Source organism: Saccopteryx bilineata, chromosome 3 (genome assembly GCF_036850765.1).
Source record: "Saccopteryx bilineata isolate mSacBil1 chromosome 3, mSacBil1_pri_phased_curated, whole genome shotgun sequence".
Classification (NCBI taxonomy): Eukaryota; Metazoa; Chordata; class Mammalia; order Chiroptera; family Emballonuridae; genus Saccopteryx; species Saccopteryx bilineata.
The window spans coordinates 55,129,252-55,273,430 of NC_089492.1; the positions used below are offsets into that span (position 1 = coordinate 55,129,252).

At 40.8% G+C, this 144,179-nt stretch overlaps 3 protein-coding genes and 1 non-coding gene across 4 annotated transcripts; all 4 read right to left on the minus strand.

Moving 5' to 3' along the window:
• Positions 1–6,333: 6,333 nt before the first annotated feature.
• Positions 6,334–43,018, minus strand: SDR16C5 (short chain dehydrogenase/reductase family 16C member 5). The gene is given in 6 exon segments (XM_066266157.1): positions 6,334–7,680; positions 11,249–11,377; positions 12,042–12,191; positions 29,581–29,674; positions 41,851–41,978; positions 41,981–43,018. Coding segments are annotated over 6 exon segments (867 nt in total). The 5' UTR covers positions 42,180–43,018; the 3' UTR covers positions 6,334–7,513.
• Positions 43,019–48,469: 5,451 nt separating this feature from the next.
• Positions 48,470–48,545, minus strand: TRNAA-GGC (transfer RNA alanine (anticodon GGC)). Its single transcript has one exon. It is a non-coding gene; the product is annotated as a tRNA-Ala (tRNA).
• Positions 48,546–57,379: 8,834 nt separating this feature from the next.
• Positions 57,380–82,482, minus strand: LOC136329642 (short-chain dehydrogenase/reductase family 16C member 6-like). Its single transcript, XM_066266154.1, has 7 exons — positions 82,398–82,482; positions 78,647–78,993; positions 76,833–76,964; positions 71,301–71,400; positions 70,714–70,858; positions 60,027–60,152; positions 57,380–58,204 (listed from the first exon to the last, which is right to left on the minus strand). Exons 2-7 carry the CDS (start codon positions 78,965–78,967, stop codon positions 58,075–58,077), a joined length of 954 nt encoding a protein of 317 aa, XP_066122251.1. The 5' UTR covers positions 78,968–78,993; positions 82,398–82,482; the 3' UTR covers positions 57,380–58,074.
• A 41,746-nt stretch (positions 82,483–124,228) lies between these two features.
• PENK (proenkephalin) lies at positions 124,229–129,318 on the minus strand. Its single transcript, XM_066266158.1, has 4 exons — positions 129,115–129,318; positions 128,971–129,027; positions 128,372–128,512; positions 124,229–125,244 (listed from the first exon to the last, which is right to left on the minus strand). Exons 3-4 carry the CDS (start codon positions 128,507–128,509, stop codon positions 124,585–124,587), a joined length of 798 nt encoding a protein of 265 aa, XP_066122255.1. The 5' UTR covers positions 128,510–128,512; positions 128,971–129,027; positions 129,115–129,318; the 3' UTR covers positions 124,229–124,584.
• Positions 129,319–144,179: the final 14,861 nt, after the last annotated feature.

The window sequence follows — 144,179 nt, forward strand, 5'->3', positions numbered from 1 at the left end:
TGATTCTTGTTCAGAATTCCACCTCCATGGACTGTTAACTGTTTCCTTTGCACTGCTCTTGCTTTTGAATGGGAAGTTCTTTTTTTTTCTTTTCATTTCCTCCCTCCCTCCCTCCCTCTTTCTTTCTTTCTTTCTTTCTTTCTTTCTTTCTTTCTTTCTTTCTTTCTTTCTTTCTCTCTCTCTCTCTCTCTCTCTTTTTCTTTCTCTCTTTCTTTCTTCTTATCATGGCTAACCTGCTTCCACGCACCACTGTTTATCGAGTGTGATGGGGTAGATCAGCTATCTTTTACCTTCTCGGTCATCAGGCCATGAAGAAGCACACCTGGGTCTGATGGAGAGTGCGGCCAACACTAGAGATTCTGAGATTTGTGAAGTATGCAGTAACTGCTCAGGGCTGTAAGTGGAGAGGGTCTGTGGGTTCTATCTGTTAAGGGGATGATACATAGATATTTGGAAAAATAGACTGCAACAGAAAATGTAAGTTGACACTCAATATTTGCTCTTATCTTTTCCCATAGTAAAAGAACCCCTGATCTTTAGCTGACTTGTGACTGTACAAAATGTAGACTATACCAGCATCCTTTGCAGGTTGGTTTAGTCATATGATTAATTCTGGCTAATAGCATGTAGTGTTCGTGGGGTGGGCAGTGTTCTTGGAGTGTCTTAAAGAATGTAGAGGTACCTTTTGCTCTCTGGATTCTTGCAGCTGGAACGTGGGCATAATGGCAGAAGTTTAAGTGCTTATTGGACTGTGCTCCTTACTTAGTGATGTTTGGGCTGTAAGCCATGCATGGCAAATGTATAGAGGAGCTTGGGTCCTTGACACTGGCATGCCTTAGTAGCCTGCACAGCTCCCCACAGGGTTTTTATTTTTCTTATTAAAACTTATTTTAAATTTTGTTAATTAAAAAATTTTCAATTATACTTTACATTCAATATTATCTTGTGTTAGTTTCAGGTGTATGACATAGTGGTGATACAATCATATATTTTATAAAGTGTTCCCTTGGTGTTTCCAGTACCCATTTGGCACCATACATAGTTATTACAGTATTATTGACTGTATTTCCTATGCTGTCCTTTATATCCCAGTGACTGTTTTATAACTACCAGACTATACCTCTTAATCCCTTCACCTTTTTCACCCAGTCTCCCAACCCTCCTCCCCTCTGGCAATCCACACTCTATTCTATGTATATATTTAAGAGTTTGTTTCTGTTTTATTTGTTCATCAATATTGTTCTTTAGCTTTCATATATAAGGGAAATCTAATGGCACTTTTCTTTCTCTGACTTATCTCACTTAGCATGATGTTCTCCATGTCCATCCATGCTGTTGTAAATGATAACATTTCATACTTTTTTATGGCCGAGTAATATTCTATTGTATATAAAGCAGTGAGCAAAAGTAGTTTTATAGTTGTTCATATAAATAAAGTCTCTGTTTCGTATACTCATAACTACAAACCTGTTTTTGTGACTCCTGCATGTACCACAGCTTTTTAATTTTTATTTATTAATTTATTTATTTTTTGTATTTTTCTAAAGTGAGAAGTGGAGGGAGGGGGGCAGACAGACAGACTCCTGCATGCACCTGACTGGGATCTACCCGGCATGCTCACCAGAGGGCGATGCTCAACCCCTCTGGGGCATTGCTCAGCCGCAACCGGAGCCATTCTAGCACCTGAGGTGGAGGCCAGGGAGCTGTCCTCAGTGCTCAGGCCAACTTTGCTCCAGTGGAGCCTTGGCTGCAGGAGGGGAAGAGAATGATAGAGAGAAAGGAGAAAGGGAAGAGTGGAGAAGCAGTTGGGTGCTTCTCTGTGTGTGCTGGCTGGGAATCGAACCCGGGATTTCCACACACTGGGCCAATGCTCTACCACTGAGCCAACTGGCCAGGGCCTACCATAGCTTTTTTAAAACTCAAAGAGAAATACACTTCCACTGTCTTTAAGTCGTTATTACATTGGGGTATACAGGCACCCCAGCTGATGTCATTCTCACAGAGTGAGCAAGCCTTGATGCGGAAAGGCCAGTGAGGATACTATTGCAGTGGCAGGGGACAGACAAGAGCCTGAACTAAGGCAGTAGCAGTGGGGACAGTGAGGAAAGCCTGCTAGTGATGGTTGAGAAGCTGAGTGCACTGGATTTGATTACTAATGGGTGGGGAGGTAAGAGAGGAACTGACAGCAGAAGCAAGAGATGTGTACTTGGGTTTCTGGCTTAGACGTCTTGGAGGGAGCCTGTAGGAGGGGCCATGGACATGGTTAGGAGCTCCCCAGGAAATCTAAAAAGTGAGAAATCCAAGGAGAAAACCTTTACTTATTTTATTTTTTTAGATTTATTCATTTTTAGAGAGAGAGAGAAGGAGGGAGGAGTAGGAAGCATTAACTTCCATATATGCCTTGACCTGGCAAGACCAGGGTTTTGAACCAGTGACCTCAACATTCCATGTTGATGCTTTATCCACTGCACGACCACAGGTCAGGCAAGGAGAGAACCTTTAAGAACACTTATAATTTAAGGAGTGAGCAGTGGAAAAGGCTGGTAGGAAGATGACACCAAGGCCAAGGGCAGAAAGGTCAATAAAATCAGTCATGAGAAGTAAATTAAGATGAAGAATGAAATTCTCAGGGATCTTTTCATAAAAATCACTCTAATGTGATGTGTGTAGAAGATGGCCAGTGTAGGAGACAATATGAGGTGAGGAAATGACAAATTACTCTAGGCTGCATTTTAAATGATGGTACTCATGGAGAGGAGAGTTGTTATCAGAGTGGGATGGGTTTTTTTGTAGAGTTTATTTATTTTTTATTATTTTTAAGTTTCACATGGTCTGTAGGATGCTGATAGGAAGCGGTGAGCAGCAGAAGGTGGAGAGGGTGAGATGTGGGACAGCAGGCCTGTGAGGAGGCCCTGGAAGGCCCTGAGTAGAGGGCACAGGTGCAGGATCAGGCAGGGTGGGTTCACTGCTTCTTTTGAGGCTGAGAACAAGAAGGGAGGAGGAGGCAGAAATAAGTGCCTTTGAAGATAATGGTTTGGGGAACTAAGGGAGTTTATATTTTTCAGCTTCAATTTTCTTGGTGTGATGGCGAGGAGGTTACCTTCAGGAAAGATGGGGTTGTGGTGGGCTTGAGGTCTGAAAGGCCACCATGGGGAAGAGGAGAAGGAACCAAGGGGAGACAGGTCTACCCGGCTTTGTGTGGAGGGTCAGTGTGATTTCAGTGGCAGCCTTGGTAAAATGCAACGATTAAGACCAACGTGAGGCAAACCAATAAAATACTGGCCTTGAAGCAAATAACAATGGTGCTGAGCTTTCTCACTTCCATCACTGCTTCACTAGTGCTGAGGCACAGTACAGATATGTTGGTGCATGCATACTGCATGGGTGTGAAGCCAGTGGCCACGGCCACATCACAGCTGCCTGGCCCATGCAGGTTTGCATTAGATTTGGACAGTCAGTAAAGAAACAATGGAGCCAAGAACTGGTGGGCCATTAGCTTTAATCCTCACTTGCACCCACAGGCAAGTAAAAACACACAGTGGGCTCCAAAACCCACTCATTCAGTGCTCACAAAGCCACTGACTTATCTGAGTTTCCTAGAATCAAAGGTTTCTAACCTCACCAGTCTCATTCACCTCTGTTCCTCATTTCCTCTCTGCTCAAACTCTGCACAAACTGGTTTCTCCTTCAACACTCTGCCATCTTGGCTGCTTCTCCTGGCCTCCTCCATGTGGCCTTTCTCTGCTTTCTGCTCTCTAATGCTAATCTCAGAAACCAAGAGAGAGCAAGCTCCCGGTCTGCCCCACTTTATAGTGCAGAAATCAAAACCTTTAATCCAATATACAAAATAGGGAAGTCTCTAATACAAAGTCACTTATCTGAGGCATAATGGGATTGCACCACCTCATAGCAAAAGAGGTGGGAAAGGCTTAGTCCCAAAACGAAGGCCCACAGCCCACCCCCAACATACATTAATATAATTATGCCCATTCCAAGCATAAGGGCAACTAATATCATCACCTGGGAGACAGGCTTCCACATGGGCAGCGCCATCTTTAACAAAGTGAGCATAATATATTTTATCTGCCCAACAATGGGCTCAGATGACAGAGCCTTTACCAGTAACACCCTGAAAGCAGCACCCCAAAGGATGAGCACCAATGACTGGTACACTTGTTACTGCTTTGCCTCCCAATTTAATAGCAAAGCTAATGGGGGGTCAGGGGAGAGGAATCCAGGCCACAGGTTCTACAGGCTCCTCAGTGGCCCAGCTATGGCTTATCCAATGACAACAAAGGGAAACTTCTGTAGCTTGGAAGAAAAGTGAGCTGGGGGTACTTGGAGAAACCCAAAATAAGTTACTGCCTGGAAATGTTGGAGGTGCCTAGACTACCACTATATCTCTTCACACAACCATTTTGCATGGGGCGTCTTGCTTTACTTCAGATTTTGTTTGGTGGGCCAAATGCTGTCATGTTTCTATCAAGTGCTGACTCTTAGAGATTGTAATTAGTTTTTTTCCACCCCCCAAACATCTCTGATTCACCCTACTTTCAAGATTCTAAATAATTTTATTTGACAAACTGTGATCACCTCAGCATTAGGACACTGAGGAGTAAGTATACAGATCATTTGTGACCTGGATTTTCTTTTCTAATTTGGCATTGTTTTGGATGGAGTGTTTGTATTCCACCTCCCCCCCCCACCCCAAACCCCACATTCATCTTAAAGCCCTGACCTCCAGTGTGATAGTATTTGGAGCTAGAGCTTTAGGGAGGTAATTAGGGTTACATTATATCATAAGGGTGGGGCCCTCATGATGGGATTAGTGGCCTATAGGAAAAGGAGGAGTCAGATCTCTCTCTCTATGCCCACACAACAAGGAAAGGCCATGTGAAGACACAGTGGAAAGAAGGTCATCTGCAATCTAGGAGGAGAGCTCTTGCCAGAAACTGAATCAGTTGGCACCTTGATGTTGGACTTCCAGCCTCCAGAACTGTGAGAAAATAAACTTCTGTTATTAAAGTTACTCAGTCTTGGTGATTTGTAATGGCAGCCAGAGCTGACTAATATAGCAGCACAATGTAAAAAGCAACCAACCAAATGTAAAAGGAAGAGAATGGTCACACATTTTTACCCAGCCAGATTCCTAATACTTTTTCTTAGTTCTTGTGCAGCATGGTAACTGCAGGATGCTATATGATGTCATCCTGAAGGGTAGAGTGCCCAATCCTGGCAAACAGCCCCTGTCCTTCAGACTTTCATTTCTTTTTTTTTTTTCCTGTATTTTTCTGAAGCTGGAAATGGGGAGAGACAGTCAGACAGACTCCCGCATGCGCCTGACCGAGATCCACCCAGCACGCCCACCAGGGGCGAGTCGCTCTGCCCACCAGGGGGCGATGCTCTGCCCCTCTGGGGCATCGCTCTGTTGCGACCAGAGCCACTCTAGCGCCTGGGGCAGAGGTCCAGGAGCCATCCCCAGCTCCCGGGCCATCTTTGCTCCAGTGGAGCCTCTGCTGCGGGAGGGGAAGAGAGAGACAGAGAGGAAGGAGAGGGGGAGGGGTGGAGAAGCAGATGGGCGCTTCTCCTGTGTGCCCTGGCCGGGAATCGAACCCAGGACTTCTGCACGCCAGGCCGACGCTCTACCACTGAGCCAACCGGCCAGGGCAGACTTTCATTTCTTAAAGTTTATTTAGGCTCTTGACCAGAGCATCCTTAGGGTTAAATTTTAGGTAGAAAATTGTATGATGTACATGCTGAGAACACTTGCTCCAAGTGGTATTAAATCACCTTGTTATTTATAACCCTCTAGAATCCCCTAATTTACATGTGGTCTCTTCTCCTATGAGTACTTCAAGTAAATCTGAATTTGTTTAGACAATTTTATGGGTACTGTAAAACCACAATTGAATTTCAGGCCTTTGTAGTTGTGCAGCCAAAATGCTCTCTGATTAGAAATAATTGCTGTTAATGCTGTTATGAGTGGTGGATGGCCACCACACCCCAGACATTTGTTCTACTAAATCCCTTGAGTTTCTTCTTTATTTTTCAACTAAATAGACCAGCCCCTAGAATATACGCTTTTGGAATTGTAATATAGGAGCAATATTGTGCCTCTCTGTTAATTAACCTTGTTAACCAAGGATTTGGAACATCAGTTGGTTAGTATAAGAGGGCCTTTTGATTGTCTTAGTACACATCTACAGTGGAGGAGGACGTCACTCTTGTGAAATAAGATGCCTTTTATTCTTTGGCATACACCAAATAGCTTTATTATTCTTTGAGTAATGACATAATATGCTTGTTTAATGAAATAATGTGTATAAAAGGGCTTAGCTTTTTGCCAGGCACAATAAATATTAGCTATCATTTTTGTTATCATAAAACAAGTTTTTTTTTTTTTAAAAAAAGACTTTCTGAATGGAAAAGAAATACAGGAGCAGAGTTGTCAGAATTATAGACAGCTGGAGTAGATCAGTCCACAGTTGACTCTAGACTCCACGTTCCTGTTGCTCCTTTAAGAGCAACTTACCCCCAAGATATTTAAACTCTTTGACTCCCACAGGATCTTCCAAGGTACTTCTCATTCTTGCCTTCTCCCTGCACAAAAGAAAGTGAGGGACAAAGGCTGCTATTTTCCTTGCAAGGCAAGTACCCCGTCCAGCCTGGGAAGGAGTTCCAGGGTATAGTAATTAACACATTTTTCTTAACCTTGCTTTGATGGCGAATCTGTAAAGCATGAAAGCAGTTGGCCAGTTGATTAAACTGTGAGAATACAATCAATCTGAGATGAAGGCAGCTCCGATGAATACAAATGCATAAAATTGTCCACACTGTGAAAAAGCACCTCAGCACGAAGTCCAACATGAAATATTAAGTTAAACACTTGAAATTAACCACACGAATGTGTTTTCTGAATTAATAAGTGGCAGTTCATCTAATTCAGTAGAATGTCATTTTCAGAGTAAAAAGCAACCATTCTTCAATCTGTATTAGGGGAAAAAAAAAAAGTGATCTCATTCAGAGTTCTATCTAGCCTAACTGACTACTTGGGATTTCAGGGACTGGACAGTAAGGCTCCGTCACAGAGACACCTGATGCACTTTCAGCAGGACTGGCACTTACTCTGAGCATCGAGGGCATGTAAAAGTAAGCATTTGTGTGGCTGCTTTGGAAAGATTGACATGGGAGTTTTTTTTTTAAACCAGAGGGCCTACAAACATTCAAAAAGGCCAAGGCTGATGGCAAGTGATAGGAAATCCAGTGTTCTGTGTCCTCTGGAAACAGCACAAAACACTCATCATGTTGCAAGCTAAACTCTCTCACATATGTTGCAAGCTAAACTCTCTCACATATGTTGCAAGCAGAAATGACAAAATGAGCTATTTTTATTAATTAAAAAAATACTCAACACAAAAGCAGATAGCATTATTTTCAAAAGTACTGGTTAAAAATACTAGTTCAGATAGAAGAATCAGAATGATACTTAACATCCCCAGATGTATATATTCTATCAGACAAAAATATTTTTCTTCATTGAAATAATCAATATGTAATGTTGGCTATCAGATGACATCAACCATAGAGTGGATCTTTTGCTCTTCTTTGGAAGGAAGCTATCCATGACATTGGGGATGCCCATATATCTAGTCACAAGCAGTGCCATCTTGATGTGCAGGATACTAAAGTGAACACAAGAGTAAACTTGCTCGTTATGATTCATAAAAGCATCTTTACCAGTGGAGCTGAAAAGCAGTGCCACTGACCTGTCGCAGGTGAATTCACACATACACACATTCATTAATACGCATGCTTCAGGGTCACCTAGCTTGTCTACTATGTGGGAAGACACTAGCCCAGGGTCTCTGTATCTCTCCTTGCTTTATTTACATTATTCAACTCACTTCTCATGTCCATTTCCAAAGCTTGCCTACACTATGTAATGATTGACAGAAAGCAGTGAAGTCTCTGGATTACGACGAGACTAACTTGAAACCTAGCTCTGGTATTTACAATGTCATCTCAGGCAAGTTAACTTCCTTATGAACCTCAGTTTTTTTCCAGTGTAAAATTAGGCATCAATATTTCTTTCTGGGCCTACTGTAAGGATTAGATGCAATAGTTCCTCAGATCTTTTGCAGGACCCAACTAAGACTGTTCATATTCTCTATCCCCATATGCCCCTCCTGACGAGCATTCTGACCCCGTGGATTCTGATGTTCACTCTGCAGAGAAAGGAGAGGCACAGTAAGCCTGAGATTGTACTAAGGGTGGGACCAAGTAAAGGACCTGTGCTTGCGGACCCTCTTGGAGCACCCTAAGATGTCCAGGTGGTTCCTGCCCTCCCCAGCTTCAGGCTCAGTTCCTGAAAGAGCCTCTGGAGGAGTCAGGACCATGGGGCTAAAGGTGGTTATATTTTTAGTTTTTTTCCCCTAAGTTCTTTAATCCTCTTACAGCACAAATCTATCCTTTATTGCCAGTTTTACCCAAACCACAAGCTCCTGAAATATTTGGCTTACTGTCTGGTCTTGACTTTGTGTCCTGTACTCAAACATGGACAGACTAGCTATCCTGTCACGATTATTCTATGACTAGCATAAGAAAAAGCATCTCTCCAAAAAACAGAACACTTCAATTTGTCCACAGATCATTTAGTGAGTCCATTTTTTAATGTTAGTTCTATAATTTCATTTTCCAAATGATGCTTGTGTTTTGACGTGTGGCTGGCAGAGCTATAGATAAGAAAACAGAGCTCAATGTTTTGTGACAATACTTTTACACATGACTTTTTAAAAATATGTATTTTTTGATATCTTAACATGTGTGCCACAAAATATTGGCTCCTCTTTCATGCTGTTGTTTATTTCCCACATCGGCTATGAGTGTTGAGCGCCTCTTCTTTGTTAGGCCCTTCCCTGGAGCTGAAAACACACGGCACTCGGCAGAAACCAACTGGCCTCTGATCTCAAGGAACTCATGGCCTGGTGGGGAGGTGGGTGATAATCCAAGGGTCTCACAAATAAATGCACAAAGCAGCTGCGGAATATTCCAAGGAGGCCAGGGTCAGGTGCTAGGAGAGTGTGCATTGGAGTCATTTGGGATATTCTGGGATGACAGGGAAGTATTGCTTAAGCCAAGAGGGGGCACAGCATGTGCAAATGCCCTGGACTGTTTCAAGAACCAAGGACCCTGCCAGCATGGCTGAGCAGAGGCGGGTGGTGGTGGTGGTAGCAGACGAGACTGGAGAGGCCAGAGTCAGACCACATGGTTTTTATAAAATTAGAACCCAGGCCTCATCCACAAAGATTCTGATTCAGTTAGAGGACGGACTAGGCATAGGTATTTTTAAAAAGTCTCCCAGGTAAAGCAGCCGGGTTGAGAATCATTAGCCTTGGTTATTTGAATGTTAATCTAAAGGCGATGGGAATGTACACAATTGTTTCAGGATCAGATATACATCTTGTGTGGCTAGCATGCCTGCACATACATACACACCCAGTGAAGAAAAAAGGAAGCCTTCAATAAAAGTTTCTCCATAGCTTTCAACTTTTTCAAAGGTCAAAAATGACCTTTTTCTTTTCTTTTCTTCTGTAAAGATAAAAAGGTCGAGGCAACAATAGATGTGCATTTTTTTCTAATGATACCCAGATAGTCATTAGAATCTCTGGCATTGGAAAATCAAATTTAAATACAGTGGTGCCAATTTAAATTCCAAGTCTTCAAAGAATTCTCTATTTTCCCTCAGAAATCTCTCATCCTAAATCATGGTGTTCCTTCCTTTAAAACAAAAACTTATACTCCTCTAGGTTCTTTATTTTTAAAAAAATCTTTCTGTAGCCTGACCAGGCTGTGGCACAGTGGATAGAGTGTTGGCCTGGGATGCTGAAGACCCAGGTTTAAAACCCTGAGGTTGCCAGCTTATGCGTAGGATCATAGACATGACCTCATGGTCGCTGGCTTGGGCCCAAAGGTCACTGGCATGAAGCCCAAGGTTGCTGGCTTGCGCAAGGGGTCACTCACTCTGCTAGAGCCCTTTAGTCAAAGCACAAATGAGAAAGCAATCAATGAACAACTAAGGTGTCTCAATGAAGAATTGATGCTTATCTTTCTCCCTTCCTGTCTGTCTGTCCCTCTCGCTTTCTCTCACTTAAAAAAAAAGTTCCCATGAAGGAACCACAGGTCACAGAAGTTTTTCTGATTTGAACACTTTTCTTATTTTTGCAATAGGGAATATGTGATGTTAGAATCCTGTGATTGCCTGACCTGTGGTGGCGCAGTGGATAAAGCGTCGACCTGGAAATGCTGAGGTCGCAGGTTCAAAACCCTGGGCTTGCCAGGTCAAGGCACATATGGGAGTTGATGCTTCCTGCTCCTCCCCCTTCTCTCTCTCTGTTTCTCTCTCTCTCTCCTCTCTAAAAATGAAAAATAATAAAAAAAGAATCCTGTGATACATTCCCAAATTAATTGCCTTCCAAAGAAATTTGCTGATATTTAAAGTGTTTCCACAATATCTTATTTGATCCTTTCAGTGATAGTTTGAGGAAAATGAGGAACAAAGACATTAATCATTCCTTCAAGGTCAAAGAGAAGTTAGTAACCTGACCAGACGGTAGCGCAGTGACGGCGCATCGAACTGGGATGCGGAGGACCCAGGTTTGGGACCCCGAGGTCGCTGGCTTCGGCGCGGGCTCATCTGGTTTGAGCAAAAGCTTGCCAGCTTGGACCCGGGGTCGCTGGCTCGAGCAAGGGGTTGCTCGGTCTCCTGAAGGCCTGCGGTTGGGGCACTTGTGAGAGGGCGGTCGGTGAGCAGCTGTGGTGTCCCAGCGAGAGGCTAGTGATTGATGCTTCTCGTCTCTCTCCATTCCTGTCTGTCTGTCTGTCCCTGTCTATCCCTCTCTCTGTCTCTGTAAAAAAAAAAAAAAAAAAAAGAGAAGTTAGTAGCCAAACCAGAACAATGTCTCAGTTCTCCTGACTTCCGGCTTTATGGCCTCCCACCCCTCATTCCTTATGCATGAATCCACCTCTTTTTGCCAATAATGCTAAGATGGCTGGCAGGATCCAGCTCCACTTTCTAGACTCCAGGGAGGCACTGCAGCTACGCAAATTTGCGATGATGTTAGCAAATCAGCACAAGGGAGGTATCAGAGTTCATTCATTCACCAGATATTTTTTAAGTGGCTTCTCCTGGGAGGATTTGGAATAAGCTGGTAATTGGTACATTAGAAAAGTCATAAAAGTGAATATTGTTATCTTTTTAAAAACACTAAAAAGTGTAAAAACCTTGGTATATACAAGTATGTTTTTTCTTGCAGGATACCATCTACTATCTTTCTGATTGCATATTCTGGTTCCACAATTGGTAACAGAGAAGGGCAGGTAGGAGGTAAAAAAACAAAAGCAAAAACAAAAACAAAAAAATCTAAAATTAACAAATTAATACAAACAAGTCTTACAAATTAAGGATAAAAAAGGTTATAAGACATTATTGTCTATTTGCTTCTTTCCCTTTCTGATTTGATCTACTTCTATGTTTATTCCTTTATTATCAACATGGTAATAACTAGAATTTGAAGTGGAAAATGATGACTAATTAATACACCAATGTACAATATGCACACATGTATAACAGAAGGTCTAAATAGTTTAAAGCAAGTCTTTGAAAACTAATTTACTGTCATCTCTGTAAGATGTAGAAAGTTGCATTTGTGTCCTCTTACTGATGTCTAGTCCTTTTGTGGAGTCAGGGAAGAGGGATGAAGGGAGTTGGGTGGCAGAAAGGGAATGTGACCAAGTGCTGGGGGATGGATGAGCAGATCCAGGTGACAATTGGTACACGGCTTTGCTAAACCATTTGCATTAAACTCAATATCTTAAATACAAATACATTTGAATAAAAAAATTCCAAAACCATTTATAAATCAGGCTAAATTAAAAAAATATATATCCTTTTAAATAATTTTTTTAAAAAGATAGAAAATAATAAAAGATGGTCAATCATTTTTTAAAATGTAGTTTCTTTGAAATTTCAGGACATAGTTACACAGTAGTACAACCTTCAAACATTCCAGTTTTTATAAAAAATGGGCACACAATAGTGGTTTTGATTTCCTTCATTTTGGGGGCAAATAGTTCTATAAATACAGATTTAGCAAATCAAAAGCCTGCAAATTTACTTGCACAATAATCTGAAAAAGACAAACAATAGTGATGTACATTTTATTTTTTATTTTTATTTTTTTGTATTTTTCTGAAGTTGGAAACAGGGAAACAGTCAGATAGATTCCCACATGCGCCCGACCGGGATCCACTCAGCATGCCCACCAGGGGGCGATGCTCTGCCCATCTGGGGCATCGCTCTGCCGCAACCAGAGCCATTCTAGTTTCTGAGGCAGAGACCATGGAGCCATCCTCAGTGCCCGGGGCCAACTTTGCTCCAATGGAGCCTTGGCTGCGGGAGGGGAAGAGAGAGACAGAGAGGAAGGAGAGGGGGAGGGGTAGAGAAGCAGATGGGTGCTTCTCCTGTGTGCCCTGGCTTGGAATCGAACCCAGGACTCCTGCATGGCAGGCTGACACTCTACCACTGAGCCAACTGGCCAGGGCCAGTGATATACATTTTAAAGTTTTAAAAATAGCACTATGTTAAGGTGTCCTCCTAAGACTAACCAACAGAGACGCTGACAACAATTTCAGAGTTCTTATTTTGTGTGATCTTGGTCTCCCACTGGAAGAAGTGTAGAGTGAGTGGGAAGGGACACAGTCACATAAAGTTCAGTTGATAACAACCGAGTGCATGCTGTGGGGAGCCTCCTATGGTCACACTGCTAGACTTCCACATCAATTAATAGTCTGCTAGCTGTTATATGGGCCACATGGTTTGTGCGTCCAGTCTCTGTGCCAAAGAACTTCAACCCAACTGGGGCAGGAAGACACACAAAAGAAGACATATAATAAGTGATGCAGGGGGCCATGCAAGAGAGGGCACCATGGGTCATGATACCCAGATCAAAGGTTCTTCTAACTGTTTCTTCTACTTCCAGAATAAAAACAAAGGACTCAGTAGCTTAAACCTCCACCTCTTAAATAACTTGAAAATTCAAGGAGAGTAGAAAGTGGCATCTATGTCAGTTTTGAGCTTGCTGTCTTCAATCACTCTCAGTTTAAGTGAACACCTGAATATTTAATTCACTGAATGGAAAAGTTTGGAGTAGGAAAGTAGGTGTACTTCTCCTTCCCTTTGCCTCTTTAGTCAAACAAGGTAAACATATTTGCTCTGTTGAGAAGGAGCTACAACTGGCAAGAACCAGGCTATAAGTGCCAGGTGTGGGCTGTCAGCCCCAATGCTGCCCAAGATGGTGGGTAAGACCAAAAGAGTGAAGAGTGAAAGTCCTGACTAGCTTTTAGGATCATCTACGTCATTTGGTATAAATGCAGCTCACCGAGTCCCTCAAATCCCTAGATTAGGGTGAGCAGATATCACCCAGGACCAGGGAATCTACACTCTAAACCAGGGGTCTCAAACTCACGGCCCGTGGGCCGCACGCGGCTCGCCGAACAATTTTGTGCGGCCCGCAGGCCGCGAATTTGAGACCCCTGCTCTAAACAATACCCTTGGTGGTTCTGAGGCAGTGGAGGCCAGCCCTCCACTGTGGGAATTACAAAAAGCTTACATCTGTTCCTAAGGTCAAGTGTAGGTGGAAGTGTCCTTCTGAAGACAGAGAGACACATACTGTGTTAGGAAAAGGGTTAATATTGTAGAAGCTATAAATATATCTGCATTATTTCAAAGTTTCATCCTTTATTATATGAGAGAGGTAATATGTGAGGTGATGATGTCTAAGAATGAGAGAAGAAGGGAAGTCTAGGGTACAGAGAGATATGCATAGACTGGTAATATTTTGGGTGACTGGTCATTCTAAAAAACATATTTACCTAACTGAGATGAACTTTGTTTAGACTGATATTGTGAATCTTGAACCAGGCTGCTCAGCTAAAAACTATAAGAAAGTGTCCAATGGGCAAGCTGGCCAAAGTCACCCGAGTGTCACAGTTAGGGTCCCTGATGCATGAGTTTCATGGATCTGTGTCAGCCAGTGCATAAAATGTTGCTCCAGGGCATGCCCTGGTAGGGAAGGACAAGATGTCTGCTCCTTTTAAAGCCAGTTCCTTTGTTGGGCCACCTTCACCGTGGATCTTGGTGTGTTCTTTGCCCCCTCCCCACTGTTAATGTCAAGTCAGTTGCAAGGGAGATGGAAATGACAACCATTTTCTGCAAGTCTTCCAACCAGTGTGTTGGGCAAATGAGTTTGTAAAATCTGTATTTTCTGGTTTTGCTCACTTTTATTGTTAAAAATGGCCACTGACCATGTGATTGTGTTGCCCTGGTGATACTGTTAATTACCTTCATGCTTGGGAAGGGGATTGGTTATGCTAATGTGTGCTGGAGGAGGGGTTGTTGCACCAAAAAGTTTTAAGAAAAAGGAGGAGTTATGAGGCCATTATTGCAGGGACCACATTGTTGCAGAAGAGAAGAAGCAGTCAAGATGGCAGGGTGCTGAAGGAGAAGCCAGTTTGTGCAGAGAGAAGGAGATGGGAACCGGAGGGGACTAAGCTAGTGGGGCCTTTGATTCTAGGAAAAACCAGAGGAAGTGGTTTTGGGAGCCCTGAATAGAAAGTGTAAGGTATTTTCTGCCAAGGAAGAAAGAAGGACGTAGCCTCCAAGTGTGGACAAGCAAAAGCTTTATTTAGAGCGCTCCTGGGCGAGGTTCACTGGTCCACAAGACAGGGGCCAGGGAAGTGGCGCAGCTTCTCCCGCCAGGAGTAATTTATAGCATTGGTAGGCTGGGGGTGGTGTGATAGGTCATGGCGAAATTTCATTGGCTGACGGACAGTTTCAAGATGCTCAGGGCCATTTCTTTTGGTGGTCATGGGCATGGGTGGTTCTGGCCAAAGTCCTCAGACCTGGTTCTCCATGTGACTTTCCCCCATTACCAACTGACCTCACATTCCTACCTTTTGTGTTAGATAGGGGTGCCGCTATTTGTCTGGCTACTTCCTGCTGGTTAGGGGCGTCGTGGGGAAGGGAGGTTGGAAGGTAGTGGCTCTGAGGGGAGTCGTGTATATGGGTGTAGGAGCATCTGGTTGACCGTGATTTGAGAAACCTTGCGGATGCGGCCCTGTAAGAATCTAAGAAAAAGAGGAGCAAACATGAGTAATATGCTGATAATTAGAAGAGGACCTAGGCTAGGGGCAGTCCAGGTGAGGATGGGTGGCTGCCACCAGGAGTTAAGTGGGTTGTAGAAAGAGAGGTCCTTGCGCAGTTTCTCTTGCAGATGGTTGAGGACATTGTTGTTTTCTTCCACCAGGTCAGTCTCATTGATATAGTAACAGCATTGCTTCCTGCTTTAATTCACTCTGGCAGCAGGCTCCCAGTGGGGGGGACAGGAGTAACATTAGGATCTGCAGGGCCCAACCTTTTGGTGAGCCGAGGACAGGTGGGGCCTAGTGGTTCCGACTGCCAGTGGTCCTGTATGGAGGCAAGCTTGAGGCAGGAAACAGTACCAAGGTGTTTGCCCTAGGAGCTTGGCTGCAGTAGGAGTAGTCAATATTATCGCCTGGGATCCCATCCACCTGAGCTGTAGGGAGCTGGGTTGGAGTTCCCTTAGAAGAACTTTGTCCCTGGTTGGAGGGGGACTGCTGGATGAGCTTCACTTGGACTCCCGATGGGAGGGAGAGTCCGGTCCGCATGTTCCCTAAGAAGATGGTGGAGTAAAAACAGAAAGGGGAGGTATGTGGCAAGAGGAGGGGGGTTGACAGGTAAGTTGTGATTGATTAGAAATGTTCTACCGTAAACCAGCTCACGGGGGCTGAGTCCAGTGGGGTTTCGCAGGGTTGCTCTGATTCTGGTGAGTGCCAGGGGGAGGAGGTTTGGCCAGGAGAGTCTGGTCTCAATGGAAAGTTTGGATAGCTGACTCTTCAGGATGCCATGGGCCCTTTCCACCTTACCTGAGGATTGAGGGTGATAGGGTATGTGGAGCTTCCAGGTGATGTTGAGAGAGATGGCGACTTGCTGGACTAATTGGGCAGTGAAGGCCGGGCTGTGGTCTGACCGGATGGTAGTCGGCAGTCCAAATTACAGGATGATACATTCAACGAGAATGGAGGCAACGGTGCCTGTTGTTTCTTGAGAGGTGGGAAAGGCTTCTATGGACCCTGAAAAGGTATCAACAAAAGTTAGGAGATAGCGGAGTTTTTTGTGAGGGGACATGTGAGTGAAGTCGATTTTCCAATCTTGGCCCGGTAAGTGCCCCCTCAGCTGATGAGAAGGGAAGCAGGGGCAAAAACTCCCTTGCATAGAGGTTTTGGAATGATAGCACATTCTGTGTGTACCTTTTCAATAGTTTGCTGGAGGCCTGGGAAGAAAAAGAGTGGTTGCAAGAACCGATAGAGAGCTTTTGGCCTTAAATGTAAGGAACAGTGGATATTAGAAAGGAGAGTTTCAGCCTGTCCTTTTGGCAAGGCAATTCTATCTCCAGGAAATATCCATCCCTGGTTGCACATGTCTCCACCTTTTCTGAGGAGGGCCTGTTCTTCCTCAGGAGTGTAGGAAGGTTTCAAAGAGGTGGAGAGAAACATGAGAGGAGTGGGGGAGGTTCCCAGGATGAGGTTTTGGACCTCCACGTCGGCCTGAGCATTTCCCAAGGCCACCGGGTCCTGAGAGGTTTGATGGCCACTACAATGTACCATGGCCACCTCAGCGGGTAGCTGTAATGCCTGCAAAAGTTTAGAAATGAGGGTAGCATTGATTATGGGGGAGCCCTTGGTAGTGAGGAAGCCCCTTTCCTTCCAGAGGGCAGAGTGGCTGTGGGTGATAAGAAAAGCATATTTAGAGTCAGTATATATGGTTACACATTTTCCCTGGACCAGAGTGAGTGCTCGCGTGAGGGCAATTAGCTCTGCTTTCTGGGAGGTAGTACCCTCTGGCAGCTGTTGGGCTTCTAGGATGGAGGAGGTGGTAACCACTCTGTAGGCCACCAATCATTGTCCGTCGGGTCCTGTAAAGAGCTCCCATCTACAAAGAGTATTAGATCTAGATCTTTTAAAGGAGAATCTGATAATCCATCTTGGGGTCTGTTGAGGAAATCTATTAGCTCTGTACAAGAGTGGGTGGGCCTGGAAGTGTCGTTGGAGCTGGCAGTAGAGTGGCTGGGTTGAGTTGGGGAGAGGGCAAAGAGTGACTGAAGGGTTTTTGATGAACAGGAGGTGAAATTCTTGTAGGCGGGAAGGGCACAATGGAGAAAAAGATTTGTGAAAAAGGAGGTCAGTGAGCCTGTGGGAGGAGAAGACAGTGATGGGTTGGGAAAGGGTGAGTTTAATAGCCTCCTTGATGAGTTCAGCTGCCACGCCCAGTGCCCAGAGGCAGGGCTGCCAACCTTTGATGGTGGTGTCTAATTGTTTAGAGATATGCCACGGGGCAGTATGTAGGCCTCACAGGTTGAGTCAGTACTCCAATTATATTACTGAGCTTTTCATCCATGAAAAGGTGGAAAAGGCATCTGGGGTCAGGCAAAGAGAGAGAGGGAGAGGAGAAGAGGGCATCTCAAAGGGTAGAGAAAGCCCTTTTGATGGCATTGGGGGATGGGAGAGGTCCCGTGGGAGTCTCTTTTGCAACCTCATAGAAGGGTTTAGCCAAAAGAGCAAAATTGGAGAGTAATGGCAGGGTAGGAAGCGATACCAATAAATCTCCCCCAAAACTCAACAAGATCTTCAACCAGAAACAGAAAAACCTATACTTGGAGCTTCCAGATGCTTCGCAATACACCCAAAGGTATGATTGAGTGAAAAATTGGCTAAATATATAACCAAACCCCGAAAGAAATAGGGAGTAAGAAATGCTCTGCCTTCCTCACTAACCTAAACAGGGCGGCTTTCTCTGGTAACTGTGAATATAGAAACTGAGGCAGGCAAAGGGGGTGAATAGATCCAGGCCGCCGCAGCACAAACGGCCGAACCAGGCTGTGGCACGGAGATCCAAGCCGAGGAAAATCTGATCCTGTGGCAACCCGGGCAATACAAGCTAACACTCGCGCCAAGCCCAAACAAAGAAAGACAAGCAGAGCGGCCATTTTACCCGGTCTCCTGGTCGGTCCGCAGTTAGTGGGCGAGAATTTCTTCCTAGGCCCCGAGAGCGGGTGCCCGTGTTGCCCCACGGAGAGGCAGGGTCAGAGGCCTTTCTGTGGGCCGAGGGCAGAGTCTCTGGGCAGCCCCAGCGCCCTGGGAAAGCCACGCACGGGAGGGAGTGAGAACTAATTCCAACGGTGGAGATTTTCCGTGCTGGAGGGTGTTTCACTCAGAGGGAAACGCGGCCGGCCTCATATCCTGGTCTGCGCGCGCAGATAAGGAGTGAGCGATTCCTCCGAGTGCCTCGGCAGTGCGCGCCCGTGTTATCGCACAGAGGGACAGAGTCAGGGGCCTTTGTGTGCCAAAGCAGAATCTGGAGCCGCCCCAGCGCCTTGCAAAAGCCGCGCACGGGGACGGAACGAGACTCAATTCCAACGCTACAACTTTTCCCTGCGGTTGGGGGTTTCACTCAGAGCGTGAGACTGCTGGCCGGATATCCTGGTCGCAGACAATGAGTGAGAGTTTCCTCCACGCGCCCCGGAAGTGGGCTCCCGCTTGTGTTACCGGACAGAGTGGCAGAGCCAGAGGTCTTTGAGTGGGCGGAAAGCCCGCCTGATTATGCTAGCAGCTCTGACTGACTGAGCCTTACCCAGAGCCCTGTGCTGAGTGGAAATAGAGTGGGGAGTTGCCAGCTCTTTGAGCCTCTTACTATCCAGGCAGAGGCAGCAGCAACCCCATAGCTGGATTATCAGGCTACTAATTGAGGAAGGAAAGACTAGGAGAAAGGCTCCAGGAACACGGACTCTCTCACTGTCAAAGCCTATAAATGCTAATGAGCTTCGACTGCCAACGAGACTAAAGCACAATACATGACATTGCCATAGAGACTTATCAACTGCAAACCTCTACCTGAGCGTGCCAAAGGGGCAGAACCCGGGGTACAGAGTCACCGACCAGGAAGAGGGAGAGAAAAGAAAAAGCAAGAAGATAACCTCTCAAAATCAAGAATAATCTGCAGACTTTATAACCTATCCCATTTTATTATATTTGTTCGTTTGTTTCTCTTATCTTCATTCTTGATACTTTTTTTTCCTCCTCCAATTTGGCCGATTAACTCTCTACCGGTCTTACTCTCTCCTCTCCTTGAACTACACTACCCATAAGTGTTACATCTCCCATTATCTTTTCTCTTCTCTTCCTTTCTCTCTATGAGGGTTGCACTCCAAAACCCTTAACTCTCTCTCTCTCTCTCTCTCCTTTCTTTTTTCTTCTTTTAGTGGTTTCCTCTTTTTCTCTCTCTCTCTCTTTCTTTTCTCCCTCTATATTAGTTTCTTCCTTTCTCCTTTACATCTCCTCTCATTCAAACCTCAATAACAAACAAATTATCTTATCTGGGACTCAAACCTATGTTTGTGGTATTTTGGGGGGTTTTTACTTCACCTTTTTAACTCACTAGCAGTGCTCCCATCCCTGGCTCTCCATATTATCTAGTTCTTGTTCCACTAAATACAATATTAATTTTTTAATTTGTCCCCCCATTTTTCCCTTTTCCTCTTATTCCTCTCATCATAACTCTTAGACAACCAACACCTAAAAGCAAATCATTTTATTCTTGACCCAAATTTTTTCCTTATTTGCTTTTTGTGGGTCCATACGCTCTTTTTTTTTTCTTTTTTTTTCCTTTTTTTTTTTTTTTTTGCCCCTTTATTACTTTTCCCCAATTCAGGCTTTCCATCACAGGCATTGTTTGTTATAATTCACAGTCCACCACAAGATTTTCTCAAAAAAGAGGGGAGAGGAGAGGAGAGGAAAAAAGGAGGGGGGGAATAATTTCCTTTTTTTTTAAAAAAATTTTATTTTATTTTATTTTTCTTTATTTCATTATTAATTTTTTTTAAAAAAACAACTCTTTTCGATTTTTTATTTTTTTTATTTTTCTTTTTAACTTTTTATTCTTTATTAAATCTCATTAATACTATCAACAAAACCACCCTCAGATGCCATTAAGGAAGATAAAATCGAATATCATGGATACAAAAGAAAGAGAGGTAACACAGCTAGATGAGGAAAAATCTATGGAGAAAAAATTTAATATATTGGAAACCTTGGAGCTGAATGACAGAGAATTCAAGATAGAAATCCTAAAAATCCTCCGAGATATACAAGAAAACACAGAAAGGCAATTTAGGGAGCTCAGAAAACAACTCAATGAACACAAAAAATATATGTCCAAGGAAATTGAAACTATAAAAACAAATCAAACAGAGATGAAAAACTCAATTCACGAGCTGAAAAACGAAGTAACAAGCTTAGCTAATAGAACAGGTCAGATAGAAGAGAGGATTAGTGAAATAGAAGACAAGCAACTTGAGGCACAACAGAGAGAAGAAGAAAGAGACTCAAAAATTAAAAAAAATGAGATAGCCCTACAAGAATTATCTGACTCCATCAAAAAGAATAACATAAGAATAATAGGTATATCAGAGGGAAAAGAGAGAGAAAATGGAATGGAGAACATACTCAAACAAATAATAGATGAGAACTTCCCAAGCCTGTGGAAAGAACTAAAGCCTCAAGTTCAAGAAGCAAACAGAACTCCGAATTTTCTTAACCCCAACAAACCTACTCCAAGGCATATCATAATGAAATTGACACAAACCAACAGCAAAGAAAAAATTCTCAAGGCAGCCAGGGAAAAGAAGAATACAACATATAAAGGAAGGCCCATTAGATTATCATTAGATTTCTCAGCAGAAACTCTACAAGCTAGAAGAGAGTGGACCCCAATATTTAAAGTCCTGAAAGAGAGGAACTTTCAGCCACGAATACTATACCCATCAAAGCTATCCTTCAAATACGAAGGAGAAATAAAAACATTCACAGATACAGAAAAGATGAGGGAATTTATCATCAGAAAACCCCCACTCCAGGAATTACTAAAGGGGGTTCTCCAATTAGATACAAAGAACAAAAAAAAACAGAGCCACAAGTAAAAGCTCCAAGAAGAACACAATAAAACCAAATTTAAACTGCGACAACAACAAAAAGAAAGAGGGGGAGAAGATGGAGATTAACAGTAGCAAAGGACGATGGAGTACAAAAGTACTCACAAAATAGTTCGCTACAATGAACAGGGTAGGGACCCTTTTCATTACTCAAAGGTAACCACCATTGAAAAAACCACCACAGAAGCACATGAGATAAAAAAGATAGCAACAGAGGAAAGATGTATGGAATACAACCAAATAAAAACAAAAGATAGAAAAACGAAAGAGAAGGATCAAACAAGACACAAAACTAACAGAAAGCAAGATATAAAATGGCAATAGGGAACTCACAAGTATCAATAATTACACTAAATGTTAATGGATTAAACTCACCAATAAAAAGGCACAGAGTAGCAGAATGGATTAAAAAAGAAAATCCAACTGTATGCTGCCTACAGGAAACTCATCTAAGTAACAAGGATAAAAACAAATTCAAAGTGAAAGGCTGGAAAACAATACTCCAAGCAAATAACATCCAAAAAAAAGCAGGTGTAGCAATATTCATATCGGATAATGCTGACTACAAGACAGGAAAAGTACTCAGAGAAAAAAATGGCCATTTCATAATGGCTAAGGGGACACTGAATCAAGAAGACATAACAATTCTTAATATATATGCACCAAACCAAGGAGCGCCAAAATATATAAGACAGCTACTTATTGATCTTAAAACAAAAACTGACAAAAATACAATCATACTTGGAGACCTCAATACACCGCTGACGGCTCTAGATCGGTCATCCAAACAGAGAATCAACAAAGACATAGTGGCCTTAAACAAAACACTAGAGCACCTGGATATGATAGACATCTACAGGACATTTCATCCCAAAGTGACTGAGTATACATTTTTCTCCAGTGTACATGGATCATTCTCAAGAACTGACCATATGTTGGGCCACAAAAACAACATCAACAAATTCAGAAAAATTGAAGTTGTACCAAGCATATTTTCTGATCATAAAGCCTTGAAACTAGAATTCAACTGCAAAAAAGAGGAAAAAAATCCCACAAAAATGTGGAAACTAAACAACATACTTTTAAAAAATGAATGGGTCAAAGAAGAAATAAGTGCAGAGATCAAAAGATATATACAGACTAATGAAAATGACAATACGACATATCAGAATCTATGGGATGCAGCAAAAGCAGTGATAAGAGGGAAGTTCATATCGCTTCAGGCATATATGAACAAACAAGAGAGAGCCCAAGTGAACCACTTAACTTCCCACCTTAAGGAACTAGAAAAAGAAGAACAAAGACAACCCAAAACCAGCCGAAGAAAGGAGATAATAAAAATCAGAGCAGAAATAAATGAATTAGAGAACAGAAAAACTATAGAAAAAATTAATAGAACAAGAAGCTGGTTCTTTGAAAAGATCAACAAAATCGACAAACCCTTGGCAAGACTTACCAAGGAAAAAAGAGAAAGAACTCATATAAACAAAATCCAAAATGAAAGAGGAGAAATCACCACGGACACTGTAGATATACAAAGAATTATTGTAGAATACTATGAAAAACTTTATGTCACTAAATTCAACAACCTAGAAGAAATGGATAAATTCCTAGAAAAATACAACCTTCCTAGACTGAGTCAGGAAGAAGCAGAAAGCCTAAAAAGACCTATAAGTAGAGAAGAAATAGAAAAAACCATTAAAAACCTCCCCAAAAATAAAAGTCCAGGCCCTGACGGCTATACAAGCGAATTTTATCAAACATTCAAAGAAGACTTGGTTCCTATTCTACTCAAAGTCTTCCAAAAAATTGAAGAAGAAGCAATACTTCCAAACACATTTTATGAGGCCAACATAACCTTCATACCAAAACCAGGCAAGGATGGCACAAAAAAAGAAAACTACAGACCAATATCTCTAATGAATACAGATGCTAAAATACTAAACAAAATACTAGCAAATCGAATACAACAACATATTAAAAAAATAATACATCATGATCAAGTGAGATTCATCCCAGAATCTCAAGGATGGTTCAACATACGTAAAACGGTTAACATAATACACCATATTAACAAAACAAAGAACAAAAACCACATGATCTTATCAATAGACGCAGAAAAGGCTTTCGATAAAATACAACACAATTTTATGTTTAAGACTCTCAACAAAATGGGTATAGAAGGAAAATATCTCAACATGATAAAGGCCATATATGATAAACCATCAGCTAACATCATATTAATGGCACTAAACTGAAGTCTTTCCCCCTTAAATCAGGAACAAGACACGGTTGTCCACTCTCTCCACTCTTATTTAATGTGGTACTAGAGGTTCTAGCCAGAGCAATCAGACAAGACAAAGAAATAAAAGGCATCTATATCGGAAAAGAAGAAGTAAAGGTATCACTTTTTGCAGATGATATGATCCTATACATCGAAAACCCCAAAGAATCCACAAAAAGATTACTAGAAACAATAAGCCAATACAGTAAGGTCGCAGGATACAAAATTAACATACAGAAGTCAATAGCCTTTCTATATGCCAACAATGAAACAACTGAGAAGGAACTCAAAAGAATAATCCCCTTCACGATTGCAACAACAAAAAAATAAAATACTTAGGAATAAACATAACAAAGAATGTAAAGAACTTATATAATGAAAACTATAAACCATTGTTAAGGGAAATCGAAAAAGATATAATGAGATGGAAGAATATACCTTGTTCTTGGCTAGGAAGAATAAATATAATCAAGATGGCTATATTACCCAAAGCAATATACAAATTTAATGCAATTCCCATCAAACTTCCAATGACATTTTTTAAAGAAATAGAGCAAAAAATCATCAGATTTGTATGGAACTATAAAAAACCCCGAATAGCCAAAGCAATCCTAAAGAAAAAGAATGAAGCTGGGGGCATAACAATACCTGACTTCAAACTCTATTATAGGGCCACGACAATCAAAACAGCATGGTATTGGCAGAAAAATAGACACTCAGACCAATGGAACAGAATAGAAAGTCCAGAAATAAAACCACATATATATAGTCAAATAATTTTTGATAAAGGGGCCAACAACACACAATGGAGAAAAGAAAGCCTCTTCAATAAATGGTGCTGAGAAAACTGGAAAGCCACATGCAAAAGAATGAAACTGGACTACAGTCTTTCCCCTGTACAAAAAGTAACTCAAAATGGATCAAAGATCTAAACATAAGACCTGAAACAATTAAGTACATAGAAGAAGACATAGGTACTCAACTCATGGACCTGGGTTTTAAAGAGCATTTTATGAATTTGACTCCAATGGCAAGAGAAGTGAAGGCAAAAATTAATGAATGGGACTACATCAGACTAAGAAGTTTTTGCTCAGCAAGAGAAACTGATAACAAAATAAACAGAAAGCCAACTAAATGGGAAATGATTTTTTCAAACAACAGCCCAGATAAGGGCCTAATATCCAAAATATACAAAGAACTCATAAAACTCAACAACAAACAAACAAACAATCCAATAAAAAAATGGGAAGAGGATATGAATAGACACTTCTCCCAGGAAGAAATACAAATGGCCAACAGATATATGAAAAGATGCTCATCTTCTTTAGCTATTAGAGAAATGCAAATCAAAACGGCAATGAGATACCACCTCACACCTGTTCGATTAGCTGTTATTAGCAAGTCAGGTAATAGCAAATGTTGGAGAAGCTGTGGAGAAAAAGGAACCCTCATACACTGTTGGTGGGAATGTAAAGTAGTACAACCATTATGGAAGAAATTATGGTGGTTCCTCAAAAAACTAAAAATAGAACTACCTTATGACCCAGCAATCCCTCTACTGGGTATATATCCCAAAAACTCAGAAACATTGATACGTAAAGACACATGCAGCCCCATGTTTATTGCAGCATTGTTCACAGTGGCCAGGACATGGAAACAACCAAAAAGCCCATCAATAGATGACTGGATAAAGAAGATGTGGCACATATACACTATGGAATACTACTCAGCCATAAGAAATGATGACATCGGATCATTTACAGCAAAATGTTGGGATCTTGATAACATGATACGAAGCAAAATAAGTAAATCAGAAAAAAACAGGAACTGTATTATTCCATACGTAGGTGGGACATAATAGTGAAACTAAGAGACATTGATAAGAGTGTGGTGGTTACGGTGGGGAAGGGGGAATGGGAGAGGGATAGGGGGTGGGGAGGGGCACAAAGAAAACAAGATAGAAGGTGACAGAGGACAATCTAACTTTGGGTGGTGGGTATGCAACATAATTGAACGACAAGATAACCTGGACTTGTTATCTTTGAATATATGTATCCTGATTTATTGATGTCACCCCATTAAAAATATAAAATTATAAAAAAAAAGAGCAAAATTGGAAATCCAGTGTCTAAAGAAGCCTATTAGACATAGGAAAGAAAGAATCTGATCAGAGGTGGTAGGTGGTTGGAGACTGTGTATGGTCTGAGTTTGATCTAGAGTGAGACCTTGAGTGGTGGGGGTTAAGGCGATGCCTAGATAGACTACGGACTGAGAGTGAAGTTGAGCCTTAGTAGGAGGAGACCCGGATACCCCTTTGAAGTGAGGAAGTTGAGAAGGGTGACGGTGTGTTCTCTGGAGGCGGACAGTGAAGGGCTGCAGAGGAGTGGGTCATCTACATATTGTAAGAGAATACTAGTTTTGAGATTGCATGCAGCCAGATCTCAAGCTAGCGCCTGCCCAAACAGGTGTGGACTGTTCCTAAATCCCTGGGGCAGGACAGTTCACATAAATTGTTGGGCTGCGTTAGTGTCTGGGTCCGTCCAGGTGAAGGCAAACAGAAAGTAAGAGTCAGGGTAAGGAATGGTAAAGAAGGTATCCTTGAGGTCTATGACCGTAGAGTGAGTGGTGTTTGAGGGAATGTGTGACAGTAACCTGTAGAGATTAGGGACTACTGGATGGAGGGGAACTACTGCCTCGTTGATTAGGCATAAGTTTTGTATGAGGTGATAAACCCCTGAAGGTTTTTGAACAGGAAGGATGTGGGTATTGCAGGGAGAGTCTGTGGGGATGAGTAAGCCTTGGTTCAAGAGGCGGGTAGTTATTGGCTTAAGGCCTTGGTGATGACTTGCTGAAATAGGAAATTGAGGTCCAGATAGGAATTGGGAGGGATTCTTTAAGTGGATGTGAACGGGTGGGTGGTGGGCAGCTACTACAGGGGTAGAAGTGTCCCAGACTTGAGGGTTGACAATATCTGGTTGAATAGGGGGTGTGACTGGGTTAGGGTGATCTGTAGTAGTGGGACAGCCTTCACTAAGGTGTGGCAGAAGTAAGTGGGAAGATGTTGTCAGCTGGATAGTGGCTCCAAGACTTTGTAGAACGTCCCGACCCAGAAGGGGTACAGGGCATGATGGCATAGCTAAGAAAGAGTTTGAAAAGGGGAGTCCGTCCAAACTACGTGTGAGGGGTGGCGTGAGGAGGGGAATAAAAGGGGTCCATTCCACTCCCATAACCGAGACCTGTGAGGGAACTAAAGGTCCAGAGTGTGATGGCAAAACAGAGAAGGTAGCCCCTGTGTCCACAAGAAGTGAGATGGATTTCCCCGCTACCTGCAGCATTACCCTGGGCTTGGCGAGGGTGATGGGGGTCTTCAAGTCCGGGTCATGTCAGTCATCCATGAGACTGAGAAGTTTGAGCTATGGGCCCGCCTGGCTGGCTTGGCCTCCCATTTGGGTGACTTGTCCTCCGCATGGAGATGCTAAGAAAGAGCGTGTTACCTGAAGGGGCAATCTCTCTGCCAGTGACCAGGCTGCTTGCAGTCAGGGCAGGGCTTAGTGGGCGGCCTCGGGCAGGGGCACTGCCAGGCCCAGTGACCCTGTTTGCCACATTTAAGACAAGCTCCTGGTGGGGTTCCTCTTTGCAGCCCGGACTTGGGTCGGGCACCTCCTATGCGTTGCCCCTGTTGATCTGCTGGCCTCAGGGCTGCCACAAGAGCCTGGGTTTGGAGAGTTACCTTTTGCTGCATGTGGGCCTGGCGAGCAGCCATGGCCTTTTCCTCCCGACCATTAAAAATTTTAAATGCCATGTTCATCAGGTCTCGGATAGGGGTTTGGGGCCCTTGGTATAGGCGGTAGGATTAGAAGAGTAGGAGCCTAAACACTTTTCGATTGCAGACAGATCAGAGAAGGAAAAAGGAGCATGAACTTAAACTCTTTCTGCTCTGGCCACCTCACAGAGAGGGCAGAGAATGCTGTCTCCCTTTTGTGGCTCGGAGTGAGATCTGGTGTGAGCACTGACAGGGGAGGAGAAAGAGGGATGGGTATCTGCAGGCAAATGAGAAACAGGATTCGGCGAAGGGAGAGGAGGATCCTGATAGGATGGAGGGGGTTGTGCAGGAGGGGAAGAGAGTTCCTCAAGGTTGTTGGTGAAGGAGGAAAGATCAGGAGCAGAGGGTTTAGCTGAGGTTTCTCTGGCTAAAAGGACCTATGCCGTAGAGCAGGCGGCACAGAGATTAGGACGGGAGTGCAATGCCAGAAGCCCTGAATGTAAGGGATCTCCGACCATTTCCTAGTTCTCTGGCAATAGTTCCATAAATTGGTGAGGTGTTAAAGTCAAAAGTCCCTTCAGGAGGCCACCTGGTCTGGTTATCCAGTGGGTATCGTGGCCAGGCCGCAGTGGAGAAGATCAGTTTCTTCTTCTTTAGGGAGGGATCTATATTTGGGAGATTCCAGATAAGGCTCCCTAGGGGTGTTTTTGAGCCAGGCGTAGATTCCTGTGCCCCCATGGCCACCCTCAGCCTTAGGGTGATCAGAGATGAGAATTGGTGTCCCACAACTCAATCTCTGGCCACAGGACAGTCAGGCAGAGTGGGAATGTCCGGGACGTCTCCATGGGCACACACACACTCGGAAAGGGTAGGAGTTCCCTGATGCAGCTGCGATTACAGACAAGGAGTCTCAGATTCAGAAAGAACTGAGGGGAGGCTGGAGGCAGGGGACTTATTGCACCATGTGCTGAAGTGGGTGGGAGGTAGGAGATCCTGTTCTTCCTCAGAAGAGAAGGGGAGAGGAGCGGTCCTTGTGGACTCAAGCTCCTCCCGGGTTTCAGCACCAATTGTAAGGTATTTTCTACCAAGGAAAGAAGAAGGATGTAGCCACCAAGTGTGGACAAGCAAAAGCTTTATTTAGCGTGCTCCTTGGCGAGGTTCACTGGTCCGCAAGACAGGGGCCAGGAAGGTCGTGCAGCTTCTCCCGCCTGGGGGTAATTTATAGCATTGGTAGGATGGTGGTGGTGTGATAGGTCATGGCAAAATTTCATTGGCTGACAGTTTCAAAATGCTCCTGGGCTATTTCTTTTGGTGGTCATGGGCATAGGTGGTTCCAGCCAAAGTCCCCGGACCTGGTTCTCCATGTGACTTTCCCCCATTGCCAACCAACCTCCCAGAAAGGGAAGTGTTTTCTGGCTGTGTGTATTTTCTCACCTGCTGGTTGTGAGCTGAAATAAAGGATGGCTCACCAGTTCTTGGCTCCATTGTTTCATTACGATCTATCCAAATTAAATGGAAATCTGCATGAGCCAGGCAGCTGTAATGGTGGCCACAGCTACTGGCCTTACAGAGGCCATCCTTACCATCCTGATGATAGTGCCAGGTGAATTTTGGGGGACAGTGATTATGCTAATCACTTGTGTAAAATCATTCATCAGTAAAGTCTATTTCTTTAAAACTAAGGGGATTGCATAAGACATAATGTTTCCAAAATGCATACTTCAACTTCAGCTAAGTATATCTGACAAGTAGTTTTCATGCATTATGTAGTTCCCGACTGCTTCTCTTATTGAATATACTTTTTAATTTATTGTAGTACTCCAGCTCGCTGGGAACTACCGGTGTTGCATGGAAAAAACTTACTCAAGACACAAACTTATGTCAAGAGGAAGAGAGGAGGAGGCCTCCCAAGGGAGGCAAAGAAAGACCTCCTGAATCTCCTTCTCCCTTAGCTTTTATTGATTAGAAACAAAACAGAGGTAACAGGATTATAAGGGAAGGCGATCAGGTGGCAAGGGGAGGAATGATTGATGGACTTTTTGCTGACATGGGGAAAAGGCTAATTTGGTCAGAACATTCTTTTTCTTTGCTAATTGCAAGCACAAAGGAAGGGGTAATCTAGGACCTCTAGGCTAACTTTCTAAAGCCTGTTCACATGCATTTCTTTGTGTCCACCCAAAGGTTACCCACTCATACTTTCTTGGTGTTTGCATCCAAGAGACATTCACTCAGGGCTTTTATAGTAACTGACATTCCTCAATCTAAGTCAGAGGGTTCAAGGTTAGATGGGTGATTCCCTACAATTTATTATCTTTATTATTGGTGCATCAAGTCAATGCTAACTACTATTATGTAAGTTAAAATTAGAAAACATGTGCAAATGAGAAATATTACATATTTCTTCTCTGTCAGCCCATTTACTCCAAATAATCCAGCTGCACTAAAAATGCAAGCTAAATGTCCATGGTTGTTAGCAATCATAGGGGGTAGAAAGGCTTTATAAGTCTAAGAAGAGCAAAGTAAAAGTTTTAATATTGTATACCATATTTTTTCAGATATTTATATGATCATGTGGTTAAAAAAAAAATTTTAAGCCCATAAAAATAACTGAAGGCCGTGGGATATAAAACCATAAACATCTGGACAGTAATCATCTTAATTTGTTTAACCTATTAAGTCAATATTTCCTCATGGCATTCCACTATTATTACAAACAATTTATTCAGACCTATATTTTGCTCATATTTGACTTTTAAAAACATGATATTAAGACAATAATTGAAGCAGTACAGGAGAGTCTTAGTTAGGACAGTCACAAACCAGAAAGGCGAAGATATGAATATTTATGGTTATAATCAAGAATAAGATTATTTAGATTTGTATTGCCTTTTTTCCTCCCTGGGGTCATATTTGAATTTCAAATTTTTCTGAACTTTGTTCACAGGAGATGCTGTTTTCAGTTTAAAATATTACTTTGTTTTTAAATTTATCTTTACTTCTTTGAATCACAGTTTCTTAATTTTATTTCATGTCATAAAAGAGAATATCTGCTAGAAACAGAGGATGGGTGCTGTGTCTGAAGACCATAGAACACCTTCACCTTGATGGAGTGTAGGTCAAATAAGTTTGCAAATATGATGTATATGTTTGTTCACTTGTACAGTTTGCATTGGGTGTGAGAGACAGGCTGTGAGCTTGCAAGGTCCTTATAACCTAAAGCTTAGTTTTAAGACTAAGCCTTTCTCACCCTTTTAATACTAAGATCTTTTCAACATCCTTCTAACACTAAGACAGTGATGGGCAATCTTTTGAGCTTGGTGTGTCAAAATTCGCCAAAAAACCGAGCATAACTTGGGTGGTGTGTCACTTCAAGGAAAAAAAACCCCATAATTTCGTGATATATATATATATATATATATATATATATATATATATATATATATATATGGTTTTTTTTTGTATTTTTCTGAAGTTGGAAATGGGGAGGCAGTCAGACAGACCCCTGCATGCGCCCAACCGGGATCCACCTGGCATGCCCACCAGGGGGCGTCGCTCTGCTGCAACCAGAGCCATTCTAGCACCCGAGGCAGAGGCCACAGAGCCATCCTCAGCGCCTGGGCCAACTTTGCTCCAATGGAGCCTCGGCTGCGGGAGGGGAAGAGAGAGACAGAGAGGATGGAGAGGGGGAGGGGTGGAGAAGCAGATGGGTGCTTCTCCCGTGTGTCCTGGCCGGGAATCGAACCTGGGACTCCTGCACGCCAGGCCGATGCTCTACCACTGAGCCAACCAGCCAGGGCCGATATTTATAGTTTAAATAAAAAAAAGTATAATTGTAATATATAACTATTTAATAAACCAAAAACTATTTAACTTACCTGCTTAGTGACTTCTTTGTTCATCTGTCAGTCTGTTTCTTTTGTTGGTCTTGATATTATTTAACTTGTGTGGGGTGCCGTGAACTAAGATAAGTGAGGGGGAGGGGGAATTCTTTAACTAACCTGCCTAATAGTGACATTTTTGTTGCTGAATTTAATTGGCTAAATCTTCAATTGAAGGTTGGTATTTTGTACACTTCAAGCCCAAGCAAGCGGTACTAACTTTATCTGTCAATCTGTTTCTTTTGTTGGTTTTGATATTATTTAATGCTGAGCATAAGGTCTCACAAAAGTACGTAAAGGGAAAAATTGTGAGTAAAGCCATTGCTATATTTTTCGGGGTGCTAAAAGTGTCTGGTAATCAGTTCCAGGCACTCCAAATTTCCTGTTTGTAGGGTCACTCCTCTTGATTCTCCAAGCAGCACCTTTCCAGATTCTTAAGCTTTGACCTCAAGTCGACAAACACCTGAGCCCAGATGCTGTCTTGAAATTCTGCAAGTTGCATCTTATGTAAATTAAGATGGCTGCCACTATTTCTAATGGCGGGAAATGGCACCCATAGCATAGGCCCTCGCCTCTACCAGCCTCCCCATCAGTAATCTCAGTAATGATGGTCAAATAGAAATCCACGACACCCCAGAACAGTAGATTGGAAGATGGTTGCTGTGGTTATGTGGTTGCTGGTAATAGTGATCACAGGGCTCCCAGAGATTCATCCCCCCACAGCATTCCGCTGCTCCCTGCTCTGCCAGTAGGAAGTGAGGTAAAAGATCCCCTAATGGCCCAACTAGAAGTCCCAGAACTAGATGCTCTGTGCTGGAGTTCTGTTGTTTTGGCCTACAGACCTCCGGCACAGAGTGTCTACACTACAGCAAATGTTTTATCCTCGGCTACTGCACCTGGCTGTGCAGGAACCAAGGATGAAACATCCTTCTCTGGTATGCAGCTGCATGCGGCCACTTGTCATAGAAAATGGCTACGCATGTCAGTGCTGACACGCGTGCCATAGGTTCGCCATCATGGCACTAAGATTTTCTCAATACTAAGCTTTTCCCCACACTGTTGTCTGTTGTATGATGTGGGGTGGTGCACTCTTATGAGGAATCCCATTTATGCCTCAGATAAGTGGCTTTGTATCAGAGACTTCCTTATTTGTATATTGGCTTAAAGGCTTTAATTATTTATACTATAAAATGAAGCAGACCGGAGCTCTTGCTTGCTCAGAGTCTGCCATCAGCATTGCAGAGGAGAGGCAGCCAAGATGGTGGAGTGCTAAAGAAGAAGCCAGTTTGTGCAGAGTTTGTGCAGAGAAGGAGATGGGGAACAGAGGTGAATAAGGCTGGTGAGGTAGAAACCTTTGATTCTAGGAAACTTGGATAAGTCAGTGGCTTTGGGAGCCCTGAATGGAGAGGGAAGTGTTTTCCCACTGTGTGTATTTCTCGCCCGCCGGGTGCGAGCTAGGATTAAAACTAATGGCCCACCAATTCTTGGCTCTGTTGTTTCATTACTGTCTATCCAAATCAAATGCAAACCTGCACGGTTCAGGCAGCTGTGATGGTGGCCGTGGCTACTGGCTTTACATGGGGTTTTTGGAGAAAAAAGATAAAGGAGACGACACTGAGCTTTGGGGGAAGACATAGTCTGCAACAAAGGGGTAATTAACCAAGTAAGTGCAAATTATTTCATAAATTTATATTTGCTTCCTAATATAAATAAATGAGAAAAAGAATCTCTTATAATAAGTCAACCAACCTTTGTTTGTCTATCTATACCATAATGGGTTTCAGAGAGAACCTAACACTTGAGAGAGAAATGAAAAATCAAAACAAACAGCAGAATAAGATACCCTGGCTCCTGCTATGAGTCCCTTCACTTCTCCCTGGGGACACTCCACTTGGGAGCCTTGACACCATGCACTCTCTGACCCTCTAGCAAATAAGTGCCTACTCTGTGCAGGTGCTCAAAGCACACACACAGACACGCCTAGAAAACATGTACCGGGAGGACCCAAGCGGGCAGCAGAGCAAGTGAAAGCTACACTCACGTCCTCCCAGGACCAAACTGGAATGACAACTAAATTAAAAAAAAAAATCACCCTGAAGAACCAACTCAAGGCTAAATAAAAAGGAGTCTTAGAACCAAGGATTCACAAAAGAAGCCACATCAAGACTGGTAGGAAGGATGAAGATGCAAAAAGCGCTGGTCGCGCTTCCATGAGCCACAGCTGAGGTTCAAGAAGGAAATCTCAGCTGTGGGGGGAATTCCCCCTGAGGTGTGTGGCCTAAACCCTTAGCCAGGCTCTCAGGCTCTCAAGCCCAGAGCACCAAAACTGGAAAGAGGTGCCCACATAGCATCGGGCTGTGAAAAGCAGCAAGGTTGCGTCTGCTGGAAAGAGGCGCGAGTCTGCAGAGACTCAGGCGTTCTCCTAAAGGGCCAACACAAAAATCTCAACTGCAGTCACTAACCCTGGGCTCTGGTGGAGGGAAGGCTGAGTGGACTAGAGTCACAGGAGGAGAATCTATGGTTTGTGGCTCTGAGGAGAGACACAGGAAGACAGCTACCAAAATCTCTGTGCTGAGTGAGTCACTCTCCACTAATGCAGTCACGATCATCTTGGGCAGAGCACTCCCCTCTGTGCGGCATCAGCTTGGGGGAAAGAAATTTGCCCTACACTGTGGAGATTTAGGCCAGGTTTAGAAGTCAGCTGCTTTAGCCAGGAAGTAGAGGTACGGATAGACTCAGCGACAGTGTCTTAGCTGCCTGGTTTCGAGGCAGGAGCCATTCCCTTGAATGACTGGCATTTCCCCTCACAGGAGATTCAACAGCACTACCCTAGTGGCTGCCAGGAGAGCCACACTCTGAGTTCTGAGGCTATACCTGCCAGACTCCTAGTGGGTCTGCGCTGCTAAGGTCAGGGCAAAAACGGGACAGACTGAGACCTATGACTCTGGGGTCGTACATCTACCACCTTCCCTAACGCTCATGGGAGATCCAGTTACCCCATCCTGATTCCACCAGAGGCCTTTTCTCCGACTGAGCCTAAGAAGCAGCCTGCAGGCAGAAGCAGCCTGAGATGGATCTCGGGGTGCCTTCGGACTTTGGCTGACCTGTCCCTGGGCCCGGAGCTGGTAAAAGCCAGTCTTGGTCCTTCCCATGTGCACCTGAGTCCAGCAGTGGCTTCCATAAACTGTGGACCACTTGTAGCTCCAAACAGGTGGCTGAGGGCCAGTTATGGGCAGCATCTTACCTTGGCCTGCACCAGATTCTATCCCAAGAGGACCAGTATCAACACACACAGTGGTCAACTTTAGACAATATCACAGCAGGATCTGGTTAGCTTCACAAGCAGCATATCCAAAGGAGAGCTCATGAAGCACCAAACCCAGCTGAGGCAAATTCTGCCTCCTTGGTCAGCACCTGCACAGCAGCTGGCATGCTTTGCTTGGGGTAGAACCTCAGTCAGCCAATCTGTGGGTCCATCCCACACACAATGGGCCAATAGCAATCAAGACTTAATTACAAGAGGGCCCACATAACCCACACAGGGGACATTCCTGGAGCACTGAGCTCATGTGATCTAGAAGACTGCATCACTGGACCCAAGAGAATACCTTCTACATAAGGCCACACCATAAAGACTGAGAAATGTAGCAGATCTATCTAATACATAGAAAGAAACACAAAGAGGCAGCCAAAATGGGGAGAAAAAGAAACAAGCCACAAATGAGCAAACAGGAGACATCTCCAAAAAAGAGCTAACTGAAATGGAGATAAGCAATTTATCAGAAATAGAATTCAAAGTAACCATTATACAAATGCTCAAGGAACAAAATAAGACCTTCAACAAAGAGATAGCAAGCATAAAAAAGAACACAGAAACCATAAAAAGGAATCAGTCATAAATGAAAACTATATGCCTGCTTTTGCTTTCAAAAGATCTCCACCTTAGGTAAATGATAAAGTCACTCTGGTCATGTTTAAGTGCTGCAACATGTGAGTAGCTTTGAGCAAGTCTCTTAACTTCTGTGATTCCTTATCTCACTGAGCCGTTTTAAGGCTTATAGCTGAGGTACCTAGGAGAGTGCGTGGCAGTGAAAAAATGATAGTAGTACCATGAGGAGAGTGTGTCTTTGTTGGATTCCCTGAGAAGAGACTCAGAACTGTGGGTGAAGTTAGATCAGGAGAAGATGTCTGGGTAGACCAGGGTAATCTAAAATTGAAAAGACTGTGCTTTATTTAGAGGCTAATATTTATTATGAGAAGAAAAAGTAATTACTCATAAATGTGCTTGGAAATTTATATCACGAGACTTTTCTATAAGCTCATCTGGACAGTCAAGGAGCTTTTTGACTGTTATGAAGCCAGCGTTGCTGATTAGGATGGAAACATCACCAACTTCTTTTTTTAACCTGAATTGAGTACCAAGAGCAACACTACCAATGTAGTACTTATATGACCTAGATCAGTAGTTTTCAAATGCTGGTCTGTGGACTGGTGCTGGTCTGCCAGAAATTTCTTGACAGCCTGAAAACACTGACTAGGTTTAGATTTTCCCCAATTTTATACACCTCTTATCCTTGTTTAACACAGACTGAGTTTATGCAGTCTGAAAACAAAGTATGTTTTATTTCATTTGCTGAGTGTGCAGTGCATCAATGATCCAAGTTTGTGCTTATCTTCTGATTTCTTCCTTTCTTATGATAATTCCAACATAGCAATGCTTCTTTCCTTCTATATTTAGAGCTATTCTTATACTCAGTGAAGAGTAATTTGTTCTATGCTCTAAGTAGCATATCATTTAAATCAATGTGATCAGACATATGCCATTATAGCCCTGTCATATAAATCAAGACCTAGTACATATAGAGAAGATTCACATTCATGCTTTAAACACACAGCATCATTCAGAACCTGTCTGTCCTATTTTCTTTAACTGACTGGTTTTCCTCTCCCTCCCACAAATGTTTAAGCATAATATCTGTAAAGGGAGGAACAGAGTAGACACTGTTTGCTGCTGTAACACTGGCTAGAATAGGTATTCAATAACTTTTATTTATGAAATAAAAATTCTGAATAGAAAATTGGAGCCTTCCCCTTAGGGCAGTGGTTCTCAAAGTATGTGCCAGGGTGCACTGGTGCACCCTGAAAGATTTCCAGGTGTGCCCTATGGTATTCCAAAGAAAGATGTGCCTGCTGGGGACCAAAAAACCAATAGAGTTTTTGGAGTTTAGATTTTTGGGGGATAGAGGCGTGGGGAATTGGCTGTAAACTGACAGACTGCCCAACCCCCTACCTCACTTGCCTGATTAGGCTGCAAAAGGCTGTTAAGCTGTGGTGCTGGAGTGTTTACACTACCCCCCATGTTCCCTGGAAAGACTGGAGGCAAGTTTCTTCTATCCTTTGTTTGGTGTCAAGTTAAGATGATATGTATGGTGGGGGTTTTCTACACTTAACACAATTAAGAGTAAAAAGAGAGAAATTCTTCAATGTATTGATGAGGAAATGAGAGTTTGCCTTTCAAATATATATCCAAATATTGAAGAAATCGCTAGGACACATCAGGCTCATGTTTCTCACAAACACAAGAATGAAAAAACTTAACACATTTGCTCTGGGACCTGCCAAATTTACTAAATCTTACTAAGAATGTATCTATATATATATAAAAAGATAACTTTTGGTCTTCTTTTATTTTTTAACCCCTCTTTTTTATGAATTCTAAAAAGCATAACTCAAAAAATGTAACATAAAAATGTTTTTTAATGTCAGAATAAATTTAATTTTGAGGTATTTATTTTGTTTAATTACCATAAAAACACACTTGGACTTTATATTTTTTCTTTAATAGTTGACTTAATTATTATAACATATTTCTCAGAAATTTGTATATAGTGCACCTACAATTATTTGTAGGATTTTAAATGTGCCCTGGCTTCAAAAAGTTTGAGAACTATTGCCTAAGGGCATATTTTCCATGTGTAGTCCTGACTCTTATGTTAGAAGTGAGCACAGGAGCCCTGGCTGGGCTGCTCAGTTGATTAGAGCATTATCCTGATATGCCAAGGTTGTGGGTTCAATTCCTGGTCAGGGCACATATAAGAATCAACCAATGGCCTGACCTGTGGTGGCGCAGTGGATAAAGTGTCGACCTGGAATGCTGAGGTCGCCGGTTCAAAACCCTGGGCTTGCCTGGTCAAGGCACATATGGGAGTTGATGCTTCCTGCTCCTCCCCCTGTTCTCTCTCTATCTCTCCCTCTCTCTCTCTCCCCTCTCTCTCTAATAAAAATGAATAAATAAAAAAAAAATCTAAAAAAGTAAATAAGTAAAAAAAAAAAATTAAAAAAAAAAAAAAAGAATCAACCAATGTATGCATAAATAAGTGGAACAAATCAATGTTTGTCTCTCTCTTAAAAACAAAAATGAGCAGAGGATTTTCCAGGATCAACAACAGGATATGGTGCTGTCCCATTGCTCTTCTTCTTTTTTTTCTCTTCTTCTTCTTTCCCAAGTGAGAGGAGGGAAGATAGACAGACTCCCACATGCATCCTGACTGGGATCCACTTGGCAACCCCCATCTGTGGCCGATGCTCTGCCCATCTGGGGCCGTGCACACAATTAAGCCATTTTCAGTGCTCAGGGCCAATGTGCTTGGACCAATTGAGCCATGGCTGTGAGAGAGGAAAAGAAAGAGGAAGGAGAAGGAGAAGGAGAAAGAGAAGGAGAAAGAGAAGGAGAAAGAGAAGAAGAAGAAGAAGAAGAAGAAGAAGGAGGAGGAGGAGGAGGAGGAAGAGGAGGAGGAGGAAGAGGAGGAGGAGGAAGAGGAGGAAGAGAGAGAGAAAAAAAAGAGGGAGGAGTTCCTTTTTCTTTATTTTGCATTCATTATTTTCCTTACTGTAAGTATGTAGCAACAGTCTATTCAGCCTTGGGGTCACAACTCTAGAGGGACTCACATATAAACTGTAAACACCTGTTGGGAGGCAGAGGCAGATTAAGGTTGGTTGAGGCCCTGGGTGCAGAAGAAAAATATTGGGCCCTTTATCATTAGAAAAAAGTGTCAAGTTGGGGTTTTACAGGGCCTTTCACAAGTTGGGGTCCAGGGCATGCACCTGGTGCGCCCTCTGTTAAATCTGCCTCTGTTGTGAGGGATTTCTCTGTGAACATCCATTCTGTGACAAGAACTGCAGGAAGCTGTGCATATCAGTTTCTGATTCCATACTGCCTGGGATAGCTGGTTTGAATTTCCCAACCACTACTTAATGGGAAACAGGTGAAAGTTTACTTCTGCCAGTGACCACGTGGTTTAAAAGATGAGACCTGAAGTTTGACCTTGGAAATCAGGATTCAGTTATAAACCTTAAAAATTTTTCACAGATGCTACAAATATATATATAAACATACCTCATTTGTACAAATAAGGTAAGACCCTCCACCAGCAAAAAGATTTTAACTTGCCCTTCTGTGATACGTTATTGTGGTAGTCTGAAAGTGAACCCTCAACATCTCAGGTATGTCTGTGATAAGGTGGTTGTTTTTTTTTTCCTTTTTCTGTTGAACCAATGCAGTCAATTAGAGGTATACCAAGCAAAATCAATTATGATTTGGCTTGTCTAAGGGATCACAGTCATTAAATATATAGTTAGGACACTTCTACATGCCACATTAAGGATAAAAGATAACTACATAGCTTTAGTTTGGTCTGTGCTTATTGTTCAAAATGACTTCTCATCCGAGATGCCAGGTATCAAGGCTGAACATTCAGTGCTAATCTATGACCAAGGAACACAAGTTTTCAAAGTTATTGAGGTCTTGCTGGAAATAAAGCACTAGCATACTGCTCTGACAATTTGCATCTTGATTATTCCTCTGTGGAATACTTCATAAAAATGCTCTGGTACCTTCTCTCCATCCAGAATAAACAGTGGAAATACTTGTTTTTTATAAGGATGGAAAGGAGTTTGCTTCTCCTGAATTCAGAAGAGCATATAATTAATTCTCTGCAAGACCCAGAAGAAAAGTTGAACAATAGGTTACAGTGGTTGGCAAACTCATTAGTTAACAGAGCCAAATATCAACAGTACAACAATTGAAATTTCTTTTGAGAGCCAAATTTTTTAAACTTAAACTATATAGGTAGGTACATTTTTATTAACTTAATTAGGGTACTCCTAAGCTGGCCTTTGCTAAAAATGTCCTCAATCTGATTGAGCCACATGTGGCTCATGAGCCGCAGTTTGCCGACCACTGGAACCGTTAGTAGTAGTATGTCATATTTGACCATTTCTGAAGCTGAGCTTCTTGGGCAGAACTAAATTATAGATATGGAGAAGAGGAAAGTATTTATGGAGCACCCCATATTATCTTGTTCCATATCTGAAGGTGTTAAGTGTTTGAATATGAGCCAGTTTTCACTTAAGAGTGGCCAGAGTAGTTGTTTGTAGTCCGTGTAAGTCAGTGTGCCAGGTGATTGGTGCAAAGAGCTGAATTTATAAGGTTGGCTCTGGCAAAGTCAACTGTACTTTGTAGTGTGGTCCCAGCACGAGTCCATGCAAGCTTGTCAGGCTTGGCTCTCAAGCTTGTCAGGCTTGGCTCTTCTGACTGTTCTGGGAAGCCTGTGATTAGAGAAGGTAGAATGAATGTGTAAAATGCAAAGAAAAACACAAGTTGCAAACTCACTGGCCAGTGGCCCCTGCAATCCTTTCCACTAGGAAGTGAGGTGGGAAGTAGCCAGGGATTTGAGTTAGAGAGAGAAGCTGTGCAAGAACTTTCCAGTGTGATGGGCTGCTTGTCACAGGCTAGTCTAGCTCCTCCCTTCTCACTAAACGGGGGAACTCTGAAAGCTACGAAAAAAAAGTGGCCCTGGAGAGTGATGTGTGGGGTACTCATGCCAGTGTGAAGACAGAGAAATCTTTAACAAGGAAAGGAGGCTGACAACAAATAAGTACCGTATTTCCCCATGTATAAGACACACCTTAAATTTGAAATTTGAATAAAAATGTATTACATGAAGTTATTGAATTCAAGTTTTATTCATTATAAAATTTATACAACTCCTCATCACTTAGCCTCATCAAAACTACCATCCATTAGCTTGTCCTCATCTGTGTCTGATGATAAATCATTGTCTTCAACAATGAGTGCAAAAACAAGTATGAAAAAGTGGGAAATGCAAGTAAAAAATCTAAAACCACGGAATAAGACACACCCAGTTTTTAGATCACAAATTTTTTGAAAAATGGTGCATCTTATATATGGGGAAATATGGTATGTGCCTTTATGAATAAGAAAACCCTTACTATTGGCATATTGGAGCGTTGGTTTCCCGAAAGCATTCTTTTTTATTTTTAACAATTTTTCCAAAGTTAGAAGTGGAGAGGCAGACTCCTGCATGTGCTTGACAAGGATCCACCCAGCATGCCCACCAGGGGCAATGCTCTGCCCACCTGGGGCGTTGCTCCGTTGTGGCCAGAGCCATTTTAGCGTCTGAGGTGGAGGCCATAGAGCCGTCCTCAGTGCCCTGTCCAACTTTGCTCTAAAGGAGCCTTGACTGCATGAGGGAAAGAGAGAGACAGAGAGGAAGGAGAGGGGAAGGGGTGGAGAAGCAGATGGGCACCTCTCCTATGTGCCCTGACCGGGAATCGAACCCAGGACATACACACGCCAGGCCAATGCTCTACTGCTGAGCAAACCAGCCAGTGCCTGAAAGCATTCTTTACATGTGCATCTCCATCATCACCAATGGAACAACTGAGGTGAGTGGTCTTTAGGATGAATAAAGTATTCTGATTTTCCTGTGATAACTTAAGAGAAATGCACATTCAAATGAAAGGCATTGTGGTGAGGCAAAAAGAGCTGGATTTAAAATCAGACTAAATATGTGTTTACATCCTGACTTAATCATGCACTATCTCTGGGACCCTGAGCTTCTTTATCTATCTCTGTGCTTCAGCTTCTTTATTCTTAAGGAAGGATGCTATCACCTACCTTAAACTGTGATAGGGGTCTGTATACAGGGGTGATTAGAGTACCCACTCAGGAGTCAACAGACTCATGCCCCAGTTGGAGCTTTGTTAGTTACTAGTTGTTTTTTATTGTAAGTTACCTAACTGCCCTAATTCTTGGTTTTCTCATTTTATTTATTTAATTAAAAAAAATTCAGTGAGAGGAGAGGAGGCAGAGACAGACTCTCACATGTGCCCTGACCAGGAACCACCAGGCACCCACCAGGGGGCGATGCTCTGCCCATCTGGGGCATTGCTCTGTTGCTCAGCAACTGAGCTCTCCTCAGCGCCTGAGGCAGAGGCTATGGAGCCATTCTCAATGCCCGGGGCCAACTCTCTCCAATCAAGCCCTGGCTACAGGAGGGGAAGAAAGAGAGAAAGAGAGAGAGAAAGAGAGATAAAAAGAGAGAGAGAGATGAAAGGGGGTGGGGTGGAGAAGAAGATGGGTAGATGGGCACTTCTCCTATGTGCTCTGACTGGGAGTCAAACCCGGGACATCCACATGCTGGGTCAACACTCAGTGGAGCCAACTGAGCAGGGCTGGTTTTCTCATTTATGAAATGGAGATAATAATAGACCTTACTTTATAGGATTATGATGCAATACACACAGGATGCTTAGCATGGTGTATTGCACACAATAAGAACTCAGAAATCCTAATTTCCACTCTCCAGTTAAATTAAATGAATGTTGGAGACAGACAAATCAGCACCGAAAAAGGCAAACAGGTAAAGAAACTGATGTATATACAAGTACTTACATAGCATTCTTACTACCCATAGCAAACAGTAAGCACCCAAGATTTACCTGATCAGCCACTTACTACACTTCTTGCTTTTGGCTGCAGTCACAAGTATAGGCATAGGTTCTTGTGGTTCCAGCATCCCGAGCCATCTTGTATGTCTCCTAATTCTTCTCGTTGATATCCCAGAGAAAAGCTCAGCTCGAAGGCAGGTAAAATTGAAGGCCAAGAGCCTTCCAAGTCCACTCCCAGCACCTGTTATGAGTACAATTTCACCAGCAACAATCTCCCGTGGCTTTGACATTAAGGTAAAAATCATGGTCTCCAGAATGGTAGACCATGATTTTCTGAAGAAAACAAATAATTCCTCCGTGGAATTCATGTTGGGAACCATATTCTGACTGACACCTACATGGAAAGACAGTCTTGTATAAAGATGTAGGTGCCATTCCCTCTGAGTTTGCTTATTACATGAAGCTCATACTTTCTGAAATAGTGACAGAAACCGAGAAGTGATTTAAACATCTTTCCTGGTAGCAGAATCTGAACTTAGCAAGAGAAGACCCGCTGGGACTGTGTCTCAGCCAAATTTCACGCTTAGTAAGTACCAAGCTCAAGCGTGGCACATATCTATGTGCCTGGTAAGCACTGTAGGTGACACATATTCATTAACCAGGAACTCTAACTATGCCCAAATTCAACCCAAAGGGGATGGTCATTATTTCTCAGAGTTAACCTTTTTCCTAATAATCATGAGTCCTGTTGGCTGATTTATGTTCAAAGTCCTGACAATATCATGTTTATGACATAATTGCTATGTCTTTGGTTTTATTTCTGTTTCCCTTTAGGTTTGTGCTCTCATTTGCACTATTGTCCTTTAATTATGTGTCACTATTTAAAATCTGAGATTCAAGAGAAGAATGTAAGCTCCTATTGATGTCATATACTTTAAGAAATTAGATTTCCTAAACCTTTTCTGATGAAGTCTCTGTCAACTCTGGATACCACTTTCCCAACCTTGAATTCCTGTGCCAAATAACTTACCCCTCAGACCTATGATTTTAGGACACTAGTGAGAGACAGATCTGGATTCCTGTGCTGTCCCTGCCAAGCTGTGAAAACTGGGGCAGGCTCCATGGCCTCTCTGGGCCTAGGACCCCTCCTTATCTTTACTTACTGACCACCTACAGTAAGTGCTTTACAAACGTTACCATATGTCTCAGATGCATGGTGCTGCTCATTAACAAGGCACCTTATAGGTTTGTTGAAGAATAACAAATCTCCCCTTGACAAGCTCATTCTGGGCTCCATCCTATTATCAGTTACTCGTACTTCAGTAAGAATGAGTTTATAAGATGCTTTACTAACAACAAGGTGAGAAAAAAAGGGAAGGCCTTAATTCCTCCAGGATGAGAAGACATGTTTTAGCAGGGCACATATTGTGCAGGGGTGGGAGGTTTCCCTGAGTGGGGTATCCAATTGAGAAGCATAGAATAGGGAAGGTGAAGTTCATAAAGAACAACAGGTCCTCACTTTGCAGTTTGTTTGAGAACAGAAATGTTACTTCTATATTAATGACTGTGGGTGGATAGATTCATCTATAGGAGGGCTTGGAGCATAGTTGGATACTTCAGAAATTGTTGTGATCTAAACTGTTGTTTCTTGGGTAATTCTGCAGCTGAGGCCGAGGATCAGAGAGAATATGTATGCAATTTATCCAAGGTCCCTGCGCTTGCTAGTGCAGGGCCAGGTTTCATTTTTTTATGTTTATTGAGCACTGACGCTAGGCACTGGAGCTGAGGGGATGGGCAGCTTCCTATATTCTCTGGCTGGGTGAGATAGACATTTAATGATCATCAGAAGCCATAGTATTATAAAGTGCAGGGACCTATTGAGTGTCAAAAGGAGATATAAATTAGATTGTGGTCAAAGTAGGAAACATGAGAGATTTGTTGGGAATTGACATTTGAGTGGATATCTACATGATCAACGGGAAGAGGTAGACAGAGCTGGGAGTAGCTTGCCTGGCAGAGAGACAGAAGACTTCGAGCCTCCAGGTAGGTTTGACTTGTATGTCCAGGACTGTCCAGGAAATAAGAATACTGGCAGTGGGGGGCATAGATATTCTGGTTAAACAGGAGTGCTTTCTGCTTTGGAGCACTGAGTTTCACTATACTTTGGTTGAAATGTCCTTTAAACTCTCTGGCATCTTTGTTTGAATTAATTTATGTTCAGAGACTTGTTTGGATAATTGCTTGGGCATCACAGACCTTGGAGGACTTGGAAAGAAGGTGCCTTGAAGTGTGAACAATCATATTCATACTATTATTTTAAATAGTCATGGGGTACCTGAAGACCTGCAAGGATGGGGGTCAGACACCCCAGGCACTGCCAACACACCTTCCATGAGAAAGCTCACACCGGCCATCCATGCCTCTTTCAGGCATGCCACTACGTAAGGCCAAGCCAGGACAAAGGTCTACTTCTCTCCTCATGATGCAGGTGGCTAGGAGTCTTACCACTGATTTGGGTGACATCAGAGTTTTTAATGCCAGGGGTTTTAGGTTCCAGTGCACCACAGTATCAATTCAGGCCGGATGCAAGACCTAGAACAGGTCCATTGTTTATCCCTGTCCTGGCAGATACTTTCTAGTTTCTTAAGAGCATGGCACGCTGAGGTCTCCCCCATTTGGGTTTTAGGATGTCTGCTGCGGATGTGCACAGGTAATAAGATGTAGAGATTCAAGTTTGGGTTAGAATTCTGGATCTGTCACTCACCTCTGAATCTTGGTAAAAATTATTTCATCTCTTTTGCCTCAGTTTCCTCCTCTAAATAGGGGGATGCCACCAGAACATACCAATACTTTTGAAATAAGGGAGCTGTGGGAATTACATGAGTTAATGTGGTAAAATATTAATGAGTGTCTGTTATATGATTATACGGTCAACACTACCACATATAAAACTTCTAAGCAAACTGAAAACAAAACAAACAAACAAACAAACAAAACGGTCCCCATTGGCTGCTTGCCTAGCCTTCTCTACAACGCACAAGGTAGAGGTGGGGTGATACTGGATTTCAGGGCCGACCAGGTTACAGGTCTTGCTAGAACAGTGCTAGACACACAATGACAGCAAGAATAAATCAGGTAGGGCTGTGATTGGTGTTACTGTTAGCACACAAATTAACGTTCTGTGGCTATACCAATTAAAGATGGTTATAGTAAGTATACTTACAAACAAAAATAAATGTAAAGTTCCATTTTAGAGTAAAGCTTCTTCCTTACTTAGGGAGTGACTGCATATTACATTTAATCAGGCTAAAAACTTCTTTGGTGTCTCTATCCCATGTCCTCTAGCGTCCTCGTCCAAAAGCCGGAAGAACTAGCCTGGTGCAATGTATACAGGTGACTTCTGCTTCTCAATCCAGGGGGCAGCAGCCACTTGGCCCTGGTAAGGGAGTCAGGCAAGGGGCCGAGGGGATTTAGGGGGTTTGGGGGCGTTGAGGAGGGAGAGGTAGATGCATTCAGCAGCAGGGAGCAGGGCACCTAGGCAGAATGAAACAAAGAGGAGACCAGGGTCATCCGTGTTGGAGAAGGAGGCTGGCTAGCAGCTCACCTCTGCCGGCTCGGCAGCCTCCGCAGCATCCCGGGCCCCCGGACGCTGCCGCGTGGCGCTCTCCCCGATGCGCGGCGCTCTTCCAGGCTCTCCTCGCGCTCCCTCGGTGTCCCCAGCCCGCGCTAACATTCCCGGCGCTCGGGTCTCGCAAGATGGGGGCCGTTGCGGGCTGCCGGGCGGCGGACGCCACTCCTCCCAGAGGTTGGGCTCAGCCCCTGGGCCCGGACTTCGCCAACTGACCCGGGACACGCTGTCCTCGCTGTCCTGAGAAGCCAGTCTCCTCCTTCCTCCTCCGGCACCACGTCACTGGCTCGCAGCGGGACGAGCTCAGGGATGTATCCGTGCACCGCCCGAGACCACGTCAGAAGGTGGGGCGGCCCTGGGGCCCGATGCGCCACGTGGGCAGCGCTCCCCCCGCGCCCCCGCGGTCAGATTTAGAAGCTGAAAGTTAGGTCCCGAAGAGCAGATGCGCGCGCCAGGATTTCAAACATAAGAAACACCCCGGAACGATTAACAATTTCCACAACCAGGCTGCTCCCTGGATTATTAAATCAGAATCTCTAAATTGGAAGGAGTAGCACTTAAAATCTCCCCAGGTGTTTCCAAGCACAGCCCCGAGGCTGGGAACCCTTGTGTTAGAGAACAAAGAGGAGGCAGGTGCGGGAACCTATGCGGGAGAGAGCCGATCGCCCCGTGCAGCCTGCGCTCTGGGCACGGAAGCCGAACTCTCCGGCAGCATCTGACTCTTTAACGTGGGACCAAGGTTAACAGCTTCCTTGGCCCCGAGGTGGTAAGTCTTGTGGGCGTGGGAGAGCCTCCTGGCAAAGGGTGAGATGTGGGCGGGAGTGAGTGAGGCCCCAGCAGGAGGTGGAGGACAGGAGGGCGAAGAAAAAGTTTGTTCTAACAAGGTGAGGTTGAGAAAAAAGGGTAAAAGTCAACAGAGCACTCTGATCCAGTCAGTATTTATTGAACATCTCTGTGTACAAAGATCCAGAAAACAGCAGTGCCACACCTGCCAAGAAAAAAAAAGATAAAAATCACTTGACATTAGTTAATCATCTGATATAAGCATAACTTACCACTGAATGCTTATAATAGAGGGTGAAGTTTGATGAGTGGCATAAGGAGCTGAACTGGCAATACATTATGAGGTATTAAAGGAAAAACGGGGAGTCAGGACAAGATTGCGTTTGGAATTCACCCAGGGGTGGGTGGGATGCATACAAGTGAAAAGTGGTGACAGCTCAGAGGAGAGCTGTGTTAGCCAGCCTGTACCTGGGCCAGATGTGGGTGTGTGAGGACTGAATGTTTATTTATTTGGCTGTGAGAAGAAACAGGTAGATTTTCTAAACCTGGAAAGGTAGATGCAGAGGAGAACCTTGAATGTCATTTCAGTGTGTAGGGATCTACTTGTACTCTGTAGGCAGTGGTGAGCAGCGATGGGCTGTGGAAAGCGTTTGAGTAGCTGTGCTGTTGGAAGGTGAATGGAGCAGATGTGTCTGCTGGATTCAAGTCAATGATCATCATTTGGGGGTATGTGCTGGGCAGAGCTCTGTGCCTGGCTCTGGGGAACTACAGAGCTTTTTTTTTTTGGTGGTGGTGGTGGTGGGGTGACGCATTCATGAACTGCACTTGTGCAGATGATATACATGCACCTAGTTGCCCCTGTGCATGGAAGAGGGGCGCCTAACCAATCTGGATGAGGAGATGTGGCTAGGCTGGAAGGGCCTTCCAGACTTTGGAGACAGAATGGGCCAAAGTATGGAGGTGAGCAGCACCTGGGAGTGAGAGTGACCAAGGAACAGAAAAATTGAGTAGTGGACTCTGGGCTGTACAGCCTACCTGTAAGAGTTTGGATGGGTGAACATTGGAGAACCCCAGACTTATGTCATCTTCATGAGTATCCTGAGCAAAATCCTGGACTAACACTTTACTTTCTTGTCAGAAGTTTAGAGCAGACTTCAAGAAAGAAATCTCAAGCATAATCAGAAATCTCATTAAAACAAAATATGAGTGCAAAGCAGTGGGGTTTCACTGATGATGTATTTTAGGGAGCTAGAGCCCTGCTGTTTGGAGAAGGCTTCTCTTTCACTTACCATGGGGAAAATTCAGTGGATTGATCATAATCCTGAAAGCTAAGATAGTATTTTTAAAATGTCCTTTGTGGCCAAGGGTAGGAACATGCAATATATGATGGAAGATGCAAAATGGGCTAATGAATGTATGAAAAATATGCTCGAACTTCATTCTTAGAGAAAACATTTCTTGCCTTCCAAACTAATAAATGTTAAAAGAAAGAACGGCTTCATATGGAAGTGGTGTAAACGATACATTTCTAGAGAGCAAGTATTTATCAGAAGCTAGAAAGATATATGCCCACTCACCCAATTCTACCGGTGGAACTTTTATCTTTACAACATAATTAGGTATCATTTGTTGACTTCAGGAAGGGGAACTGGTCACCAGGAGTCAGAGGTTGAAAAGGAGACTTGACTGTATTGGAAATGTATTACAATTTTTTGGAAATAAGTGTATTAATAAAAAATAAATTGATTTTTAACTTCTAAGAAATATGTACATGTGGAGTACTCTACAAACATTTTTTAAATAAAACCATTTTTTCAAGGATATAGGAAAATACTCTGCACAAAATGTGACTTTAAAAAGCATAGTATAAAACTAATATGATCCTACATTTCCTTTACAATATTATTTATATGCACTAGAATGCTGAAAATGAATTTAACACCTTAGTATTTTTTATTCTTTTTTTTTTTTTTTGTATTTTTCTGAAGCTGGAAACAGGGAGGCAGTCAGACAGACTCCCGCATGCGCCCGACCGGGATCCACCCGGCATGCCCATCAGGGGGCGATGCTCTGCCCATCTGGGGCATCGCTCTGTCGCAACCAGAGCCACTCCAGCGCCTGGGGCAGAGGCCAAGGAGCCATTCCCAGCGCCCGGGCCATCTTTTGCTCCAATGGAGCCTCTGCTGCGGGAGGGGAAGAGAGAGACAGAGAGGAAGGAGAGGGGGAGGGGTGGAGAAGCAGATGGGCGCCTCTCCTGTGTGCCCTGGCCGGGAATTGAACCCGGGACTTCCGCATGCCAGGCCGACGCTCTACCACTGAGCCAACTGGCCAGGGCCAAGTATTTTTTATTCTTGAATAGTGGAATTTTGGTTGATTTTTTTGGTCTTTATGTATTTTTCAAATTTTCTATTTGCATATTTATATTTTATAATAAAAATATTTCTTGGAACATACAAAGAAATTTCTATTTAAGATAGAAGAGTAAGTATATGCATTTATATCCCATTTCTTCCAAAATTCCACTGAAATGAAAGGGAAGATATAAAAATGTGAATAGAAAAACAATAGTGCTAGAAAAAAAAGGGACTATGTAATGCCAGTGGCTGAGACCAGGCAGGTTCACACTGGATTCCAGCAGATGGCAGAGAAACTGTGGAGCCAGAAAGCTTTGGGCCATTCCTGTTTAATAGATTCTCACAATGGCATACGAGCAAACCAGCAGGGGAAAACCGCTTCTCAGTCAGCAGGCATACAAGCAGCAAAACTGCTCCTGACAGTGGCGGGCAGCAATCTGCAAATCCGCCCTGAGTAAAAACCACCCCATAGCCTTACATAGGCTGTGCACACATGGCTCTGCCACTTGCTCATGCCTTAAACATGCAAAGTGCAAAGGAGCAAGTGTAACACAGCTGTTTTCCCAGCAGACTACCAGTGAGGACTGACTAGAAGTTGGTAAGCAGATGGATCCCATTTTTAGAAACCACAGCAAAAGATACCTTAACCCAAAACACACTCCAGGAAGGCACTACAGAAATGATTCATTCTTCCCAACAAAAACCTGGAGTAACTCTAATTCAGTAAACAAACACAAAGAGTAGAAATAGGACATGAGGCATCCAGGTGGAATAAGGGTCTTGACATAAAAAGACAAAATAATGAAAGTATTGAAATAAAATGCGGGACAGTTATTTTGTAATTTGGGGCTAGGCAAGGACCCCCCCCCAGCAATTTTGACCACATAAAAAATGTCAACTTCTGTACAGAAAAAAACCCCCCAAAAAACAAGCAAAGTAAAATGACAAGCAGCAGACCAGTATAAAATATTTTCACATAAAGAATTGAAATTAATAATTAGCCACAAAGCCATAATTTATGGCATTTCTAGAAATCAATTTGACTAAGGCAGTAGGAAAAATTTTTAAAGAAATGTAGAGGCAATTCAAAGGCAAATAAATACAAAAGACTAAAAAGATGCTAAAGTTCACTGGTGTTCAAAAAAACACAAATTGAAAAGACATATATCTTTTTTTCATTCATTGATATCAACATACTAAAAAGTTAGATAGAAATCCAGGAGTGGTGAGGGCGTGGGAACACAGGCATTCTCAAGCATTGAGAGTGGGAGTGTAAGCTGGCGTATCCTCCACGGAACAGCTGGGCTATGGTTCTCATGCCTTTTGACTCTGCTCTTTCACTTCCAGGGTTTCATCATAGAAACACTGACATTTTGTACAGAAAGAATTCTCATTGGAGCTTTATTGCAATGCCAAAAAAAAAAAAAAAAAAAAAAAAGAAGAAGAAATAAAAACTACTTCAATGCACATATATTCCATTAATCATGGTGTAGTCATATAATAGAATTCTATGAAGCTGACAAAAAGAATGAATTTAGAATTATATTTACTGGTGGGGAAAGATCTCCAGGGTGTGTTAAGTGAAAAAGAAGTACAGAATTACTTCACTGAAGTTAAATTTGTGTTTATATTGTTCATGTGTGTGTGTGAAATAAAGAAGTGCATACAGGAATGGATCTGATGCGTGCACACCACACTGTCCGCAGTGGTGACTCCTGGAGGCGAACAGAATGGAGTGAGGCGCGTGAAGGGAGGCTTCCTGTGTTAAAATAGATGTTTCTGTATCATTAGACTTTTTACAGATGTCATGCATTATTTTATAATATTAAAAAACCAAAATAATGATTGAAATGTACATACTTTCTGTTTAAAAATACTTATTTTCAGAACATATTGTCTTTGGATATTACTTTGCAAAATAGTAAAAGTCTCGTCGTCAGATGACACACCCAAAATATATTAGTTTTACTGAAATGTATTATTTTGGACTACTGTTTTGATTTTGGTAGGAGATTATAAAATTCTAAGAGAGGAACAGAATCAGCTTAAAGCTACGTTAGTTTATTCCATGATGAGAGCAAAGCAGTGTTAGCTGCCACGGAAGAACACAAATACACTTGCCTCCTGTGATGACAGGAAGAACAATACACAAGAATAAATAATGCAAGAGTTAAAGGAGGCAGGCAACATTTGTGCTGCCACCTTGTTGGGGAAAGTAACCATATACAAAAGAAACTCGGAAGTTGCAGAAAGCGAAGACCCAGGGAAGACAGCGATAGCACTAGGCACATGACCGAATTCCGGTGTGCTGCGTTTCTCAGAGAGCCTGTTTCAGAGCCAAACCCTCCTCATTCACCCACTTGTGGAACAAAACCAAAGGATGTGTTAAGTTTGCTTTTGCTCCACACTTGATTCCAAGATTATTATCATCTATAACAAACTTTTTTTTTCTTTCTTTCTGAGTAATCATAGTGTGAGTAGTATGGTAATGAGATTATGTATTTGACCTGGTTTATTATGCCAAGGTTGCTTAAATCATGTTGGAAGAGGCCCTGGCCAGTTGGCTCAGTGGTAGAGTGTCGGCCTGGCGTGCAGAAGTCCCGGGTTCGATTCCCGGCCAGGGCACACAGGAGAGGCACCCATCTGCTTCTCCACCCCTCCCCCTCTCCTTCCTCTCTGTCTCTCTCTTCCCCTCCTGCAGCCGAGGCTCCATTGGAGCAAAAGATGGCTCGGGCGCTGGGGATGGCTCCTCGGCCTCTGCCTCAGGCGCTAGAGTGGCTCTGGTCGCAACAGAGCTACGCCCCGGAGGGGCAGAGCATCGCCCCCTGGTGGGCGTGCCGGGTGGATCCTGGTTGGGCACATGCGGGAGTCTGTCTGACTGTCTCTCCCTGTTTCCGGCTTCAGAAAAATACAGAAAAAAAATCATGTTGGAAGACAATTTAAACACAGCCAGTGTCTCATAGCACAGATTGTTTTCTCTTTTCATTTTGCCTTTCTCTCTGTGGATCTCTTTTTTCCTTTGATTCTTTGATCAGTGGAAATCCTATTAGTGAAGGTCATTAACTGTCTGTAGTACCTAGAGAAAAATTTTTTGGTGGATATGTGATGAGAGTGAGGAGTAAGTAAGACAGGCAATCTACTCATCCCCATCCTCGGAAGCTTTATTGAGGTGTAATTTACATGCTATAAAATTCACCCATTTTAAATGTACAGTTTGGGTTTATTTAATAAATTTACATAGTTGTGCCATTAGTTGTGCATTATTGGGGCACATGCCATCATCTCAATAAGTTCTGCTAGGAGATTTTTAAACCAACTATTTGGCTTGAATTTATTGGGAAGTAGAGGTAACAGAGGTGACATAAACTTCAGTCCCAAACACACTCTCTCTAGGGCACACTCCTCTCTCTCTAGTTGAACCCAGGCAGTGTAACCTTTCTTGGATTTTGGGTTCATGTGGATGTTTCCCAGTCCATCCTGTTGGCTTTATAGGCCTCATGGTTTTGTCTATTCTGCTTAGTATATAAACACTTAGGAGAGCCAGATTCATCTGTCCCCCGCCTTCTGAGGAACACCAGCACAAGATAGCTTTAACTCTCAGAACTTTTACTTTGTTACCTACCTCCTTTTCTGAACAATTCTGCTAGTTATTTTAAAATATTAAAAATGTTCTTTATTCATTATTCTTAGATCCACACTGAAAAACTTTCTCTTGACATCTAGTCCCTCATATAATCAGCAATAGAAGTAATATTTATTCTAAAAACATTTTTTTTTTTTTAGTTTTAGAATAATTCCGTAGTCCCACTTTATCCATGATTTTGTTTCCCATGCTTTCAGTTACCTGTGGTCAACTGCAGTTCAAAAACATTAAATGAACAATTCTAGAAATAAACAATTTATAAGTTTCAAATTGCCTGCCATTCTGAGTAACATGATGAAATCGTGAGTTACCTTGCTCCATTCTGCCGGGTGTAAATCATCCTTCTGTCTAGCATCTCCATGCTGTATATGATCCTCATCCACTAGTTGCTTAGTAGCCCTCTCAGTTATCAGGTACACTGTGGGGTATTGGAGTATTGTGTTCAAGTCACCCTTATTATACTTAATAATGGCTCCAAAGTCCAAGAGTTGTGATGCTAGCAACTTGCATATGCCAGAGAGGGAAAGTTTCTCAACTTAATACAGCATTGTATCATCTCACATCATCACAAGAAGGATGAGTACAGTACAGTTAGATTTTGAACCCTGGCCAGGTGGCTTGGTTGGTTAGAGAGTCGTCTGATATGCAGGGGTTGCCAGCCTGATATGCAAAGGTTGCTATTTGGATCCCCATTCAGACCATACAGAAACAGATCATGTTTCTGTCTGTCTCTCTCTATTCCCCATCCTCTCTCTCTTAAATCAATAAAAAAAGGGTTTTGATACCACACTCATATAACTTTCATTACAGTATATTATATTGTTGTAATTGTAATATTTTATTATAAGTTATTAATATCTTACCATGCCTAATTTATAAATTAAACTTTATCATAGGACTGTATATATAGGAAAAACATAGTATATCTAGGGTTTGTTAGTATTTGTGTGTTCAGGTGTCCACTGAGGGTCTTGAACAGATGCCCTGTGGGTAAGGGGGGACTACTGTATTCAGAATATTACAGGAGTTTTAAAAATTGGGTGTATAGGAAGACTTTTGAGTAAGTATGCAGAGTAGGACAATATGACCATATTTCCCCATGTATAAGATATACCTTAATTTTGGGGCTTGAAATTGTAAAAAAAAAAGTATTACATAAAGTTATTGAACTCAAGTTGTATTCATCATAGAATTCATACAATTCCTCATCACTGTCAAAACTCCTATCCATTAGCTTGTCCTCATCTGTGTCTGATGACAAATCACTTTCTTCAACAATGAGCCCAAAACAAGTGCGAAAAAGCAGGAAGTGCAAGTAAAAAAAATCTACAACCACTGTATAAGACGCACCCAGTTTTTAGACCCCAAATTTTCCCCCAAAAGGTGCGTCCTATATGTGGGGAAGTACAGTAAGTGAATTAGTTTCCAAGTTTTAAGCCCCATGTGTACTTTTCCCTAAGACTGCTTGAAAGCAGTCTATGGTCTACTGGTTCTTTTTCCTCATTATTCCTCATAATCATCCTTGTCCTATGGCACACATAGTGGGAGTATTTCTGATCCTTTCTGAAACTTACTTGTGTTTTGCTCTGGGATGCAAACCTTCTGGGTAACATCTGGATTATTCAAAGATGGCTAGCTCCTAAGCAAGAGATAGACCCCCATGGGCCCGTCGGAGTTATCCAGAGTGCATGGTAGAAGCAGGCTGCTCCTGTTTTGTCCAGGTGGTTAGGCTCAGGACCAGGCTTTATGCTGTTTCTATCTAGATTAGAACTAAAATTTAGAAATGAGATTTTTTGCACAGGTGTGTGTATTAACACTTTCATTTTCAAATCAAAGTCAGATATTTTTCTAATATTAAATAAGTGCAACTTTGCTTTGGCTCATTAGTTTGACATTGAGGACTGGCTCTGTCTTTTACATGGCAGGCCCCTGTCAATTGAGTGAGCTCAACATATAGCTTCAAGGTTATGCTGAAAAATGTACTTAAAATACATGAAATACACGTTATACAGGAAATTGTATTTATAATTATTTATATTTATGATTTTTTAAATTAAAAACATGAGGAGACATAGAATTTTGAAAGTTGTTTTTGTTGTTACTCAAATGAGTTTTAAGACCATTGACATATATCAATTTTTCTGTCTTTAATTTTTTTGTATTTTTCTGAAGTTAGAAGCAGGGAGGCAGTCAGACAGACTCCTGCATGCACCCAACTGGGATCCACCGGCTTGCCCACCAGGGGGTGATGCTCTGCCCATCTGGGGCATTGCTCTGCTGCAATTGGAGCCATCCTCAGCGCCTGGGCCAATTTTGCTCCAATGCTTGGCTGCCAGAGGGGAAGAGAGAGATAGAAAGGAAGGAGAGGGGGAGGGGTGGAGAAGCAAATGGGTGCTTTTCCTGTGTGCCCTCACTGGGAATCGAACCTCAGACATCCACATGTCAGGCAGATGCTCTACCGCTGAGCCAACCAGCCAGGGCCTGTCTTTAATATTTTTGTATTGCTTTAATAATTACCACCTTAGTATTTTATCATTTTAGTAATAAATTTTATAATAAATAGTTATTAATTTGTAAAACTTTTATTTATTTTTAATTTTTTATTGAATTTATTGGGGTGACATTGTTTCGCAAAACCATACAGGTTTCAGATGTTACAACCCAACACACCGTCATCTGTACACTGTGTTGTCTACCCATCTCCCTAGGCAGAGTTTCCTTTTGACTATTTGTGTTTGCATTAGATTAGGAAATCCTTTGTAGGGTGAGAGTACTACTTACAATATTATTCTATTGCAAAAGTGAATCTTTACTTCACCAAACTAACATGCCCATGAAGTGTTTTAAGTACAGTGAAGAGGTGGGGTGAGACTTCACATATGAAGTGGTATGTTAACTGATGGATGCTTTTTGAAAATCTGACATAAAAAAAAATAATAGACATGACCAAATTTTGGACACAAAATTTTAATTTTGTTGCTTTTATTAGACAGATTTCACGACTCTATGTGAAGATTTGGAACAGAGTTACATAGACAGCTATTATATATTCAAAGATACCCAAATAGGAAGAAAAAGAGCAGTGGCCACCAGGAATTCTATTTAGATGTAACTCAACATTCAGACTCAGGTGACAGCTATGGGCGGAGTCCACTCAGAGAGTGTGAGGAGCCGCAGGTGCCAGGAGGCAGTGCAGGCATTCCTCTGGCCTGTGTCCATGCAGCACTCAACAGACATATAGGGAACTCTCAGGTGCCATCTCTGGAGCAAGGAAATGCACATGGGAGAAGTGAAGGACCAGCCTATGCTTAGAACCCTCATACCCTCTAGTGCTCACAACTCCATGGGCATAGCCTCCAAGATCCCAGCTTCCAGGATCCCCTAGCGCAGGAAAGCCCAAAGTATGGCATTCCTCCCCATCGAATATTTATAATTTATTCAAAACTCTTCTCAATCTGATGCAAGTTACCACTCAGTGATTCTCTTTCTCATAAGCAGTGTTGCCTAGAAACATATTTGACATTTGACTCTCACCAGGTTACCAAGGGAACAGAGCTAGGAAGTTAACTTATGAGAAAATTCTTTCTTAGAAAAGCAAAAAGTTTTGTTAGCCCTTTATCCACAATGTGTATATAAATGAAAGATGACAGAGGAGCTATGCGGTCTCTAAATATTGTAAACCTAATAGGTGAGAAACCAGACTCCCAACAATATTAACCAGGTAATAGGCAATGACAAATCAAAGCCCTTATGTTGCTCATAACTGTCCCCAAAATTTTGGACCTTATTTAGTTATCATCTTATTCACTACTATATTTTTAGTGCCATATATAGAAGGCACTCAGGATAAATAGAGAATGAATAAAAAACTGTCCTTAGGTTAGACAATGGAAAAAACAGGTTTGCCCTCAGCTGAGTTGATTAGAGCGTGGTTCTGACACAACAAGGTTGCAGGTTCGATCCATAGTCAGGGAACATACAAGAATCAGCCAATGAAGGTATAAATATGTGGAACAACAAATTGATGTCTGTCTGTCTGTCTCTCCCTCTCTCCCCCTTTCCCTTCTCTCTAAAATCAGTCAGTAAAAAAAAAATTATAAGGACAAATGAGACAGGCTCACCCTGCTGGTAACAGGATATGTTCTTGGCCGAGTACAATGCTGACAGGTCTGATATCCTGGTGAAGGGGTGTGGACCAGTTTACTTAGAGGTAAATGACCCCTCAAAAGCTACTGCTGGTTTTTAACCCAGTTAGAGCAAAATATGCTAATGTCTCTGAGGCATTAAGAAAAATTTAAATAGTTCTTTGAATATTTGGTTTAAGAAGGCAAAAAGGTGTCAACATTTAATAAAGTTTGTACTAACAAACATATTAAAAGAAGTCATTTTCTAAAAAAAATATTTCATTTGGGAATGTTTTCTTCCTCTACCCAGAAAGTTTCCTCCAGTTTGTTTGTCTCAAGTGAAACTATGATTTCTTTGCAAAACTTAAAAATATCCTGTCTCAAATAGCAGGATAGATAAGTATATACTCTTTGGTTAATAAAATATATACTTCAATTTACTTGAAATTTCATTTTTTGGTTTTACAATTACTCACTAGCCCTTAAACCTGATAGAGGCAAAGTGAGAGTGATGTTTAGTGATTATAACTAAAGACTATTCCAAACCCAGACACTTAAGTATATTCCAAACCCAATGAATCATTGTTAGGAATGCTTGCCAAATGGCTGGCAATGTGCAGTGCATATTCAAATGAGTATACACCTTTTCATTTTATGTTTTAGAGAGACAGACAGACAGAAAGGGAGAGAGATGGGAAGCGTCAACTAGTAGTTGTGTCACTTTAGTTGTTCATTGATTGCTTCTTATATAAGCTTAGACTAGAGTGGTGGAGGGAGGGGCTACAGCCAAGCCAGTGACCCCTTGCTTAATCCAGTGACCTTTGGGCTCAAGCCAGTGACCATGGGGTCATGTCTATGATCCCATGCTCAAGCCAGAGACCCTGTGCTCAAGCTGGATGAGCTCATGCTCAAGTTGGCAACCTCAGGATTTTGAACTTGAGACCTTAGCATCTTAGGTTGAGGCTCTATCCATTGTGCCACCACTGATCAGGCCAAATGAGTATATACCTTTTTAAAAGAAGGAGTTTATATCATGGATTTAAGTACATCAGTATTAGGAACATTTTATTAACTTTTGAAAATAAGTTTCCTTCTCATACCTATAGTATATAGAAGTCTAATGTGTACTATTTTGTCTTAAGGAGTAAAGAAGTTATAAATTTTTGGGATTAATTAAGATGCAAACATACATGATTAACTAAGGATTTAGATTACTGACTAAGCAGATTCAATCCTGCTAAGGAACTTGATATGATCGTCCAACCCCAGTGGAAATAATGAGCAACACAAATAAACCATCACTTTGTGAGGAAAACATTATTTTTCTTAATTACAAAACTAACGTGTTTCTTTAAATCTGATGTTGAAATATTATCAACCTAAAACATTGATTTACAAGATCATTATTTACAATCACCCCTTTTCTAAAAGTATATTTATTGTCTTTAAAAATTAAATTAGGGTCAATTTGCATTGTGTTTTTATAAATACATTATATTTACTAAATTCATTGAAATGGCTGTGATGTCCTTATTTACCACATTAAAAAGTGATAGAAAAAAACTGCATTAAATCATTTGAATGGCTGGAAATATTGTCAATGTGTAAATCATGTCCTGGGTGTAAGGTTGGCACTTTTAAATGCCTTAGTAATCCTTGGCACGCTGGAGTGATTTAAGCATTAGGAGGAGTTCCACATGGTCTATCCTCATAAAACTTCATTTTATTACCACATCTGAGGCTTCATCTTTGGTGTTCCTTCTCAGTTTCAGTCTGAACTTCATTTGCTTTCTCTCTCCCTTTGAAAGAGGTCATGCAACTATCCACACCAACATACTCAGCGAGGGCAATCATCATCTTTAGAGGGAGTACTCTAGGGAAAGGCAGAAGAAAAAAAATCTCAATCCATTTTGAGTCAAAGAGACTTCTTCCCAATGATTACTTTAGAATTGCACAGAGTGTGGCATCCTGATTCATGCTGTGCACGAGTCACTGAACAAAAGGGATGAGCAAATGCTGTGTCACCTGTACTGAGTGCCGTCCTACATTGTGGGAGCTTGAGGAAATCCCAATGCTTAGGCCACAATTTATCCTTATATTATGCTCACTAAGTTCTTTTTGGTAAATATGTATCTCCTTATTTACTTGACTAACAAAAACATGAGAGGAAACCAGATGGAATAAAGCAGAATTTCTCCAAATAGGGCCCAGGCATCAGTTTTTAATGTTCCCCAGGTGATTTTCACATACACCTGAGTTTGAGAACTATTGATTGCTTTAGTTTCTTCGAAGACAAAGGAGCTGTACCTTCAGCTTAGTTCTTCTTAGACCAACTCAGTTCTGCTCAACGCAATTTAGCAAATATTTATTGCGTGCATATTCTGTGTTAGGCACTGCATTAAGCCTGGGGTATGGAACTGGCAACACTTCAGAAAATGTGTCCTGTTCTCAAGGAGCATGCAACCTAGGGAGGAGGACAGATGTTATACAAGCAACCATAGGTATGATGGTTGCCTACAAAAGGCAGGGACAGGTGTGATGGGATGGGATACCAGGGACTTTGACATAGCTGCTTAGTCAGGGCAGCAGGAGAGGAGTATATCCTGATGGGCAGAGTTTAAGATTTGTAACTGATTTAAAATTTTGGTTTGCAACTTTGTTCCAGCACTTAAGTGCTTTACTCTGCACAAATTATTTTCCTTAAGCCTCAGATTCCCTAAGTGTGATAAAATGCATGAAAAGCTGTCACATAGTCTGGTATATGTAGGCACCTGATGAATGTTAGATGTTGTTCTCTCTTCTCTCTAGAGAAGACAGTAGACCTGGACCAAATTCATCCACCGATACTCTGGAACTCACAACATTGCCTTACATAAAGTTGTAGGTGCTCTTTTGCTAAAGGAAACAATGAGCTTGCCAGACATCCTTAATTTTTTTTCTGGCAATATACTCAGGTTTTTGTTGTTGTTGCTCTTTGTTTTCAAAATAGAATTCTACATTAGTTGAACCAAAGGAATTAACAATAACAACAACAGTAATAATGATTTGGGTGCTATTTGTTTCTCTTGAAGTAAATAATTTGTACTCTAAAAGGCTTAATAGTTGCTAAATTTTCTCAGTGTCTGGAAAAACCAAAACATAGCTAGCAATAGTTCAATAAATAGTCCTTGTGCTGGAAATTTTTCCTTTTACCATTATTCAAAGATGGCAGGAATATAAAATTGCTTTCTGGCAAAAGAGGTAGCAATGATGACACTATTCATAAATAATCAAAATGGGTGCTGGCTGGTTAGCTCAGTCAGTAAAGGGCATCATCCCGAAAGGACAAGGTTGCAGGTTTGATCCCTGGTCAGGGAACACACGGGAAGCAAACAAAAAAATGCACGACTGAGTGGAACAACAAATGCTTCCCTTCCCCTGCCCCTCTCTCTTACTTCCTCCCTCTCTTTCTCTAAAAAAATCAATAAAAATTAGGTCCTGGCCAGATAACTCAGTTGGTTGGAGCATCATCCCAGTGTGAAGAGATTGCTAGTTCCATGCCTGGTCAAGGCACATATAGGAGCAGCTCCATGTTCCTGTCTCTCTCTCTCTCTCTCTCTGCCTCTCTCACAAACAAACAAACAGCAAATAACTCCCCCCAAACAAACAAACAAACAAACAAAAACCAAATGGTAGATAGGTCATTATAAACTTACTGTTTAAGGAGCAATGCGATGTACACAAATCTGGGTATAATTAAATAAAGTTGTTCCTCTAAAATAGCATTTATAACTTTTTGGGCCACATACTCCAGCTCTAGGATAGGCAACAGGAATGAGTACCTGGAATAAAAATAAAGAGTTATAAAATCAGAGTGTTATTTTGTTGTCCTTATCATGAGCACTAGTTATTACATTTCAGAAATGGAGTTATAACAATAGCTTTCTCTCATTACCGATATTTGGACCAGTGCTAATAAATTTGATTTCCTAGAGTGAAATCACTGCCTTTATTGATTTTTCTGCCATGTGATGGCCTGCACTTACAAAAGGAATTGTTTTTAGATTATTGTCATTTTTTTTTGTATTTTAGTCCCTCTTCTTCACCCCAAACAAGTAATTGCCTATTAACCCTTCGAGTAGTACGACTGTTCATATATGTCTTCATGCCTCCTGACCATCCAAACTATAATCTGTTTATTTTAAAAATGTGGAAGGCAACATTTAAAAAAAGGAAAATGTATGTTCTTGTTTCCATAAATTGGTTATCAAACAAACATGATTTTAAGTTAATAAAACTGTAGCTGGAACTAATTTCATTTTTTGGAAAACAAACAAACAAACTCCCGGGGGGACGGGAAGCATTAAAAAGCTCACTACTTAAAGTGTTAAGAAGTAAAATTACAAAAAAACTATTTTATCAAAAAAAATCTTGAGCACATATAATATGTCTATATTTTAGGCAGACCATTTTTATAAACATTAAGTGGAATTAGATGTTGGTGAAATCAATTAGAGTTGAAATGGGATGAGGATATGAATAAAGCTCTCAAAGGTATTACATTTTATACTTTTATATTATGTTCCTTTATTACTTGAACCACACCTCTTCAAGACATTCTGTTTATCTCAGCTGATTCTTGAAATCTGATGGATTCCCCATCATTGAATGTTGGTAATTAGTCTTTATATTTGTACTCCTTAAATTTCCCTAGAACTATACCCTAAAGGGCTTCACCACTTATTAAAAGACTGTTTTCCAAAGAAAATATACAAATGGACAACATGTCCATGAAAAGGTGCTCATCACTAATCATTAGGAAAATACAAATCAAAACCACAAGGGGATATCAACTTACATCTGTTAGAATAGCTGTTATAAAAAAGATGAGATAACAAGTACTGGCAAGGATGTGGAGAAAATGGAATCCTTGTACACTGCTGGTGAGATTGTAAATCGATTCACCTGCTATGGAAACTATATGGAGGTTCCTTAAAAAATTAAAAGTAGAACTACCATATGATCCAGCAATCCAGTTTCTGGGTATATATCCAAACGAATAGAAATAGGATTCTTTAGAGATATCTGCTGTCCATGTTCATTGCAGTACTATTTACACTAGTCAAGATATGGAAAGAGCCAACTGTCTATCAACTAATAAATATAAAAAAATACAATATAATGGAATATATTTATAATATGTATATAATATAATGGACTATATATAATATAATGGAATATATAATATAATTAAAGATATATAATATATTTAATATAATGGAATATATTTCAGCCATGAGAAAAAAGGAAATATGACTGTTTGTGATTGGATGAACCTTGATGGCACTATGCAAAGTGAAATAATAAGACAGAAAGACAAATGCTTTGTGATATCATTTATATGTGGAACTAAACAAACCAAAGTCAGAGAAACAGAAGTTGGGGTGTGGGAGAAATGAGAAAATGTTGACTAAAGGGTATAAATTTTCAGTTATCATCAAGTTCTGGGGATCTAATGTATCATGTGGTAATTATCACTAATAATACTCTATTTATATACTTGAATGTTGCCAAGAAAGTAGATCTTCAGTTGTCTCACCACAAAAAAGAAATTGTAATTAGGTATCAGCCAAAGCTATGGTGGTGATCAACCTGCAGTATATAAATGTATCAAATCAACACATTTGTACACTTGAAACTTACATAATGTTATATGTCAATTAAATCTCAATAAAGCTGGAAAAAATATAATCTATACATCATTTCTTATATCCCCTTCCACTTTAGGATCACTAAATTTTCTTTTCCTGAGATTTTGCTTTTTTTTTTTTTTTTTTTTTTTTTTTATATTTTTCTGAAGCTGGAAACAGGGAGAGACAGTCAGACAGACTCCCACATGCGCCCGACCGGGATCCACCCGGCACGCCCACCAGGGGCAATGCTCTGCCCACCAGGGGGCGATGCTCTGCCCCTCCGGGGCGTCGCTCTGCCGCCACCAGAGCCACTCTAGCGCCTGGGGCAGAGGCCAAGGATCCATCCCCAGCGCCCAGGCCATCTTTGCTCCAATGGAGCCTTGGCTGCAGGAGGGGAAGAGAGAGACAGAGAGGAAGGAGGGGGGGGTGGAGAAGCAAATGGGCGCTTCTCCTATGTGCCCTGGCCAGGAATCAAACCCAGGTCCCCCGCACGCCAGGCCGACGCTCCACCGCTGAGCCAATCGGCCAGGGCCGAGATTTTGCTTTTAATATGTATGTACAAAGAGACTCCAGATTTACAAAAGACATCATTTCACATCACTGCCTTCCTTGCTACCATGCTGCTTGTTCTTGGCTGGTCACATTCATCCTGCAGTCTTGACAATCCTTACATAGCAGAGGCTAATGTTATATGATATCAGATAATGTTTCTTATCAAATGTAACTATGCAGAAACTTCATTTCTTTAATATGATCTTTCCTCCTTTCTTTTCTTTTGGTTCAAACTGGCCTAATCCAGCATCCTGACTCATTTACATCTCTCTCCCTTGCATGTCCAGTCCTTTAATCATTAATCCCTCAGAACAATGAGGTTCTGGTCAGCCACCACTTGTGTTTTTGGGTACACTGATCTCAAAGTAAATGCTTGTTGCCTCTAATTTTGAAAGGCCCTTTTATGTTTAGATTAAATGGTTCCTCTGGAAAGAAAAACGCACATCTAGTTTCCAACTTCATCTGACTTGACTCTCTAGTTTGCTCACTTGTAGCCAAGCCCCTGGTGATTTTAATGCCCCTAGTATTTTTGGCAGCTAGATTTAAATAATTTAATTTCTAATTAGGCCTTTGTTCATGTGTTAACCTATCTTTCTGCTCAACTTTTTTTGTTGCTAATGTGGTATCTCTTATCAAGCAGGAGGATATGTGCAAGGTCCCCAGTAGAATTCATGAGTTTGTTTTGCAGGAATAAAGAATGTCTTCAGGGCAGCTTTAACAGCTGCTGACACCGTGAGTCTGATGTGAAAAAGTGTTATCTGTGACTGAAGAAACACACACTTTTCTCTCAGATCCCTGAAACCCCCCCTCCCTTACTCCCTAGCCACCTAAAAGGTACATACTTTTGCTTTCTGAGAGAGATGAATTTGAGGTATCTTACTCTTCCATCCTCGAACTTTGGCCAATTGGAATAAACCTGTCTCTGTCTTCATGCTTTGTGCATGAAGTACATAAACCTGAATTTTGGGAGGTGATTTGGTAACAATTCTACTCAGATGCAGTGGTTTTCTTTCAGGTTTTTCAGTATCTCAGGCTCTTTTTGATCCTTTGCTCATCCCATTTGCTCATCCCATTTGCTCTTCACCTGGTTAATTCCTACTTAGCCTTTGTCTCTCAGTTTCATGTAACTTCCTCTAGGAGCCTATCACTGACCATCCCACCCAATCCTAAATTATATGCACCTTATCTCCCTTAGAAGAGCTTTCATTTTATAAAAATTTATTATTATTATTATTATTTTTGTATTTTTCCAAAGTTAGAAGCAGGGAGGCAGTCAGACAAACTCCCACATGCACCCGATTGGGATCCACCCGGCATGCCCACCAGGGGGCAATACTCTGCCCCTCTGGGGTATTGCTCTGTTAAGGCTGGAGTCATTCTAGCACCTGTGGCTGAGGCCTTGGAGCTGTCCTCAGTGCCTGGGCCAACTTTGTCCCAATGGAACCCTGGCTGTGGGAGGGAAAGAGAGAGAGAAGAAGTAGAGGGGGAAGAGAGGGGGAAGAGTGGAAAAGCAGATGGGTGCTTCTCCTGTGTGCCCTGGCTGGGAATCAAACCCAGGACTTCCATACACCGGGCCAATGCTCTACTGCTGAGCCAACTGGCCAGGGCGAGCTTTCTTATTTTGTAGAACTTAATCATGTATTATCAAGTCTTATAAATATTGTTATGTTAATAATAATATTAGAAACAAAGAAGTAAAGAAAATTAAAGAGGGAATTTACTTCGATATAATAAAAGACATATGTAACAAGCCCACAGCTAACATCATACTCAATGGTAAAAAACTGAAAGCTTTTCTTCTAAGAGCAGGAACAGACAAGGATGCCCACTCTTACACTATTTACTCAACATAGTGATAGAACTTCTAGCCATAGCAATCAGACAAGAAAAAGAAATAAAAGGCATCCAAATTGGAAAGAAAGTAAATAAAACTGTCTCTATTTTCAGATGACATATTATATAGAGAAAACCTTAACACTCCATAAAAAAACAGAACTAATAAGTTCAGTAAAGTTGCAGAATACAAAGTCTAGGCACTAAATTTGGTTATATTCTAATTGTATTCTAACAACAAGCTATCACACATTAAGAAAAACATCCTATTTACAATTACATCAAAAAGAATAAAAAATATCCAGGAATCAATTTATCCAAGAAAGTACACTGAAAACTTTAAAACAGTAGTAAAAGAAATTGAAGACACAAATAAATGGGAAGATGTTCTGTGCTTATGAATTGGAAGAATTAATGTTGTTATAAGTCCATATTATCCAAAGCCAGTTAGCAATTCAGTGAAATCCCTATCAAAATTGCATTGGCACTTTTCACAGAACTAGAAAAAACAATCCTAAAGACCCTGAATAGCCAAAGCTATATTGAGAAAAAAGAGGAAAGCTGGAAGCACCACATTTCCTGATTTCAAACTATATTACAAAGCTATAGTAATCAAAACAGTATAGTGTTGCCTGACCGGGCAGTGGTGCAGTGGATAGAGCATTGGACTGGGATGTGGAGGACCCAGGTTTGAGACCCTGAAGTCGCCAGCTTGAATGAGGGCTCATCTGGTTTGAGCAAGGCTCACCAGGTTGAGCCCAAGGTGACTGGCTTAAGCAAGGGATCACTTGATCTGCTGTAGCCCCATGGTCAAGGCACATATGAGAAAGCAATCAATGAACAACTAAGAATTGATGTTTCTCATCTTTCTCCCTTCCTGTCTGTCTGTTCCTATCTGTCCCTCTCTCTGCTCTCTGTCTATGTCACAAACAAAACAAAACAAAAACAGTATAGTGCTGGCATAAAAATAGACACAGAAAAGAGTGGAACAAAATTAAAGACCCACAAATAAACCCATGAATATATGGTAAATTAATTTACAACAAAATTGCCAAAAATATACAATAGGTAAAAGACAATCTTTTCAATAAATGGTGCTGGGAAAATGGACACTATCATGTAAGAGAATGAAACTGAGCCCCTATCCTATACCATACACAAAAATTAACTCAAAATAAAAAAAAAATTGCCTGTAAGATCTGAAACCATAAAACTCCCAGAACAACAAATACAAGGCAGGCTTCTTGGCAATGATTTTTTTTTTTTTTTTTTTGGATTTGACATCAAAAGGCAACAAGAGCAAAAATCAACAAGTGGGACTACATCAACTTAAAAAGCTCTGCACAATAAAGGAAAACCACCAACAAAATGAAAAAGTAACCTATGGAATAGGAGAAAATTTTTTGCAAATCATATATCTGATAATGGTTTAATATCCAAAAAGATAAAGAAGTAATACAACTCAATAGCAAAAAGTCAACAAAGAATATTATTTAAAAATGGACAGAGGAACTGAATAGACATTTTTCCAAAGAAGACATACAAATGGCTAACAGGTATATATAAAGATGCTCAACACCACTAATCATCAGGGAAAGGCACAACCATTATTATTTCTGTTTGCTTTGGATTTAATGTGCTCTTTTTTATAGTTTATTAAGATGAAAGATTATTCATATAAGGTATTTCCTTTTCTTTCTTTTTTTTTTTTTTTGTATCTTTCTGAAGCTAGAAACGGGGAGAGACAGACAGACTCCCACATGCGCCTGACTGGGATCCACCCGGCACGCCCACCAGGGGGCGACGCTCTGCCCACCAGGGGGCGATGCTCTGCCCCTCTGGGGTGTCGCTCTGCCGCAACCAGAGCCACTCTAGCACCTGGAGCAGAGGCCAAGGAGCCACCCCAGCGCCTGGGCCATCTTTGCTCCAATGGAGCCTCGACTGTGGGAGGGGAAGAGAGAGACAGAGAGGAAGGAAAGGGGGAGGGGTGGAGAAACAGATGGGCGCTTCTCCTGTGTGCCCTGGCCGGGAATCGAACCCGGGACTTCTGCACGCCAGGCCGACACTCTACCACTGAGCCAACCGGCCAGGGCCTAAGGTATTTCTTATTTTTTAAATGTAGTCATTTATAGCTATAAATTTTCCTTTAAGCACAGATTTGGCTATATCCCATAAGTTTTGGTGTCTTTCTTGTCCACATATTTATAAATAGAAATTTCTTTTGGAATTGATTTCTAATTTTATCCCATTTTGGTCAGAAAACATACTTTGTATAATTTAATTCCTTTGAGTTTATTGACAGTTATTTCAAGGCCTGGCATTTTGTCTATTCTGGAGAATGGTATGTGTTTACATGAGAAGGTCAATTCTGCTATTGTTAGGTGGAGTGTTCCATAGATGTATATTAGGTATTCTTAGTGAATAATGGTCTGGTGTTCCATGCCCTTTTGATCATAGGGCATCCTTTAATGATTTTTTAATTATATAATTTTAGTTATTTTCTTAGAAGTTTTTATAGGGCCCATAGTGTGCATATTAACCTATCAGAATCTACTTCAGATTTATACTATTTTAATTCCAGAGAGATTCAGAAACTTTACTATACTTACTTTACCACTAGCTATATTATCTCTCCCATTTTATGCTACTGTTATACATATTATGCCAATATGTTATAAACTGAGTAATACATTGTTATAATTGTAAATTTTTGTGTTAAAGAAGCTGGGAGGAAAGAAAGTATATATAGAGAGAGTTTGTTATATCAGTCTTCTCCATTTTTAAATTTTTTCATTTCTTTCTGTGGATTTGAGTTACCATCTCATGTCATTTCTTTACTCCTCCTCTACAGCTTTGTCCCCTCTTACCTTCTTTGTAATCTTACTGTAACAAATATTACAACTTTATATGATATAGGCCCGACAATACTATTATGTTCACATTGTTTACACATTTTATTTTAAAGTCAGTTAAGATGTATTTGTATTGTCTTTTAAAAATTACCTACTCTAGAAATAAGTAAATCAGAAAAACCCAAGAACTACATGATTCCATACATTGGTGGGACATAAAACAATACTAAGAGACATGGACAAGAGTGTGGTAGTTACGGGGCGGGGGGGGGGGGAGGGAAGGAGGGAGAGGGGAAAGGGGAGGGGGAGGGGCACAAAGAAAACTAGATAGAAGGTGACAGAGGACAATCTGACTTTGGGTGATGGGTATGCAACATAATTGAATGACCAGATAACCTGGACATGTTTTCTTTGAATATATGTACCCTGACTTAATGATGTCACCCCATTAACATTAATAAAATTTTATTATAAAAAAGATTACTTTATTACTTTTACTAGCATTATTTCTTTTGCTCATGTCAATTCAAAAGATTCTTTGGTGTCACCTTTAGCCTAAAAAACTTCCTTTACTATTTTTTGTCAGGTGAAGTGTTAGCAACAAATTCTTTAGTTTTTGTTTTGCCTTAACTTTTTACTTCAGTTTTGCCTTCATGTTTTGAAACATAGTTTTGCTGGATATAAGATTCTTGACTAACAATTATTTTATTTTAGCACTTAGACTATATCATCTACTGCCTTCTGGCTTGAATTGTTTATTGTATTTGGGTTCCCTTGTGCATGATGTGTCATTTTCATTTTTTCTTCTTGCTCCTTTCAAAGTTTTCTTGTTTTCTTTTACAACATTTTGAGTATATGATATATCTGACTGAATAACTTCTTGTATTTATCCTACTTGGGATTTATTTATAAAATTATTTATTTTTAAATTACATTTGGGAAATTTACAGCCATTATTTCTTTGAATATTTTTCTCTGGTCCTTTCATTCTTTCTTTTTTTTTTGTGGCAGGGACAGAGAGAGTCAGAGAGAGGGACAGATAGGGACAGACAGACAGGAAGGGAGAGAGATGAGAAACATCAATTCTTTTTTGTGGTTCCTTAGTTGTTCATTGATTGATTTCTTATATGTGCTTTGACCGAGGGGCTACAGCAGACCAAGTGACCCCTTGCTCGAGCCAGCAACCTTGGGATCAAGCTGGTGAACCTTGCTCAAACCAGATGAGCCCACGCTCAAGCTGGCGACCTTAGGGTCTCAAACCTGGGCCGTCCACATCCCAATCTGATGCTCTATCCACTGTACCACCGCCTGGTCAGACTCATTTCTTTTACTTACTGTTCTGGTGATGTGATATGATTAATAGTGTTTCAGATTTTTCTGAGGATCTATTCATGTTTCTTCATTTTTTTTTTATTTTTTCATCCCATTGCATACTTTCTATCCACCTATCTTTAAGTTCATTTGTTCTTTCTTCTTCCAGCTACTTAGGAAGATGGAAGAGCCCTGGTTCAGTATTTCAGTTGGTTAGAGCATTGTCCTGATACACCAAAGTTGTGGGTTCTATCCCAGGTCAAGGCAATAAATACATAAATAACTGGAACAACAAATTGATGTTACACCCTCCCTCTCTCCCTCTCTTTCTCTCTCTAAAGTCAATAAAAAAAATAAGATGAGAGAAATGGAACTTGCCACTTGGATGCTAAGATTACTAGTGTGGCCCTCTAACGACCAAGAGCTGTTCTACAAAGAAGATTTACTCTCTTCACCAACAGTCTCTCTCCTGATCTTTCCTGCCTAGTGGGAATTGAGGAAAAAGAAACAAATATTATCTTTTTGATTCTATATACTCATTATAGGCCTCCCACAGAAAATGGGACCTTTTGATGTTCCCTTGCTTTCAAACTACTCAGAATAGTTATTTTTACCCTAGGGAGCTGGGAGAATTAGAAACTTCCACTTGGTTGCCAAGCCCATTTAAAGAATTATTCTCCAAGGCAAAATTTTAGGTGGATAGGTGTAGTCTGCAGCCCCAATGTTATGGCCTCTGAGTGGAGTTTTTGAATAAATACTTCTTCATTTGTTGCATACCCTTCGAACAACCTCCAAAGATTTTAAATGTCTCTGCTAACCTTGACCAGCTAAATAGACATGGCTTTGTGAGAGATTTCCCCTGTTTATATTCTGTCAAGTCTTCACCACTTGTTTTGGCATTGTCTATTTAATTTTATGGTTTACTAGACTATAAATAGCCTTACTGCTTTCTAGCCAGGCTTTTTTGTTTGCTATCTCTTTTTCTATAATTATACCTGATTCATGTCATTTGGATAATGTCTGTCTCCTTTTTAGCAACTGTAATGGCTAGACTCTCCCTCAATTATGCTTATACATTTTAATATACGTATTTTACTGATTGGCTTCTTTGTGGAAAAGCCCTCATATTTCATTTGCATCTTTGTTTGGAGTGTTCTATCAAATATAATCTTTATATTAAAATATACTCCCCAATACCTTCCCACATATATTAATTAATTTTATAAAATAATTTACCTTTTGGATTGTTTTTATTTTAATATACTTGTTAGAAAAGAACTTATTTCCTTAGCACTATAATGCTAAATATTTTAATAAATTCTCACTATCAATTTTTTTGTTATATTGTATTATTCTGATTAGCAATTTAGGTTTAAGCTTTCACCATACCATAAACTTTATGACCATATCACTATCTTTAAATTGAATGGATTCATTAACTTAATACATACCAAATTTTTTCTTTTCTTTCTTCTTTTTTTTATTTTTTGACATAGAGAGTCAGAGATAGGGACAGACAGACAGGAAGGGAGAGAGAAGAGAAGCTCTGCAAGGCCAAGAGCTACAAATTTGCTTGAAGAATAATCTAAAACAAAGTGAAGAGCTCTTGGTAATAAAATTTGACAAGTGAAATTTTAGAATTATTTTAATAATTGAAACTCTTTCTTTTTTAATGGTTTATACTTGGGGACAAAGCATTCTTTGTTGCAGCGCCTTAGTTATTCATTAATTGCTTTCTCAAATGTGCCTTGACTGGGGGCTACAGCAGAGTGAGTGACTCCTTGCTCAAGCCAGTGACCTTGGGCTGAAGCCAGCGACCTTTGGGCTCAAGCCAGAAACCATGGGGTCATGTCTATGATCCCATGCTCAAGCCAGTGACCCTGCGCTTAAGTTGGTAAACCCCTGCTCAAGCTGGATGAGCTCTCACTCAAGCTGGTGACCTTGGGGTTTTGAACCTGAGTCCTCCACATCCCAGTCTGACACTTTATTCACTGTGCCACTGCCTGGTAAGGCTTGATTTTTTTCTTTTACTAAATTAGGTATTAAAAGTATTTCTTTTGTTTTACTGTTCATATTTCAAAACTTCAAAATAGAAAAAATGATAATTAACATATGTTAGAAGATTATTATAAAAGCAAAAATTACTGTAAGTGTTCACTTACTTGGTTGTAGCACCATCAAACATTCCAGTTTTGATGAAAAATGGGCAAATAATGGTGGTTTTAAGGCTACTTTTCTTTATTAGTTTTAATTCAAAGAAGAGAGACTCTGCAAGGCCAAGAGCTGCAAATTTGCTTGAAGAATAATCTAAAACAAAGTGAAGAGCTCTTGGTAATAAAATTTGACAAGTGAAATTTTATAATTATTTTAATAATTGAAATTCTCTCTTTTATGGTTTATACTTGAGGACAAAGCATTATTGTTAAAGCAATTTTTGTGGCCACTCTACTGCTGTGTCTCTACACTATATACTCCAATACAAGATGCAAATTATTTCTGTTTCTCTTATCCCAAGAAGACTAATAAGCCAAGAGACACATTCTTCTCTTTGTTTTTGTTTTTTTTCAAAGAAGAAAATATCTCCATTTACCACTGCGATTTTAAATAGGAGAGTGGAAAGTAATGCTGGTGTTATAAGTACCAGAGATTTCCCCTTGGTACAAGAATAGTTTCTATACCTTGAAAGAGTCCTGATTCCTGGGTGCCATGGACTGGGTAACAAAGATATATGGTTAAGTGAAGTACTCACCTGTTAGTCCATTAATACCGATTACTCCTGCTGCACTTGAAATACAGACCAAGTGACCATGGTTGGCTTTTATCATGGCAGGAAGGAAGGCCTTACAAGTCTGGAAGATATAAATACATTGTTTCACTATTTTACTCATTTATTATTTTATTTGCTCAATAAGTATTTGATGAATTTACAGATTCATTTAATAAATATTTATTTAACACTTACGTTGTATTAAATCCCATGGCAGTACAAAATAGTCAGTGATACCATGTAGTTAGTCACTATTCTTAAGGATCTTAAAATTTACTGTATGTTTTCTATAAGAAATACTATTTTACTTGTTTTTGTTTTTAAGTTAATTATACCCTTCAAATTAAATCAACATTTTCAATTTATAGTTTGTTAAAAAAAAAACAACCCTTAAAACTTAGTTTTTATGATATGCTGAGCTCTGCCATGTAGTTTTCAGCAATTTGTATTAAAATTCAGTCACAGTCACCTTCGTGGCTTAGAATAACCAAGATTCATCCTCATACCAATGGATTGACAGAATGGGAAAAACTGCTCAAAGAAAGGTGAATTTCAAGGAAAGCACACTCTGGCAAATAAAGTCCTTTGCAATTGTTTACCATGACTTAGATATATTTTTGTATATTTTGCTAAAATTCACTGATTCATCCTCAACTAAGATATTAATTCAGTGTCCTAGACCCTTTGCCATGAAAAGCTTCCAGTTCTGTTACCCCTGTGCTCTTAGGTTCTCTCAGGGAACTTCTTGATTCTCTTTTTCTCTGATATTGGGATTTAAAAAATCTAACCTCTGTTCAGAAATAATAATACAGAAACTTGGAAGTAAGGGAAAAGGATGACTGTGTGACTTGCAATATACTAGAACATTTTCTAATAATCTTGCCTGAAGTTTATCTAATTCTCTTGGCAATGTAACTTGGACTAATTATCCTGTCAAATTAGAGGTTAACATATAGAAAACTAATAGCTGTAATTTTTTTGTCTAATAGAAAAGATAATCTCAGAGGTAAGAGTTTAGTGACCTCATTTTAGCATTCTTTTCATTGACTAGACAAATCCAAATTCCTCATATCATCAGTTTATCAACTGTATTATTCTGCTATTTCTCTCATAAATGAATTAAGTAAAACCTTGACAGACAATGCTGATCATGTATTTCTATGAGATATATGATTTTAATAGTGTCAAAATTTTGCGTTTAAGAGTTTTGTAGTCCGCTGGGATGTGCTTACCTTCAAGGACTCAGTAGAGCAGGTAGCAGCTACTGGCTCAAAGAATAACACCTTTGCTTTCAAGGTCTGTAGGTCTTGTTAATCTTATTCCAGAACTATTAAATTGGTGAGTTTCTGTTTAGATACAGACAGTTGGCCTCTTTTGACATTTCATGTTCAAGTGCAGTAGCATTTTATATGTCTGTCTCTCATGGTGATGACCCCTTTGTTTTCCAAAAATTGAAAATTCAAAAATATTATTGCATCAGTCATTAGTGCAGGCTAATTGGAAGCGGTAAGAGCTGGTTGTTGTCTTTCAGCACAAGTGTATAAAAAATTCATCCTGGGCTCCAGAAGTTACCTCCAGAGTGAATATCTAGTAGTCTTCACAGGATTTAGGTACTGGAGGTTCAGCTGCGGCACCATATGGGTGTCTGAACATTCTTAAACTTCAACACTGAGTAATAGCATTGAAAATGTGTGTCAGGGTTACTTTTTTTTTTTTTTTTTACAGAGACAGAGCGAGAATCAGAGAGAGGGATAGATAGGGACAGACAGACAGGAACGGAGAGAGATGAGAAGCATCAATCATCTGTTTTTCGTTGTGGCACCTTAGTTGTTCATTGATTGCTTTCTCATATGTGCTTTGACCATGGGGCTACAGCAGACCGAGTGACCCCTTGCTCAAGCTAGCGACCTTGGGTCCAAGCTGGTTGAGCTTTGCTCAAACCAAATGAGCCCACGCTCGAGCTGGCGACCTCGGGGTCTCAAACCTGGGTCCTCTGCATCCCAGTTTGACACTCTATCCACTGCGCCACCACCTGGTCAGGCTATCAGGGTTACTTTTGGCATGGAATTACATGAGTTCAGGCAATGACACTCCCTAGATGAAAGGGATAGAAAGTAGTGGTTTATAGCAGTCTGTCGTAATATATGGCTGAACACTGGTGATATTTTAAAGGATCAGGGTAAGCACTTATCTACTCATGGTCCAATCACTTGCAGGGGGCCAGTTTTGTTTGTTTTTCTCTACAAGATTCCCCCCCCCTCCAAATGTATCTATAGGTTTATTTGCTTTTCAGCTAAGGCTGAAGTTGCTATCGGTTTTTTGTGTCCAGCTGAGAAAAGTTTACTTCACAAAGAAAAAGTGACTAAGTATTTCAAGGGTCTGTTTGTATTTGTAGCCCTATGTGTCAGTGAGGGCATTTTAGGACATTCTAGAAGATGAATTTATTATAGAAACCATTATTTATTTTCACTGCATAGATATCCACCATTAATGGGAAGAAAAAGAAATTTATAAGTATTCAGTGAGCAATTAATAAAACTCATAAAATGCTTTTTTAACCAGGGACCTTAATAGAGAATTATATATCAACCCAAGTTTACACATTATTCATAATCAAGACAAATCTGTGAACTAATGAGACTTGTTAGATAAACAACTATATCTGTTTTCCCTGATTTTATCACATGTGGGATGTAATGCAAACAAGCATCAGATTTCCTTTATTTTATTTTATTGAATTGGATGTAAGACCTAGGTTTTCTCATTTAAAAGCATAATTAATGAATTGCCTAATTTTTTCCCATACTGCTAATTGTTTCCACAAAATATTTCAAGTTATGATGAAAGCAAATATGTGTTCAGTTAAATTTAATTACAGCAAGTGATAATTTTATTGTAAAAAAAAGGATTGATGTTTTTGAACTTCAGACTGTTCTGTCAATTGTTTGGGTTTATTTATTCTTCTTGTGCTGCCTTTTACAATTTTTCTATGTAATCTCTTTGGCAACGTTTTAGTATTTCCAATGACTGCTGCTCTGTAGTATCAACTTAAATGACTTGAAAACTTTAGGATAATAGCAATTGGGTAAATTTATGAGAAATCTTTGGTTATCCATAAAAGTTAAAAAAAAAATTTATAGAGCAAAGTATGCAGTCAGCTAGCACAGTGGTCCCCAACTGTTTTTGGGCCACAGACTGGTTTAATGTTAGAAAATATTTTTATGGACCAGCCTTTAAGGTGGGACGGATAAATGTATCACGTGACCGAGACGGATGTAACAAAGGAAATCTGGTCATTTTTTAAAAATAAAACATCGCTCAGACTTAAATATAAATAAAATGGAAATAATGTAAGTTATTTATTCTTTCTCTGCGGACTGGTACCAAATGGCCCACGGACTGATACCGGTCCATGGCCCGGGGTTTGAGGACTACTGAGCTAGCACACTTTTGACTTGTTTTTATAAAGCTTAAATTGAAAAGGTAAGTTTAATAGGTCATATACCACTATGACTTCTAATATGATAATAAAGTTAATCATATTTTAAAGATATGATTGAAAGCTAACCATGATTTTGTTATATAGTTCTCTCTATATTTTTATATTTAAGATCACATATATTAGTGCATATTAAATTTAATAAGCTAAATAAATGTATGTATTTATAAATATATTTTATGTAAATGGACTAAGCCAAGTAGACTCTAGTCTTGTACACAATATAAAGGTACATGTTCAGAGACAACATGAGGCCTACAGGATGAGAAGGAGCCACCACGTGAGAGTCAGGAGAAAGGACATTCTTGTCAGAGAGAATAGCTTGGCAAAGACCCTCATATAGGTGAGAACTTGGAGTATAGAGAGTGAGAGGAAAGTAGAGAAAGCGAGAGGTGGCTGACAGCTATAGGAGGACATCGCCACATCATGGTGGGCCTACAGGATATGATAGATAACTCTGTTTTATTCCAAGTGCATTTGGAATGTTCTGAACATTTTTGAGCAGGGGAGTAAAATGACTTGGTTAGAGATCACTTTTTTCCTATATCAAAATAGGTTAGAAAGCATAAGTGTTGAGGACAGAAGGCCCTGTTGAGCTGCCAGCGAGAGATAACAATGCCTTAGACCAGGGCTAGCAGCAGAGAAGGAGAGAAATGCGTGTACTTGAGTATTTTTTGTAGGGAGAGCCAAGGATGTTGGCATTAGGGCAATGGAGGAATCAAAGATGGCTTCTACATTTGTAATATGACTAGATATGGATGTCCCCTAGCTCCATTTGCCAAGATGATATTTCCCCTTCCCAAATAAATTATAGGTGGGGTGGGAAAGGGAAAGAAATCAGTGATTTCACACATATTTATGGAATGCCTGTTGTATATCAAGCACTGTGTTAAGTGCTCACTAAGTATTGGTTGAAAGAGGTTTGTTGGGCCTCAGTAGGCTTTCCAGTGACAAAAAAAAAAAAAAAAGATCAAGGAGATAGTTCTGAGGACCTTAGGGAGTGGGTATAGAAGCATTGTGTGGAAAGAAAGAGTAGCCTGAGACTCCTGAAGCAAACCGATTCTAAGACCTTATCCAGAGGATTGAGGCCCTGCCTCTCCCTCCCTTCCCAGTGACTCCTAAGGCCCAGTTCCAGCCACATGTTCCTCCTGTATGTCCCAATCCTGATGGTATCTGTTCACTTCCTCACAGCCTCAAGTGTAAGCCCTTTTTGTGGAAACACAGTCTCCTTTAGCCTCCTGCCCAATTTCCAGAGTCGTGTTGTCCAAGATGGTAGCCTATAGATATATGTGGCTATTTAAATATGCATTTAAATGATATAAAGTGAAGAGTTTAGTTTTCAGTCCCATCAATCATATTTCAAGTGATCAATACCTGTGAGTAACTAGTGGCTACCATAGTAGAATCACAGCAAAAGAACATTTCCATTATCACAGGTAGGTCTGAACAGCACTGGTTTAGACACTCTAGGCCTAAAGAAAGTTATGAGTTATAAATTTACTAATTCTCCTTCTATAAAGAATCTTTCTCTCCTTTCTTGCTTCTTTCTTCTATAAGTTTGGGCCATCACTTAGCAGTTGCAGGACCTTGGTAAGTATTTTAAACCCTTTGAGCTTAGCTTGTTTTCTTTGTTATGATACCCAGTCATACATATATATATATAAACTACTTTCTTATATGCTCCTCTTTCATTCATAAACAAATCAAATCTCTTTTGTATAATGGCTCATATTCTGTTTGTATTTTGGTAGGAAGATTTCTGAATATCCTAATAAATCGGGATTATACTGGAGAGGAAAGAAGGAAGGGTCTTACTTTAGTGTTTGGAATAGGGCAAGAACAGGAAATACTAAGCTGATTGTGTGGCAGCTGAAACCTGGATGAGAGGTAGTCTATGAATGGGAAATTCACAAAGGGTATATTTACAGATAAATGGTTGAACAGTTGTTTACAGAAATACATGGAATTTTTGTTCTTATCAACAAAAGAAAATGAAAAACAGAATGAAGACTTACCCAGAAATGTGATAAGACATTCACAAGAAATGATTTTTCTACCATGTGATCCGGAGTGTTGAGAAACAGCTTTCCTGACACAACTCCAGCATTGTTGATGAGGAGAGTCACATCACCAACTTCTTTTTTAACCTGGACAGAAGTTGGGCAAATATTAATTCATTTGAGGTGTTATATTTTCATATTTATTTTTCCAGGTCATCATTTTTTTCTTATTTTATTCAGGTCTTTTTTTTTTAAACTAAGTATTTGATCTTGCATGTAGAACATCAGCAATTTTAAAGTAAGCTTACAATCAGTTATGTTTTTAAAAAATCACTGTCATTTGTGAGTTTTGCTTAAAGAATCTTGATTTGTTTGTGTAGAGATGACTTAATATTGCGTTTTTTTCTACCTCCTCTTTTGTTATACTACTAACCTTTCCCTGCTGATTGCTATTGTTTGAGTGGTATCTGATTCTATTACCCTGCGTGCTTCCAAATGTCTTTCTTCAAGTGGCAGTTAGGTTTCCCCTGAGCATGATGTGTCTGAAAGTCTGATAGTTACTTCTGTACATGTCTTCTTTCTGACTCTTCTGTGAGTTGGGTGGCAGGAGCACATCCCATCCCCCTAGAGTCTGGCCAGTGTTTGGCACAAAGACATCATAAACATGGATGTGTTTGGTCCACAGCCCAGAGACTTGTGTGAGCATGTGCACTTCTGTCCAAAAGACTTCCCGAGATCTAATTCCTGTTTGTGGCTAATTTTTCCCTGGGGTCCACAGCTGTGCTATAGCATTTTCCTTCACACTTCCCCTCTGCATTGCCCACTGGGCCTGCTTGTATAATCCACAATATACCACCCACCCTACTCAGAGGCAAGCATGCTCCAGAAACCACACAGGGGCTGTTTTTCTTACGTTCACAGTTTTGTCTCAAATTATGGTTTTGTAGGTGACATCAATCAAGCTGATCCAGGGGCAAAGCATGATGCATGTTTAAACAGTCTATTGAAGAGTTTCTTTTTGTCTGAACTGGATCTTTTGCACTGATATAGTAATCTGCTTTCATTGCTTTTAAACAGGAAGCTTTGCCTGCCTTGACTTGATTTTTCTAATTCCTGGTCCATGCACTGCTTTTTGTTGAGCATTCCAGATAATATGATTGGGAAATAGTAGGCAAATATTGCTCCTGATGTAGTCAAGTTGAACAAGTTTTGAAAGAAGGGTTAATATTGCTTAGCTGGGCTAGGGTTGAGGGATTAGGCTGCTCTACTTTGGGGAGAGGGAAGACAGAGGAAGACATCCAGGAAAGCCTAACTTTTAGAGAAGAATATTCCATTGATTTGACAATGGGATCAGTGTGAACAAGTGCTCCATTTTAGACCAATTGTTGGGGAGGAACATGGGCCTGAGAGGATGGAATCTTTGATGTAAGACGTTCTAAGATATTTAAGAAAAACTGAATGGTCACTGTCATCCTGTCCAAGACCTAGAGAAGTCAGGTAACTTAGTAAAAATTGCATAACCAATGAGCAACAGGTGTAGGACCAGTCCTAGTTTCAGCTAACGCCTGATGGTAAATGAGTTGCTAAGAAAAGAGGTTGGGCAATAACTTAGCAGTCTCATTAAATTCCCACTTGCATTGTTTTATTCTGTGTTTCTTTGTGGAGGCTACAAAGTCAGATTCCTGACATGCAAGCTCAAGCAGGATGCATGTAGATATCTTGGGGAGAAGCTTATGACAACCTTTTCTCCTCCTTTCTTTGTAAAAGGAGATACTAGCAGCAATATTTTTCTTGGGTATAGAAGCTAAGAAGGATACCAATCAGCTTACCTGATCAGCAACTCTGTAGACCTCTTGCCTGTTGCTACAGTCACACTTATAGGCAAATACTTTCTCACCACCGTTTTCTTTGGCCAGTCTACATGTTTCCATATTTCCTTCTTCATTAATGTCCCAGAGAACTAAAATGGCTCCAAGCCTGGCAAATTTTATGGCCATTAGTCTCCCAAGTCCACTTCCAGCTCCTGTTATTAGTACAATCTCTCCAGCAACATTTTTTTTTCTCTTGGGAATTATTTTGTAAACTAAAGATTCTAAAAAATAATACAAAAATTTTCCCAAAAATATGGAGGTGTCCAAAATCACATTCATGTTGATTCAATGAAGAAGGGAATGTCCTAATAATAAACAAGATAAACTATAAATTCATTATATTATCACAATTGCATATACATGAAGTATTTAGTATAAGAGGATTTACTCTTAAGACATTAATTATACAAAATATGCATTTTAGCAACAAATACTAAAATTATTGAATTTTAAAATCATATAATTAATGAGTATAAAAATATTTTATGTTAACAAGAATCTTTCCAATTTACAGGGCACTTTCTTAAATATAATCTAATCTGACCTATAGAGAGATCACAGGTAACTAGAACAGCTTTATAGTTAAAGATGTAAAGTCTTTAAGTCTTGACTTACCCAACATTATGTGTCTAGAAACCCAAGATTTTGTATTCTCAGTCTAGCCATTTTTTTTTAACAGAGACAGAAAGAGAGTCAGAGAGAGGGATAGTCAAGGACAGACAGATAGGAACAGAAAGAGATGAGAAGCATCAATCATCAGTTTTTCGTTGCGCGTTGTGACACCTTAGTTGTTCATTGATTGCTTTCTCATATGTGCCTTGACCGTGGGCCTTCAGCAGACCAAGTAACCCCTTGCTCAAGCCAGCGAGCTTGGGTCCAAGCTGGTGAGCTTTTTTGCTTAAACCAGATGAGCCCATGCTCAAGCTGGTGACCTTGGGGTCTCGAACCTGGGTCCTTCCGCATCCCAGTCCTACGCTCTATCCACTGCGCCACCGCCTTATCAGGCAGTCTAGCCATTTTTTTATAATATGAATTCACCTGATGATCTTAAATCTAAAAGAAACTTGATTTTCATCAGGCAGTTGTTCAATAATGTAACATAACATCAGAACACAACAAAAGCCTTTATATGTTTTTACCTATTCCTTACACTATTCCTCTGAGAGAGTAAAGCAAGGTATACTTATTACTGTTTTATAGTGAGAGCATGAAACAAAAGAAAGATAGAGTAGTTTTATTTAAGGTTATATAGCTAGCTAATAAAATAGGCAACGTTAGGATCAAGGACAGAGGTCTCTTGAATTGTAGTCCAAGCTTTTACCTCTAGAATAGGTTTTTCTTGTAGCTAATGTTTACTCTTCCCAGATCCATCTCTAATAAAAACAATACAGCATGTTTTGTTTTTGGTGACACAGCCTTGATTTTTGATAATCATATTCTGTTATACTTGAACATTCTTATACAATCATTTCATGTAGAAATTAGATGTGGGCATCTATAGAACTAACATTAAAACAGACTACAGCTGCTTGAGGAAATATCCACTAGTGTAATAAATAATTGTATATAATAATAACAATGATGCAGCAGTACCTATGGAATCTTGCTACAAATCAGGCAAGTTCCAAGTGCTCTGCATGCATTTAACTTGCAAGGGTTGCCCTGTTTTATAGTTAAAAACAGAGTTACTAAGAGGTTAACCAAACTAGCCCATGGTCACACAGTTAATTATAGTGAGGATGCAATTTTAACCTATATGATGACTTTACTCTCCAAACTCTCAAATGCTAAGAGATATAACAACAACAACAACAACAAAAAAGGTCAAATTCTGAGTTTGTTAAAGAAAAGAATAATCTTTGCATTCTATTTATTTAATATAAGTCAGGAGTTAATTTTGAGGTGGTCTGAAGACCCAAGTGAGTATATCAAAGGACCTAGGCTGCCTTCCTCTTGCTGTTAGCCTTGCCCTGCCAGAAATTCCCACTGAGATAAGGCAGAAAAAGAGCGTCATTGCCAGAACACCATTGTAAATATTTATCTGGATTTCAGGAGGGAAGGAAAATCCTGGGGAAGACTGACTTCATGACAAAGCAAAGAAAAAGAGCATTACAGATCTATTTCATTGATATATTTGGGTTTATTAAGAATATTAACTATAACCCTAATGTTATTTTTCTTGGAGAATTTTAGGGACTTCCATTTATCTTAATGTTCACTAAGAGTTAATGTACATTTCAAGTTTATAATCAGGGAAGACATCAAGCTAGAGAAAATTCACTTTCTTTTCTAAGCTTATATAAACTTTTCTGGCTCAAGCACACTCCTGGCAACATGTGGTCTATTGTGATTATGAAAAGCCATATCATCTATTAAAAATAAATACAAGTGTGATAGAGAAGGCATTCTGGGCCACAGGATTTTTAGGTGGAGCACAAGAGAAGATTGTGACTTTTCTCATAGCTTTTTTTTTTTGTAGGAGAAAGTTTATTCCCAAAACAGATGATTTATCTTGAAAACAATTTAAGTAGCTTTCCATAAAAACTATTAAATTTAAGCAATATATTGTTACACTTTGTGGCCATTCTGAGAACAAGAATTTTGACTTGTCTTCAACCATTCATTGTTTAAATGGGCCCTGAATTCAGAGACCTCACTCTCAGGCTGCTGAAAACATTCAAGTTTGGAACAAAGGAGAAAGGGACATCTAAGCCCTGGATGTAGGAAGGGCTAGCCAGAAAGATGATTGATCCCTGTGGGTCCTTAAGTTGTCATGGCAACCAGACAGTTAGAAAACAATCATTAAGCATTAGGACAGGCAAACATTTATCAAGGACTCAACTGTGTTATGCGCTTTCCATGCCTTGTTTAATTTAATCCTTAAAATAACTTGATGGGATAAGTGTTTTTGGGATAACTTGATGGGATAATGCAGGTAGGTATATAATTCGCCAAGGGATGCACAGTACTTAACGTAGAAGTGGAATGAGAGCCCACACTAGGATTCCAGAATGCCTGCTCCTTTGACACTACACATTAAGAGCCCTAAATAAACTGGATTTTAAATCACAAGGACCTTGTTTCATTGATCAAGCATGTCCCGAGCACTTCAGGTTAACAAATGACTGGGAGAATGTTGTAAAAATATCTTGGCCTTCAGGAATGTTACAAATATAAAAACACCATATATGATAAAAGCATTTTGTAAATAGTAAAATGGTATGCAAATATTGATTTCTATCATTGGCACAAGAAACTCTGATAATGACACCGAGTTTGCAGCCAAACATCCAGAAAGATAACCATTGCAGAGTCCTAGAAGGCTTTTTTTCCCTACATTTTAGAGTTTGCCTCAACTGTGAAATTGCGGGGGTGTGGGGAGACTTGGGAAAGGTGTTGACAAAGGAGTTTGTCTGGGTCCCATTCTTCTCCTGAGCTGTTGGTAAACATAGATCCCTGTTGCAAGGCCAAATCCACGTATTTGTCTGCTCTCAACCCTTGTCTTTGCACCACCTCTTCCCCTCACCTACTAAAAGTCAGCAAAGTGGGCAAGAACAATTAGAAAAAAATAATAAAGAGACACTGGTGATAAAATATAATTACCTCATGTCCCTATTTGGGAACAGTGCTAAATGTGCCCAGAAAAACTGACTGTTAGGAACAGGCACCTACTAATTTCTCTGGAGCAGCCAGAGGACCTCAATCTTACCTGCAGAAATGTTGTACTCCGGAGAAACAAGAGTCCTCATAGGGGATGGAGCAAAAAGAGCCCGTGTCAGCGGCTAGAATGTGCCTCTTAAATGACTTCTGTTTGACATATCCTCCCACGCCTCTTTATCATTTCTGTGGGTGCCAGCTGAAAGGGTGTCAACCGTGAGAACTTACCTGGATTTAAATCCTGCTTACATTACTGCAACATTTGACATAAATTCTATAATTTCAACTACCACAGTGGTCTGGAGCAAAGGTATGACCTGTGAAGCACATTTTAAAAGTAATTTACAGGTGAAATGCTCATTATATCAGCCCTCCTGTGGGTGTACTGAAATCTATACTTCTATATTAAGAGAACAGAAATACTGTTCTTTTTTTTTTTTTTATAGCTCAGTTAGGAAAATGTGAAACTCAGTTACTGACTCACCTAAACATGCTGATCAGTATGCATTATTTTCCTCAAAGTTTTATTCTGAAAAATTTCTAACACAATAGAGCCTGAAGAAATAGTACACAGGTGTTCCAGGAACCTATGCTTAGACCAAACAAAATCGTTCACATTTTACCATAATTGATTTCTATCTCCTCCTTTTCTTTGGAGAACCATTTATAAGTAAGTTTGCAGACCTGTCACACTGCAGGTACCTAGCACTCATCTCTGAAAAAGGAAGAGATACATAACCAAAAGAAAAGTACTATATCTAATAAAATTACCATTTGTTCTATAATACCATCTAGTATTAATCCATATTTAAATTCCCCGTTTGGCTGAAACTTCCAGTCAAGTTTCAAGTATTGCATTTGTCTGTTACATTTCTTTAGAAATTTTCTGCCTAAAATAGCTCTGCTTATCTCACACCATTAAAAATTTATACACATCTCACTGACTTTTTGAAAAACCCAGGCCATGGGTCTTATATTCTGTATTTGTCTGACTGACTTTTCTCATGGTGTCATTTAACTGGACCTCACTCCCCTGTATCTTCTGCAAACTTCAAGTTAGATTCAGAACCTTGATTATAGTTTAATTAAACATTTTTTAGCAAGAAAATATCATGCATACTGTTGAACACTTCATTTATTTATTTATTTATTCATTTTAGAGAGGAGAGAGAGGGAGAGAGACAGAGAGAGAAGAGAGAGACAGGGGGGAGGAGCTGGAAGCATCAACTCCCACATGTGCCTTGACCAGGCAAGCCCAGGGTTTCGAACCGGCGACCTCAGCATTTCCAGGTCAACGCTTTATCCACTGCGCCACCACAGGTCAGGCTGTTGAACACTTCATATTGCAACCTGTCACAAGGTCTGGTGTAAGGCTGTTTCACTATAAAAATGCTAAATTTATTCCCTAGGAGAAGGCAGCAACCACAATCTTTCTCCTTTAGAGATAAAGTCACATTATCTTTATAAAGTTACTAGTAGTTTGTGGGTTAGCATCTAGGCACCATATGACTACACTGCTTCCCATAATCTTTCAACTAATTGTTAGAGTAGGTAGCTAATCAGAAATGAGTTGGATGAGGGAACAGAGAGGGAAGGGAAACATCAACCTTAAACAAAACCATGAGCTGATAACCAGATAGCTGACTGTGCTTTTAAGTCTCTGATATGGCCTAAAGCAGTTACACACCCAGGAAGAGCATATGCAGAGGAACTAATAAATAGGATGATGACCGCTATATGACCTTCCATAGGGGATGCTAGATGTAAAAAGGCAAAAATGATGAAATAAAGCATGTGCATGGCCTTAAAATATAAACAGTGCAGGCTTACCACTCACTGCCTACAGTGATCTGCCTCTGGGATGGACAGGAGCAAATCAGATTGGGTGAGGGAGTGGGGTTGCTAGGAGGCAGGGAGGAAGCCCAAGCAAACAGAAGAGACTGACTATGTAACCAGGTGGGGCACTGGATTTGATTTGAGTTGCCTGCTTGGAAATCTTCCAAGTGTACTTTCCCTTTGCCAACAAACCACTGCCTGTTTTGCTATCTGCGTCTCTCTTCTAAAATTCTTCTTTCAAGATCAAGAGATCCCAAAACACTACTGCAGAACTCGTGACATTTTTCGGTGCCATAACTCAGATAACTACTCTGCGAAGGCGGCTGCACTTGCCTTTTCCTTTTGCTAGCAGGGTGCCTTCTGTCTATATAGCACTTTCCCTTGTGTTGTTATGGATTCTTAACTGTTTCTGATCTTATGCCTAGCAGAGATGTGTCTCCAGAGTACTACATTTCTGCAGGTGAGATTGAGGCCCTATGGCCACTCAAAGGAAATTAGTAGGTGCCTCTCATGGTCAAATTGTTGACAGTGGTAATCTGCAAATCCAACTCACATGCATATGAATTTTTCTGGGGGACTTTCTCTCTCTCTCTCTCTTGACATTGAGGTACTTCATGGGCATGAGTAGATCTTTAAAAAGCCACTAGGATGCTCGCTTCCAGAGGACTCCCAAGAAATGATAAGCTGGTCATGGACTGGGGAAGAAAACATCAGGTACCCCACCAGCCACGAGAAGACATCCAAGCAATAAGGCACACTGTAAAATCCATCAGTCTCCCCTTCCTTGCAGTGTCTCCCCATAAGGTTAACAGTTGAGAGAGAGAGAGAGAGAGAGAGAGAGAGAGAGAGAGAGAGAATATGATCTCCTAAACTTAGATCCTTTTCTCTTTGTCAACTCCAGACCTATTCTCACTCTCAACCCCTCAGAACTTCTTATGTGTTTGGTGTCATGTCCTTTCTCCACTCCTTCCTTGTTGTCATGGGTTTTGTTGTGTCTGCTCTTCTGCTGGGAAAGACATACCAGGTATGCCTTTCCTGAGGTGTTGTTCACTTGTGACTATTATAATGAATCAAATTGTATGGCCAGTAGCCACAGCCACCATCACAGCCGCCTGGCCCATGCAGGTTCGCATTTGATTGGGACAGACGGTAATGAAACAATGGAGCCAAGAACTGGTGGGCCATTAGCTTTAATCCTAGCTTGCACCCAGTGGGCAAGAAATACACACAGTGGGAAAACACTTCTCTTTCCATTCAGGGCTCCCAAAGCCACTGACTTATCCTTGTTTCCTAGAATCAAAGGTTTCTAGCTCACCAGCCTTATTCACCTCTGTTCCCCATCTCTTTTTCTCTGCACAAACTGGCTTCTCTCTCAACATTCTGGAATCTTGGCTGCTTCTTCTCTCCTCCACATGGCCTTTCTCTGCTCTCCTTTCTAATGCTAATCTCAGAAACTGAAAGAGAGCAAGCTCCTGGCCTGCCCCATTTTATAGTGTAGAAATCAAAACCTTTAATCCAATATACAAACAAGTAAGTCCTGATACAAAGTCACTTAGGGTGGGAAAGGCTTAGTCTTAAAACTAAGCCTTAGGGTATACCTTTGGGTATAACAACCCTGCCTGCTTATAGCCTGTCCCCACACCCAATGCAAACTATAAGCGAGCAAACCTATATATCATATTTACAGATTTATTTGACCAACACAAATCATGTACAGCCCCTGGCTTGCCTGTTGTTCCGCTGCTGGTTGGGACCTTGGGCAGAACCCATTGTCAGGTACCTACTTCTTTTTTCTTATTATCATCTTTAACCCACAACTCAAGGAGACCATATTTTCAAGTAGGTTCTGAAACATTTTCACCTGACTAGTCACAGTATCTTATTGAACTCCAAGAAGATCCAACCCTTATCTCCTTTAGTTGGACAGTGGGAACCTGGCACCTACTTTATGTACCTTATATGGACCTTATGCCCAACATTTCAAGCATACATGTGGAACTGGCAGGTAGGCAATGCCCAGAGAGAGTGTGCTGTCTGTGTACTATCATAAATGACAGACACAACAGAGCACCAGTGCCACCCTGGCTTTTCACCCCAGAGGCCTCCCTTGTCCTATTAAGCATCACTTTCACATGCAGCCTAAGGACCCCAAAGAATAGGGGGGAAAAGGGTCATAGGAAAGGGAAATGGCAAGTCTTCCTCTCGTCAGCAAGTCATCTGTACTGGACTTACTAGTTTCGTAGGGAATTAAAAAAGCTAGCTAGGGAATGGGAAGAAATATCTCCTCTAAAATCAGTAATGGCCACCGCTTTTCTTAAACTGACATGCATGTCGCAGAGAATGAGAGTGGGAAGGGCATAACACCCATTGGCAGGTCAAACTAGTGGCTAGAGGCCAAAAGGCAAGAACTTCCTATCCCCGAGTTTATAGATGGTAGATGGTCCCAACAGGGATGAGACTGTAGGATGGGTTGCACCGTAAGGCATGCGTATTCCAGGAATCCCAGAAATGGAGCTTAGGATACCCTCTCTAGCCCTTTAATGTAGGAACAAGAAAAATGAGGACTTTTGTTTTCTTTCATGCTCTCCTCTATTTTCTTACAGATGGGGAATCAAAACTCAATACCTCAAGACTCGCGCCTTGGATGCATCCTTAAAAATTGGGATAAGTTTGACCCCTGAACCCTAAAAAGGAAAAGATTAGTCTTTTTTTGTAACAGTGCCTGGCTGCAATATAAACTAGAAGACAAGGAAGTCTGGCCAGAAAATGGCAGTCTACGTTATAACACAATTGAGCAACTCAAGATGGCAGCCACCACAGGTTGGGGAGTAAAAGTCCCTCACAGTCTTTGACTGTTAGAAGAACTCAAAGAAGTCCAGAAAGGAATAGCAGATCGCACATTTAGCAGAGTTGTATGACTAAGTTGCAAGCTAATGTACATCCTATTATTTTTTTAGTGAGAAGAGGGGAGATAGACTCCAGCATGCACCCTGACTGGGATCCATCTGGCAACACCTGTCTAGGGCCAGTGCTCAAATCAACTGAGCTATCCTCAGTTCTGAGGGCTGACACTCAAACCAACTGAGCCACTGGCTGCAAGAAGGGAAGAGAGAAAGAAGGGGAGATGAAGGGGAAGAGAAGTAATTGCTTGCTTCTCCTGTGTGCCTTGACTGGAGATCAAACCCAGGATGTCTGCACAGTGGGCTGACGCTCAATCCACTGAGTCAACCAGCCAGAGCCTGGAAATTTATTTTAAGATACTGTAAAGGATACTAAAATTTTTGTCCATCTAAACTATATATATAAGTTATGCTAGAACAACCAAAAATTACAATACTATCTTTCAATTAGCTCTTCTGCTACCAACAAGGCAAGTGGATTGAGGTTTCCTATGTGCAGGCATTTATATCTTTAAGAAATGATCCAGGATTGTAGCAGGGATGTAAAATAGATCCAGTAATTCTAGCAGTGATCACCCAAATGGCCTGACCCAAGATTGAGAGCTCAACCACGAGATCCATAGAGGCTGCCAGGGAGGAACCATCCAACCAGCGGCCTTCTTGGAAAAGCTAGGGAAAGCAGTTATAAAGTTTACTAACTTAGATCCAAACTCCCTGGAGGGAAAACTGATTAGGACAGACCGATGCTAACCTCACTAACCTTTTAAGAGTAGCTTCCCTGTTTTGTTATATAATCAAGGCCAGGAGGCGAAGGAGAGGACAAGGGAGAAGGAGAAGCATAAGGAGAAATGACAGGCCCAATTGTTGACTGCACTACAGGGCCACCAACTATTTCAGGGAAGGCCCAAAGGAAAGCCTCCTGGTAACTTTCACAAATATGGGAAGCCAGGACACTGGAAAAGGGAGTGTCCTGGGAAAGGACTCCCTCACAGCCATGCTTTTTGTGTTGTAATCCTGGCCATTGGAGACAAGACTGCCTGGGGACTCAGAAGGTCCCCAGGTTGGAATCCCCCTCTACAATAGCCCTACACTCCAGTTGGATCATGAAGTGACCATCAACATCAAAGGGAAGGAGCCTAGGGTGATTCTAGAAGTGTCAGGTACGTCCATTACTTTTCTTTTAAATATAGAAGCTGCCTATTCCATACTGATCTCTCATTCTGGACAACTGTCCTCAGAAACCAAACAAGTGATGGGGTACACAGAACTCCCATAGTCAGAAGTTTTATATCACTTTTAAACTGCTTCTGGGGGTCAGCCATATTTCCTTATAAATTCTTAATTTTGCTGGAGTGCCCCACGCTACTATCAAGAAGAGATATTTTAAGGTAAAGACTCAAGTGATTTTCTCCTCAAGCATTGAGAAACTCATTCTGATATGGATATATATATATATATATATATATATATATATATTACAATAGGATTAGTTAAAATAAACATTAATGCTAATCAAGACCTAAACCCACAAATTTGGACCATAAAATTTAGGGATTAGCACATAAGGCTATGCCAGTTACAATTAATTTAAAAATTCCAAATAACCCCCCCCCCAAAAAAAAGCAATATGTAATCAAGCCAAAAGCCCAGCAAGGATTACAGATCACAAAATCTAATTTCCTCAAACATGGGGTATGGATTTCTACAACTTGCCCTACAATATGCCTATCCTACTGGTCAAAAAAAACCCCCAAACAAAACAGATTTGTTCAGGACCTATAATCAATGAGGCCATAATACCCATATATCCCATGGTGCCTAAACCTTCTATAATACTTAAAATAATTCCTCCACAATCCCAGTGGTTCTCAGAGTTAAACCTAAAAGATACTTTCTTTTCCATCTCTTTAAAGCCTACTTGCCACCCTGGCCAGTTGGCTCAGTGGTAGAGCGTCGGCCTGGTGTGGAGAAGTCCCGGGTTCGATTCCCGGCCAGGGCACAAAGGAGAAGCGCCCATCTGCTTCTCCACCCCTCCCCCTCTCCTTCCTCTCTGTCTCTCTCTTCCCCTCCCGAAGCCGAGGCTCTATTGGAGCAAAGATGGCCCGGGCGCTGGGGATGGCTCCTTGGCCTCTGCCCCAGGCACTAGAGTGGCTCTGGTTGCAACAGAGCGATGCCCCGGAGGGGCAGAGCATTGCCTCTGGTGGGCATGCTGGGTGGATCCCGGTCGGGCGCATGCAGGAGTCTGTCTGACTGTCTCTCTCTTCCAGTTTCCAGCTTCAGAAAAATACAAAAAAAAAAAAAAAAAAAGCCTACTTGCCAATTACTATTTGCTTCAAATGAACAAATGTACAGGTATCCAAGCAGCAGCTCACCTGGACCATTCTCTCCCAGGGTTTCAGAGACAGCCCTCATCTCTTTGGGAAGGTAGTAGCTGAAGATTTGTTAGAGCTAACTTTTAAGGGGCATGGCTAAATTATATAATATGTAGATGACCTCTTCATTTGCTCCCCAACAGAGGAACTGAGCGGCCAGCATGCCATACAAACCCTAAATTTCTTGGCTGAATGGGGATACAGAATATTGAGAAAGAATGCATAAGTCTTCCAACAAAGGGTAGAATATTGACCCTGGGAGAAAAAACCTTATCCTCTGAAAGATTACAGGCTTGTCCAACTCCTATCACCCAGAGGTAGCTTTGGGCCTTCTTTGGATTAACAGGTTATTGTAGACTATAAATACTGAAATATGGAGAAATATCCAGCCTCCCTCCCATGAAACCCTCAAAAAAGGTAATAATGGGTAGAACACCCTGATCTGAAGATAAGAACAGCAAAGAACATTTGAGTGTCTAAAATATGCCCTAACACAGGCCCTGGCTCTACGTCTACCAGACCCTGAGAAACCTTTTCAGTTTTATGACACAAAAAAATGAGAGGTGGCTTTAAATATTCTAACTCAGGCTTTAAGAGCTGTTAAAAAAATTATTGGAAGTTTCTCAAAGAATCTAGATTTAGTGGCACAGGATTGGCCACATTGTCTCAAGGTAGTTGCATCCAGTGACCTACTCTTAGAGGAGGCCTTCAAAATACCCCTGGGGCAGAAAATTACTTTGTATACTTCCCATCAAATAGGCCCCCTCTTAAATGCCAAAGGATCTTATTGGCTTTCCAACAATAGATTATTAAGGTACCAACTCATCCTAATAGGAAACCTACAGATGAAAATAAAGCATTGCTCTATACTAAGCCCAACTACACTAATGCCAAAGACTGAGGCCCAAAGACTGAACATAGCTACTATGAGACAATAGATCAAGCCTATACTAATGGGCATGCTCTTAAAGATCAACCTCTTCCCAACCCAGATGAGTTTTGGTTCTCTGATAGTAGGAACTATGTTAGAGAAGGGATCAGATATTCTGTATACACCATAGTTTCCCGGCACCAAGTTGTGGAAGCAAGTCTTCTAACCAGGGACCCTAGCACAGCTTGCAAAATTGATTGTTTTAACCAAGGCCCTAAAGGTTGGCAAGGGCAAGAGATTAAATGTCTACAGAAACTTTAAATATGCATTTCTAGTAATACATAGTCATACAGCTATATAAAAAGAAAGAGGATTCCTAAATGCCAAAGAAACCCCCCCCAAAATATAATTCACACATCTTACAACTCCTCTGAACAGTCTACCTACCTAAAAAAATGTAACAATGAATAACTCTAGGAGACACCAAAAGGGAACAGATAAAATTACCCTGGAAAACAAATTTGCAGACCAAACTGCTAAAACCATTGATTGCTATTTGGGCACTAATTCCCTCAACAGACATCTGCTAATTAACATCCCAATATACCAAGAAAAAAATAGACTGGACAAAACAACATGAATTCATTAAAAATGGAAAAGAATAGCATCAACAAAACAACCTTATACATCTTCCCAGGCCATCTAATGGAAGGTTATCAAAGGTCCTCATGACTACTATCCCTTTGATAGAGATAATTTAGCGCCTATTTACTAGTAAGGGGTTAACAAAGACCATCAGACAGGTCAGCCAAAGCCATTTCCTCTGTGAAGTCAACATACCACAGGGACCAAAACCACCTTCTCCATTGGTTGAGCTGGTCCAGAGGTGAGGCTCTACCCAAATAAGGACTGGCAATTAGACTTCACCCAAATATCCTCATACAGGGAATACAAATACCTACTACTAGGGTTGACAGATACCTTCAACGGATGGCATTTCCCACCTGAATAGAACAAGCCCAGAAGAAGTAAAATGACTACTAAAGAAAATTATTCCAAGATTTGGGCTCTCAGGATCCCTACAAAGTGATAATGGGCCATCATTCACTTCTCACATTACTCATCAAATTAACAAACCTTTAGGAATAAACTGGTACCTTTGTTTAACTTGAAGACCTCAGTCATCAGAAAAACTAGAAAAAGCCTGACCAGGTGGTGTGCAGTGGATGGAGCATCAGACTGAGATAGATGCAGAGGACCCAGGTTTGAAACCCCGAGGTCGCCAGCTTGAGTGTGGGCTCATCTGGTTTGAGCAAGGCTCACCAGCTTGAACCCAAGGTCACTGGCTTGAGCAAGGGGTCCCTCAGTCTGCTGTAGCCCCCCAGTCAAGGCACATATGAGAAAGCAATCAATGAGCAACTAAGGTGCCACAACAAAGAACTGATGCTTCTCATCTTTCTCCCTTCCTATCTGTTCCTATCTGTTCCTCTCTCTGTCTCTGTCTCTCTCTGTCTCTCTCTGTCTCTCTCTCTGTTTCTCTCTCTCTCTCTCTCTCTCTCTCTCTCTCACACACACACACACACACACACACACACACACACACACACACACACAGAAAAAAACTAATCAAACCCTAAAGGGAATTATAACAAAACTGTCAGGAAACTCATCAAAACTGACTACAAATTCTACTTTTAGACTTTTACAAATTTGGGTAAGCCCAACTCCAATGTTAAAATTAAACCCATTTCAGACTTTATATAAAAGTTCTTTCTTTTACACAAATATAACTTCTATCAAACAATTCAAAAACTTGGATTAAAAAAATGCTCTGTCAACTATGATGCCCTGTTATATAAACCAAACCAAACTCACAGGGTTTTTTTTTTTTTTTTTTTTTTTTTTGATAGAGACAGGAGAGTCAGATAGGGACAGACAGACAGGAAGGGAGAGATGAGAAGCATCAATTCTTTGTTACAGCACCTTAGTTGTTCATTGATTGCTTTTTCATATGTACTTCGACCAGGGGGCTACAGCAGAGCAAGTGACACTTTGCTCAAGCCAGCAACCATGGGCTCAAGCCAACGACCTTGGGCTTTAAGCCAGTGACCTTTAGGCTTCAAGCCAGTGACCATGGGGTCATGTTTATGATCCCACGCTTGAGCCAGCGGCCCTGCCCTCAAGTTGGTGAGCCTGTACTCAAGCCAGATGAGCCTGCGCTCAAGTTGGTGACCTCGGGTTTCGAACCTGGATCCTCTGCTTCCCAGTCTGATGCTCTATCCACTGTGCTACTGCCTGGTCAGGCTCATATTCACAGGTCTTAATCAAAACATAAAAAGATGGGTCCCTGCTTCTAAGCTCATGCCCAATTGAATAGGACCATACACTGTCATACAGTTTACCCCTACAAGCTGTTAGTTCCCCAAAATAGCTAAATAATTACTCTATTTCAGGGTGAAGCCATGTGTAAACAAACAATACAAACACCAGGTTTGGCTGCTTGCTGCAGCAAAAGTCGAAGTCATGACAGGTGATAGTGCAAAAAGGAAAGAGGTTTATTCAGCTGCCATGACCTGGGAGAATGGTAGATTCCTATCGAAAAGACCATCTCCCCATCCTGCATGAGTCTACACTTCTTATAGGAATAGGGAGGGGAGGGCTTTTTTTCCTATCCAATTATTTTGCTAGCTTTTTTCCATGCTCAGGTCCTGTCCATTTATGTTTCTAGCTTTCAGCCCATTCAATGTAAGTACCTCCCCCTGCACCATCTTGGTCAATGGTGGGGACTTCTCAGTGCTACCTGAACTGGCTATGGTTACAATTACCCCCTTCAAAACTCTGGACCCTTGTAATCCTACAAAGGTAAATGGATGGAGGTCTCATTTTCTGTAGTTTCTTCCTGCTGCAAAGGGACATAGTGTTACCTATCTTTGCGCCCAGAGATTCTTGCTACTACTAAAGAAGAAGGGGTCAAGAATGGAGGGAAGCCTTTAAGCAAAGAATAAAAAATGATGTCTTCAGAAGGCAGCATGTGTGGTGTCTAGCGGATGGCACTGCTGAACAAACAAAGCTGGTAGACTGCCTCCTATTTCAAGGGATGGTGTGGCAGATGGGCTTCCAAAGTAAGACCTACTGTGCAGACAGACAACCAAGTATTTAGTGAGGAGTATGCCTAACAGTGCAGGGGGAATTATGGTGAAATCAGAAACTGAAGAGACTAAAGGGTCCCCATGATCTAATCCTGAGCAGGGCTTTGGGTGACACAACCAACAAGTTTGTGCCAAGGAGGTCACTGTCTAGGAGATGCAGAATAAAATAAAAAGTAACATTGTCACTTAGTTTTGGGTGACATGATCCTTTTCTGAAACAGGAGTTTTAAATCTCCTTCAGGAGTGCAGGTCCAGCTTTCCTGCGCAGCAGCAGCAGCAGCAGCAGCAGTGAGGTCTGAATCCTCCTCAGGTGGCATCCACTTTTCTGTGTGTGGTGGATTCATGGCCTGATTCTTGTGAGCTTTAGGGAAGAGTGTGTTGTCAGCAGGATGTCATAGGGACCATTGCTTGGCTACCTGTAGTTCAGGACCTTGAGTTTTCCAGGTCTTTGGTAAGACTCAGTCTCCTGGCTGGCACAGAGGTAAGGGCTCGTCAGACGGGTAGATTGACATGCAATGAGCAAACTTGTACAAAGTTGTTAGCATTTGCCCTAAATGTTGTACATATTGCTGGATTTTTGATTCATGTTCTAAATCTAAAGGGGTGTTTCTGAAACAGAAACTTGAAAGGGTCTCTCATAAGTTGTTTCAAAAGGGCTTAATTTAAACCTGCTTCAGGGTGCTACTCTAATCCGGAGCAAGGCAATGGGGATTGCCTGGTCCCATTTCAAATGTGTTTCCTGGCATATCTTCGCTAGGCTTTTCTTTATTGTGTGGTTCATTTTCTCAGTCTTTCCTGCAGATTGGGGTCTCCAAGGTGCATATAGTTTCCATTGAATCAGTAGTGCCTGTCTTATCTTCTGGGAGATTTCTGAAGTGAGTGACGATCCATTGTCACTTTAAATACTGTAAGAAGATCTAAACCTAGGGATTATTTCTTTGAGTAGAAATTTTGCTACCTCAGGCTGGCATTCCAGAGGTTGAAGGAATACGTGTTTTTATATTTTTCTAGTCATTTCAGTAATAGGCACCACAGCTAAACTTTTTCTGTTTAGTTTTGTATTTAGCACTAAATATGAGTTCCCATATCTATAAGGAGGTCAATTAGCTTGTTCCCTACTGTCAATTGTATCTAGGGTTCCTGGGGGAAAATAGTTTATAAGTCAGGAGGTATCTAGAGGTGCCTCATCATTCACCGTCAGATGAATGTTTGTCATTTCTTTCTAGCACTTTTTAGTGAGAGATTCTATCCTTTTTATTTTTCCTTTTGAGTTCTGGGCAGTCCTTTCTCTAATGACCCTCTTCTTTTTTAACAGGTGCGTTGATTGGTGCCTAATGGGTCTTTCCCTTTTCTTTTTGGGTCCTATCTCTCCTTCTGATTTCCCTGCACTGTTTCTCAGAAAATGGTGGACTGCTTTAATTTCCTTGATTCCTGGGCATGATAAACTTTAAAGCAGGGGTCCCCAAACTATGGCCTGCAGGCCGCATGCGGCCCCCTGAGGCCATTTATCCGGCCCCCGCCGCACTTCTGGAAGGGGCACCTCTTTCATTGGTGGTCAGTGAAAGGAGCATAATTCTCATTGAAATACTGGTCAGTTTGTTGATTTAAATTTACTAGTTCTTTATTTTAAATATTGTATTTGTTCCCATTTTGTTTTTTTACTTTAAAATAAGATATGTGCAGTGTGCATAGGGATTTGTTCATAGTTTTTTTTATAGTCTGGCCCTCCAATGGTCTGAGGGACAGTGAACTGGCCCCCTGTGTAAAAAGTTTGGGGACCCCTGCTTTAAAGGCTATATCCTGCAGCTGGGAGGAATTTATTCCCAATGCCCCATCTAAACATCAGGGCTTCCTTCTGATGTCTGGGGCACTTTGCTCAATAAAAGTTATATTTACAATCCAGACATTTTCTGGTGCCTATTGGTCAGCATCATTGTGCTTTCAATAGGTCTGATAGATTCTTTCTAAAAGCTCAGAAGGATCTTGATTTGGTTTCTGTTGAATGGCCTGTATCCTATTCAGAATCTTTTGTTTAGGCACCCCTTTCTTACGCCCTTCCAATATGCACCATTTGTAGTGTTCTATGAAGGCTAAGTTCCTGCTATTTAGGTTTCAGTTGGGCTCTTAAGGGAATTTCCCAAACTGGGTTGGGGGTCCCATTGGGATTCTCTTGATAAAAGTAATAAGCCTCTTTATTAGCCTTACCTAGAACTAGCCACCCTCTATTCGCCATTAGCAGGATGTTAAGGAGAGCCTGTATGTCTGCCGAGTTTGGTTGGTAAGTGACAAAAATGGAGGTGATAAGATCTGCCATTTTTCTGAGGATCCTCCCTATATTAGGGGTTGGAATTTTTCCAATTCAGTAAATCTGAAGTGGAAAATGAAATATGAGCCCAGTAGTGGCCTTCCTGGTTTATTCTACCTATAGGGTATTGACTCAAAGGGAATTGTCCTGCTCTGGATAAGGGTGGTCCCTGGACAAATTGGCTGCCCCACTGGGTTTTCATGGAGAGGACTATTCCTTCCTCATACAGGGGTGAGGCTGTGGACCCTCTGGGACTATTTCAGGGGTATCTAGCAGCAGGGGTGGTGGTGGGGGAAGTCCTCCTGCTGCCAATCCTGGGTCCCCTCCCCCCTTCCCCAGTTCAGGGCATTAAAGAAAACCATCTCATTTTCCTTTTCTTCCTATATTTTGCTATCAGGGAGGGGGTTTGAAGCTAAGTCCCTCCTCTGCATTATTAATTTATTATCAGTTATGTTTCTAGCTTCCATCATGCTCAGTATAAGAAACTCCCTCTGCATCATCTTGGTCAATAGTGCAAACTCCCCAGTGCTACCTGACTGTCATTGGTAACAATACCACTTGGAACAGGCTGACCATAAAGAAAAAAAAGAAGAAACCAAATGGACTAGTAGCCCCTAGAAAATCTCAATCTCCTCTTGAAGAAGAAAAAACATAACACAAAGAAATAATGTGGTAAATAAGACTTCAGTATAATTATTTTATTAATATTCCTAATAGTCTTATTATTTTACAAGTTTGTTCAACCTGCTCCCCCAGGCAAGGACTTCTGTCCTTATTAAATCTGACCCTATAGATTACTCAAGTCATTAAGAAAATGCATAAATACCTTATCTTTTTGCCCACTTTCACTTAATGATACCTTTAAATTGGCAAAACAACTCTCTTTTTCTAATAACCCAAGGAATACTAGTGCAGATGCAGAACACCAATTATTGAGTGTGCCATTATCAATCTACCCCAGGGTCCAGGAATTTCATATTAGGACAACCTATCAACCCCAATAATATAATCCTAAATTTCCCTTATTGGACCTCACTATACACTCCAAACTCGGTTATCCAACTCTCACCTATCACAATAAACCAAAGCCATGCTGGTGTTTTGAGGTCAAAACAGCCCTTCTCTATACCAACCTACATGTAGATTTTACTTGTGGTGAAGGTTTTGACTGCCTAAGAAGCCACATATTTGTTACTTGCAAAGGCCACATGACTTATACAAATGTCAACAAGGCCACATGCTATAGGAGAAGTAGAACATTTTCCAAAATTTGTAGTACCAGCCTTATTAATGCCAAATCAAAAACAAATAACTGTACTATTTCTGCTGTGGAACCCACTTTTATCATACATAATAATACCACACAATAAAGAGTAATAAAACAATAACACCAAATAATAAAATCTTTACACATTCTTAAAAATTCTTAAAAAATAATTATCCTAAATGCCATGCCTCCAAATTACCGAAAATATAACAATGGTTAAATCACAGCCGTCGAAACTCCACCAAACCCTCAAATAAAACAAAACATCTATGTTTTCCCAAGCAATCTGTGTTTTCAGGTAATGCCTCTCAGAGAGGAATTGCCCTAAAATGCCTAAATCCCCAAAAGGTCTCTGGGACTTGGACAATAGGATATGTTATTTCTTAATCAAAATCTATTGAAATTTTTTATTCCCATGCCCATAATGGACAAACACACACACACACTAGGACGTATGGTCGCAGAAATTGTGGCCCAAGTAGGCAGCACTGGAGGACTTATGGGAGGAATCACATATAATACATTAACAACTAAAAACATCACAGCTTCTATGGCTACTATAACACATGAGACAGGAAAGGACCTCAAACACCTCTCACAACTGCTTGACTCACTTGCTACGACGACGCTAGATAACCATGTAACATTAAATTATTTGCTTGTTTCACAAGGAGAAGTATATACCATCACTAATACCTTTTATTGATTTTTACAAAAATTCTACTGGCAAAATTTTAAAAAATGCAAAAAAATTGTTAGACCAGGCCTCTTGATTACATAAATTTAAGAAACCAAACATTGAATTCACTATCTGACAATGCATTATAAATATCTTGCCTAGGTTAACCTGGTTTCTTCCCCTACTGGATCCCTTAATCGCCATTCTTCTCTTATTATTATTTGGTCCATGGACATTTAATTGCTTTTTTCCCCATCTTCTTAAGGATTCAGGCTATACAGCTATAAAAAATGGTCATGCAGGTATTCCAACCAATTCCTCTGGTCAAAATACAACTTAATGCTATGAACCAAACGAAACAATACTTCTGCCTATCTGATCCCAACCTGGACAGAAAACAAGAGAAAGAAACTTAAAACATTATATTACCCCAATCTAGCAGGAAATAACTACAGAAGAATGACAATACCCTTATTCCTAAAAAATTGGGTCTCCATCTCTTGAGGAAGGGGTGGTAGAGTAGATGGCTAATCACACATGAGCCAGTGTGGGGACAGAAAGGGAAAGGAATGATCGACCTTAAACATATCATCAGCTGATAACCAAATGAGGATGTCAAGTTCCGGATATGAGCTAGGGCAGTTACACACCCTTTAGGAGCATGGGCAGAGGGACTAACAAACAGGGTAATAATCACTATATGACTTTCCACTAGGGGATGATAGATATAAAAGGGCAAAATGATGAAAAAAAGCATTGTGTGGCCTTAAAAGGTAAACAGCACAGGTATAGGACTGCCTACTATTGGCAGAAATGTGCACATGCAGTGGGCAGTAACAAACTGGCCAGAGAGGATGAGCCAGGAGGTGGGGGAGAAAGCCCAAATAAGCATAAAAATCTGACTAACCAAAAGTGGCACTCAATTTGGTCTGAGTTGCATGCTTGGAAATCTTCCAAGTGTACTTTCCATCTGCTAATAAACCATTTTCTGCCTTGCTAGCTGCATCTCATCTAAAATCGTTCATTTGAGTAAATGACAACCAAGAATCCCATAACACTACTGCTGCATTGGTGACACTAATGATTTAAAAAATTATATAGTCTTTATTTTTTAAAGCTGTTTTAGGTTCACTGCAAAATGAGGGAAATCACAGAAAGATCCTATGTACTTCCTCCCCTATCACACCCATAGTCTCCCCCACTTTCAACCTCTGCACTAGATGGTACATTTGTTACAGTTGATGAGCCTACACTGACACATCATGATTACCATAAGTCCATAGTTTATGTTATTTCAGCTCTCAAGTTTCTCTTTCACTGATGGCTGATAATTAATCTTACCGATTCAAAATGATTCCCTGTTTCTTCTAAATTTTTTTTTTATTTTATTTACTCATTTTTAGAGAGGAGAGAGAGAGAGAGAGAGAGGAGAGAGAGACAGAGAGAGAAGGGGGAGGAGCTGGAAGCATCAACTCCCATATGTGCCTTGACCAGGCAAGCCCAGGGTTTTGAACCGGCGACCTCAGCATTTCCAGGTCGACACTTTATCCACTGCGCCACCACAGGTCAGGCATCCCTGTTTCTTCTAGGTTAAAGCCTAGTCTTTCTGGGTTGATTAAAAAAAATAAATCTGAAGTGTCCTAAATTAAATTACAGCAGGCCAGAGGGTGGAAGGAAGAGACAGAGAGGCTAATCAGTTAACAACCACAGGGCACAGCCAACAAAGGACTGCTTAGGTTCCTGAGTGAATGTTGAAATTTTGGACTAAGTTCCAGGTGGCCGTTTCTGAGATGATCTAGACAGTCTAGTTGAATAGTCAATCTCCAGATGCCACAGGCCACCAGGTACCTCCACTTTCTGCTTAGCCATGAACTTTCTGAATTGTTGGCCACAACCAATCCTTTTCTTCTTTATAGACTCTGTATCTACTCCAGAACTTTCTCCTCTTCATCTTTTCCCATTCCCATTATCTACAGCCAGTATAAATTCTTATAAAACAACTACATCTTTCTTCTCCAAACTCACTATATGAGAAAGCAGATAGCCCCAGGATGGAGGACATGTTGGTCTTTCCCATCCAGCTCTGCTCCTGGTGGTTCAGACTGCATGCCCCAGGACCTGGTTCTTTTTCTGGATAGCATATGGCTCAATAAACCCTTTCTTTTAGAACAGCTTTCAGCTGTAGAAGTTTTGATGAACAGGATAGTCAATTCAGATACTGCAGCCTGTCCCACGTCTTTGGGGGACATCAGAGTACTGCAGAGGCGTGGGTCCTCTCGTGGGCGAATTTCTTCACAGTTTTTGCTATTGATGCAACTCCTCCTTTTATTCTTGTGAGCTTCACCCGCCTTGTTCTCCGGCTAGTTGTTCCACTTCCCAGTTTGCCAGGTCATGCTTGTCTGGCTCACTCTCCTGTCAGAGTTCCTGTAGGCCTTTCCTTTAAAAAGTAGCTGTCATGTTCTCCCCTGTCGTGGGCCCATCCTTGCATCATCCCAAGCTGCTTTTCCTATGCGAAGTCCTCCTGGCTCAATTTTGGGAAGCTCAAAAAAAAAAAAAGTTTTATTCCCTAAATTTATGTCTCAATCACAGCCATCAAAGGCCTATTTTGCAACTCAAAGCCTTGAATTGGATAAACTATTTGTTCTGGTGAAGTAATTTTTCTCCTCCTCTGCTTGGGCAATAAACCTGGAGGCAATGGAACCTTTCAGTTGGGAATGTACTTTGGGCAATGTGTCAGTTCTAGCTGCTGGGATCAGGCAGTGTCAGTGGACCAAGCAAGGTGACACTGACAGCTGCAGAGAAAATGTCTCTTAGATTTAACTGTTACCTTTTAGTTGTTACTGGAAAATGATGCTACAGAAGCAATTTCTTAGGAAGATAGATTACATACAAAGAAAACCCCAGGGGCAAAATGATCAAAGCCTCATTATGAGCATCTTGCACTAGTCCTGGATTAAGGATGCAGGACTAAACACCAAAGGGCAGAAAAGTTCTGCGAGGGGTCCAAACCCAGCTGAGCCTGTCCTCTGTATGAGAGGAGCCTGCATCCCTGAGAACTGCTGCTGTCTTTCCACCCCACACAGTGGGTTTTCAGTGTCTGGGTTAGAGTCCAGTGTCCTTGATCAGGGAGAGGTTAGAATCTGTATCTATAGCTATTTAAATTGTAATTGACATCAAATTAAATAAAAAATTAAAAGTTGAGTTCTCAGTTGTAGCAGCCACATTAAAAATGTTCATTCACTGCACGTGCTCATGGTACCACATGGGTAACGGAGATAGAACGGGTGTGGGGCCCTTTAAAACCTTGGATGACCTGCCTAATGGGAATAGGGCCGGCTGTTGGGGAAGATTATAATTGCCTTGAGAAAAGGCTGCTTCTGAAATTAAGCAATTTTAGCAACAACAAGGCTTCTTGGGATTATTTTCTTGGCATTATTTTCAGGTTTTAGTTTTGTTCTGTCCCCAGATTTGTTCTTTGACTGAAACTTAGTTTATTTGGACCCTAGCCCTATTTGTGACCAAGCATAATGTCTCAGTCTTGCCAGTAATCTTCGTTTCAATTAAAAAAATAAACTTCTTATGTAAACTACTTTTAAGAAAGCAGCTATTTGTTCATTTTGGATTAGCAAAAATAATAAAACAATTATATCCCCAACACCCAACATTTACCACTATTAACACTTCCATATATCAATATTATATGCGTAGATGTGTATATTAACTCTCTCTCCTCTTCTGTCTGACACACAAATACACACATAGATATTATACCATTAAATGTTTTGTAACTTGTTTTACAAGTTAATGGCCTCTAACTTTGTATGTCAAAAATTTTACACCCAGTCCATAATTGAATTTTTCTGGTTGACTCCCAAATATCTTTTCAGCAGTTTATCAAGATTGAGAGCCAATCCAGAAGCATGAAGCACATCTGTCGCTCAGTGCTCGAGTCCCTTTTAACCCTCTGAGTAGTACGAACGTTCAAGTACATCCTCACTCAAATGGTTAACAAAAAACTCACTACTCAAAGGGTTAGTTAGCACAGGTCCTGTATTGGTGAGCAATCATTAATGCCAGATATTGCAACTGACAAAACCTGACATTTCACTTGCTTAAATAAACAAAGATTGGCTGACCTTCTCCCACCTTACATTTAGTCATCTCTCTGGATCTGCATGGTGGCCTGCAAGAGAGAAATGGAGAAGGGCCCATGCCTTGGCCTAGGATTGATGCAAACTCTCAGGCCTTTTGCCAGAAGTGGCTGCATGGCTGCAAGGGAATTTGGAAAATATAGGGGAGCACTTGAGATTGTGTGATCATGTTCCTGGCCATGAACTCCTTTACTTTTTAAGCTCCTGACACTGGCACAACGAAGTGGCTCAGGTCCTATCCTCTAGGTTGTCACATCTTTGAATTTTTCCGGTTGCTTCTTCATGGTGCAATTTAGTTTGTTCTTTAAACTCCTATATTTCTTATAAACTAGAAGTTAGATATAAAAACTTAAGTATACATGGTCAACATATATATTTAGACAAATTATCATTAATGTGCAATCATGTTGTATCAAATCAGGAAATTTAAGTATTTGATTAATTTAGATTGTAATACTGAGATTGCTGGATTAGTGTGATGAGCATCTGGTTACTTCATTAGACAGTTACACTTTCCCATTTATGACTAGTAAACATATACCTAATACAATTAAGACTGACATAATCCTTGTATGAGTCAAAAATCTTATTAGGTCTCACTGCATGATGATTTTCTAATTTAATCATTCCTTCTACATCTGTAGCTAACTCTCTTCTGTAAAGATCTGTCTTCATTTGGTTTTCTTGATATACAGTGTGTGGGAGCTTAAAAATAATTTTCTTCCTACCTTGTTAGTTCTTCTAGCTGGTCTAATAATCAAATTAACAGAGACAGATTAACAGAAAAAATATACAAAGTTTATTATACAAATGCACATTCAGGGGTGCAAAAGAAAATAAGACCCAAAGACAGATTGGGCAGTCAAGGCATATATATGTCATTTTGGGGCTAAGGAGAAAGGGGGGTTGTAGTTTGGGACTTCAAAGTACAGGAAAGCAATTCACATGGAGATGGAAAAACAATTTTTTTGGGGGGGAGCACATAAATACAAACTGATATTGGGTCAAAACCTAAGACTGGAATTGCTGCACATCAAAGAGTGTATGTATATTGCACTTAGTAAATATTGCTGAAGAGTTTTACAAAGAAATTATACCACATTATACATGCGCCAGCAGTGTGTGAGAGTTCCAATTGCCTCACATCCTAACACTTGGTATTGTCTGCCTTAGATATTAGACAGCTGGTGTATATAATCAGTCTTATGATATGTGTGAATTTTAGCTACCACACTTTAGTTAAGTCACACCAATCCCCAAAAAGCATTGTTTCAGTTTCAGTTGCCATAGTATTAAGTGTAATTGCATAAAATACAAACTTTCCTGCTAGCTCTTCGATCTGAAAATCATTACATAAATAGCAGATGTGCATCACGATCTGTGACCTATCACGCCATTTCTTTCTAGTCTGTTGGTGATGGGTCACCATGTATCTATTATTCAGTTCATACACAAACAGCAATGTGTGTAGTTATGTTACCTCCTTTTCTCCCACTGATAAACCCATGGGCCATTTTATATAAATACATAATTGAAAGAGGAATTTGGCCAGAAAAGATAAAAGTGCAGCAAAGAAATGAAAACGTTAACATTGAAAGTAAATTAGATATGATTAAAAGATTTGAAAATGATGATAATAAAGTGAAGAGAGGATGAGATGTTGGCCTCCTTGGAGCTTGGTATAAACCATATTGAAATAGTTTATGAGCATAAAAACAAGACAAAGATGCTTTAACGTCTTTTACTTTAAATTACACCATGAGGCCCTGGCTGGTTGGTTCAGTGGTAGAGCGTCAGCCTGGCATGCAGGAGTCCCAGGTTCGATTCCCGAGCACACAGGAGAAGTGCCCATCTGCTTCTCCACCCCTTCCTCTCTCTTTCCTCTCTCTTTCCTCTCTGTCTCTCTCTCCCCCTCCTGCAGCCAGGGCTCCATTGGAGCAGTGATTCCCCGGGCGCTAAGGATGTCTCTGTGGCCTCTGCCTCAGGCGCTGGAATGGCTCTGATTGCAGCAGAGCGATGCCCCAAGATGGGCAGAGCATCACCCCCTGGTGGGCATGCCGGGTGGATCCCGTTCGGGCGCATGCGGGAGTCTGTCTGACTGCCTCCCCGTTTTCAACTTCAGAGAAGTACAAAAGAAAAAAAAAATTGCACCATGAATAGAAAGCTACTTATAGTTGAAATGGATTGTTTACTGCTAACTTGAAAGGCAGACTAAAAATAACCTCAGCCAATTTAGCTAGCTTGTGAGCCAAAGTCTTGAAGTTAGTGGCCACATTGGAGATAATAGTAATTGCAGGGGACTGAAGAAGAACTCTGAATGCCAGTATGGTCTGGTTTCATCATCTCAGCAGCTGGCGTGAATTAATAAATGTGAGGTAATCTGGTGACCCTGCTAGTACAAATAAGAAGCTCCTGTGAAATTTGTACCTGGATTCTAAGGGTGAGTTCAGGCAGGTAGTAATGATGATCATCACATATTTATTGCTGATCAGGCAAGTCTTTTTTGGAAGGTGTAGTGAGGTGAAAGGTGGTACCCCAAAATATATTTATGTCCAAACTCCTACAATCTTTGAATATTACTATGGCAAAGGATATGGTTAAGAAGAGGACACTGCTTGACCAGGTGATGGAGCAATGGGTAGAGCATCAGACTAGGATGCTGAAAACCCCTAGGTCACCAGCTTGAGTGCGGGCGGGCTCATCAGCTTGAGCGCGGGGTTGCTGGTTTGAGTGTGGGATCATAGACATGACCCCATGGTTGCTGGCTTGAGCCCAAGGTCGCTGGCTTGAGCAAGGGGTCACTTGCTCTGCTGTAGCCCCCTGGTCAAGGCACATACGAGAAAGCAGTCAATGAACAACTAAAGTGCCTCAACAAAAAAATTGATACTTCTCATCTCTCTCCCTTCCTGTTTGTCTGTCCTTATCTGTCCTTCTCTCTGTCTCTGTCACAAAAAAACACAAACAAACAAACAAAAAAGGATGCTGAGAGGAGGGGATTAATTTATATGGAACTGGATGGGCTCTAAGTGCAATCACAATGTACAGGCATACCTCAGAGATATTGTGGGTTCAGTTCCAGACCACAGCACTGAAGCCAATATTGCAATAAAGTGTGTCACACAAATTTTTGGTTTACCAGTGCACATAAAGTTATGTTTACAATATACTATAATTCATTAAGTGTACAATAACATTACATATTAAAAAACACTGTACACACCTTAACGAAAAAATACTTCATTGCTAAAAACTGCTAACCATCATCTGAAAAATGGCACCAGTAGACTTGCTTAATGCAGGGTTGTCACTAACCTTCAATTTGTAAAAATGATGGTAACAGTAAAGTGCCATAAAGTGAAGAGCAAAATGAAATTTGTTTTCCTGTAAGAGACAGGGAGAAGTTTTGAGACAGACACCCAGAGGAGGACAGATACACAGAGGAGAACAGGCTGAGCAAAGGATGAAGAAATGGGACCTCAGAGGTAGAACTTGGTGTAATGTGGCCACAAGCCAAGGACCAAGTGGAGCCACCAGATGCTGGAAAAGGCAAGGAATGAATTCTGCTCTAGAGCCCCAGGGTGGGAGTGTGGGCCTGCTGGCACCATGACTTCAGACTTCTGGCCTACAGACTGAGAGAATATACTTCTGTTGTGTCCGTAATAAATATCACTCAGTCTGTGATAATTGGCATGGTATCCCTAGAAAACTAAGGACTTAAGTATCTGAGGATTCTGGTATCCATGGGGTGTCTTGGAACAAATCCTCGATCAGCACAGAGGAGAGACTGTATACCTACACAAGCAATTTTTAGTATTTTGTTATTTCTTATTCTTGTGCTTGTTTTTACAAATACAAACATTTGTGTTTCTATGTGTGTATTTATATATTTATATTCTTAGTTCCCACTTAGTCCACATACTGAGATAACACTGTGTATATTGTTTAATGCTTTGATTTTATTCCCATAGAAATATAGGCTGGTGACATTTACATATTAGTACATAGAGACCGTGCTCTGTTTATACATCTGCACAGTATTCTATTGTGTGGATGGATTCTGAACTCTTGCTGTAAGCAATGCTGAAGCCAATACCTTTAAATAAATTTCAGTCTGTCCTTTTGCAGGCATACTTATTGGATAGATTAATAGGCTTAGGCTTGATGGTCAAAAGGTAAACACAAACACATTTTTTATCAGCAAATGCCTGCCTCTGGGCTTGGTATTTCTTTCGTTTTCATGTGTGAAGGGGCTGCTTTCTCAGTTTGGCCAACAGTCTGTGTTGTTAACTTTTTAGATTTTTAACAGTCTGAAGATTAAAAACCAGGGTCCAAGAGTAGTTTTAATTTTTCTTTCTCTAATTATGAGTTAGGTACCATTTCAAAATGTTTAAGGGCCATTTATAATTCTCTTTTGGTGAATTGTTATTTAGGCTCTTTACCTATTTTATATTGGTTTTATTTCTTGATCTCTACTAGCATTTTAACTGTGACAAGTATAGTAAATATTTTTTCTCAGTTTTTGTTTGTCCTTTGTTTGTGATTTTTTTGGACCATGCATAAAATATTTTAAAGTATTTTAATTTCAAGGTGTTCTTTCATGGGTTCTGAATTTTAAATCACAACTAGAAAGGCCTACCACCATGCAACTTTAAAAGTAAAGGAAATCACAAAAGTTTTCTTCTGATAATTGTATAGTTTTATTATTTTTTACTTTTAGGTCTTTGATCATTTAAATCAAGTGAAATAAACTATGTATCAGAGATCTCAGAGATATTGAATAATATAGAGATGTACTTGTCCTTTCACCCAACAGTCTATAATTCATATGTCTGTGGTGTCAAGTGTGGGTTCAATTTAACGTTTTTAAATGATTATCAGTTATACCAACATTATTTCTTTAAAAAGTCCATGTTGGGAGGTTAACTACTTAAATGTTAGACTCAAAACCATAAATATCCTAGAAGTAAACATAGGCAGTAAAACCTAAAACAGTTTTTCATAACAATATTTTCTTGACATATATCTTGGCAAGAAAAACAAACAAAAAATAAACAAATGGGACTACATTAAATTAAAAAACTATTTCACAGCAAAGGAAATCATCAACAAAATGAAAAGACAACCTACTGAATGGAAGAATATATTTGCCAATGATATGCTTGATAAGGGGTTAATATTCAAAATTGATAAAGAACTTAACTCAACACCAAAAGAACAAACAATGCAATTAAAAAATGGCAAAGGACCTGAATAGACTTCTTGAAAGAGGACATACAGATGGCCAATAGACATATGAAAGGATGCTCAACATCGCTAATCATCAGAAAAATACAAATTAAAACCACAATGGGATATCACCTCACATCCATTAGAATGACTATCATCAATAAATTAATACAAACAAGTGTTGGCAAGGATGTGGAGAACAAGGAACCCTTGTGCACTATTGGTGGGAATGCAGACTGGTGCAGCCACTCTGAAAAGCAGTATGGAGTCACTCAAAAAATTAAAAATGAAACTGCCTTGTAACCCAGCAATTCTACTTCTGAGACTATGTTGGGGGAAACCTGAAACATGAATCTGAATATATACAACCCTATGTTCATTGCAGCATTATTTGCAATAGCCAAGATATGGAAGCAACCCAAGTGCTCATTAATAGATAAGTCCATAAAAAAGTGGTGTTACATATACACAATGGAATATTACTTGGCTATAAAAGAGAATAAAATCTTACCATTAGTGACAACATAGATGGACCGAGAGGGTGTTCTGCTAAGTGAAATAAGTCAGAGAAAGAAAAAATAGCATGTGATTTCACTTATATATGGAAGCTAAAGAATAAACTAAACTGGCCTGACCTGTGGTGGCATAGTGGATAAAGCGTCGACCTGGAAATGCTGAGGTCGCCGGTTCGAAACCCTGGGCTTGCCTGGTCAAGGCACATATGGGAGTTGATGCTTCCTGCTCCTCCCTCCCTTCTCTCTCTGTCTCTCTCCTCTCTCTCTTTCCCTCTCTCTTTCCTTTCTAAAATGAATAAATAAAAAAAATTAAAAAAAAAGAATAAACTAAACTAACAAACAAAACAGAAACAGAGTTATAGATACAGAAAACAGACTTATAGCTGTCAGGAGGGAGGGAGAGTTGGGAAGCTGGGTGAAAAATGTGACAGGATTAAGCAAAGAACAAAAGTCTCATAGACATAGACAATAGTGTGGTGATTACCAGATGGAAAGGGGGTGGGGGAGGTTGTAGAGAGTAAATGGGGTACAAATGGTAATGAAAGGAGACTTGACTCAGGGTGGTGAACACACAATACAATATACACATGATATATTACAGAATTATATACCTGAAACCTATATAATTTAACTGATGTCACCCCAATAAGTTTAATATATATACTTTTAAAAGTCCATTTCTAACATACTGAGTCAAAATTATGTTTATCAATTCTCATGATTATTTGTGTCTATTTCTAGTTTTTTATTATGTTTCTTGGTTCATCCATACTGTTTTGAATATTGAGGGTTTATATTCTAGTTTAGTCTTATAGGCTCACTTTTTAATATTTGACTTTTCCCCATTAGTTTGTTATTGATATTTTTTTATGAAATTTAGAATCAACTTAATTAGTTCCAGAAAGATAACTGGTTGGTGTTTTTATTGGGATCAAATGTATACTTGAACATAGGAAGGACTGACCACTTCTTGTTAGACCATCTTATCTAGAAACCTAGTATTTCTTTTCTGATGTTTAGGTTTAATTTGGTGTCCCTCAGCAATATTTTTAAGTTTTCTAATATAGAGTCCTCACATTTTAATCCTTTTTTGAACCACTAATGTAAAAAGTTAGGCTGTGCTATGGTAAAAAGTAAAGCCCTAAAGCTCAGTCACAAAATAGAGAGGCTTGTCTCTCACTTACGCAGAGACTAGAGCAGGTCAGAGGACTCTCAGACTTGACTCGGCAGTCCAGGCCCTTTCCATGGTGTGATATCGCCTTCAGTAGGGTGACCTCACAGTTGACCTCCACTAAAATTATTCACATGAACTTGCCGGCCTGTTAGTTTTGCTGTGTGCCATAACAAGGAGGTGAGCAACAGATATAGGTGAGTACTCATTTCTCTTCTAACTATTAATTTTATACCTTATTAGTGAATTTTCTGACTGTAGTTTTTTTCAGTTGATATTCTTGCATTTATATTACCTATAAATAAGCAAAATTTTATCTCCTCCTTTTCAGTACTCACACTTCTGATTTCTCTTGTCAAATGCATTGACTAATGCCTCCAGGATGGTGTTAAATAGTGATGGTAATAGTGGGCATTATTTCTGCTTTGTTCCTGCCTTTTGTGCTTTCCTATTAGACTGAGTGCTTTACCAATAGTCCTTATGGAACAGAACACAGGTTCAGCTGCAAGTCAGGTGCTGATGCAAAAGAAAAGAGGTTTAGTCAGGTGCCATGACCTAGGAGAATGATGAATTCCCTTTCTAAGGACCATCTCCCCCTCCTTACTCAAGCCTGGGGTTCTTAAGGGATAGGGAGGGGAGATCCTCTCCATTTATCTTTCTAGCTTTTGGCTCATTCAGTGTAAGAACCTTCCCCTGCAGCCCTCCTGGTTAATGGGGGAGACTCCTGGTGCTCCCTGACTATCTATGGTAACACTTAACTGTGAAGGCATGTCTTTGATTTAATCAGGGATCAGTAGCAGCCGTTCTTCATCCCACACCATGATGGATATTGCTATCCAGGATCTACTAAAGCCTGACGTGCCTATCAACACTAATCACTCCTGGCAACTGGCGTGAAGTCTATGTGCCATCCCATACCTGAGCCAAAATCTATCTTTAAAAATTGCATTAATAAGTCATGTTTTTAACCTACAGGAAGGCACACTGAAGTATAATTTTGAGTATGACACATCTACTAGATTTATTTAAAACATATTAATTCATGGTGTCATTCAGGTGATGTGTTCCATAATGAGCATAATCTTCTTGGTGGATTTTTATGACTGAATATATACAAGACTCAATTATATGAGACCCAGGCCAGATTCTCTTTCTAATAACCACTTCCACCCTGCCCCACCCCATATCCTGGTCTCCTCTGTTCAGTCACAGCTCAGATTCCATCTCCTCTGTACAGTGCACACAACACTGTTACTGGAAAGGGAACTGGGCCCAGAGCAGGTCTGCCTTGGGCTCCCTAGTAGTACGTGAGTTCTTGACTTCCTGCAGGAAAGATTTCACAACATAAGTCCATGTGATTTTGAGAATACGTTCATTATAGCTGAGGACAGTGAAACAAGGAAGGGCTTAGGATAGAAGAGGCAACTGGAGAGAGCCTAGGCCGGGCTGCTTTGGCCCTTTAGAAATGATATATGGAAGAAATTAACCTAGGTGGGGATGCTGTTACCTCTTTGAAGAGTCAGAGAAAAGGGGGCCTTGGAGAGAGGTTCAGGGGCTTAACCCATGATTGAGCTATCACTGCTCATTGCTCCCCTGGCTGCAGGTCGGTAGGGGTCCTTTAGAGTTTAGGAGATGCATACTTACGGGAGAAGAAGAGAGAGAAGGGAAAGATATGGGCATGCTCCTGGGAGGGAGAGCAAGAGCTGGGTCCTTTGTTTTGAGGGATTTTAATGGCTAAGAAGGTAGGGGAGGTCTTAGGAGAGATCTCAATACAATATTCACCAGCTTTTTGATGTGTGCCTTTTCAGGGTTGTGGTCTCCCCCGATTGGTCCCTGCTGGCAGGAGGTCATTAGTCATTGCAGGTTTTCCTATGGTCCCCCATTGATTTTGCTGCTTTTCAGGGCCTGGATCTGAAATACAACGGAGGCTTAGATGCTATCTTTAGGGAGGTGAACTTCTATATCGGGCTGCAATTTGCTCTGCCAGTTTGTTCAGCTATCTGTCTCAGTTTCCCCATTCCACCTGCCAAGGAATTGACCTAGTTTCTCACTGTCCTGCCTCAGCACCACTTTATCTGAATTATGGTCTGACTCCATGATTTTCCCCTTGTACTGGTAAATAACTCTAAAAAAATGTGCATTGTTCTCTCTACTAATTTGTAAACTACTCATTTGTTTTCTTTTTTTTTTTTTTTTTTTTTTTAAATAATTTTATTTTTTTAATGGGGTGACATCAATAAATCAGGATACATATATTCAAAGATAACAAGTCCAGGTTATCTTGTCGTTCAATTATGTTGCATACCCACCACCCAAAGTCAGATTGTCCTCTGTCACCTTCTATCTTGTTTTCTTTGTGCCCCTCCCCACCCCCTATCCCTCTCCAATTCCCCCCTCCCCCCCGTAACCACCACACTCTTATCAATGTCTCTTAGTTTCACTATTATGTCCCACCTACGTATGGAATAATACAGTTCCTGTTTTTTTCTGATTTACTTATTTCGCTTCGTATCATGTTATCAAGATCCCACCATTTTGCTGTAAATGTTCCGATGTCATCATTTCTTATGGCTGAGTAGTATTCCATAGTGTATATGTGCCACATCTTCTTTATCCAGTCATCTATTGATGGGCTTTTTGGTTGTTTCCATGTCCTGGCCACTGTGAACAATGCTGCAATAAACATGGGGCTGCATGTGTCTTTACGTATCAATGTTTCTGAGTTTTTGGGATATATACCCAGTAGAGGGATTGCTGGGTCATAAGGTAGTTCTATTTTCAGTTTTTTGAGGAACCACCATACTTTCTTCCATAATGGTTGTACTACTTTACATTCCCACCAACAGTGTATGAGGGTTCCTTTTTCTCCACAGCCTCTCCAACATTTGCTATTACCTGACTTGCTAATAACAGCTAATCGAACAGGTGTGAGGTGGTATCTCATTGCCATTTTGATTTGCATTTCTCTAATAGCTAAAGAAGATGAGCATCTTTTCATATATCTGTTGGCCATTTGTATTTCTTCCTGGGAGAAGTGTCTATTCATATCCTCTTCCCATTTTTTTATTGGATTGTTTGTTTGTTTGTTGTTGAGTTTTATGAGTTCTTTGTATATTTTTGGATATTAGGCCCTTATCTGAGCTGTTGTTTGAAAAAATCATTTCCCATTTAGTTGGTTTTCTGTTTATTGTTATCAGTTTCTCTTGCTGAGCAAAAACTTCTTAGTCTGATGTAGTCCCATTCATTAATTTTTGCCTTCACTTCTCTTGCCATTGGAGTCAAATTCATAAAATGCTCTTTAAAACCCAGGTCCATGAGTTGAGTACCTATGTCTTCTTCTATGTACTTAATTGTTTCAGGTCTTATGTTTAGATCTTTGATCCATTTTGAGTTAATTTGTTTTCAAATACCTATTTTGTTGAGATCTAGGCTCCTAGCATATATCTATGACAAAGCACAAAGAATTTTTTTCTTAGAAGTTTAGTGAAAGACAAATAGAAGACAACTAATGGAGCAGAAATATTTAATTTAAAATTTCTGAAATGGAGAAAAAATTCAGTATAATAGGAGGATCTAAAATAGATGTTATCTATTAATAGTAAGATGCATGTACTTTGTTACTCTGCAGCATTTTTCAAAAGCTAATGGAATAGCTATTTATTAATTGATTAATGAGAAAATTAGTATTCTGTAATCTATAAAGCACATAAAACCAAATTCTTCTTTTCAAGCAAAAGAAATTTGACAAAAGACTTAAAAATAAATGCTTGGAAAGTTTCTTCTACTTAAAGCTTACTATATGTAGCAATGCGGTTTCCTTTTATCTTCTGGAATATACTGAAATATGTTCCATGATTCTGAAATAGAATTTTAGGACAGTGATGAATCTTTTGAAGTGATTTGTTTTTGTTTTTTTTTTATAAGTGTGTCAATCAGATTAAAGTTCAATAGACAGATAAAACCAAACATGAAGAAATAGCATTCTCTGTTATGGTGACATAGGAGACTTGATAGAATGATTCATATTTTTGGCTGTTGTGAAATTTTTGTAATATTTCAAATGGTTTTTGAAATTCCTACAACAAAATAAGTACAAGGTTAATTGTAACAAATGTATTTTGCTTGTTAGACTAAACTAATAGTGGTAGAAGAGAATTATATAAAACTCATTTTAAAGAAATATTTTTAATTGACAGTAGAAATGTACATCTGGCCCTCTTTAATAAAATTTACAAAGGATCTTTCCCTTGTCAGAATACTAAGCTTTGTGTTTACATAGTAGTCTATTTTATGCAGATCACAAAGAACTTGTAAAACTAAAGTCATTGGTTGTAAGAATGCTCAAAATGAGAATGATTGCTACCAGCGCTCCCTAGTTGACCAATAAATAATCCTGAGCTTGAGAGGTTATGTATAGGTGACATAGGTGGCTGCAAGCTGGACCCCATCCCCTCACTCACAGCCTGGTACTCTTTATATCACAACATATTGGAAAATTTTAGGCAATTAAATATTTATAAAATTAAAAGCATACCTATAGGTTAAAAACAGCTATAGAGCAAAATCTTTTCAAGAGAAACAAGGGGTTGTGGAATGTAATATTCTATAGCAATTCAGATCTGATCAATTTCAAAGAATTAAGGCACTGGAGAGTAATTTTTTATTAAAGTAATCCACTAAGATTACAGCATATGTGTTTTTATTTAGAAAATATGATCTTTTTTCCTGTAGTGGAGTATTCCTCCTTGTGAGCAGATTCAAATGTTGGTATAGTGCAGTCGGATGCCTCTACGAACAGAAGGGTAGACCCAGCATGGATGTCTGATGAGTGGCCTTGTTCACTCTAATCACAATGTATTTTGATATAGTCACAATTCTGGGTGTCTCAGAAATTTCCAGTCCCCTCTGACCCCACAGTGATATCACCAGTCTCATTTTTCTAGGTTCCTGACAAGAGTGACTATGCAAATAGCTAATCATCCAGAAGAATCTGGGCACTGCTTCTATGCTGTCTTTTCTTCTCCTTGAGTCTTAAGGGGTTTTTTTTCTTTCTTTCTTCCTTCTCCCAATATATTACTTCATTTTTATTTTATTTATTTTTGTATATTAGGGATTTCTATATTCTCATGATTGCATGTTGGGTACCAGCAACTGAATGGTTAGGGGTCCAGCAGAAAACACTCAGATTAAGATAATTCAAATGGATTGAATAAAAAGACTATTTACAGAGGCATGGGCAAGATTTGAGCAAACCATATGGGAGAGTGCAGTATCCAGTGGCTGGAAACAGCAGGTGGTTTTGCCAGCCAGGTCTAAGGAAGTAAAGAAGGGAGAATGACCAGACTGAAGTCAAAGAGGCAGCATGCAGAGGGCTGCCCTCTGGAATATGAGACCTTTAGTCTAGGGGTCCAGTTAGTCTGTGAACCCTGCAGGGAAGAAGCTGGAGGTACTCCCATCCTTTGTTCTTCTGCTCAGTGAAACTGAAAGGAAGCCAGAGAGCAGTGCATCCCATTGATGTTCTCTATTTAGGTGCCTAGTGGGGCATAGAGCAAAGTGGAGAAGATAGAGAGGGAAATGGAAAATATCCAACACAGAGGTTGTCAGACACTCAGCACAAGCTTGTACAAAACTGGCCATTAAGAGGCAAGTTGTAGGCCCTGGCCGGTTGGCTCAGCGGTAGAGCATCGGCCTAGCGTGCGGAGGACCCGGGTTCGATTCCCGGCCAGGGCACACAGGAGAAGCGCTCATTTGCTTCTCCACCCCTCCGCCGCGCTTTCCTCTCTGTCTCTCCCTTCCCCTCCCGCAGCCAAGGCTCCATTGGAGCAAAGATGGCCCGGGCGCTGGGGATGGCGCTGTGGCCTCTGCCTCAGGCGCTAGAGTGGCTCTGGTCGCAACATGGCGATGCCCAGGATGGGCAGAGCATCGCCCCCTGGTGGGCAGAGCATCGCCCCTGGTGGGCGTGCCGGGTGGATCCCGGTCGGGCGCATGCGGGAGTCTGTCTGACTGTCTCTCCCTGTTTCCAGCTTCAGAAAAATGAAAAAAAAAAAAAAAAAGAGGCAAGTTGTAGCCATCCGATCAGGGGAAGCTTGACTGATTCCTCAAAGTAGCTTCTGAACTCTGATATACTTTACTTTGTCTCAATTCCCAACACCTGGAGCTCTCTTGCCCTTTCTCCCCCAATGGTTGTTAAGCAAGCTTGATTTTGGTCTTGTGACCTAGTATTACCACTTTGAATACCTTTTCAAATAAGCGTGACTTAGAAGAATGGGCAATAAATACTATTTGTTTAAGAAATGCGTGGGCGTAACTAAATAGTTTGATCCCGTCTTCATGAATCTTCTGTTCAACTTGTCACTCTGGTTTGGTCAGCACTCTTTGTTCCCATAACCCAGATTCTTCATTGATTGATGGCTTTCAATGCTTTTCTTGAGTTACATGTTTTAATCCAACCCTATCCTGACTTGGTGGGAAGACAACTTCTGTGTGAGAAGCACCTAAGAAGACCAAAGTCCTAGAAATATGGACTTTTCTACCTTTTTTTTCCTATTATTTTAAGGAATTTTACCTCCTCCCCCAGATTCCTACTTTTGAAACATGTTTTCAGTGTAGCTAGTATGTTAATGAGTCTTTATGTGGCAGATGGTGTGGCTCATATGATAATATCAAACAAAGGATGTCAGAGCAAGGAATAAAGAGGGTTATTTCAAAATAAAGAGTAATCAGTTAATCAAGAGGATTTAAAAACTCTAAATGCTATATACCTAATAACAGCTCTTCAAAAATAAATAATATAAGACCCAAAGGAATTGCAAGGAGGAATAGACAAAGCCACAATGATATAAAAAATTCCATACCCTACTCTCACTAACTGATAGAACAAAGGAACATAGAATAACTACAATCATAGAAGACTTGACAACAGTATCAACAGATTTGATCTAAACTACATTTAGAGATACTGTATTCAAGTGCACAATACACAGAATATTTACCAAGGTAGAAAATATTTTGGGCTATAAAATAAGTCTTCAATAATATAAAATTTTCAAGTCATATAAAATATGCTCTCTGACCACAATAGAATTAATTTAGCAGTCAGTAACAAAATGATATCTGGAAAATCTCTAAGTATCTGCAAACTAAATAACATACCTAAAAAAAAGCAGGTCAAAGAAAAAACTAGAAGGGAAATTAGAAATAATTTTGAACTGAATAAAAATAACAACATAATATCAAAGTTTGAGATGCAGATAAAACAGTGCTTAGAAAGGAATGTAAATGATTTTGGCAAAATGAAACATCCATCCCACTTAAAAGCTTTCAGCAAATTAGGACTATAAGGAAACCTTTTCAATATGATTAAGTACAATTATGTAAAATCTAGAGCTAACATCATACTTAATGATAAAAAACTAAATATTTTCTCTCTAAGATATGGATTAAGGCAATGATATCCATTACCAGTTTTGGAGGTTTTAGCCTTTGCAATATAGCAAGAAAATAAAATAACATATATAGAGATTTGAAAAGAAGAGCCCAAAATATCTTTACTCACAGATAACATCATTGTTCATGTTAAAAATAAAAAAAACTCTATAAAAAAAATCTATTAGAATTGAAAGATGTAAGATAATATGAAAACTTTGGAAAATAGTTTTCAGAAATGTTTTATAAGATTATTAGAAAGTTAAATATACATCATTCATACCACCCAGCCATTTATCTCTTTGGTATTTATCCTAGAGAGATAAAATCAATGTTCATACAAAGAATTGTATATGAATGTCCATGATAGCTTTATTTACAATAGTCTCATACTATAGTAAAAATAAAATTTATACTAAGTGAATGGAGCTAGACAAAAATTACATTATGTATATTCTGGGCCTTGGCCAATTGGCTCAGTGGATAGAACACTGGCCCAGTATATGGATATCCTGGGTTTGATTCCTGATCAGGGCACACAAAAGAAGCGACATCTGATTCTCTCCCCCCTCCTCCTTCTTTTCCTCTTCCCCTCCCCTCGCACAGTTAGTGGCTCTGTTGGTTTGAATGTAGCCCCAGTTGCTGAGGATAGCTGGGTTTGTCTGAGCTCATCAGCCTCAGGTGCTAAAAGTAGTTCCATTGATTTGAGTATCTTCTCCAGATGGGGTTGCTGAGTCTATCTGGGTTGGGGCACATGCAGTAGTCTGTCTCACTATCTCTAGTCCTCTCACTTAAAAAAAAAGTATATTCTGTATTATTTTACTCATATAAAATTCTAGAAAATTTAAACTAGTATCTACTGAAAGAAACATAATGGATGGGGATAAGAAAGATTGTAAAGAAAAGAATTAATTACAAAGTGGCACTAGAAAGCTTTTTTGGGGTATGATAAAGTTTATTGTTTTGATTATGGTAATAGTTTCACAGCTGTATACATATGTCGAAAATCATCAAAATTTCCACCTTTCATATGCACACTTTACTGTATATCGATTATACACTAATAAAACTAATATAGATTTATGAGCTCTATAAAAAATTGAGTAGTTTGTTTTCTTCTTGCTAATTTTGAAAACAGAAACACAATACTATTTACCCACTGAATTTTCTGCTTCTCTTTGTCCTAGTAACTTTTATCTGAAATTTTTATTTCACTTTAAAAAAGATATAATTTACTTTTTACAATAGTCCATGCTAATTAATATTAACATTTTAGGAGCAAGGGAGAGATAAGTTTTAAAAGAGCCTCAATGTTAATTATATTTAAAAACATTTTGTTTACCTGTTTCTGTATTTATCTTCTTTTTTCCTTTTATGTTTTTTTTAATTTGCTATTCTTGTTGAAGTATGTACTTTAATATATCTTCCAGAGAGTTATAAATGTACCTAATATTTGTACTGTTCAAAATGTCTCAATTTTATAGTCAAATAGTAGTTACAGGAATTTGGCTTAAATCTCCCACACCTCCCCACTGTCCTTGGTTTTTAAAATGTATTTTCCAATGTTTTCTAGCATATATTATCTGATATAAAATCTTCAGTCTATTGCTTTTTTGTAGGTAGTTTGTCTTTTATCTTTCGCAGATTTTAATGTTTTAGATTTCCCTAAGGTGTGGCTAGATAGGGATTTACTTTTATCTAAGCTGCTTGGCACCCTTTTTATGATTTCTGACTTTGGGTTAAAGTCTTTCTTTAATGCCATTAAATTTTCAGCTTTTAAATTTGTAAAAATAACAGCTTTATTGGGATAAAATTGACATGCCATAAAATTCACTTTTAAAAAGTGTACAGTTTGATTGTGTTTAGTATGTTGACAAGTTGTGCAACCATCACTGCTATCTAATTCCAAACACTTTTATCACCTCCAAAAGAAACCTCCGAAACACTAGCAATCACTCCCCATTCTCCCTCTCTCCAGGCCCTGGCAAAAAATAATCTGCTTTCTGTCTCTATGGATTGATTTATTCTGGGTAATTGATATAAATATAATTTTACAATATGTGCCTCTTGTGTTTTGCTTTTTTCACTTTGCTTAAGGTTTTCTAGATTCTTCCATGTTGCAGCATGTATCTCTATCCCATTCCTTGTGGCTGAATAGTATCCCATTGTACAAATATAAATATAACAAACTTTATTTATTCATTCATCAACTGATGGATATTTGAATTGTTTTCAGTTTTTGGAATAGAAATGCTGAGTCATATGGTAATTATATGTTTAACTTTTTGAGGAATTGCCAAAGAGTTTTCCAGAAAATATGGGGGTTCCAACTTTTTCACATCCTTGAAAATATTTGTTATTGCCATCATTTAAAAAAATTGTTTTTAAAGTTGATTTCAGAGAGAGAAAGAGAGAGAGAGAGAGAGAGAGAGAGAGAGAGAAACATCGATTTGTTGTTCCAGTAAGTTATGCATTCATTGTTTGATCCTTGTATACACCCTGACTGGAGAGTGAACACGCAGCCTTGGCATATCAGGACAGTGCTCTAACCAGCTGAGCTACCTGGCCAGGGCCTGCTATCATTTATATTCTAGGCATTCTGGTGGGTGGAAGGGCTTCTATTTTTCTTCCTTTCATTTTTTTTTTGTTATTCAGTGAGAGAGGGGTGATAGTGAAACAGATTTCTGTATATGCCCTGACCAGGATCCACCCAGCAACTCCTGTCTGAGTCCCATGTTCGAGTATCGAGCTAGTTTTAGCACCTGAGGTTGATGAGCCCAGCCTGATGATCTCAGACTAACCCAGCAATCCTCAGCACCTGGGGCCACATTCAAACCAGTGGAGCTACTGACTGTGGGAGGGGAAGAAGGAGAGAAGGGGGAGAGAGAAGGGAAGAGAAGCAGATGATCACTTCTCTTGTGTGCCCTGAGTGGGAATGGAACCCAGGATGTCCATATTCCAGGCTGATGCTCTATCCAGGGAACCATCAGCCAGGGCCTCCCTTTTATTCTTTGTAGTCTCATATTTTGGAACTTCTAAAACAGCGGTTCTCAACCTGTGGGTTGCGACCCCGGCGGGGGTCCAACGACCAAAACACGGGGGTCGCCTAAAGCCATTAGGTTTAGGCGCCTAAAACCCCTGTTTTGGTGCTGGGTATGTTTTTTTTGTTTTGTTTTTTTTTTTTGTATTTTTCCAAAGCTGGAAACAGGGAGGCAGTCAGACAGACTCCCGCATGCGCCCAACAGGGATCCACCCGGCATGCCCACCAGGGGGCAATGCTCTGCCCATCTTGGGGCATCGCTCTGCCGCAATCAGAGCCATTCCAGCGTCTGAGGTAGAGGCCACAGAGCCATCCTCAGCGCCCAGGCAAACTTTGCTCCAGTGGAGCCTTGGCTGCGGGAGGGGAAGAGAGAGACAGAGAGGAAGGAGAGGGGAAGGGGTGGAGAAGCAGATGGGCGCTTCTCCTGTGTGCCCTGGCCAGGAATCGAACCTGGGACTCCCACATGCCAGGCCGATGCTCTACCACTGAACCAACCAGCCAGGGCCATGGATGGGTATGTTTAAGCTATGGCCGAGCTCTCTGCTGATGTGATTTTGGCATTTCCGCTCCCTGCAGAGCCATGTGTTCTCAGTCAATAATATAATTACATGGTTTTTCATTTTCTAAGCAGTGAGTGAGCATTTTAAGTTCTAATTTTTGCTGTAGAAATTGATTAAAAAGTTTATTCATTGCATTTTTATTATAAAACATCAGAATTTTATGTAAATTTTTTTTATTTGCAGGTAAACCAAGATGTTTTGAAGGATGCCAAATGATGACAGATACTTAATACATTCTTCTCTCAGAAGAATGAGTGAGGAAACTCGTTCTATATGGCAGACACTGAGGTTTACACATGGCAGCCTATCTTGTCACTGATCTGCTCTCAATCTCGAATCATTTTCTATCACGTTTAGATCTGAGCCTAAAGCCCTTTCCATGCCTACACAGGGTCATAACTCTTGTTCCTCCAGTTACCCACATGTTCCCCGTGTGGGCACTACACTCACTGTTCCTTCAGTCTGCAATGCTTTTCCACCAGATATCATGTAGCTGGCTCCATTATTTGTTGAATGAATGAATTGATTCATGTGAGGCACTTATGTACATTTCAAAGAAAACCCCCCACAAATATTCATAGTACTTAAAATTGTGCAATTCTCCTTCATCTTCTAAGAAGAAACTTTTGTAGCTCAAGGCTTAGATTCTTCATGCCCTTTTTTTTTTTTTTTTTTTACAGGGACAGAGAGAGAGTCAGATAGAGGGATAGATAGGGACAGACAGACAGGAACGGAGAGAGATGAGAAGCATCAATCATCAGTTTTTCGTTGCGACACCCTAGTTGTTCATTGATTGCTTTCTCCTATGTGCCATGACCGCGGGCCTTCAGCAGACTGAGTAACCCTCCCCCCCCTCCCCCGCTCGAGCCGGTGACCTTGGGTCCAAGCTGGTGAGCTTTGCTCAAACCAGATGAGCCCATGCTCAAGCTGGTGACCTTGGGGTCTTGAATCTGGGTCCTTCTGCATCCCAGTCCGACGCTCTATCCACTGCGCCACCACCTGGTCAGGCTCATGCTATTTTTTTAAATAACGTTTTTACTACATGGGTTTTACACATTCATAATAGAAAACTAAGAAAGTGAAGAAGAGTATTAATAGAAAACTGCTAATAGTTTCTCCCTCATGGGACACATTCAGTAGAAGAGGAAAGCTTCTTCTTGGATCCTATCAGGCTCTGACAAGGACTGAGGCCTCCAGATTGTATCTCGACCTCGGAAGACCTAGAGTAAGATAGCGTCTGGTTCCTGAGAGGCCCAGGGCAAAGTATGGTAGGTTGGGAAAAGATCAAGACCTACAGGTAGGAACTAGGACACTGAGCAATAGCTGCAGCTAACTCTGTAAGTGCTGATTGTATGCTAGCCCAGGCTGAAGCATCCTGTATATGTTACCATGTTTATTTACTACAACAACCTAATGAGGCACAGATGAGGAAAGTCTGGCAAGGAGAGCTTCAGATCACACAGCTAGCTGGGTTTTTAACTCAGGCAACCTGGCCCCAGAGTTCATACACAGAGTTCACAGAATATCAACTCTCAGAAGGAACCCGGAACAGGACTCAAGCTTGGAGGTGAAATTGGGGAGGCCCAAGTGAATGGAATTGAAGTGAGGAGGAAGCCCAAGGACTAAAACGGGTCCAGAATAGAGCAGCAGCACCCCCTGCAGTTAGGTTGATCTGAATTCCAATCAGCACACAGTTTTCTGGAGACACTTTCAAGTTAGCATGGGCTTTGAATTCATCTTACCTGAGACTTCAGCCCATCTAACCCTAAATCCTAATCTCAGTTCTAACTCCAGCCCTCCCATGTTTGTGGAACCCAGAGCACCTGTGCCAAGCACGCCCTGAGTATCATAGTCAGAGCTCAGTTATCTGCATTTAAAATAGCATTCTAGGTGACTCTTAAGCAAACGCCCCTCAGAATTTAAATAAGAAATTCTTGAAAACCAAAGTCTTTAGAGTGAAAGGTGTAAACATTCTAATGATGGAATTTCATACTGAAGGGTGGATAACATGGGAGACATTTGAGGAAACACGAAGACCTATAGAGCCCCGTAAGAGTCACATTTTGTGGACAACCACTGACACTGTTGCTAAGGTCTGCCTGACACTGAGGATTTGCTTCATTTGCTGTTTCCAGCAAGAGCAGGTAGCCTCATAATCACATGAAGGAGCCATCTATCTGGTCCAATCCTCCCTTTCCCTCTTCATGTCTGTTTCCCTGTCCCTCTCCTCTTTTCCTTCCCTCCCTAAACATTTGTGGCACATCCCTTGGTCTTCTTTGCTCCACCAGGGATTTGAGGGGCATCGGGGTTCTTAGCAGAAGTGACAGTCAAGTAGAGGGACAGATAATCGTCTGTGTTTTAGTCAGGTCTACACAGCTAACTCAAAATAGAAAACAAAGGGCTCCTACATAAAGAACTGTGCTTGATTTAAAAAATAATGTGCTCATTTGATTGTAAAATTGTGTTTTCTCACACATATTGTATGATGCTATGTATGTACAGGTATTTTATTATTATAAAATAATTTTATTATTAACTTATCAGAGAGGGACAGGATAATTTTCTCTTACTGTCTCCAGATGTAGGCTGAATTCCTGTTTTCAAGGTTTAAAAATCCTTTGTTCTAGGGGAGAGAATTAAGTGACAGTTTTTCTCAAAGATTAGCCCCAATATCTCTCAAATCTGATGTGCAGATGGGTTTTGTTTGGTCTATATGGTTTTATTTTTAGCATTTTACTTACTTATTTATTATTAAATTATTTTTAATTACAATTGAGATACAATATTATATTAATTTTAGGGTTTAGAATACTATGATTAGACATTTATATACCCGATGAAGTGATCACCCCAATAAGTGTAGTACCCATCTGGCACCATTTATAGTTATCACAATATAATTGACTGTATTCCCTATGCTGTACTTTACATCCCCATGACTGTTTTTCATTAAATGGAAATTAGTTCATCTCAATCTCTTTCACCTTTTCACTCATACACTTTTTTCTTAAAGGGAATCAATGACCAAGATTAAAAACTTGGGATATTCTTATGAATATTTAGGTTTCAGGTTTCTTTGGAAAAGTCTGGCAACATGGGGCCTGCATTTCCAAGAGAAACAATTGGCTAAGGCTGAATAGAGACCTCATATCTCTGATATGTTCCAGCCCCATCTCCTCAAGCTCCTGACGCTGATTTTCAAGGGCTAGCTGCTGGTTATCACTTTCTTCCTGGTCTGCTTCAAACAACTACATTGTATGAACCTATAATTCAAAAGGAAGAGGGCTTTGGCCTGGAAGAAAAGTTAGTTTGCTACAGATCAGGAGGATAGGTGGAGGTGAGGCTCTGTGAAGGTGGAGACCCTTGCACTGATTAGGAAGAGTTGAGTCTTTTAATAGCACATGGCCGTGTGGAGTCCTGGGAACTCTGTCAGGGTTGGACTGCCCGTGACCGTGGAGCTGCCTCTTCAGAATGGAGTGCGTGGGCTTGCAGTGCTGGATTCTAGATCAGAGGCACTTCCTCTGTTTTTTTCCGAGCTGCTAACTTCTGATTTTCTTGGGAAAGAACACAAAGGAGAGGATGGGTGAGGGTCCTGGATAAAAGATTTAGTGGTTAGCTTAGCTGTAGGTAGTTTCAATTAGAAAAAGGAAAGAAAATTATCTGTACCTGAATGTTCTCGTCTGTGATTTAATTTTTATGTGAAGAGATTTTTGCCTTATAAACATCCATCATACCTTTCCCATTGACCTGGTTACTAAATCTCATCATCCATTACTTTGCTCATTCATATATTCATTAATTAGATATTGGAACGCCCGCTGTGGTTGTGGTGTAAGGGTGTATAATACTGAACAATATATAGTCCCGAGTTCTCCCAATTCTTGGCGGTGACATGGATGAGAGAGAGGGAATCAGACTATGGGAAACATTGCTGGAGAGCAAGCAGTTTGGGTCTGAATTCTTTTACTATCCTTCAACTGCTGGGCAAGCTTGGGCCAACTACTTAACCTTTCTGGGGTTCACCTTTATTCAAATGGAGCTAAATTCTCTCTAATTTTTTATTAACTTCTCTAATACTTTGCTGAAGAAAAGAGACATATACATCTGGATATAAATGCACATTTTCTTATATGCAAGGGCATAGCTAGTTTCTTTATTAGGCTTTGGTTTCTTTCCTGTGTCTGATTTCCAGGAATCAGAGTGGAAATACATTTTATTTTGCTCTAATGTGTTTACCCACCTAAGATTTTATGTGTAAGAAATGAAATAAAAACTGTTTTTGCAGCCACACTCACAGGAGGAGGCCAGTGGTGACTCTGTCGAAAGCAGATGGTTTCAGTATCTTTGCATTCAGGATTTATTGTTGAAACCCAAAGGTCAATAAGGTCCTTGGAGAAGAAGAAACTTGCAAAAATGTTATGCAGTTGGGGTAATGAGTTTATTATAGCCATAAACAAGTAAGCATTTATTGGTATTTTGTCAAACATGAAGGACAAGGTGACAAAAGCTATTTTAGCCTGAAAACAAGACAGCTGCAATAGACCACTACTTAGCGTACAGACTCTCAAAAGATCACAGAACCTGAAGTGAGAACTTTCAGGTTGTATAGTTAGTTATTTAGACAATAAAGTCAACTATACAATGCAAGCAATATATGGCCAAAAAACAAAACAAAACAAAACCAAAACCCCCCCACGATTGGCGAGGCAGTCTCTCACTGGGGGATAGCAGAAGGCTTGCTGGGGACCTGGGATCACTGCTGGGAAAGGGGATTAAAACCTCATAAACCCTCCATATCTTTTCCCCATTTCGGGAACCTCTTTTGAGTAGCTTTCTCCATCTTCATTGGCGGGCAGAGAATCAGCAAAGCGCTTCAAGAAGCCTCCATACCTTTTCTGGTAGTCCATCCACCACTCTGGGCGACCCACTCGTCTCATGAAGCCCCCATATCGCTTCTGCAGCTCTTTGGCTTCATCTTCCAGTTGAGGGCTTCTCTTTAAGCCCCTCATGAAGCCCCCGTATCTCTTGCTCACTTCTTCATCACTGCCCTCTTGGTGGTGGCTGCTCTCTAGGGGGTCCCCTGTTCCTAGAAGCTTTTTCAGCGGGTCTGAGGAATTGCCCAGGGTGTCATCCTCATCTGCATCCTTCTTCATGAAGCCCCCATATCTCTTGGCAAGGATTTCACCTCCGTTTGCCCCTTCTTCTGGCTCCAGAGGATAAAGCTCATCCATTTTCTTCATGAAGCCTCCATACCTTTTCATGAAACCCCCATACTTCTTGGCCAGCAAATAGCTCTCCTCCTGTCTGTTGCTTTCTCTGAGGGCGCTGGTGCCATCTTGAGGAAGCTCCAGTTTGGGCAGCTGCAGTAGCTCCTTGCAGGCATCCCAGATTTTGAGAGAAGGCAGTTTCCCTTCACATTCCAGTGTGCAAACCTGGGAAAAGAAGTCAATTTAAGAATAAAAAGAGCATTTTTCTTCATTTTATTAAGTAAACTAATTTGTGCAGACCACAATATACTGGCTTTGATATGAAAACTCCCATATAATAATCTCCATTTTCTTATTACAACTTTTGTCATACTGAATAGGCAAATCAAAAGAAAATTGATTTAGCAAAAATGTGGAGAATTAATTGAAGCAAATTAGAATTTTTCTTTGAATTTTAACAGATTTGTATATTTGTGTCATTTCAATACTGTAAAGCATTTCTTCTACCCTATTCTAAGCTACACTGGCTGCTTAGAATTTCACTGGATAATTTTCCACTGCAGATTTCATTTTGCTTGAGCTTTTCCTAACCAAAAGCAAGAAATTTCTCTTTACCTAATTATGCACCTTACTCCCCAAATCCTTTTATTTTCTTGTCTTACAGATAAAAATCAATATTAATACTATAAGGTTTGTTTGTGTTAATATTTTACCTTCAATAATATTTAATATTCCTGCAAACATTTTCCAACTTAAAGAAAAAAACAATTTCTAAATAAGTTTTTAAAAAGACATTCTAAAATTCAATTTAAATTCTATGAATTATTTAAATTATGACATTGATTTGGTGAATGAAGATGTTTTGCTTTTCTTCCCTTAATTGATTAAAACATATTTAATCATCTTGAACCAAATGTTTATAATTTTGAGATCCAATATGAAATTATACATATGCTAATATTTAGATTATTCATGTTACTTTTTTAAAAATTAAGTTACTGATGTACAGATAAAGTCTTTGTCAGTGGAAATCATGTTATCTGACAAAATTGAAATGATCTATATACAATTCCTTTCTTTTTACTATATAACTAAATTCTAAGCATTATAATATTTAGGCTATATAGTCTAATAATCTTGTTAAGATTTTCTTTTATTCAACAAATCACTTGACTATGCTAAAAAGAGTACTAATATTACATGAAGATGTAATATTTCTGAGCATACAATCCATGTGATATTTTTGAGAATTTCAGGGGTTTTTATTGTCCCCTGAAATCTACGTGTATAACTCAGGTTAGTGACCCTTGATTTAGAAAAAAATGAGTTCTTTATTGGCATTTTAAAATATATTAGTATATTAAAAGATATAAAATACACATATATTATTTTCACAAACTAAGAAAGCATTTTAGTAATGCAACAGAATTCTTTAGGGTACATATTTAATCAACTCAATTATTATTTAAGTTTTGTCTTTAAGAAAATTAAATATATGCATATATGGAAACCTAAAGATGATCTAATTAAAGCAATACTGTTTAGTTTTGACATCTGATTAAGAAATCAAGATGTTATTGAAAACTTAAGGTGTTCAGGTGTCAACAATATTTTCATTCTAAAATATAATTTAAGTGACTTCTTTACCAAGTATAGATGTTGAATATTTTGTATACTATTACCAAAATGCTTTTTAATGTAAGGGTTTTGTCCAAAACAGATAATGACAAATAATTCAAATAACACATTCCTACTAAAAAAGTGATGTGAATTTATATGCTCTTATTTATGTTTAAGCATTTTTTTGTTGTGTTATGGTCAAGGTCACATTAGATGGTAAGCTCAGTTTGGACATCATTCAGAGCATGCCTATGTACCTTTGCATCAGCACCAACCAAGCACCACCGTCTTTCACGTGGTAGAAGGTCAATAAGTATTTGTTATACTGCTTTTACTACATAATTTTGGCTAGGCAACCTCATTTCTTATATATGTTTTTGCATCCAAGCTAAAATTCCAGAACTGCTGTAATTCTAACAACATAGTCATTAACAAAGCCTTTTGTCACAGAGAAAATAACAACCCAAAATGTAATCTCCCATACAAAACAAATCAGCTAAACAAAAAGCATGTTAGAAAGGAAAAAGGTGGATGAAGGCATTATTACCCGTATTTATGAGGCACATTTTTCTTGTACTATAGTTTAAACATAAAGCTCCACTATGTGACTTCTCTGTTAGGCCATGTTAGCACATGCACATATCAAATGAGTGAATCGGGTGATTCAAATGAAACAAACAAACTTTAACTTGATTTATGTGCCTTGAATTTTGTAGAATCCTTTCCTTAATTTTTGTCCCTATTTTATGAATCTACATAAGAAAGTTTCTTCAAAGGCTCCAGTGAGGTGCTTAGCTCCTCAGATAAATACACTATTCTCTGATGAGCTGTTGAAGTCATCACAGAATTTCAACAAATTGAGAAAAGCTCAAGTGGATCACAAGGGAGCTAGTTAAAATGAAGCTTCCCAGGTTCCAAATTCCGAGATTCTGATCAGTAGAGTATCAGTGGTGATTCAAGATCACAGACACTGCGATTAGAATAAGAGCTCTTCGGGCTCCCTTACCCCCCTCCCCCAAGAGCCAGTGGAATAGTTTATCCTTGCATTGTTGCTATCTCTTTGGATACTGGCCATCTCGCTTGTCCCTTTTTCACAGGCAAATCAAACTGTTGCCTTGGTAGGCTTTACAAAAAGCACATTCAAGACATGACAGAAGTTGAATGGCAGCGTCACCTGCCCTCAAGACGGGCGCTGATCTCGTTCTCTCTTGTCCACTGCGCCCTGCCTTTCTCTCCCTGCGTCCCTCCCTCCTCCATCACTTAGCTCTCTCAAGTGAGGATAAGAGCTCCAGGGACGCGAGGTTAAAAGGGCTCGAGAAATGCAATCCTGAAAAAGGCGACGAAATGTAACTAAAAAAATGACACCATTATCTGCGGGCACGGTGTGCGGATGGTTGTGTGTGGAAAGGTCCTTAGTGGGATGTTGGGAGTTAGGGTGACTTAGGACACGTGAGGCGACAGTCCAGTGCTCTCCAAGGTGCTAAAGAGAGCACGTCGCAGGGCATCTGTATCCCCGAGGTTAAAATAAACTTGGTTTGTGTGGGGACATGGCCATCCTTACCGGCCCCTAGGTAGTCCGAGTCCCGGAAGCTGAGAGCTAGGGCGGGACCTGGGTCGCCGTTTGGGGGAAAAGTCGAGGCAACTGAGTGACCCGAGTTTCGCGGCCCGATAGTGATCTGCAGACGCGCTGCCCCGCGGCCGCTGCGGGCGCACCCCGCGCGCTAACACTCACCAGCAGGTTGAGGTCGGTCGGGCGCGTCAGGCGGTAGCTGCACGCCGCGCAGTTCTGGCTGCACTCCGCTCGCACGGGCGCCAGGAGGCCGGGGCCGAGCACCAGCAGCCAGGTGCAGAGTCTCAGGAGCCGCGCCATGAGCTGCAGGGAGAGAGGGGCGCGCACTCCGACCCTGCCCGGGAGCCAGCGGGGCCCTCGGAGCGACTCTGGCCAGCACGGTCCCAGCGGGGAGTTTGTGGGACCAGGAGAGCCAGAGCTCCCAGGGGCGCGCCGGCCCGGGACGCCGCCCGCCGCCCGCCCGAGACCCGGGGGCAGCTCGGATCTCCTCGCGGTTCCCAGGTTGACACCGTCGCCCCGACCCCGGGGCTGCTCGGGACACTCGGCTCTCTTACGGGGCGTCTGCTGCTCCCGAAAGAATTCTAGAGGGAACAGCCAAGACCAAACGCTTGGAAGCGGGAGCCTGGAGAGGCGCTCCATTGACCCGGGTCACAGACGGGAAGAAAGTTGGAAGCCCCATGCAGAGAAATGCGGAGTGAAACGAAACAGGAGGGCGGCCCCGCAGGCGCGCAGTCAAGGCGGGTCCGGGCAGGTGCACTCACCTTGTCGCGGTTGGGATGGCGCAGCTTGGCCGGAGAAGCCGAGTCCCAGCCACGCCACTAGAAGGCGGAGGAGAAGAAGGCAGGTGTCAGGGGTCGTGGGCGCCGGGGAGAAGCGGCCAGGGGCTAGCGGGGCGCCCGCCTCACCGTCGCGGTTGCCAGTGTCGCCGCGGGGCCGCCGGCTGGACTGCAGGTCTCAGAGCGCCTGTCTTGTCTCGCTGGGCTGTCCCCGGGGTTGGCGGCGGCTCGAGCCACTTTATAATTAGCCCGCAGCCGAAGGAGGTGAGCGCGCCCCAATCGCCGGCGGGCTGCCGCTGACGCAGGCCCTGCGCCACCCCCGCCGACGCCGTCACGGGAGGGGTCAGTCCCGCAGGTGCGCGCGTGGCTCCCGGCCCCCGGGCGAGGGGGCGGCGTCTGTGGGGGCGCTTGTTGCTCTCTTCGTAGTCGGGTGACAAACCAAGGAAATTAGGAAATTTGGGGAGAGAGCGTGATGAGACCAAGTCCCCACAGTAAAGGCACCGAAACAGCGCTCCCTGGGGTATGGGCTGTAGGGAGAGAGTCAAGGTTGGCGTTAGAAAGGGCAGATGGACTGATTTAGATTTCTGGAGTGTACTGGAGACCCTCGGGGCTGGTGAACCGGCCCCTTCTTCGCCTCCTCTTGGGACGTCCTCGTGGGCGCGGTGGCCACTAAGCGCAGCCGTCCCCAAAGTCGTTATTTATCCACCTGTTTGTCCCAGCACTAGACTCCGAGTTCCCTATTGTACCGTCTGACAGCTCAGGCGCATAGTAGGCGCTCAATGGCTAAAGGAAGCAACGACGGAAACTTTACGAGAATCTTAGAATCTAGGAACTGAGCTTTCCTTTTCGCGTTAGTGAGACCGCTGGCCAAGCGTGGACGCAGTCAAGCCAAAGCTTCCGCAACGGTGTTCCTCAGGGAATTGCGTGAGGTTTCGCCACTGCGGGAGGGGACCTGCCTTTGCCCAGCTGCACAGGCAGTCCTCAAGTTGGAGACTGTCGCCTCAAGCGCGCCACTAAGGTGTCCCTGAGGGTGTTTGATGAGTAACAGAAGGTGCCAGGGCGGGCGTGGTGTCAGCACGCCAGGACTGTACTGGCCAGGGAGCGATGAGGGACTCGATACCCAGGGCGTCCGGGGTTTGGAGCGCGCACGTCCTCTTGGCAGGGAGGGGCCGAGAGCCAATGGAGGAGGCAGGGGCGTCGGTTGAGACCAGCTCGGTCACTTCCTAGCTCGACGGAAGATTGCCAAGAGGCAAGTTATTGGTTCCCCCATTTGAAAGATAAGGACAGAAGTAATGTGTCATTAATAAAGTCCCGGAAATACGCAAATAAAATAATGGACGAACACATTTAGCCTTGTGCCTGGTGCATAACAAGCCCGAAAAACGTGTTTCAAATAATCTGTCATCCATCTACTTTCCGATTTGTCTGTCATTTATCCGTTTGTGTATGCATCTTTGTATCTATCGCTCTCTCCCAGCTTTAGAGGGGAACCACAAACAGTCCCAGAGCCACACATAGAGAAAGGATCTCGGGGCTTTCCCAGCCATAAGCGACCTCTGCAAAGGACTGACCACGACTTCAACCTTCGCGGGGACCAGCAGTCATAGGGTTCTCCCCCAAATTCGGATCGCGTTGCATCTCCAATTTCGGTCGCTAGAGGGCAGCGCTCTCCTGTGTAGATTTGGGTTTCGTCTGGGAAGGGGGTCTCAGAGTGCCGCCTTTGGACATGCACCCAGGGTGGCTGCAGAGCCAGCCCCACTGGCACACGGCCTGCCTTCCTGCTAGGGCCAGCCTGGCAGCCTGGCTGGGAAAGTAGAGCACAGAGACTCAGGGGCAGAACGCCTGGCATATCCCTAGGACGACATTTTAAGCTCTTAGCATTAGGATGTTTTCTCCAGCTACTTAACCCCTGTGCCCGAAGGTAGGGAGAACTGCCATCTATACATGAGATTTCCCCCTGTTGCCCGGACTTTGTAAAGGGAGCTAACCTGAAGTACTCAGTAGAAAGGAGTGTACAAATACATCCTGCCTAAAATGAAAGAAAAGTCTCTCTATCTATCCGAGCACTGGTACACGCGGGGTCACCAGAGAAATTTAAACAGTCAATAATTAGGAGCAAGAGGCTGCGATGTGTGTGATGACTGCTTCCTTAGGGCACACAGTGCTGGACACAGAAAGGCTTCTTAGAATCCTGGAAAAGTAGAACCTTAACGCTGAAAGGGGCCAGGAATAATTTATTTCCCTTCTATTTCTGTGTATGGGCAAAGCCAAAGCTCAGAGCATCCAAGTGACATCCAAATGACCAGCCTAGATGGTGGCAGAACCAGGGGTCCCCTCTACCTCCTTTCTGGCACCCACCTCAGGCTTGGTTTATTTTTGTTGGAACAATTAAAATAGTGCTTGCTCTGAGTTAGTTTCTCTCGGTGAAACTGCATCTTCCTCTGAGGCTTTTTAAATGTCAAGACAGAAAGGAAAAGCTGTCCCCTAGGAGTAGTTCAAGGTGCTATATGCCCCAGCACCTGCTCAGTTAAGTGGGACATGGTGGGTGCTGAATAAATGTGTGTTGACTATTGGCTGAAGGAAAGAACGAGGGAGAGCTCGATCTTGTTTGCATACCTAACCAGTGAGGACGTCTTGCCATCACCTGCCCCCAGCCACCCTAAAGGCTAATGAGTGTACATTTTTGTGTTCATTTCTTTACACTTGAATGGTGACAAAGGGTTGCAAGGAATTTACCTTTTTATGATCCTATAAGTATTTACTGAGAACAAATAGATTTTGCAATTACCTTCTGGAAAAAAAGCCGCTCTAGAAATGAGATTCAAAAGAGGGAAGGAAACCATTTATTAAAGTAATTAACCCAGAAAATTCTGATTCACAGGTCAAGACCTCACCTTCTTCTGGTCCTCTGGTCTCAAACATTAGACAAAAAGGATTTATTTATTCCAGAGACCAAGAAATGTGACTTTTAAAGCCCCAATAATGAGTGGTGTTTCACTCAGTTTTTAGATTTTCTGCAAGCTGGTAGGAAAGATTTAAAATTCCTTTCAGTGTTGTCTTCCTTCATCTCTAGGTTAGAAGATGCCTAAATTAAATAATGTTTTCAAGGTGTCCATTCCTTTCCTCCGTCCTCTTTCTGCCACCCAAATATATACACTTTATTATAGAACCCGATTTTCCTCTGCCCCTCTCTCCCTAATATAGCAGTAGTGAGAACACGCCTTTCTGCACTCTGGGGATTGTGTAATGTTTCAGCATAAATGCACCATGTTCTAAAATTTCCAATGATGGAGTCACGCCAGAGGCAGGGCAAACTTGCCTGTTTTTAGTTACAATCTAAAGTACCCACTTTGCAAGTTAAGATTCTGTGAGCTGGGGATGTTACCATAAAGTATCATGTGATTCTTCATCTGACTGGCTTAGAGCTGCGTAGCAGAGACCAGAAGTTGGTTGGAAGGAGGTCTTTACGGTGTGATAAATCCCCTTTTAAGGAAAATGAGGGCTGCTATCTTTTCACTCTCAAAATCTAGGCAACAATATAAACCCTTTGGGAAAATAAAGTAACCCAATACAAAATTTCCTGAAACTGAGTTTAAATAATGAATATGTGTCAATGTGTGTGTGCGTGAGAGAGAGAGAGAGAGAGAGAGAGAGAGAGAGAAGAGAGAGAGGAGAGAGGAGAGAACAGCAGCAAAAGCAGCAGGAGCAAGAATGGGAAACCACACAAAGCATATCAAAGATAATGTTTATACACTGTAAACTTAGAGTTGAATAGGGTTCCTCAATGTGGCCTTCAGCTCTCGGGGAACAATCAATTTTAGTATTAAGCATAGATAATCAGAGTATAAATAGAACAAGTTATATTCTGACACATTAGATTGAAAAAAGATAAAACTGTGGATCCAACCAATATATGGATTGTTCAGCTGCTTGACTTTTTAAAAAATTTTTAAATATTTATTCATTTTAGAGAGAGGGAGAGAGAGCGAGAGAGAGAGAGAGAGAGAGAGAGAGAGAGAGGAGAGGAGCAGGAAATATCAAATCCCATATGTTCCTTGACCAGGCAAGCCCGGGGTTTTGAGCTGACAACCTCAGTGTTCCACGTAGATGTTTTACCTACTGTGCCACCACGGGCCAGGCACAGACAGCTGCTTGACTTTTAAAAATGACTTTTGGAATTGCCTTGAAAGAATTTAATAGCCACACATTAACCAGTCATGTTAAAAAATTGTATTGCCTCTTTGGACCTGAACCTTATATAATAACTTGATGTGTGTGTGTGTGTGTGTGTGTGTGTGTGACCACAATCAAATTCTGGATCCCACCTATAGGGCTTGCAGAAAAGGTAAAATATTAATTGAACGAATAAAATATTCATCAAGCCCTGGCCAGTTGGCTTAATGGATGGAGTGTTTGCCTGGAGTATGGACGTCCTAAGTTTGATTCCCAGTCAGGGGACACAAGAGAAGCAACCATCTACTTCTTCCCCTCTCTCTCTCTTCCCCTCTGCAGCCAGTGCTCCATTGGTTTGAGCCCAGACCCTGGGTTCTGAGAATAGCTCTGTTGATTGGAGCATCTGCCCTAGATGAGGGTGACTGGGTGAATCCTGTCAGGCACATGTGGGAACCTGTCTCTCTATCTCATCTCCTCTCACTTAAAAAAAAAAAAAGAAAAAAAAAGATTTGTTCAGAGTTGGGATGAGAAATTATTTTGTTCTTCATGTATAATGTGTTTGTATAAATATTTTTAACTTCATACTCTTCAGAGAAGATGGAGGACTAAAGCAGAATCTGAGTGTATTGGGAACATCTCTTATCATCTGCTCAGTCCCTCATCCTCCCCTAGAGGGGATACACACACTTTTATACACTAATTAACATTCACTGAGGCAAGTCCTCCTTCAGCTTCTTGCCATAGGACCCCCAAATGTATTTGCTTTTTCCAGTTTCATTGTCTTTAAAAATTTTGTGCTTGACATATTCCTTTCTCACTTTTATTGTTAGTTGTTGCCTTCGTTGGTTCTTAGTCCTCATATACCTTCATAAGTACAAAATTGTTTATTTTCCTTTCATTTTAAAAAAGAGCTTTCTTAACTCTGTAACTATTCTCCTCCATGCCCATCTTCTTAGTTGTATTTTTCAGAGTTCCGACTGCTGAAGGATGGTATTCTGTTGGCTGTTCTTTGTCTCCTGTGGACTCCTCCCGCTATTGCCATATTGCTTTTGTTCTTACCACTCCAGTGAAATCATGCTTGTTAGTCAGCAATATGTAATCTTTTTGATAGAGAATCCAAGAAGCTCTTTTCAGTCCTTATCTTACACTGCTCACACAAATTAGGTGATCAGGGAACGTGCAGATACTCCAGTACTCTCAGCCTTTCGTACAGTGCATTTTCACCAATGAAAGAAAAGTTGGTTTTGCATCTCATTTGCATAATTGAACAACTTTCTTTGACTTGTCATTTGCTTTTCTGATGTTCTTGTTTAATAAAAAAAAATCAAATGCTTCTTTTTTTTATCGCTTCATATTCATTTTGAAATACTCTGTAGTTTTTGTAAGCAGTATACTCGTTGGACACCATTGTCCATTGTCTGTTTCAAGGAGTTCTCAAAACTTTTTCTTTTACCTTTTGGTTGTTCCTTTTTACTCTTATTTCCAGACCTCTCCTTTCTCCATGTGTCCCTTAAATGGTGATGTTCCCTGTGGTTGTTTCCTGCACCTTATCTCAAGTTACACACTGCTTGGAAAAACTTATCCACTCCAGGACTTCCCCTCTCATTTACATGTCATTTATCCCTAAATCTCCATCTTCAGCTCAGGATCTTCCTGTGTTCTCCATAAGTAATTCAATGTGTATGTGCTCTAGGCATCTCAAACTTTTGTTTTGAACTACTTTAATCATCTTTAAAAAATCTGTCCAAGTTTCTGTATTTAATCTCACTAATGGCTGGGAACCATTCTTTTTTTTTAAATATAAACTTTGCCATTCTAATAGGTTAGTGACATTAATATTTTAGTTTTGCCCTGGCCGGTTGGCTCAGCGGTAGAGCGTCGGACTGGCGTGCGGGGGGACCCGGGTTCGATTCCTGGCCAGGGCACATAGGAGAAGCGCCCATTTGCTTCTCCACCCCCTCCCTCCTTCCTCTCTGTCTCTCTCTTCCCCTCCCGCAGCAGAGGCTCCATTGGAGCAAAGATGGCCCGGGCGCTGGGGATGGCTCCTTGGCCTCTGCCCCAGGCGCTAGAGTGGCTCTGGTCGCAGCAGAGCAACGCCCCGGAGGGGCAGAGCATCGCCCCTGGTGGGCGTGCCGGGTGGATCCCGGTCGGGCGCATGCGGGAGTCTGTCTGACTGTCTCTCCCCGTTTCCAGCTTCAGAAAAAAAAAAAAAAAAAAAAAAAAAAAAAAAAAAAAAAAAAAAAAAAAAATTTAGTTTGTATTTCCCTGATGTCAAATAATGTTGAGCTTTTTTTCATGTGCTTTTAAATCATTCCTATCTTTTATGATGTATCAATTCAAATATCTTGCCCCCCCTTTTTTTTTTTGTATTTTTCCGAAGCTAGAAACGGGGAGAGACAGTCAGACAGACTCCGGCATGCGCCCGACCGGGATCCACCCGGCACGCCCACCAGGGGGCGATGCTCTGACCACCAGGGGGCGATGCTCTGCCCCTCCAAGGCGTCGCTCTGTTGCGACCAGAGCCACTCTAGCGCCTGGGGCAGAGGCCAAGGAGCCATCCCCAGCGCCCGGGCCATCTTTGCTCCAATGGAGCCTCGGCTGCGGGAGGGGAAGAGAGAGACAGAGAGGAAGGAGAGGGGGAGGGGTGGAGAAGCAGATGGGCGCTTCTCCTGTGTGCCCTGGCCCGGAATCGAACCCCGGGACTTCTGCACGCCAGGCCGACACTCTACCACTGAGCCAACCGGCCAGGGCCTCTTGCCCATTTTTATTGGGTTATTTTTTATGATTGAGTTATCATCAGAGCTCTTCATATAGTCTGGCTACAGGTCTTCTGTCATAAATAGAAATAGAAAATATTATCATCCAGTGTCAAGCTTACCGTTGTATTTTCTTAACCATGTCTTTTGAAGAGCAGATTTGTGTCTTAGCTAAGAAATCTTTGCCTACCCCAGTTTGTGAAGACACTCTCCTGTTTTCTTCTAGAAGTTTTATACTTTTGGTTGTTATGTTTAGGTCTTCATTATATGTCAGGTTAATATTTGTATCTGTGATAGGGGTCAAAGTTCTTTGTTTTGTCAGAACAGATATCCAAAGTTCCAGCGCTATTTATTTATTATATTATATTTTATTTATTTAAAAGACTATTCTTTGCACATTGAATTATCCTGGAAACTTGGTCAAAAATCAATTGAACATCTATGTATGGATCTACCTTTAAAATTTTTATTAGATTCTCTGTCCTACAGCTCAATATTTATATCCTAATGCTAACATTCCACATTATCTTGATTATTGTAGCTTTACATTAAATCTTGAGATGGTTGATCCAAGATAGCAAAAGAGTAAGTAAATGTTACACTCACTTTTTTCCAGGACCAAACTAGAATGACAACTGAAATATAGAGCTATCAACCTGAATAACCAACTGAAGACTAGCTGAAGAGAAGTCTTATAACCAAGTATTTACAGAAGAAGCCACATTGAGATGGGAAGGGTAGAGACATGAAAATGGCTGGCCCTGCTCCCACAGGTGGTAGCTGAGGTTCCTGAGGGATATCTCAGCTGCAAAGGCTTCCCCTAAAGACCTAGAGTCTTAACCCCATGCGGGGTTCCCCTGTCCTGAGCACAGAGCTGAGAAAAGGCACTCACATAACATCTGGCTGTGAAAATTGGTAGGGAATCTGTCCTCCAGGGAGAGACAGAAGTCTGCTAGAGACACAGGTGCCTTCCTAAAGGACTAATGCTCAAAATATCATTTCCAGCCACTCTCCCTGGGCTTGGGCAGAGGGCAGGTGGGGTAGACTAGAGTGATACAAGGAGAAATTAGGGTTTGTGGTTCTGAGGAGAGAGCTGTCACAGTACCTCAGCTGAGTCACTCTTCCACACTGCAGATGCCATCTTTCTTGAGTGCCACTAGCCCCTCCTGTGGCATCAGCCTAGGGCAGTGGTCAGCAAACTCATTAGTCAGCAGAGCCAAATATCAACAGTACAATGATTGAAATTTCTTTTGAGAGCCAAACTTTTTAAACTTAAACTATATAGGTAGGTACATTCCTTATCAAGGTAGCGCCTGAACATGGTATTTTGTGGAAGAGCCACACTCAAGGGGCCAAGGAGCCGCATGTGGCTCACGAGCCACAGCTTGCCGACCAGAGGCCTAGGGGAAAGAGGTTGCCCCACATGGGAAGCTTGTGCCCTACAGAGTAGTTACCTGCCTGGGTTTGTGTGTAGAGGTCTGGGAAGATTCAGGAGGTGTCAGTGACTGAATTGTGTGGCTTTTGAATTGAGGCCATTGTTCCCATTTTCCTGAAAGCCTGACTGGTGCCTCCCCATTACTGGAGATCTGCTAGCTCCACTCTCTTGCTCCCCAGTACCCCCTCCCCCTTCTGACTCCTGGTGGATCTACCCTGCTGAGGTCTGGGCAAAATCTGGGACAGACTGAGTTGTATGGCGCTGTGTTGGGGACCATTCCTTTCATCTTCCTGCAAACCTGACCAACACCTGCCCCTCATAGGACATCAACTAGTCCCACCCTTCCAACACCTGGTGGCCCAACACTGTTGAGATCAGGCTCTGGTAGAATCTGGGACAGACTGAATTGTGTGGCTCTAATATGGAGGCCACTTTTCCCTTGCATTCCTGCGTGATGCAGATCGCTCCATTCATAAGGCTAAATCTTAGTCTGTTTGGGCCCAATAAACTCTCTTGCCTCACCCTGATGACTCCCTGAGATCCTGCCTCATCACAAGGATGTGTGAGCACCTGGGAGGGAGCATCTAGACTTGGTATTCCCTGAGACATTTGCTGAGTGTTCTGAGACTCAGCACTGTTACCAAGTATGAACCCACATCAATCTGATGAGCACCATTCAGCCTTATGTAGTCATTTACTGAGAACTCACCTCATAAAACTCGAATTTCTTTAGAGGTTCTTTCAGTGACTGAGCCTAACAGGTAAGGCGGCAGGTGAAGGCTGATCTTGAGGTGCCTTCACACTTTAGCTGAACTGTCCCTGCACCTGGGGCAGGTAAAAGCTGGCTTTGGTGTGCAGCTTGTTCCTTTTCGTGTACACCCAGACTCAACAGAAGATCTGCATTTTAGCTCTAAATAGGTTGCCCAGGGCTGTTCACAGGCAGCATCAGACATTGGCAAGATATATAAAGAATTGTAAGAAAATATTATGAACTAATATATGCTAACAAATTTGACAAACTGGAAGAAATAGATAAATTTCTAGAAACATACAATTTTCTAAAACTGAATCAGAAAGAATCAGAGAATCTGAACAGATTATAACTAATGACATTGAAGCAGTAATCAAAAAACTGTCAACATGTACAACTGAAATCTATAAAACTTTGTTAACCAGTGTCACCCTAATACATTCAATAAAAAAGAAAATCTCCTGACAAACAAAAGTCCTGAACCAGATGGCTTTACAGGTGAATTTTACCAAACATTCAAAGAAGAACTAACATATATCCTTCTCAAACTATTTAAAAAATTTAAGAAGGAAGACTCTCAAGCTCATTTTATAAAGCCAGGATTATCCTAATTACAAAACCAGATAAAAACAGTACAAAGGAAGAAAATTATAGGCCAATATCTCTGATGAACATAGATGCTAAAACCCTCAACAAAATTATTAGCAAGCTGGATTTAGCAATACATTAAAAAAGTCATACACCATGACCAAGTGGGATTTATTCCAGAGATGCAAGGTTGGTACAATATCTGCAAATCAATACATGATACACTACAGAAACAAAATAAAGGGTAAAAATTACACGATTTTGTCAATAGATACAGAAACAGCATTTGATAAAATCCAGCACTCATTTATGATAAAACTTTCAGCAAAGTGGCAATAGAGGGAACATATCTCAATATAATAAAGGTCATATATGACAAACCTACAGCCAACGTCATACTCAATGGGCAAAAACTAAGTGTTCCCCTTAAAAAGGAACAAGACAGAGATGTCCACTTTCACCACTTTAATTCAACATAGACCTGGAAGTCCTAGCCACAGCAATCAGACAAGAAGTAGAAATAAAAGGCATCCAAAAAAACCCCTAAACATTCCACCCCCCAAAAAAATGCTAGAACTAACACACGAATTCAGTGAAATAACAGGACACAAAATAAATATCCAGAAATCAGTTGCATTTTTTGCACCAACAATAAACTATCAGAAAGGGAACCAAAGAATACATTCCCATTCACAATTGCATTTAAAAAAATACCTAGGAATAATTTAACCAAGGATGTAAAAGATCTGTATTCAGAAAATTATGAGACACTGAAGAAAAAAATGGTAAGAATCATGCTACCTGATATCAAACTATACTATAAGGCTGTAGAAATCAAAACAGCATGGTACCATAATCAAAACAGACATATAGATCAATGGAACAGAATAGAGAGCCCAGAAATAAACCCATGCCTTTATGGTCAATTAATATTTGACAGAAGAGAAAAGAACATACAATGGAGTATAAAGATAGCCTATTTAATAAGTGGTGTTGGGAAAATTGTACAGATAAATACAAGAAATTAAAACTAGATCACCTTTTTATACTACATAGAAGAATAAATTCCACATGAATTAAAGAGTTATATTTAAAACCATAAATATCCTAGAAGTAAACATAGGCAGTAAAATTTCAAACATTTTTCTATAGCAATATTTTTTCTGATATATCTGTTTGGGTAAAAGAAAGAAAATATACATGAGACTACATCAAACTAAAAAGTTTTTGCACAGCAAAAGAAATCATCAACAAAATGAAAAGACAACTCACTGAAGGGCAGAGCATATTTGCCAATGATATGTGCATTAAGTGCTTATTATCCAAAATTTATGAAAAACTTATAAAACTCAACACCACCCCCCCCCAAATAATCCAAGTAGGAAGTGGGCAAATGTCTTGAATAGACACTTCTCTAAAAAAGACATACAATTGACCAACAGATGTATGAAAAGACACACAATGTTACTAATCATCAGAGAAATGCAAATTAAAACCACAGTGAAGTATTATGTCACACCTCTCAGAATGGCTATCATCAATAAATCAACAGACAAGTGTTGTTGAGGATGTGGGAAAAAGGGAACCCTTGTGCACTGCTGATGGGAATGCAGACTGGTGCAGCCGCTGTGGAAAGCAGTACAAAGTTACTTCAAAAAATTAAAAATGGAACTGCCTAAGACCCAGTGATTCCATTTCTGATAATACATCTGAAGACACCTGAAATGCTGATTTGAAAAAATATATGCACCCCCATTTTTTATTGCAGTGTTATTTATAATAGCCAAAAATTGGAATCAGCCCAAGTGCCCAGTGGTAGATGAGTGGATAAAAAAGCTGTGGCACATTTACACAATACAATATACTTGGCTGTAGAAAGAAGAAAACCTTATATTTTTTGACAGTATGTTGGACTTGGAGAGTATTATGCAAAGTGAAATAAGCTAGTCAGAAACAGATAAGTACCATGTAATTTCACTTATATGTGGTATCTAATGAACAAAATAAAGTAATAAACAAAATAGCCACACACTTATAGATACGGAGAACAGACTGACAGCTGTCAGAAGGTAGGGAGGTTTTGGAGCCTGGTGAAAAAATTGAAGGGATTAAGCAAAAAAACCGAACAAACTCATAGATACAGACAATGGTATGGCAATTATAAGAGGGAAGGGAGGGAGGTAGAATAAGGCAAAGGGGGGATAAATTGTAATGGGAGGAGACTTGATTTGGGATGGTAAACACACAATACAGTATACAGATGATGTATTATAGAATTGTACATCTGAAATCTATATAATTTTATTAGCCAATGTCACCCCAATAAACTCAATTAAAAAATAAATCTTGAAATTCTCCCACTTTGTCCTTTTCTGTAATTGTTTTGGCAATTACAGGTTTTTAACATTTCCATATAAATTTTACAATCAGTTTGCCAATTTATTCAGAAAATCCTGCTGGGATTTAGATTGAACTGAATTAAATTTGTAGATCAGTCTTGGGAGAATTAACATCTTAACAGTTGTGCCTCCCAATTCATGAATATTGTATATCTTTCTATTTATTCAGTCGTCTTTAATCTTTCTCAGCATTATTTTATAGTTTTAAGTGTATAGCTATTGCACATATTTTATTAATTTTATTACTAAGTATTTCATACATTTTGATCTCTTTCAAATAGTATGGATTAAAATTTTTTTCAATTATTTGTCATTAGTTCTGTTTTGTTTCTAATGCAGATGGACAAGTTCTTATGGGTACAAATGTTTGTTATTCTACTTTAGAGTATTAGTCAGTCATGCATTTCTCCTTTCTTAGCCTGTAGGTGGCTTCCTGTAGTCTTCATTGCCCGCATACAGGCACAAGTACTTGTATATAATAGGCATTCAGAAAGTTTTTGAATGGAGGTATCACTTTCAAGATCAAGTTCATTTTGGATTAATTCTCAAAGGACCATTACGAGGCACTCAGAATTTTAAAATCTGGAGATTCTCATATCTTGAGCTAAATCTGACAGACAGAGTGAAGTGATTTGACAATTATTTGACTGATTCAAAAAATGGGGACTTTTTTGCTGCACTTGACTGACATCCAAATTATTCATTGTTCTCTTAACAAGATAAATGTCAAATCACATCCTTACTTGTGTTATCTCAAGAGAGAAGCCTAAGGAGAAAAAAAAAGAAAAAGGAGAAGTAATGATTGATTCTAAAGTAACAATATTGCATTCCGATGTATCCTATAGGGAGCTGTTGCCACTCAGGGACCTTAGAGGCAGAGGGGATCCAGGAATTAGAGGATCAGATGAAAGTAGTTTCCTCTCTAACCTTGAGTTTTCATGGTCATTGGACTAGATTATAAATTTATCTTAGTTTTTAAAAAAAGCTGCAATCTAGAGAGAGAAGGAGTTTTTTATTTTGGTGAGTAGCACCATAATCTTATTTTGAAGGTTTGAAATTGGAGACTCCAGACATCGTCATGTGTCTTCCCCTCCCAAGTTCTATTTGATTGTTACTGTTTCTAAATTAAAAAAATATATATGTATTTTAAATTAAAAAGTAACAACTAATTAAAATAAACAAGTAATTATTCTGATATTAAATTCAGACTTTTGGTAGAAAAACAAGATTTCTGGGTTGTTTTGAAAACAGGAAGCTATAGAAGGCCTTGGCCTTTGTTTTGCAATGGCAGCAGCTGGTTAGAATGAGGAGGGGCTGCTCTCTAGTTTCTCTCTAGTTTTAGTGCCTTCTTTAGTTCTCCACAGTTTACACCATCCTGACCCCTGACCCTCTTTACTAATATTAACATATTTTATATGCTTATCCCTAGAGACATATGGCTTTGCAAGCTATGATGTCTGGGAATTCAGATAAAAAAACTTGCTTGTTACTTGTGACCCTGACACCTTCTTGAATCTTCTTATCCATCACTATGCCCTAGTGAATCTACCTTTACAATGCCTCCCAAATGTGTCATCTCCTCTCTTTCCCCTTCCTCAATGCCTTTTCCATCCTTCTTCTCAGGTCGACGACTCCCACGAGCTCACTGTGTTCCATGCTGTGGGAGCAATCATGAGGAAGAAGGAAGAGGTAGGGAGGAAGAAGAATTTCTGTCCCAAAGGAAATAGCAATATTTCTGCAGCAATACGGGGACAAGGTACAGTTTCCTGAGCTCTAGTCTTCTATCTCTGGGAATTCACCTCATCTGGGAAGCGAGTCATTACTGGAAGAAAAAGAAAATGAAGGTCCTTAGAGAGGCCTGTACTCTATTTTTAATCCTCTTTTTTTGGGTTTCCACTTTGATTCCCTTCAGTAGTTTATTTCTATCATTTCTGCAGGCTGTTTACCATAGGGAAGTTAGGATTTAGATAGTGTAACTTTTCAAATCACTTAAATGAATGTATTTGAGAGACGAGCATCAGAACTTTTGGTCTGAGACCTCTACCAACCACCTGCTGGAGAGACTGTTAGATCAAAAACATCCACATTCGGAAAGTCTTGATTGGCAACACTGCTGATAATTGTCTTAAAATTCCTGAGTCAAGATGGCCTGCATATGAAATAAAGGGATCTCAGCTGTATTAATTGTTGTAAATATTAGAAGCGACAGAGTTTGTCTTTAATTTGTGAGAAGAACTCCCTGGCTATTAGCAGCACACACTGCAGCTGATGTGGAATGGGAGCACCCAGAGTGGTGCTGCGGGATGAGAAATCTCAACTGAAGAAGCAAGGCCTCCCTCAGGAAAGGCCTCACGTGCTGTCAGACTGGAAATAAGTTTGGAAGCTGAGAACATAAAGGTGCCCTGCGCGCGCGCTTGTGTGCGTGTGTGTGTTTAGTGTGGGTGCACAGGGTAAGACCTCCCTCCTATTTATTTAGTGAATGCAGGAAAGTAAGAGAAACTTTGTCTATGCCTAAATTCTTTCCCCTCTTATATCTTGATTATAGATAATTGAAAAACTTAAACATGCATACGTAACCATAGCTTATGGCAGGAGTGCATTAATCCTAAGTGAAACAACTATTAAGTGAAAGTGCAGATTCCTAGGCCCATGGCCAGAGAGTCTGATGCTGGATGTCTCCAGGCATGTGTTAGATTCAGGGAGTACTGGGGCCGCCAAAGAGTGTAACTATGGAAGGAACAGTAAGTGCTGATATGGCTCCTGTGAGGCTGGGAACAAAGAAGGTCAGAGACCCTTATCAGAAGTTTAGGTTTGAAATTCGCCACTAAGCTAAAACCTGCCCCTGTTGCTATGCTGCATGCAACCTCCCTAGCCAATAGCTAAACTGCCACATTTGCTTCTGTATTATGCTTGCTCACTTAAGATATATAAGGGCCTGGCTGTAAGCTCCAGGCGCGGCTCCCATTTGCAGCTCCTTGTGAGCACGGTGTCTCCGGACATCTCGGGAGTTCGCCCCTGCGCAGGTTAAACTGACCAATAAAGTAACATCTTAACTCCTGAAAGTCTCCGACGTTTGTTCTCGTACCCGGTGG

Coding starts and splice junctions, on each gene's coding strand:
- LOC136329642 (XM_066266154.1), bottom strand. CDS start 78,967: ATGAATGTGATTTTGGACACCTCCATATTTTTGGGAAAATTTTTGTAT. Junction 71,401..76,832: donor ATGTCTTATCACATTTCTGG/GTAAGTCTTCAT, acceptor TATATCTTCCAG/ACTTGTAAGGCCTTCCTTCC. Junction 60,153..70,713: donor TTTGATGGTGCTACAACCAA/GTAAGTGAACAC, acceptor TTTTTATTCCAG/GTACTCATTCCTGTTGCCTA.
- PENK (XM_066266158.1), bottom strand. CDS start 128,509: ATGGCGCGGCTCCTGAGACTCTGCACCTGGCTGCTGGTGCTCGGCCCC. Junction 125,245..128,371: donor CGACCGACCTCAACCTGCTG/GTGAGTGTTAGC, acceptor TTCTTTTCCCAG/GTTTGCACACTGGAATGTGA.